General features: G+C 44.4%; 3 protein-coding genes and 1 pseudogene across 3 annotated transcripts; 2 read left to right on the top strand and 2 right to left on the bottom strand.

The window, feature by feature from the left end:
• Positions 1-60,989: 60,989 nt before the first annotated feature.
• On the bottom strand, positions 60,990-90,617 carry LOC138764776 (zinc finger protein 229-like). Its single transcript, XM_069941046.1, has 3 exons — positions 84,031-90,617; positions 76,513-79,851; positions 60,990-62,794 (listed from the first exon to the last, which is right to left on the bottom strand). Exon 3 carries the CDS (start codon positions 62,601-62,603, stop codon positions 60,990-60,992), a length of 1,614 nt encoding a protein of 537 aa, XP_069797147.1. The 5' UTR covers positions 62,604-62,794; positions 76,513-79,851; positions 84,031-90,617.
• On the top strand, positions 84,538-93,137 carry LOC138764788 (gastrula zinc finger protein XlCGF49.1-like). Its single transcript, XM_069941072.1, has 3 exons — positions 84,538-84,918; positions 90,771-91,612; positions 92,966-93,137. The coding sequence occupies exons 2-3, from the start codon at positions 91,384-91,386 to the stop codon at positions 92,989-92,991; spliced, it is 255 nt and encodes an 84-aa protein (XP_069797173.1). The 5' UTR covers positions 84,538-84,918; positions 90,771-91,383; the 3' UTR covers positions 92,992-93,137.
• Positions 93,138-104,983: 11,846 nt separating this feature from the next.
• LOC138764773 (zinc finger protein 850-like) lies at positions 104,984-117,955 on the bottom strand. The gene is made up of 2 exons (XM_069941043.1): positions 117,851-117,955; positions 104,984-111,600 (listed from the first exon to the last, which is right to left on the bottom strand). The coding sequence occupies exon 2, from the start codon at positions 111,407-111,409 to the stop codon at positions 109,124-109,126; it is 2,286 nt and encodes a 761-aa protein (XP_069797144.1). The 5' UTR covers positions 111,410-111,600; positions 117,851-117,955; the 3' UTR covers positions 104,984-109,123.
• Positions 117,956-128,720: 10,765 nt separating this feature from the next.
• On the top strand, positions 128,721-139,647 carry LOC138764786 (zinc finger protein 235-like; annotated as a pseudogene).
• Positions 139,648-144,179: the final 4,532 nt, after the last annotated feature.

Below are 144,179 nucleotides of genomic sequence, written 5' to 3'. Positions count from 1 at the left end.
CATGACATATGAAATAGGCAACTTCGAACTATCACACTTGGCATTGCCTTTCAGTAAGATGGCTGTGGAAAGAACTTTCTCTCAGAGGAACCTTATCAAAACAAAACTGAGAAACAGAATGCAACGAGAACTCTGGAGACAGTATTAAACATTCATCCATACATGCCCAGAAACAATTTCTCCTGTAAGTTTCGAACCAACACCATTTGTGCTGAGTCGCTTTACATCAGATATGTACAAATGTTATGACAATAATGAACATGACAACTTCGATTTCTCGATATTTCTAGCCTTAAGTTTTTTTTTATACCATATTTATTAAATGCAGGATTTTTTTTGTTAATTTGTCTGCATGCAAAGCAGGAGAATCTTCCATAATAAAGCAAATTGTGAAATTGGAATTTTGGGCTAGTTACACTATGGTGGTTTACCAGAGTGAGGGAAGAAAGACACATGGACAGGAACCAGCCTGTCCACTGGCTGAGATCAAGGGCAGAGAACTGGATATAAGCAGAAGTGACTGGCCTTTGGGCAGACTCACTCACTGCAGGACCAGCTGCACGATGGCAGCGCATCCTGTATTAACTGAGTTCTCAAGTTTTTCAGAAGAAATAAAGTGCCACTTTTAACAAGGTTGTGGTCCTAAAATTTGTTCTAAGGTTTGAAAGGCACGGAAACATTGACAGTTACAGAGACGAAGTAAATACTGTTACTACAGTAGGTTCAAGCCCTATTATGTTCTAGGGGAGGTTGAAGGACTCCTTTGTTTTTACATTTTGGGGATAGAGGCTCCATGCTCTTGGTAAAGAGGGGGGAGTTGAAGTCTCACTGAATTGTGATTAAAACTATTTAGATGGGAGTTTCATAGAGTTATTGGAATAAAGGAAATTGGTTAAAGTCCGAGTCATTCATTCCTCAGGAGAGTAAACTGCTGATTGGTTCTTCACCCCAGACCGTGGAAGGAGGCTGTTGGACTGCGGGGTTCCTCTAGTAGATAACTGGCCAATTCAGGATAAGGTGAGCACACACCTTTTCCATAAGGCTGTGAAGGAGACTCCACACAGTCTGGCAGCTCCGGATGTGGTCTCGTGCAAATGACAGTGAGTGTAGAAATGAGAATTTAAACATCAGGAGTGAGTTGAATGAACGGCTGAGAGACATGCATTAAAATTTAAGGGATTTTTAGCATGAAAAGTGGGGTAATATATCATGTGAAATGTGAAGAATAAGAGAATAAATGACGAATGAGAAAACAAGAGAAGGGATTATATTAAAAGAGGTCGACAGGAAATAGAGAAAAGGACAAAAAGAGTAAATGGGAAATAGTAATTTTTGAGTTTAAGGGCCACACGGAATGCTCTCCAATTGCAGCCATGTCGGAATCAATGATAAAGGACTGCTGAGCACACAAGGCACGTGTTCCAGGCCAGACAGTGAAATATGGAGTATTTAGTCCAGCTTCTACATTCAAGATGGAAGTCATGAAGAGCACCACAGCTAGCATTAGTGCTTCACTGTTCCAGCGCCAGTGCAATCCCCCCCGGTGCAGCCTGGAAAGAGTTTCTACGTTTCCCCCCATGTCTCTATAGGTTTCCTCTGGGTGATCCAGTTTTCTGCCACCCTTCAAAACATATGGGGGCTGCAGGTTAATTGGCTGTAATTGGGTGGCACGGGCTCATGGGGCGGAAGAGACTGTAGGTCTAAAAAAAAAACTGAGAACCTTTCCAACAGTCATAATTCCATATTCATTGAGAACTCTGAACAATTATTAAATTTTCATTAATATTTTTTAAGTTCTTTGCAATGAGGCATCGAATGTTAACCAAGTACTGGTAGATTACAGAGATCTGTCTTTAAGGAATGCAGGACAGCTACGTCGTGCAGTTTCGACATCGTCACTTTTGACAATGTGGAAGAGGCGCTGCAGGCCATGAACTGTAAAACACTGACGGCTGCCAGATCTGGGTATGCCATGCTGTAGACAGGAGATGGCAGAGGTGGTCACGGCAACCAAAGGAGAGGTGGCGCCTTTTGGAAGAGCGAGAGGAGCGCCTACAGCAATGACTGGTACAGCCAAGGAGAGCACGACGAATGCTCGGATCGGGATTGAAGCCAAAGCAGTGGTGGCGGCAGCTACTCAGGGTAACCACAGTATCAACTACGACCAGTATGTGTCCCAACAGGTCGGGGAGGTGGGCCCTCGTGATGATCCTCTACTTTCTGTTTCTGAGGGGACATTTTTTGTAAGGGCAAATGATGTTTCACCCAAAAATTAATGTGTCTTGCAGTAACAGGAGGGGTGGGGGAAACCCATTCTGAAATCTCCACTTTAACTCATCCTGAGTGGTCAAACTCTCCCAGGTTAACTTTCTCAGGACAGGGGTGAGAAAAGTCAGATTTGCAATTGAACAAACAGACACCTGGAAAAACTGGATTGTTGCAAAAATAATTCCTCTCTGGCAAGTGTACAAGCTGAACTCTTAGCGTTGGTAGAGGCATGCAGACTGGTGAAGGGAAAGTTGCCAATATCTGCACTGATACACACCTGGGGGGTGGGGGGTGTTCATAAATGGGCTCGGAGAAGGTCCCCCAGGAAGAAACCCTGTTAGAAATTGCTTGTGGCCATGAAACTACCATCCAAATTGGCAGTGATAAAATGTGCAGCACACTGAGGTGGCCCTGATCCAGTGTCCACTGGTAATAACCATCCTGGCAAGATTGCATAAACCACAGCTGAAAGATTTCATAACTGGTAGAAGTTCTGGCCTTGGGCAAATCAAATAGCATTGTTAGAAGTAAAACAGGTACCTCTGCAGGGTAAAACACAACAGGTCACAACAACAGCCCCTTTCAAATTGCAACACCTGGGTAGGCCTCCTGGGACCCGGGTGCAATTACTGGGGCAAAGGTGCAGGAACTTTTAAATTGCAAGGGAATCCCACCCCTGCTATGACGCGATGAATGACACATCATGCACTCAAAGGAAGTACTGCCGGAAGTTAAGAAGTCCAAATGCTGAACGGGAAGGATGTTCAGATGCTGGCTGCTGTGGTGACACACACACATCAATGGAATAAGACCTAGCCAAGTTTTACTGGGTTCCCTGATTAACTACAAGGTAGGTCAGGGACCCGGTTGGATCCAGTTGGACCCTTTCAAACTGCCACGTAACTGGGACGCTAACCATGCAAATTGCCTGGTTAACTCCATTTTACACAGCAGTTTGAAAAGGCCTATTGTTAATGCCATCAGGTTGGAGGGTCCCCAGTCAGAATATGAGGTGTTGTTCCCCCAATTTGCGGGTGGTCTCAGTCTGCCAATGCAGAAGAGGTGTCAGTAAGAGATGGAGCAGTGAATTGAAATGGGTGGCCTCTAAGAGATCCCCTCTACAGCAGCTAGTAGAGCCGAGGTACTCAACGTAGCGATCTCCCATTCTGCATTCCGTCTCTCTGATGTAGTGACCACAATGGGAGCACAGGATACAGTAAATAACCCCTCAGTTTCACAAGTGAAGTGTTGCTTCACTTGGAAGGACAGATTTGAGCTGTGAATGGTGTTGAGGGAGGAGGGAACTGGGGTGCTAATCGTGCAAATTGCCGGGTTAACTCCATTTTACACAGCAGTTTGAAAGGGCCTAATGAGTGAGAAGCAAGATTGGGAAAGCAAAGGGTGCACCCTGGATAAATCAGTAGGCCTGTGGAGATAAATTATAACAGGGAAAATTGTGGCACCGAGCTCGTTAATGCAGGAAATTTGCAGAGCAACTCATGGAGTGAAATACTCTGCAATGGGAGGGAGAAGATGATGAATGAAATTAGAAACCATTGGTTTATACTGAAGTTGAACAACACAATATCAAGATGCCAAATTTGACAGGATCATGTAGCAGAAAAATGCTATTGTTTAGTATAACTGACAGGTTCTCAAAATGGGTTGAAGACTGCATACGCCAAAACAAATCTAGACAAAATCTCCAGTTTAAAAGAAGTGAGAGATTACAGCTGATGGAGATTTAATCTGGCTAAAATAAAGAACCATAAGGAATGAAGCAACATTTATGATTTAAAGGTAAATGTTACATTATTGTCATTTTAGCACTACATTTAGAATGTTACATACATGAAATTCTTTAACTTTGTCTACCGTAAGGAAGTCAGAGAGTCACCACTTTGTTCGGCACCCCTCATAGAAATGAGGCCACAGCAAGAAATGAACAAAACCAGTGGCTCTAACCACTGAGATATTGGAACCAGATTCTGAAATGTAAGGGATACACAAATCCCACAGGTAGATGAAAATTTCTTGCTAAAATTACCAAGGGAATTGTGGGATTCTATTTCAGAGAATCATTTCATTGGAGAATTTCACTTGACCCAAAAAGGGATCAGGTGTATTGAGGATTGTTATGAGCAGAGGCAATTAATGTCATTTGATCAATTAAAAACCAAATATGGTGAACTAATAATACTGTCAAATCACAAAGATTTGATTTGTAGATACTGGAATTGTTTATACTGGGAAATGTAAGACATAAAATGAGGCTGTCAAAACACCAATTAGATTTTGTAAAGATCGCATTGGCAGTGGCCAGGAAGCATATAGCAGTTACCTGGAAATTTGATTCCCATCGAGAAATGACTCATTGGAAACCAGAAATATATGCTTGAATTCTCCTGGAGAAAATTACTTATAACCTTAGGATAAAATATCCTATGTCTAAACATATGGAGTCCATATCTTCAACACAAAGGTGTAGATTCTTAACGATGCCCTCCCCCAACCCCCAGTCCCTTGCATCCAGGAACCGCCTGGCATTCCAGGGTAATTGTCCCTTAGCAAGAGTTTGATGTATCCAATTAAACCTTTTTTCTCTTTTTCTTTTCTTGCTTTAATTCTATTGACTATTTTTCTTTTTTTTAACCCCTGGGTGGATGGTTCTTTTTCTTCTTGTTTTCTTTCCTTCCTCAAAATCACATCAAATGATAAGATTATATTTCTTTTATGTAAATGATGAATTTCATGCTTTCATGTTGATTCAAAAAGGTAAATAATTAAAAAAAGAAAACTTCACTTGGAGAAAAATGGGGAGATCGGATAGTTCCCTTCATCTGGAGTAATTTTCTTAGCAGATCACAGAGGGCGGTACAGTTAGCATAACAGCAGCACAGTGAGTGTAGAGGTTTGCATGCTTTTAAAGTGCCAGCAACTGGAGTTCGAATCCGGTGCTGATATAAGGAGCTTGTATGTTCTCACCGCATCTGGCAGTTTCCTTCGGGTGCTCCAGTTTCTTTCCACCGTTCAAAAGGTACCACATATATAGGTCAATTGGGTGTAATTGTGCGGCACTGGCTCGTGGGCCTGTTACACTGCTGTATATCTACATTTTAATTTATAAATTTAAGATCACATTACTTACAATATGTCAGCATTTGAAAGAGGATTCCAGAATTTAATTGTTACTTTAAAAGGTCACAAACTGACCCTTTAGTCGGAAGAGGCAACGATGTTTAGGCAAAGTAGGGTGAATATTGTGTTCTACTAAATTTGACAGGTGATATATGAGGCCGATTCCAGATTGAGAAGATAACATTTCAAATCAGTGCTTTTGAGCTCACTGATTATTTAGGACCCTGGGGAGCCCTGCTAGTGCTCCTCCTGATCCCCAGAGCTGGAGCCTTGGGCATGGCTGTGTGTGGGTGCAAAGACGGCGGCGGCGGGAATCCTGTGACGTCCGGGAGCCGAGTGAGGACGGAGTGAGGTGGTGGGGAAGGACGGGGGAAGAACACACAAACCTGGAAGTTGGCGGATGCAAAGTGAAACCTGATGGAGAAGGAAGCACCAAGAGCATTGACCCCGCTTCAAAATGGCGACGGGTGGGCAGACAGGAAATGACATCACATACCACCCGCCCTCCGGCCAATCAGTGTCATCTGTGGCCGTTAGGCCCGCCCTATGAGCAGATTGACAGATGAAGCCGTGCAAACACAGTGAAATGCTGGAGGAATTAGCCGGTCTTTTCAGCCTCTGTAGGAGACAAAGATCCATTTGGGGCCTGAGCCCCTCTTCAAGGGACAAGCAGGATGAGGCAGGAACAGGAACTGTCAGAACGTGTCAACATTCAGACAGTGGTGGCCGGGGGAGGAATTCAGACCAACAAAAGGGGTTAATTGGAAATGGTGAGGGGAGAGGTAAGGATCTGTCAGGTTTGTGTGGGAGTGGAGGGAAAGGAAGGGGTTGAAGGGATGGAGAAGGAAGGGAGGGGAGGGGTTGGAGAGGGAGGGGGATGGAGAGGAGAGGGAAAGGAGGAGAGGGAAGGGAGGAGAGGGAAGGGAGGAGAGGGAAGGGAGGAGAGGGGAGGGAGGAGAGGGGAGGGAGGAGAGGGGAGGGAGGGGAGGGAGGGGAGGGAGGAGAGGGAGGAGAGGGGAGGGAGGAGAGGGGAGGGAGGGGAGGAGAGGGAGGGGAGGAGAGGGAGGGGAGGAGAGGGAGGGGAGGGGAGGGAGGAGAGGGGAGGGAGGAGAGGGGAGGGAGGAGAGGGGAGGGAGGAGAGGGGAGGGAGGAGAGGGGAGGGAGGAGAGGGGAGGGAGGAGAGGGGAGGGAGGAGAGGGGAGGGAGCACCATAACGTGGTTCAGGTTTTACTTCCTGTAGATGCTGTGTGACCTGTCGAGTTTCTCCAGCACTTTGGTGAACTGCCCTTGACCCCAGCATCTGCAGGTTATCTTCTTTAACTCCAGGGGGACGTTGCTTTGCATTTTACTGAGTTTTTTGTGAAAGTTTTCCTCTGATTATTAAATTAATTGCAATCACTTTGTTTCATTTGACCTCCTCCTGTATCTAAACCAACTTAGGAATCATCACATTCCTGTGAACTAGGCAAGATCCCGGTGGAATGTTTGAACAGAATGTGAAAGCAGTGACGTGGACAGTTTTGAACCATGAGAACTGTATCAGCAGAAGTGGGTTCCATCTAAGTGCATGAGGAGCTCGGAAGGTTTCTCGGTGTCCATCGGTGTAAAGGTATGGAACAACATTTTCTGGCCTGAGCCCTTCTTCCAGACCTGAGCAGGAAGGTGCCTGAATTAAAAGGCTGGGGAGAAGGGAAGAAATGGCAGCGGGAGAACAGAGTCAGAGCAAAAGGCAAATGGTGATCATTGGATACGGAGAAGAGGACAGGAGAAAGGAAAGGTGAGCGTTGATTGTGGGGGGGGGGGGGGTGGAGGTGGCTGTGTGAAAGGAGGGCTAATTGAGACATGGAAAAGGGAAAAGAGAGAGAACAACAGGGAAAGATGGAGGGAGCTGAGGAGAAATGGAGAAATTGCTGTTAATGCCATTGGTTTGGATAATCCTGTTGTGTTTGGGAAGGATCAGGTTCGGTGGGTTCACAGAGAGATGAGTCTGGACACCAAGTGTTACAATTAAAGGCACCTTTACTGAACACACAGGAGACAAAAAGAGGTAGACGTCAAACAATACTTAATTACTCCTAAACAACTATATAGGCATTCACATCAGACCCTGGTTGGAATCTGATACCCGTGACCATCTAACTTCTAAAAGGTGCAAGTCAAAACTATAAAGGTACAGCAGGCGCATCGGGTAGGAGAGACTCTGATACCAATGGCTGCTTACCCTACCCCACACTCCAGCACATGTACACATTTCACAGACAAGGACTTTCAAACACATTCCCTGCACCAACACTGATCTATGCAGTACTACAGCTCAACTTAAGTGCGCTTCACATCCTATTCATGACTCTTCTAGTGATATCCACGGTAAGAACCTGGCGTGGAGCAATGCCTGGGGCTTGGAGCATGAGGCAGAGAGGAAGAAATGTGTGAATCGATGTTTTATACCATTCTGAGCTGGGCATCTGGCGAATGATGACCATTAGAGTCATTTAAATGAGACAGTGGACAGTGTGCACTAATGGGTGACCGGACTCCCACTTTGATTGGCAGGTGATGGGGCCTTTGAATAAGTTTCAAACAGGGAGGGCACATGATCACCTGCAATCCACGAAGTTCCAGACAGAGAGACCATGAATTCCTCCACAATCCACATATAACAGATTCCAAGAAGTAATGTGAGGTGTCATTCCTCCATTTTGCAGCTCGTTCCCCACATGTGATCATCGCCTGTTTTCTGTTGGTCTGTGTTCCACCCCCTACCATTTCTGTTATTCAGGCGCCTGCCTGCTCTTTATGGTGACGTATGGATGCAGTTTACGACAGAGCGGTTTCTGCACCGTTGAGGATTCTGGGTAATAATGCGGTAATCGACCTCCAAAACAAAAGCTGCCATGAGCCTTTGGCATAACCATATAACCATATAACTGTTTACAGCATGGAAACAAGCCATGTCGGCCCTTCAAGTCCGACCCGGTTCACTTGAACAACTCCACTAGCTCCTCCGCAAACTCCTGAGGAAGTAGAAAATCAGAAATAATTCCTGCGCGATCCCTCAGATCATCACGTGTTTATTAAAATGTGGTTCACAGAACTAGAGCCCGTACAACAGTAAATCCAGTGTTCATAATCAGTTCCTTACTCTCTAGTGTTCGTTGTCTCTCTGAGCTGAATTTCACCCTCCATGTGTTTACCTATCCGTGGTGATCCCCCTCGCAGTTCGGGACACTTCCATGGTTTGTCGTGTTGCTGGCCATGCCTCCAGGGTGTATCGTCCTGGAACATTGGCTGCAGAGAATGTCTTTCTCCCTCTCACTTCACCATCTTCTCTTCACAGGGTGAAGAACAGAGAATTTCCAGGCAGAAACTTCAGACAACACCACGTTGTGGTCTGACACTCCAACTGGATTCCTCGGGACTGGTATAAACCAGCCTTATTGGTAGATGAGGAGCACGTGGAGCACCCGTTGAGTGCATGAACTGGACTTCAGGCATTTGGTCATCATGGAGGGTCAGGTGACCAGTGATACAGCAGATAAAACACTCCAAAGTGAAGTGTGCGGTGAGGCGGGGCTTTCTGTGGAGTTGCTGGAAACACATCCCTGTGGTCACAGTGGGGAGAGAACATTCCCCTGTTCCAAGTGTGAGGAGGAATTCGCCAGCTCTGACCCACTGCTGCATCACCAGTGTGTCCCCATTAGGGGGAGCCCATTCCCCTGTTCTGACTGTGGGAAGAGCTTTCAAACCTCCAAGGACCTGGAGGAGCACTGGTGTGTTCCCCTTGGGGCGAGTCTGTTCACCTGCCGTGTGTGTGGGAAGGGGTTTGCCCAGTCCTCCAGCCTCCTGCAACACCAGAACAATCACTCCGGGGAGAGAGTCTTTAAATGCTGTGCGTGTGGGAAGGGATTCACTCGAACCTCTCTCCTACTTAGGCACCAGAGAGTTCACACCGGGGAGAGACCGTTCACCTGCTCCCTGTGCAGGAAGAGGTTCTCTCAGCCCTCCCACCTGCAGATACACCAGCGGGTTCACACTGGGGAGAAACCGTTCACCTGCTCCCTGTGCGGGATGGCTTTCTCCCGGAGTTCTGGTCTGCAGGACCACCATCGGGTTCACACCGGAGAGAAACCATTCGACTGCTCCCTGTGTGGAAAGGGGTTCACCCGGCAATTCGGCCTGCGATCACATCAGCGGGTTCATACTGGGGAAAAACCATTCACCTGCTCTCTATGCGGGAAGGGATTCTCTCATCCCTCCAGCCTTCGGGCACACCAGTGGGTTCACACCGGGGAGAGACCATTCACCTGCTCCTTGTGCGGGAAGGGGTTCTCTCGGCCCTCCGGCCTGCAGGCACACCAGCGAGTTCACACTGGGGAGAAACCGTTCACCTGCTCTCTGTGTGGGAAGAATTTCTCTCATCCCTCCGGCTTGCGTTCACACCAGAGAGTTCACACTGGGAGTGACCATTCTCTTGCAGAAAGTGCGGAAATGGATTTGCCCATTTGACTTCTCTGCATAGCCACCACAGAATTCACACTGGGGAGAAACCATTTACCTGCTCCCTGTGCTGGAACGGCTTCTCTCTGTAATCTGGCCTCGGGTACACCACAGAAAGGGATTCGCTCATTGAACCTCTGCAGGGCCAGCAGTGTAATTGCACTAGGAGAGCATTCACCTGCTCCCAAGTTGGGAAGAAGCTCACTCAACCCTCCAGTCTGTGGGGACACCAGCAAGTTCACACAGGGAGAGGGAGGCTCAAGATGGACAGTCACCATATTTTTTCTCCAGTAAAAGTTTCACAAGGTGAGAGGAGGGAGGAAGGTTAAAGGAAATGTTTGGGGCAAATATTTTACTCAGAGGGTTTGTGAGCACCTGGAACGGCTCCCAGGTGCAGTTGGTTCTTGACAAACCCATGAATATGGAGGGAAGTGGATCATGTGCAGGCAGCAGTTGTAGTTTAATTTGGGCATCCTGTTCAGTACAGACACGTGGGCTGAAGGGTCGATGTTTCAGAGACCACAGGTTTAAGGATTGTTGTGTTGATGGGCATTTTCCTTGCAGCCTGAGCCCCTCCCTGTCTCATTCTCCCCACTATTATTTGGGCTTCTGCCCTTTTTCCCTGCTTTTCTGAGTGTGGGGTTCCTGCTGTCTGTTGCCTTCCATAGATGCTGCCTGACCTGCTGAGTTGCTCCAGCATTTTGTGCATTGCTCCTGAGGTAACTGGTGACCTCTGACCTGGTGCCTGCGTGGCTGGCTTTTGTGACGGTTCATAAACCAGCCAGGAGACGTCAGTATCGTTTGGTGTTTGCAATTGATTAAGTTTGAAACTCGATGCTGCAACCTCTGGATTTTCAGATGATGACAATGTACAGATTCTGGGATCTAATGCAGGACACAAGTGCTGGAGAAATCCAGAAGGTTACGTAGCTTCCATCGACAGTAAAAGGCAGTTGACATTTCGGGCCTGAGCCCTTCCCCAGGAGCGGTGAAAATGAGACAGACGCCCACCTTAAAAGGTTTGGGAAAGGAGGGGAGCATGGGCTTACTGGTGGGAGGGTAGAAGAGAGAGAGAGAGGGTGAGAAGTGATGGGGGAGTAGCTCTCTGATGGGAGAAGGAAGTGAAGGGGGTGGGGAGCTGGAGGAGAGGGAACAAGGATAACAGAAACTGGAGGTTGATATTGGTGCCACCTGGTTGGAGAGGGTCGGGACGGAATATAAGATGAAATGCACAATAGTGCTGGAGAAACACAGCAGGACACACAGCGGCCATAGGAGGGGAAAGGCAGTCGACAATTTGGACCTGGGCCCTTTGTCAGGAATGTGGAAAAAAGACAGTTGCCTGAATAAAAAGGAGGGAGGGGTAGGGCAGGGGGAGCAGCACAGGTGAACTGGTAAGAGGTCGTAGGTGGATAGAGGTGGGAGGGGAGGGGGATAAAGAAGCTGAGAAGTGACAGGGAGAGGGGCAGAGGGTTTTTCTTTGTCAGAAGAAGAGAGGGAAGGGGGTGGGAGCTGCAGGAAAGGAGAGACTCAAAAAGGGAGTTAATGAAAATTTGAAGTCGACATTCATGTTGTCTGGTTGGAGATGGAAAAAAGGTGATGTCCCTCCAGTTTGCAGGTGGTGTCAATAATTGAGGTCCAGATTGTTGTACCGTTGGGGTTTTCCTTGCAGCTCCAGTCAGCTGTGTGTTTGTATAATCCCCAGTCGACCTGCTGCACCTGTTCATCGTATTTCTCATCTAAACTGCTTCAGATCTCCTGGGTCACTACCCCTTTGTACTTGCTGGGCTGGCTGGTACGGATGGACCCTGTCTGACCTGTACCTTGATGGACATTAAATAAAAATGGCTGCAACTGGATTTTTACCTTATTCTTGACCTCCCAAGTACATTATGGGAATTGTTACCTCCAGACCTAACAGCATGTTGCTGCCTTAATGTCCAATAAAACGTAACAGGGGGCTTACAGCTACCAATCTTCAAGAATTATTATAGAGCAGCACAATTAAGATATCTATCAGATTTTTATAAAACAAGGGAAAAACCAGATTGGACCAGGTTCGAGCGAGATCAAATAGGGGAGAAGGTACCAGAACATGTACTTTATAAGTGGGATGATAAACTGGTGCAACATAGAAGTTCACCAGAACTGCACCATCTGCTCAACATTTGGAAGAAGATTCACGTAGAAAGGAAAGAAACAAACTACCAACTACCAAAATTATTATTGACTCAAAATCAACTAATCCCTTTCACAATAGACAATCTTTCCTTTAGAGAATGAGAGAGAAAAGGGATGAAAAGAATTGAAAAATTGTTTTTTGGGAAATAATTTATTAACATTTGAACAGTTGAAGTACAAATATGGTATAACTCACGGTACAATGTTTGCATACCACCAACTGAAAACCTACTTAAAAGACAAATTGGGAAGAGGCTGAGGCTACCAGAAGGAAGCAGCTTTGAATATGTGATTACAGACACAATGATAATTAAAAGATTTATAACAAACATGTACCTCAAGCTGCAAGAGAAAGAGAATGATGAAATAAGGTGTAAACCCAGACAAAAGTGGGAACAAGATCTAAACATAAAGATAAAAAATGGGAAAAGCTATGAGAAATACAATAAACACGAGGTTACGCATGATACAATATAATTGATTTCACAGGCTATATATCATGCCCCAAAAGTTAAATAAATGGGACTCAATAGTATCAGATAGATGTTTTCGCTGTAAGAAGGAAACAGGAACAACAGTACATGCAATTTGCGCATGTGAGAAAGTGGAAAAGTTTTGGAAAGATCTAAATCAGGTATTAAAATCACAAAAAGCAACATACCAAAAAATCCAGAGATTTTTCTTCTAAGTAATATAAGAAGTAAAGAACTAGGCCTCAAACTGGATGAAGTGCAAAAAAAGATTTATTATGATAGCCTTAGCTGTAGCAAAAAAATGTATAATGTCAACCTGGAAATCAGAAGAGAGTCTGAGAGTACAGCAATGGTACATGGAAATGAATAAATGTATTCCATTGGAAAAAATAACATATAATTAAAAAAATAAAGTCACAGTATTCGAACAAATTTGGGAACCGTACATGGAACACAACAGAGAGGGCTTGCCTCGGACCTCCACCTCCTAAAATGACAGAATGAGAAGAAGACGAAGTGAACTGACCCAGTGTGTAAAAGTAGATGACACAATTTTCTTGTTTATTTTTATTGTGTGATGACATTGTTTAATGGGCTTATTGTATGTATATGTTGAACGCTTAGTGGGTAGGGAGGGGGTGGGAAGGAGGGAGGGAAGGGAGGGGGAAAAAGGGGAGAAAATGACACTGTGTATATTCAAGAGGGAAATGTTTGTGTGTATTCTGGTTAATATGGTTCATAGTGTGAAAAATAATTTTTTTTAAAAATGTCCAATAAAACGCTCGACCAATGCCTGCTCCACTCTAATGCTATTATTTGGTGACCTGTGGATGACCCCCATAAGTGATTTTTTTTCCCCTTTATTATTCCTAATCTCTCTCCAGATCAATTCCACATTCTGCTCCACTGACACTATATCGTCTCTCACTCTCACCCTGATCTCATCCTGAATCAAGAGTGTTACCCCCACCTCCTGTATCTTCCTGTCTATCCTTCCAAAATACCTGATGCCCCTGGATATTTAATTCCTGATGACCTCTAACATGTAACAATGTGTATGTTATGGCTACAATATCACCCCCCTTTAGACTGATTTGTGCCAACAGTTTCTTCGCCTCCATTTCCAGTTCTCTGGGCGTTCAGATAAATTGTCCTCACACTCAGTGACTTTTTCAATCAAGTTGCATTGGAAAGAAAGGACATGGGATCATGAGGTAGAGTCTTTGTGGGTTGAGTTAAGGAACGGTAATGGCAGATATATACAGGCCCCCAAACAGCGGCCGGATGTGGATTGCAAAATACAATTGGAAGTGGACCGTGTTGATAATTATGGGGGATTTTAACATGAAATTAGATTGAGAAAGTCAGGTCGGTTGGAACCTGAGGAAATTTTGTGGGATGCCTTTAATTTTTTTAGATATGCAGCACGGTAACAGGCGATTTCGGCTCACAAGTCCGTGACGCCCAACTTACACCCAATTAACCTACAATGTTTTGAACAGTGGGAGGAAATTGGAGCGTCCCCTCCTGGGAAAACCCATGCAAACAAGGGAACAACGTATAAACCCCTTTCGGACTGTGGGATTTAAAAAAAAACTTTATTTATTCATTCAAAATACAGATAATAAGTAACATACATAACAATAAACTTAAACATGAACAATATATTTTATATATATAAAAGAAAAAAGATAGAAAAAAAAGAAAAAGAGAAGAAAAAAAAAGAGAACCCCCCTCTTTCAGCCAACTCTCCTAAGGAGAGCCATAAAAAATAAAGAAAAATTAAGTATACATATTAAGATCTAATGAATGTAAATCAAAATGTAAATATTCTGAATATAACAACCACTTATTAATAGAAAAACTATAATTATCACGCAAAACATATGTGATTTTTTTCATTATTAAAAAATATTTCATCTCATTATGCCATCTATTAATATCAATCATATTCGTATCTTTCCACGTACTAGCAATACATTTTTTCGCTACAGATAATGCTAAATATACAAAAGCAAGTTGAAATTTATATCCTGTAATATTTAATACATAACTGAAATATAACCCTTCAGGTCAAATCATATCTCTACCAAACACATGCTTTACCAAAGATTGAATTTGATAATAAAGAAACAAAGAATTCTTATCAATACCATAACTGTCCCTCATCTGATCAAAAGATAAAAAATTTACCTTCTTTAAAACAATCTCCCAAATTTTCCACACCTTTAAATCTCCAATGTGATAAAACTTCTATTATGTATTGAGAAAGAAATAAGTTGATTATTATACAACAGAGTCAAGGCCAACAATTCACCACTAATATCTATCATTTTCTTTTTCTTTGTCCATAACTTCATTAAATGTTTTAATATAGGCACATTATATTGCTGTAACAAATTTACATTCCATCTAAACAAAAATTGATATATTTAAACCTCGAACATTAAAAGTAGCAAACCTCAACTTCGACATATCTACTAATATTACTAAGAATTAATAATATCTATATATAAAAACTCAAAACAATGTAAATAGGCCCTCCAATAGGAGAAAAAGAAACCACAAATTAAAGGCTAAGTAAAATAAAAATGAAAAAAATATAAAAAAAGGTGAAGTAAAAAAAAACCCCAAAAAACTACCAAAAGGTAGTAATCCCTAAACCAATCTTGGGTGTGGATCACCCACCAGTGGCTGATGACTAATAGAACATAAAGCAAATCTCTCCCTCCCCAGCCAAACAAAGAATAACAACAAACTATCATTCTTCTTTGGCTTGGCTTCGCAGACGAAGATTTATGGAGGGGGTAAATGTCCACGTCAGCAGCAGGCTCGTTTGTGGCTGACAAGTCCGATGCGGGACAGGCAGACACGGTTGCAGCGGTTGCAAGGGAAAATTGGTTGGTTGGGGTTGGGTGTTGGGTTTTTCCTCCTTTGCCTTTTGTCAGTGAGGTGGGCTCTGCGGTCTTCTTCAAAGGAGGTTGCTGCCCGCTGAACTGTGAGGCGCCAAGATGCACGGTTTGAGGCGATATCAGCCCACTGGCAGTGGTCAATGTGGCAGGCACCAAGAGATTTCTTTAGGTACAAACTATCATAATGACATAAAAATAAAGTAAGAATAAGAAAGTTCTTCTATTCATCCAAGAGATTCCAGACTCGGGGACCCATTTCAGGAGAAGTTGGACTCTTTCCATTCCCATTTCTTCCATTTCTTCCATTTCCAGAACAACTAGATTTTTCTTTAGGAGACAATGGTGGACGACGTCTTTGTCCTCGTACATCTGGCAACGAATCATCAAAAATCATTGCTTCATGCTCATTCTCAAAAAAAACCGAGATTGAAAGTCTCCCCAAAACACCTTCAACATTGCCGGATAGCGAAAAGTAGACTTATAGCCTTTACGCCACAAAACTTCTTTAACTGAATTAAATCAACGCCGACGTTGAATAACCTCTTGACTCAAATCGGGATTAAAAAAAAACTCTACTATTCTGAATCATTAACGGAGCTTGTCGTCTCACATTTTGCACTGCTAGACGAAGTATTGTTTTTCTATCCAAATAATTCAATATAACGGGTCTCAGTGATTGACCAGGCAGAGGCCTTCTTCTGAAGGCTCTATGAGCTCTTTCCAATACCAAGCCTCCAGAGAAAAATTCTTGCCCCAATATTTGTGGGATCCATTCTGTAAAAAAACAAAGAGGATCTTGTTCTTCCATACCTTCTGGCAAACCAACAATCTTCACATTGTTCCTTCTACCTTGATTCTCCAAATAATCTATCTTCCTCTCTAACTCCTTTTCGCGTTCTCGCAATTCTTTAACAGATTTTTCCACCTCCATCACTTTTTCTGTATTAGAGGCCACTTGCTGTTTACATTCCAAAAAAGCAGACTGAAATTTTTTTAAATCTTCAGAAACTACTTCCACACGTGCATTCACTGTAGTGAATTCTGACCTCATACTATCTTTCATTTGAGCCAATTCTTGCAATATTGGCTGAGTAACAGTACTTAACAGGTTAAATTGTAATTCAGAAAGACTCAACCCTGTTTTCTTTAACATAGTGTCAGAACCAGATAACTGCAGCTCCTGCTGCAGCTCAACAGCAGGCATTCCAACAGATTTTTTAACAGGTTTACTGCGAGTTTGAACTCCCAGCGACGGCACCCCGGCCTCCTCAGAAGGTTGATGCCGAGCTCCCCCCACAAATCGCAGTTGTTTCAAGAACTCACGGACAAGTTTAAGGTCTTCAGGTTGGAGTACTGCCTGAGTGGTTTCAAACAATGGAGTCATTTTCCTACGAGTTCTCTCTGTTAAAGTTGGCAGGCTGCCAGAATCAGAATTCACTTCTTGGGAACACGCACCTTCCTCCTGAGAATGAGTAATTCCAGCGATATCCTTCTCTTGGTGAGTAGTAGACATTTTTTTTCCAGCTCCCACAGGCAATAAATCTGAAGCTGTAGCAGGTTTTTGAGGCTTTAAATCTTCAACACTCCAAAAATGTAATTTCTTCTGCACTTGAAGTTTAATCTTTTTACCATTAATGGCCATAACAGTTCCTTGATACTCTAAACTAGGTTTTTAAAAAGTTTAAACTTAAAAACAAAAAATTAAAAATGGGTTCTTAAAAGTCTGGCCAGAGAGGTCAAGATTACACGTCGAGACTCTACGCCATCTTGCCAAGCCCCCCGACTGTGGGATTTGAATCCTGATCCAGAGCGCTGGCGCAGTAAAGGCGTTGCATTAACCGCTCTGCCAACCATGTCGTTTTTTGGAGAAAACTGCTGATAAGCCCACCCAGGCTGTTCTGGATAGGGTGCTGTGGACTGAGCCAGAGGTGATTAGAGAGCTGAAGGCAAAGGAACCCACAGGAGGCAGTGATTGCAATATGGCTGAGTTTGCTGTGAAATTTGAAAGGGGGGGGCATGTCAGTATTTCAGTGGAGTAACGGAAATTACAGTCACACAAGGGACGAGCTGGCCAAAGTCCATTGGAAAAGCACACTAGTGGGAAGACAGCAGATCAGCCACGAATGGAGTTTATGCGCAAAATGCGGAAAGTGCTGGACAGACACATACCGAAAAGAAAGAAAATTGTGAATGGAAAAAATGAGACAAATGTGGCCGACAAGGGAAGTTACAGCCAAAGGAAAAGCAAAAGAAAGGGCGTATAAGGAAGCAAAAATTAGTGGGAAACTTCTAAAAACTTGGAGAAGACAACTAAGAAGGTGATTTGGATGGAAAAGATAAATTATGAGAGGAGGTTAGCGAATAATATCAAAGAGGATATTAAAAGTTTTAAGAGTGAAAGAGAGACAAAGGCAAACATCAGACCAATAGAAAACAATGCTGGAGAAATTGTAATGGGAGACAAGAAACTGAAGAAATATTTTGGATCAGTCTTCACTGTGGAAGCTATTAGCTACATACCAAACTCTCGTGGCTCTCTGGGAAGTGAGTAGATAAGTCTCCTGGACCAGATGGAATGTACCCTTGTGTTCTTAGACATTCTTCTTGGATACTTGGTATCTCAGTGAGTTGACCCTAACCATTTGCAATCAGTGGGAGGAGGCCAGTCTTGTAGCTATTCCTTGGAGAAAGACATTGTATATCCTTGGTTGTGGACACCGATCGCTGCTTTATCAAAGTTCCGTGCAATCTCAGTATGACCACTTTTGGATCCCAGAATGCTACAGACTGTGCCAGTGCCCTCATTGCAGATCATGCACACACCATGCCTGCCTGGTGAGCAAACCTTGCAATGTTATCTGCTGTGCTCAGGAGATGTGCAAAGGTTCCAATTTCCTCCATCACTGCTTATGAAATCCACAGAGCTTGGTTGTAAAGTGGGCTTTGTTTGAACAAGACAACAGAGTCATGCAACAAGTCTGCTAACACAGCGGAGAGGTCAGCTTTCTGTGCACTGAGGAAATACGAGCCTCCAGCACATCCAGATAACGTGAAAAACATAACCAAGTGGAAACAGACAGGTAACAAAGAGAGGTAAAAAAATTATTTCAAAGTTTGTTCTGCCAGTTGCTTTTGCTGGAGATCCCTTTTTTGTGTTTTGCCAAGTGACCCAAATACATTTAAAATTTACAGTTACAAAACAAAAAAAACTATCAAATCTCTTGTGTAGGTCACAGATACTGCATGCTTTCATTAGAATAAATTATATCCAGCATTGTCCAACCTCTCCCTGGAAGTTTTACACGAAAGGATTGCTGCCAGGTTAAACTTCAAGAACATTAACAGACTCAATTTGAGCATTCAGTTAACTTTTATTTTTAATCAGAATTCTTTTTCCAAGAGGTAAACAGTTTTTGTTTGGTTAAACTAATATACGTGGGAGTTAAAAAACCAATCGACAAGATTTGGCTGTACAAAAGTGAAGGAAGCTCCCATGAGAAATGGTATCCGACAACCTCTCCTTCCTTTCGCCTGTCTACCTGCAAGGGTCTCAATACAGAGTGACTCCAACTGTGAAACTCTGCAGTTTGCAAGTGTTGCCAGAATGTGGTCTTTCAGCCCCAAGTTTATTCTTCTCGCTGCTGTGTGTTTGGTGGCAGTGTTGGTTGTGTTAGCACAAAGAGCCTTCCTTTGTTGCATATAACGATCGGAGAGTCTGAACAACTTTGTTAGTCAGCATATTTGTCCTTGTCAGGGCTATTTTCTTGTGAATGATGTCTGTCTCTTGGATCCTGTCAATCCAAGGCACCAGATTGTGGCCCTCTCTCCACTTTGCCTCTGTCCAAAAGCTGCTGTGTGATCCAGCCATCATCAACCTGAATCGTCGACTGCCTTTTACTGCCCGTGGATGCTGCATGACCGGCTGAGATTTTCCAGCACTTTGGTGGACTGCCCTCGACCCCAGTATCTGCAGATTGTCCTGTTTTACCCAAGCGACTTGATTTTTGTGAGTTCCACTCAGTGGGGTTTGGAGAAGTCAGTGTCCAGCTGTGTGTGTGTGTGTGTGGTGCTCCGTTCTTCCCCACCCCTTCCCCCGGCTCCGGGATGTGACTGAACTCCCACCACCAGCACCATCTTTGCAAAGGAAGAGCCATCCCCATCCCTTCTGCCACCCCCACTGTCCAGCCAGCATTCAATTCGAGTCCTCAATGGGCTGAAGGGCCAGAGGCTCGTTACTTTGCTTTTTGTTAAATGTTTTCCTGTGATTAATAAATTAGTCGCAATCACTTTGTGGTGTTTTCTGTCTCATTTAATCTCCTTCCAGATCTAAACCAACCTCAGAATGTGAACGGTCCAGACAAATTGGGAGAAAGAAGAGAACTCCAGTATTCTGGGATGGTCCTGTGACTTGGACAACTTGTGACCCCATGAAATGTGTCAGCAGAAGTGGGGTTTTCCACTTCTGTGGCACCCCATTCAAAGAAAAGTAAAAGATTTGGCAGTTTCCCTTTCCCAGCCCTTCTGTTTGCTGTCTTTCCTCTTTCCCCCATCCCTCAGTCTCAGGAAGGGGTCCGACCTGAAACATTGCCTGTCTGTTCATCCAAGGGAGATCTTGGAAGTGACAGGTTGTTCAGTGAGGAGATGAATAGACATCTCGTTCATAGTACAACAAGATACACTGTACGAGTGCAAAATGCAGTTACAGAAGGATCAGTTGATTTGGGGCAAAGGCAACGTAATTTGAGGGTTTGTCCATGAATCTGAAGATGGTGAGAAATAAACTGTCCTTGAACCTGGTGGTGAGTGATGTCAAACTTCTGAAGAGAGCAGGGTGGGAAATAATTTTTTTAAATAATTTTTTATTTTTCACACTGAACCATATCAAATAGAATATATACAAACCTTTCTCATTAAATATACAGAGTGGCATTTTCTCCCTTTTCTCCTCCCTACCTTCCCTCCCCCCTGTCTTGGGTAAACTTATACCTCTCATTTTGTTCGTTTTAGATTGGTCACAGTGTTTGAGCTACCGAAAGAAAATAGACACACACACACCGAGAGCAGTTCAGTTTATACAAGGCTTTATTACTAAATCTAAAGCTGAATTCACACTACAATATGCAAGCCCTTCCCAATTATACTTATCAACGCCTGGACTGGTCCCAATTGCCGAAGCGAGGCAACGACTGCACACTTGTATAGGTTATCGGGGCGCTGGTAGCAGCTTCCTCGACCTGGACGTTAGCTGGACTCTTGAAGTTCTTCTTCTTGCTGAGAGATGTTGCCACCCCTTGGAGAGTCTCAAACTTCAGCAGTGGGACCGTGGCTTATATTACCCAAAAGTTGTTTACTTCAGATCTTATCTCTTTGAACAAATGATTTAATTATCTTCAAGGTCTCCTGACAGTCTGCGACCAACAAAAGACAACTGCATCTCTTGACCTCATGGTGGAAGTTGGATAATGTCTACTGATTCATATGCATCCCTGGGCCCCATAGTGTAAATTTAGATAATGTCCTATTCAACTGCATCCTGGGCCTCATAGTGGAATTGAGATTGTGTCTTCTGATGCAACTGCATCCCTTCTTGCATCAGCTGGTCTAAATCCTCCATTACACCCCCTTCCCACCCCCTCCAAAACCAATAAATATTCAGCATATACAATGCAATAAAACCATTAAACAATGTCACCACACAATGAAAAATAAACAAGAAAAATGTGTCATCTACTTTTACACACTGGATCAAATCATTTTGTCTTCTTATCATTTTAGGGGGTGGAGGTCCGAGGCAAGCCCTCTCTGTTATGTTCCATGTACAGTTCCCAAATTTGTTCAAATAATGTGACTTTATTTTTTAAATTATATGTTATTTTTTCAATAGAATACATTTATTCATTTCCATGCACCATTGCTGTACTCTGTACACTGATTTCCCAGTGACGGTTATTCTCTCCCCCCCCAACCCCCCCGAAAACACTTTTTTTTACACATATAACAAAGTTCTCCCTTTTTTTCCCAATACTTCTTCCTTCCCTTCTCTTTCCCTCTCTTTAGTTTGTGAGAAACAGAAGTACCTTCACAGATTTCGCTTGAGACAAAAATTGAGAACAAAGAACATTTAGTGTACAACAATGCAAAGTTGGGTGCTTCCCCTTACCCTGGGAATACACACACATACTGGGGCTCACCCAACTTTTATACAGTTCATTTCAGTGTAGAGGTACCCTCCCCGCTAACATTCTTCTACCTCCTGGATTGGTTTGGCATTTGGTAATTCTGTCTGCCTACGTGCAGTTTCTGTAAACTTGAAAGACCATGGGGTATCCTGTCTGGGTCCCATCATGTCATTGTCCTTATTCATGAATCTGCCTTTGTCCTTATTCACACATCTCAACCCCCAGGACTTACTAATATATGCAGAACTTGCTAATTCTGTCTATCACTATAAGACCCTTATTCTATTATACTTGTGTAACCCTTCCTCACACTCTTATCGGAATTCATCCCTACTCAGCACTTACTTAACTCCCTCTAGTCTAGTCTAGTATTCCTTATTTCATTCATACTAGCTTTACTTCCTATATTCTATTATCTCTCACAAGTTCTTTACATATACATTGTTTTTAGATCTTTATATATACTTTATCGCCATTCATCATTCTTATTTCATCTCTTCATCTCTCCTTCAGTCCTGCAAGCGTTCTGCAAATTCTTGTGCCTCCTCCAGATCCGAGAACAGTCTGTTTTGCTCCCTGGGGATAAATATTTTAAGCACAGCTGGATGTCTTAACATGAATTTATAACCTTTATTCCATAGGATCAATTTTGCTGTATTAAACTCCTTCCTTTTCTTTAAGAGTTCAAAACTTATGTCTGGGTAAAAAAAATATTTTTTGACCCTTGTATTCCAATGGTTTATTGTCTTCTCTAATTTTATTCCTTGCCCGCTCCAGTATATTTTCTCTTGTCGTAAATCTCAAAAATTTTACTAAAATGGATCTTGGTTTTTGATGTATCTGTGGTTTCAGAGCTAGTGTTCTGTGTGCCCCTTCTATTTCCATTCCTTCCTGCATTTCTGTCATTCCCAGGACCATTGGGATCCATTCTTTTATAAATTCCTTCATGTCTGTGCCTTCTTCATCCTGCTTCAGGCCCACTATTTTTATGTTGTTTCGCCTACTATAATTTTCCAACATATCAATTTTCTGAGCTAACAACTCTTGTGTCTCTTTAATTTTTTTATCACTTTCTTCCAATTTTCCTCTTAAGTTGTTTTCTTCCATTTCTTCAGCCGTTTCTCATTCTTCCACAGTTTCTACTCTTTTCCCTATTTCTGTCATGACTAGTTCTAATCTTTTCATTTTGTCTTCTGTTCTTTTCATTTTTCTTTTAATTGCACTAAATTCTAATGACAACCATTCTTTTAATGCTCTCATTTGTTCTTCAAAAAAAGCTTTATCTATATTCTGCCCAACTGTTTTACCTTCTATCTCTCTGTGAAGATCTTGGTCTTCTTCTTCCTCTTCATCTGTGCCTGTACCTGTGTTTGTGTCTTCTTCTTTTCTTCTTTGTATCTGTGTCTCTTCTGATTTTTCTGATGAGTTGCTTGTCTCACTTTGTCGGGTCTCTTCTTGCTTGGCCTCTTGCTGTTGGTCCTCTTCTTCTGAGCTGCTCATCTGTTGAGCCTCCTGCTACTGCTCCTCTTTCCTTTCACCCCATCAACTTTCTTTCTCAGCTGGTTCTTCACTTCCTCTCCTGCCACTTTCCTCATCTTCCAGCTGAGAGCCCTGGTGTCGGGCATCCATCAGCTGGTCGCGTGGTGGTTGCCCGCTCCTCGACTGAACCCCCAACTCATCAGTGTTTTCTTTCACCTTAGATTGCGCACTGCACACTTTTGTTTGGCTCAGAGAGCCATGTTTGTAGTCCACCGGTCGGGGGGCCGCGACTCCGCAGGGCCGTCACTCTTCTCCACTACGGATCCCTGTTCTTTCATGCAGGTAAGGTCTTCTCCTTTCTTTTCCAGTGTCTTTTCTTCTTTTTCCCCATTGTTTTGGGTGGGAAATATTTAATTCTAAATATTTCTACAGACCCAGGCACCAGAGAACCTCTCCAGGTCTTTGTCTGTTGTCAACCACATTATCTATCGCCATCTGGTGAGATGATGCACCCCAGGTAGCTGAACTGGTGGACTGCCTTCAGCTTAGTCTCGCCAATGGTAATGCGGGGAGGGTGGCACTCTGCCTGAGATGTGGGCTGATGGAGAACATCTGTCTCCTTTAAGCTGACTTCCAGTCCAAAGAGCTTGGGAGCCTTCTTAAAGCAGGTTGTTATATGCTGCAAGGTTCTCTGTACGGGCAACAAGGGCAGCGTCGTCGGCAAAGAGTAGCTCTCAAATGAGTGGCTTCAATGTCTTGGTGTGGGACTGTAGTCACCTCAGGTTGAACAGGCTGCCATCGGTGCGGTGTCGGATGTAGACACTGTCCAAGTCATCAAGGTCTTTTGTGGCCCTTCGGAGCTTCACGCTGGTGAAGAGAGTTGGTGCGAGGACACACCCTTGCTTTACACCAGTACCTATTGGGAAGGGATCTGAGAGTTCATCATTGTGTCTGGCTTGGCCATGCTGATCTTCATGTAGCTGAATGACTATGCTGAGTGTGGAGTGCGTTGAAAGAACCAAAGACTTGTTGATCCAAACAAAGGCTTTTATGAACTAAAAGACTGGAGCATATAACAAGTAGGTCGACCTGTCTAGAATGACCTGGTCTGGCTAGGAGCAATCTTTAAAATCTGCCAGTAGGCGTGGCTAAACTCTCAGCCAATCACAGTCATTCTACACTACAATCTGTACAGATACAGATTGGTGATAGAATCTGTACTATCACATTCACCCCTTCTTTGAGAACCGACCCCAGGATGGATGGAGCTTAGGGGCTGTACCGGTCAGGGGGCATGACCATCTGGCGTGACAGGCGTGGTGCCAGGATTGGGGTCGCTAGAGTTGTGGCGCTGGCAGGCCCGTAGGGTGCGGCCATTGCTTCACTCAATTCCCCAACGGCGTTGTCGACAGTCTGGCCTGAACTGGTGGGGTGGTGCTGGTCCCTCTGTTCAAGCACATGATCAGGGGAGAAGGACTAGGGGGAGGTTGGGTTAAAGGTACTGCTGCGCCTGATCCGGCTTGGGCAAGATCCCTTACTGAGACTGTGTCCTCCCGTCCGTCTGGATACTTAACGTAGGCATAATGCAGGTTTGCATGAAGCAGAGTCACTCAGTCAACCAAGGGGTCGTTCTTTGAGTACCGGACGTGGCATCGTAAGAGGACTGGACTCGGATTTCCTCGGAAAGAGAACATCCTCTCATGGGGGTTGGCAATGGTCATGGTGCATAGGAGGGAGCTGATGGAGTGTAGGGCACTAGTGAGCACATCCTGCCAGTGAGAGATGGGGAGACCTTTGGACTGGAGGGCAAGCGTAACCGCTTTCCAGACGGTGGCATTCTCTCTTTCGACTTGCCCATTACCGCGTGGGTTATAGCTGGTGGTCCTGCTTGAAACAATACCACTCTCCAGAAGGTACTGCCGCAGCTCTGCACTCATAAACGAGGACCCCCTGTCACTGTAGATGTAATTGGGGTACCCGAAGATGGCGAAGATGCTGTGCAGGGCCTCTATGACTGAGGAGGCAGTCATGTCCGAGCAGGGCACACCGAACAGGAAGCGGGAGTACTTGTCAATGGCCATAAGGATGTAGGTGTTACAGTTGGTTGACGGTAGGGGCTCCTTGAAGTCTACGCTGAGACACTCAAAGGGGCGGGTGGCTTTGATGATGTGGATGTTCTCCAGACAGAAGAAGTGGGGCTTGCACTCAGTGCATACCGGGCAGGCTTGGGTCATGGAGCGAATCTCCGCGACCCTGTAGGGCAGGTTGCGAGCTTTGACAAAGTGCATGAACCTAGTGACCCCTGGATGACAGAGCTCCTCATGGAGTTTCTGCAGCCTGTCCAGTTGTATGTTGGCGCAAGTCCCCCTGGAGAGTGCATCTGGCGGGTCGTTGAGTTTACCTGGCCGATACAGTATGTCATAATTAAAGGTGGAGAGCTCGATTCTCCACCTGGCGATTTTGTCATTCTTGATCTTACTTCGCTGGGTGTTGCTAAACATGAAGGAGACCACGCGTTGGTCCGTCAGCAGTGTAAAGCGCCTGCCAGTGAGGTAGTGTCTCCAACAACGTACTGCTTTGAATATGCCCTGGGCATTCTTCTTGACACAGGAGTATTGTTGCACCCCACAGTGTCTGGGCTTGCTTGTCTGCTGTACCCCAAAATGAACTCTTTCGACACAATACAACCTTTCAGTTCTACAGCTGCAAATCAGTAATAACTTCTTTCTGTGGACATCTTGTTTGAGAAGATGTATGAGACTCAGGTTAAGGTTAATGTGCTTATTTGTATGACTAATAAGGATGTTCCAGGTTTTTTTATATTGCATTTATTATAAGATTTTATTTTGTATCTCTCTTTGAGTTAAGGTTTGGTATTCTTATGAGTTTGATTTTTATTTTATTCTTCTGGATTATGTTAAGATATTTTAAATTTATTTGGCCTGTTACACTGAAATTTTATGCTGTTAACTAAATATATAGCTCAGCATGTGATTTTTTTTCTCTCTCCCTAATGGCCATTTTCTGGGGAGCTGTCCAAATCTGACATTAGTCACAACAAGTTCAGTTCAGTTGGATGATTCAATGAAGTCTACATTTAGGTAGGGAGTGTTGCCTTCAAGCAAGAATTGGGGGTGGGGGAAATGGAGGATTTGCTTTTGGATTCTTTTTTGAAGTTGTTCTGGTGATTTATGTCCCCTGACATTTCTTCTTCTGTTGAACTTTTCCAGTCTCACAGGCAAATAATTGGTTTATGAATTTTCTTTTCAAATATCTTTATTTTAGTTAATATGAGAAGCTATTACTGTTGTAAGTTGAAATACCTGTGGTCTAAATCATCCTCTTAAGTGCAATAAAATATTTATGCACATTGTAAAGTTTAAAGCAGACATTATATTTTTACAAGAAATGCATATCAGTTCGAATAACACCGCGTTTTTTCGAGGTTGGAAGGTGTGAGAAACAGAAGTACCTTCACAGATTTCACTCGAGACAAAAATTGAGAAGAACATTTATTGTACAACAGCGCAAAGTTGGGTGCTTCCCCTTACCCTGGGAATACACACACATACTGGGGCTCATCCAACTTTTATACAGTTCATTTCAGTGTAGAGGTACCACACCAGGGTCATGCCTAGCGCGGAATGCCACACTGACCACCGGCTGGTTCACTGCAAGCTCAACCTTCACTTTAAGCCAAAGCCCAGGAACAGTAAAGCCCCCAGAAAGAGATTCAATGTTGGAAACCTGCAGTCAGACGAAGCGAGAGGAAACTTCCAGGCAAACCTCAAAGCAAAGCTCGACGATGCAACCCGCCTCACGGACCCGTCCCCTGAAACCCTCTGGGATCAGTTGAAGACTACCATACTGCAATCCACTGAAGAGGTACTGGGCTTCTCCTCCAGGAAAAACAAGGACTGGTTTGACGAAAATAGCCAGGAAATCCAGGAGCTGCTGGCAAAGAAGCGAGCTGCCCACCAGGCTCACCTTACAAAGCCGTCCTGTCCAGAGAAGAAACAAGCCTTCCGTCGCGCATGCAGCCATCTTCAGCGCAAACTCCGGGAGATCCAAAATGAGTGGTGGACTAGCCTCGCCAAACGAACCCAGCTCAGCGCGGACATTGTCGACTTCAGGGGTTTCTACGAGGCTCTAAAGGCTGTGTACGGCCCCTCACCCCAAGTCCAAAGCCCGCTGCGCAGCTCAGATGGCAAAGTCCTCCTCAGCGACAAGATCTCCATCCTCAACCGATGGTCAGAACACTTCCAATCTCTTTTCAGTGCCAACTCCTCAGTCCAAGATTCCGCCCTGCTCCAGCTCCCTCAATAGCCCCTAAGGCTAGAGCTGGATGAGGTCCTCACCCTGGATGAGACATATAAGGCAATCGAACAACTGAAAAGTGGCAAAGCAGCAGGTATGGATGGAATCCCCCCAGAGGTCTGGAAGGCTGGCGGCAAAACTCTGCATGCCAAACTGCATGAGTTTTTCAAGCTTTGTTGGGACCAAGGAAAACTGCCTCAGGATCTTCGTGATGCCACCATTATCACCCTGTACAAAAACAAAGGCGAGAAATCAGACTGCTCAAACTACAGGGGAATCACGTTGCTCTCCATTGCAGGCAAAATCTTCGCTAGGATTCTACTAAATAGAATAATACCTAGTGTCGCCGAGAATAATCTCCCAGAATCACAGTGCGGCTTTCGCGCAAACAGAGGAACTACTGACATGGTCTTTGCCCTCAGACAGCTCCAAGAAAAGTGCAGAGAACAAAACAAAGGACTCTACATCACCTTTGTTGACCTCACCAAAGCCTTCGACACCGTGAGCAGGAAAGGGCTTTGGCAAATACTAGAGCGCATCGGATGTCCCCCAAAGTTCCTCAACATGATTATCCAACTGCACGAAAATCAACAAGGTCGGGTCAGATACAGCAATGAGCTCTCTGAACCCTTCTCCATTAACAATGGTGTGAAGCAAGGCTGTGTTCTCGCACCAACCCTCTTTTCAATCTTCTTCAGCATGATGCTGAACCAAGCCATGAAAGACCCCAACAATGAAGACGCTGTTTACATCCGGTACCGCACGGATGGCAGTCTCTTCAATCTGAGGCGCCTGCAAGCTCACACCAAGACACAAGAGAAACTTGTCCGTGAACTACTCTTTGCAGACGATGCCGCTTTAGTTGCCCATTCAGAGCCAGCTCTTCAGCGCTTGACGTCCTGCTTTGCGGAAACTGCCAAAATGTTTGGCCTGGAAGTCAGCCTGAAGAAAACTGAGGTCCTCCATCAGCCAGCTCCCCACCATGACTACCAGCCCCCCCACACAAAACTCAAAATGGTCAACCAGTTTACCTATCTCGGCTGCACCATTTCATCAGATGCAAGGATCGACAATGAGATAGACAACAGACTCGCCAAGGCAAATAGCGCCTTTGGAAGACTACACAAAAGAGTCTGGAAAAACAACCAACTGAAAAACCTCACAAAGATAAGCGTATACAGAGCCATTGTCATACCCACACTCCTGTTCGGCTCCGAATAATGGGTCCTCTACCGGCATCACCTACGGCTCCTAGAACGCTTCCACCAGCGTTGTCTCCGCTCCATCCTCAACATCCATTGGAGCGCTTTCATCCCTAACGTCGAAGTACTCGAGATGGCAGAGGTCGACAGCATCGAGTCCACGCTGCTGAAGATCCAGCTGCGCTGGATGGGTCACGTCTCCAGAATGGAGGACCATCGCCTTCCCAAGATCGTGTTATATGACGAGCTCTCCACTGGCCACCGTGACAGAGGTGCACCAAAGAAAAGGTACAAGGACTGCCTAAAGAAATCTCTTGGTGCCTGCCACATTGACCACCGCCAGTGGGCTGATATCGCCTCAAACCGTGCATCTTGGCGCCTCACAGTTTGGCGGGCAGCAACCTCCTTTGAAGAAGACCGCAGAGCCCACCTCACTGACAAAAGGCAAAGGAGGAAAAACCCAACACCCAACCCCAACCAACCAATTTTCCCCTGCAGCCGCTGCAACCGTGTCTGCCTGTCCCGCATCGGACTTGTCAGCCACAAACGAGCCTGCAGCTGATGTGGACTTTTACCCCCTCCATAAATCTTCGTCCGCGAAGCCAAGCCAAAGAAGAAAGAGGTACCCTCCCCCCTAACATTCTTCTGCTGCCTCCTGGATTTGTTTGGCATTTGGTAATTCTGTCTGCCTATCTGTAAACTTGAAAGACCATGGGGTATCCTGTCTGGGTCCCATCATGTCATTGTCCTTATTCATGAATTTGCCTTTGTCCTTATTCACACATCTTACCCCCTGAGGACTTACTAATTCTATATGCAGAACTTGCTAATTCTGTCTATCACTATAAGACCCTTATTCTATTATACTTGCGTAACCCTTCCTCACATTCTTATCGGAATTCGTCCCTACTCAGCACTTACTTAACTTCCTCTAGTCTAGTCTCGTATTCCTTATTTCATTCATACTAGCTTTACTTCCTATATTCTATTATCTCTCACAATCCCCACTTTTTCTTTAGCTACGCTTAGTAAATTCTCAACTGGAAGCTTGGTCTTTTTCCCAGCGAGTCAGCAAATGAACTGCAATCTCAGCATCATCAGACGGAGTTTGGGAAACATACATCCTTTGGGTTGTAGGGATCTGACAAAAGGTCTGTTGAATTAAACACTGCACACAAGTCATTAGGCAGGGAAGTCTATAAGGGCTGTGTGTATCCACCTCCAGTCACCAGTAAAAAGTTCAACCTCCTGACCATTGTGACCATTGTCATCAATCGATCTTCCACAAACGCCGCCCTCAGCAGCCAACAAGTAATCGAGAGCCAGGCGGTTTTGATAAGCTGTAGCTCGTATCTGTTGTTGTTCTTCAGGCAATAAATCCAAGGCCGTCGCTGTCTGTTTGGTGATAATCTCCAAAACTGCCTGGAGTCTGATTAAATGGTTTAAATGACAAACAGCTGTGGTATCCTGGAACACCTTGAGCCGTTTACAACTGGAATCCCCCTTATAGTGATAGCCTTTAGCCTTCCGAATGTATTCGTGACCCAAAGGATGATTTACAAGATGCCAAGTTGGGGGCGGGGGGGCATTTATTGTTACCTAACCTGTGAGTAGCAGCTTGTCTGCGAGCATTAGCATATACACCTCCTTTATCCCTACTCCAGGTATAGCCCTGACTAATGTTCTACCTATCATTTTCCCATCATCTTCTTTGTACCATATTTTTAGCACTCATCTCTTTAATATCTGTAGAGGCCGGGATGCAAATCCAATCCACTCCCCTCGGGCAGTTCTGTTTCCCTGGTCCATGTTGGGATCCTAAATTAAACCATACTAAATAATGTACTCCACTATGAATACACTCTATACCTGTGCCCTGTCTGCATTCTAAAGGTAAACTTGTCGATTACTCAAAGTAATTATCACCTCTGCTGCCCCTATTCCAGGAGGACTTAATACATTGTGTATAATTGGGTGGTTTCCCAAACATTGGGAACCAGCAGAAAAACAATACAGCAAATAATAAAAATAACATTACAGCACTTTTTCCCAGCGTAGCATAACTTTCAGAGCAGAAAGATGCGAGACTGCATGCCAGGTGGAGGGTATATTATCAACGTCTTTAGTCCATGGATTAGTTTGTTTAATGCGTTGTATGTGAATCCACCCCTTTTCTTTTGTTCGCATTGCAGTGTCTGTAATCAGAAGTACACAATAAGGGCCGTCCCATATCGGTTTTAGTTTATGGTCTTGCCACGCTTTTACATATACCCAATCACCAGGTTTCACAGAATGAATAGGGTAGTCCAGGGGTGGGTTTTGAGCTAATAAACTCTTCTGTCTTAAGTAATATAGAGAAGTAGAAAGTCCCTGTAAATATTTAGATATGTACTGGTCATTAGCCTCAGGGGTAGGGGTATCAGTGTGGAATCCCATGTAAGGAAGACCAAACATCATTTCATATGGTGAGACAGCAAGGTCCTTACGAGGAGCTGTGCGAGTCCTGATTAAAGCTAAGGGTAAGCATTTAATCCAGGAGAGGCCAGTTTCTTCATGAAGTCGAGTGAGTTGATTTTTCAGGGTCTGATTCATCCGTTCAACACGGCCTGAACTCTGGAGGTACCAAGGGGTATGTAACTGCCAATCTGTTCCCAGGATTTTACACACACCCTGGAGTACTTGCGAGGTAAAATGTGTACCTCGATCTGAGTCAATGGTTTGAATAATGCCATAATGTGGAATAACAGACTCTAGTAATATCCGGATAACGGTGCTAGCACGATCATTAGGGGTCGGGAAAGCCTCAATCCATCGAGTAAAATGATTAACCGTCACCAGGAGCTATTTATAAACCCCTATCTTAGGTAATTCCGTGAAGTCAATTTGTATTCATTGAAATGGGCGTACGGCTATATCAGGACCACCAGGCATTACCTGGTGCATGACTTTCTTATTCACTCACTGACAGATTGGGCACCCCCGAGTACTTTGCTTGGCTATGGTGTATATTCCTGAGCAATTAAAGGACTGTACCAAAGCATCAACAAGTGCCTGTGTTCCCCAATGTGTCTGCTGGTAGAGCTGATCAATAATCTGACGAGCCAAGGCTTTGTTCAGTACTTGGCATCCCTCTGCCGTCCACCACAACCCATCGGCAGTTTGACGCATTCCCTGGTCTTTCATATAAACCTCCTCTTCCCGTGAAAAGATGGGAGTTTTTTGAACCTCATGTGGGGTGGGGAGTAACAGCTGCATGTCTATTTTTTCTGTGTGTGCAGCCTGTTTGGCAGCTTCATCTGCCCGTCTGTTCCCCTGTGCTTCAGGACTGTCAATACATTGATGGCCCTGTACATGAACTACAGCTATCTCCTCAGGTAACATAAGAGAATCTAAGGATTGAACAATTAAGTTTTCATGGATCAACTTTTGTCCTTTCCCAGTTATCATTCCCCACTCTTTCCAAATCTTTCCAAAGGTGTGCACTACACCAAAAGCATACTGTGAGTCAGTATAGATTGTGCCCACCTTTCCCTCTAAACCCTGGAGAGCTCTACAGAGGGCATATAATTCACAGGATTGTGCCGACCAATGACCGGGAAGCCGACTGGCTTCAATCACACCTCCTTCATTCCCATTCACTACACTATACCCACTATAATGAATGCCGTCAATGCAGCAGGAAGATCCATCAATAAACCATCTTTCACCCTCCCGTAAAGGTTCATCACTTAAATCATCTCTAATTTTTGTCTGTAAATCGATCACTTCTAAACATACATGCTCTAAATCATTGGGGACAGTATCAGAATCTGGAGAAACCAAGAAGGTGGCTGGATTCTGTTCTTTGTTTATAATCAGTGTCAAATTATCCCTATCCATGAGATTCGGTTCATACTTTAAAATTCTAGAATCAGTAAGCACCTTCCGGCACATTGTAAGAGAATGGTGCGGACTGTGTGAGGGGTATGAACTGACATCGGGGCACCATTCGTAATCTTTCATCCTTCTTCAACTAAAATAGCAGTGGCTGCAATTGCTTGCACACATTCTGGCCAACCACGACAAACAGGATCTAAAATTTTTGACAGAAAGGCAACTGGTAGTTTAAAGCCTGCCCTCTCTTGCGTTAATACTCCCATGGCCACACCATCTTTCGCATTGGTATATAGGTCAAATGGCTTACTTAGGTCGGGTAAAGCCAAAACTGGGGCACTAATAAGACGCTGTTTCACCAAGGTAACATCTTTAATCTCCTCCTCCATCCAGACAACAGTTTCGCCCCCTAGAGTCACAAGTTTATCGTAAAGAAATTTGACCAGGCTAGAATAATTCTCAATCCAAATTCTACAGTATCCCACTAAACCAAGGAATTTCCTAAGTTCTTGAGCACCCTTTGGAGGCGAGATCTGCAGAATACCACATGTTCTCTCTGGACTTATCTTCCTAATTCCTTGACTAACCAGATGGCCTAAATATTTAACTTCAGATTTAACAAATTGTAACTTTGATTCGCTCACTCTAAGACCCTTATTCCCTAGGAAATTCAGAAATTCAACAGTGTATTGTTTAACCACATCATACATTTTTCCTGTGATTAATAAATCATCAATATATTGTATTAATTTACAATTCTCTCTCCGAGGGGCCTCATCTAGTACCTGTTCTAAAACTTGGCCAAACAAATTTGGTGATTCTGTAAAACCCTGGGGAAGGATCGTCCACTGGTATTGATTTTTCCGTCTTGTAAAAGGATTCTCCCACTCAAATACAAACATGTCCCTACTGTCTATTGCCAACGGACAGGTCCAGAAGGCATCTTTGAGGTCAATTACACTAAACCACTTACTATGGGGATCAATTTTACCCATTAACATATAGGGGTTAGGTACAACCGGGTGATGGGTGAGAATAATTTTGTTCAGCTCCCTCAAGTCCTGCACTATTCGATAGGTACCGTCTGGTTTTTGGACAGGTAAAATTGGGTTATTAAAAGGTGATATACAAGGTTCGAGTATACCATCTTTCACCAATTGGTCAATTACTGGCTGCAGCCCCTTTTGGCCAGCCATTGGAATTGGATACTGTTTTCGTCTAATTACTTGGTCAGGGTCTTTTAAAGTATCTTGCAGGGGAGGAACATCTAACCCTCCTCTATTGCCTCTTTTTGCCCACACTCTAGGATTTATTAGTTCCCGATCCTCCTCTTTTAGTACATAAAATTGAACCCCGATACCTGATCCCTGTGGTCTGATACCGATAGCCAATTGGTCCTGTAAATCCCGTCCCAACAAGGAAACTCCAGCTTGGGGAACTAGTAAAATATCCTCTGTTATTATCTTTTCTCCCATTTGTATCCTTACATTCTTTAGTATAGGGACCGTAAAATCTCTTCCTCCCATTCCCGAAATCATCACTGTCCCTTCTGTTTTAACACCCTCAGGCCATTGTAAAATACTAGACCGGGCTGCCCCAGAATCTACTAAAAAGGTCATCTTGTCACTGTGGGGTCCTATGCTTAAATTTACCAATGGTTCTCCGTGCAGCCCCACGGTGTGTATTGACTGAGAACCGTGACCCCCCCCTATTCATAATCTGCCTCCATCAATGCGTAAGATTGCGTCTCCCTGGCTGCATTGGGCATTCCCTCTTAAAGTGTCCCTCCTTTTTACAATAATAGCAAACTAATGCTCCTGTTTCCCAATTTCTACCAGGGTCTCTACGAGGTCCCGGGAATGGTCATCGTCCCTGGAATTCTCCTCTACCCCTGCCTCTGCTCTGGTCTCTACTTCCCCACTCCTGGCGCTCCTCCCAACGTCCAGAAGCTGGCACACAGCTCCTAACATTTCCCTGCTGTCCCTCCACAACTTCCTTGACAGCCTGCATCAAAATCTTAGCCTTTCCTTTCTGTTTATCTTCAGACCTCTGGACGTATGCCCTTTATGCGATCTGTAAAAGCTGTGTTATTCCCTGTTCATGCCAATTATCTGTCTTTTGTAATTTCTTCCTGATATCTGGGGCTGAATTAGTAACAAAGCCCGTCAATACCAACTGTTCACCTGCTGGGGATTCTATATCCAACCCCCCATATTGCTGAATGGCCGCACGCAATCTATTCAGAAATGCAGAGGGGGTCTCCTCAGGATCTTGGGGAACCTCAAATGCCTTCTTAAAGTTCTGTCCTTTTGGAACAGACTCCTTCATTCATTTTATTAGATTCATCCTATACTCCTCCATTCGTGTGCGACCATCATTAGTAATCTTATCCCAATTCGGGTTTACCAGGGGGAATTTAAGTTCCCCAGGTATCGCCTCTGGTCCCCCTTGGTGTTCCCTATCCTAGACTCTAATCCCTACCTGGCGAATCATTCCATGCTCATCCAAAGTGAATAGAGCCTTAAAGATCGATATTAATTCATCCCAGGTATATATATTCCGTCCCAAAAATTGATCTAATTGTTCTGCACATCCCTGAGGGTCTTCTATCAGGGAGGTAATTTCCTTCTTAAAATTGCACACTTCTGTATTAGTCAGAGGCACATTTACGAACCCGAGACCCTCCACATCCCCCTCCCAAGGGAACCTCTCATAAAGGTCTCATCCAGTTAATTTCTGGCTTATCCCCTCCTCTTTGATGTTTAGGTTCCTGCCCTCCGGGAGACAAATCAAAGGGTTCTGCCCTTCCCTCCGAAGGGTCTCACACTGTTCTGAATGACCCTCATAATCAAAGTCTCCTCCCTCTCGTGTCAATTGAGGCGGTAATCTTGTACTCTGTGAGCAGGTCATCATACCACCCCTACTTTCTTCTTCTTTCTCTAACTGTGGAGGAGGAGGGGAAGGTAAAGAGGGTAAAGCGTAGGTGAGAGGGGGGAGATAGGAGCCAGCACAGGGGGAACATAAGGTGGAGGAAAGGAATGTAACACATCCCATCCTTGTATTTCAGGGGCAGTAGGTTCCTCATCCTTCTTGTTCTCACATTCCTTTTTGCTCAAAATCATTTGATCAAACGATCCACTGAGCCAACAGGCTGCATATTCTCTGCTCTCCGTATTACCTCCTTGATTTTGGTAGAGCCAGATGTTCAATGCCTGACACATCCACTCCTCGTCGGATCCGAACTTTGGCCAATATACTGAACTCACTTTTATCGGATTTTTAACCCATTCCTGACAGCAATAACTAACCATGGTCTGTTTATCTTTCCCACGGGTTTTCCCCGCACCCCAATCAGATAACATCAATCCTAACGGAATGTATTTAGGTATCTGATCTTCCCATCCTTCTTTAGGACTGTTTCCCTTGCTACTTACTCCTCCCATACTAGCAGGTAAATAAAATTCCTCTTACCTGGATCCAGTAGCTATTCCTAGTGCGCTTCCTTAACGTTCTCCCATCGTTTGTTCTCAATGCCTCTTCTCGAATATCACTCGCTTCATCCACTGACCAGTCACCCGTCATCCAGGAGTCCAGCTGAATCAGCCGGGGTGCACCTACCCCCGTCGTCGGGCACTCTGTCAGTGGAGGGAGTGGGATCCCGGACGAGCCCCCATTTGTGAGAAACAGAAGTACCTTCACAGATTTCGCTCGAGACAAAAATTGAGAACAAAGAACATTTATTGTACAACAGTGCAAAGTTGGGTGCCTCAACTTTTATACAGTTCATTTCAGTGTAGAGGTACCCTCCCCCCCTAACATTCTTCTGCCTCCTGGTTTGGTTTGGCATTTGGTAAAATTCTGTCTGCCTACATGCAGTTTCGTAAACTTGAAAGACCATGGGGTATCCTGTCTTGGTCCTATCATGTCATTGTCCTTATTCATGAATCTGCCTTTGTCCTTATTCACACATCTCAACCCCCAGACTTTCTAAATTATATGCAGAACTTGCTAATTCTGTCTATCACTATAAGACCCTTATTCTATTATACTTGCGTAACCCTTCCTCACATTCTTATCGGAATTCGTCCCTACTCAGCACTTACTTAACTTCCTCTAGTCTAGTGTCGTATTCCTTATTTCATTCATACTAGCTTTACTTCCTATATTCTATTATCTCTCACAAAGGGACAGCACTTTCAGGCATCTTCTATGACAGAGGGTTTTCAATTTTATTTGACCAATTTATTCCCTTTGTTCATCACAATGTTGTCTCTGACACCAATAGTCATTTTCTTGTTTATGGAAAATTATATAATAGGATTGTTTTTGCTAATTTTTATGGTCCTAATGTTGATGACCCGAGTTTTTTTGAACATTTCTTCTTTACTGTACTTTTATTCTCTGGTAATGGGCAGAAACTTCAACTGTTGGTTAGACCAGTGGCTCTCAATCTTTTTCTTTCCACTCACATCCATTTTAAGTAATCCCTATGCCATCTGTGCTCTGTGATTAGTAAGGGAATGCTTAAGATGGGATGTGAGTGGAAAGGGAAAGTTGAGAACCACTGCTTTTGACCCAATTATTACTGAAATATTTTGCTTGAGAAAAATTGTCATTGGCCCATTTCCTTTGGAGTTATGAAACTGTGCACATATGAGACAATTAGGGATGATTAAAATAGTGGTTTTCAAGCATTTTCTTTCCACCCACATCCCACTGTAAGCAATCCCTTACTAATCACATCCTATGGCATAGGGAATACTTAAAGTGGGATGTGAGTGGAAAGAAAAAGGTTGAGAACCACTGGGTTAGACTGTTTGTCTTCTGAAACAGCGACATTAATTAAGTCTGCCTTATTCATTCATTTTTTCTTGCTAAAGTGTGGTGTTTTAGATGTATGGTGTTTTCTCCATCCTAATGATAAGGAATACTTTTTTTTCTAGTGCCCATCATTCGTATTCACGGATTGATTATTTTCTTACTGATTTTGTTAATTCATGCATATAAATATGAATCTATTGTAATTTCAGATGATCCTGTGGTTTTATCACTGAGCTTTCCTGATTTACCTCAATCTGTTAGACACGGCGCTTTTACTCTCTTCAGATTTTTTAAAATTTATGAAGGAACAAATTGTATTTTTCCTTTGATAACCATTCTTCCGCAGAGGTTTCTAACTTAATTGTCTGGGATTCTTTTAAGGCTTGTATTAGAGGACAAATTATTTTGTATATGGCAAAAATAGGGGGAAAAAAGGCTAATGTTGAAAGGACTGCAATTACCAATCAAACTCCTATGACATATTTTATAGACTGTTTGACAATACCTCCTCTTTAGAAGCACAATCACAGTGAGAAAAACCTATTTCGCAGGGAGAGTTAATAATGATTAACTCATTACAATTTGGCAAAGCATCAGGCCCTGACAGCTTTTCTGTCGAGTTTTATAAAACATTTTTCCAACCTGTTGGTACCCGATTTATGTCCTGTATTTTCTGACTCTAAAGTCCAGGAACTTGCCAACCACTTTTTGTGATTTCCGTCATTCCAAAAAAGAATAAAGATTTATCAATTTATTTTCTAAATATCTATGTTAACATTTTTTCTAAAATTTTGGCCCATAGATTGAAAGATATTTTTCCTCCTATTATTTCAGAGGACCAAATAGGCTTTATTAAAAACTGTTATTCACATTTTAATATTTGCCATTTATTGAAAATTATATATTCCCCTTCTGTCTCTTCCTCGGAATGTGTTATCTTTTTAGATGCTGAAAAGGCCTTTGATAGAGTTGAATGGGAATATTTATTTGCAATATTAGAAAGGTTTCATTTTGGTCCCACGTTTATTTCATGGATTGTTACTGCACTCATCTCCTGACTAACACTTTGCAATCTAAACCTTTTGAACTCTATTGAGGGACCAGACGGGCTTGTCCTCTTAGCCCTTTGTTGTTCAATTTAGTTTTAGAAAAGTGCAGGGCTTCCCAAACCTTTTGGCTCACAGAACCCTTTCGAGGAGCACTTGGAAATCGTGGAACCCCATTCGTCAATTAGTGTAAAAGACCTAGTATATACACAGGGTCAGCATCATGGAGGTGGGGGGGAGAGAGCATTGATCGGCCATACCCCCCCTCCAAAATGAGTTATTGTGGCCCCCCAACCCACCTGCAGCACTAGCATCAAGAGCTGTGGGATGTGTTTTTGCTTGAAAAGATATGAGCCAAGATCAAGGGATCCCCCCACCCAAACTCCAGTTGCCCCTTGCCGTTCTGCTTCGAGTTCAACAACTGACCATTTCTCCCCACGGGTGCTGTCTGACCTGCGGACTTCCTCCACCAATTCTTTGCCTAAGATTCCAGCGTTGTCAGGCTTGTGTGGTTCTCAATAACTTCTTTGTTCTTTCGGGTCCAGGGCAGGTCAAGGCAGCATCCACTCAACTCCTCGTCAAGCCCAAAACCACAGTCACTGGGCTCTTGTGGCCGTCTTTTCCTCATCTGTCATTCGCTTTTTAATTTTCCAAATCAAGTGTCCAGCTCCTAGGGGAAGCCTCTCCCCCTACCCATGTGGAGCTGGACCCCGGAGCAGGAGCAGGACAGCCCATCTGTACTGGTGGTGGCTCCAGCACATACAGCCCATCACTGTGCAAGGAGGCAAACCATCGCAGTGCAGCATCACTTGCTTTAACGAGAAGCGAAGCGCTGGATCCAAGTTGTTGCAATTAGGTGAGTCAGGCCAATGAATGGGTTTCCCCTCTACCTACCCTTTCAGCTGCTCCCTCATCTTGTCGAACCAGGTTAGCTCCAGTGGCACGGTTTGCACAGTCAGTCAATGAGAAATGGAGCACATCACACAAGTGGGGGTGGGGATGGGGGGTGGGGGGAACTGAGCTCAAGAACTCCTGCCGTGCTCATCACACATGGGGAGTGAGCGCTGTGGATTAGATGGGGAGGAGCTTCTGGACTTTAACCCCTACTGAGCCAGTCTGCCCGCCAATGTCACAATGGCGTGGCATCCCGGTGATTGGCTGCACGGGTGAGGGGAAGAGACTTTACAATCCATGCCCCCTCCCCATCATTCTGCCTGCTAATTGGTGCAGGACCCCGCCGCCGGACCCTTTGACAGACAGGATGAGCCTGGGCGCCAATTGGAGCAGTGGAGCGGGTATTGCGCAAATGAGTGGCCAAGGTGAGCATCAGTGGAGGGACACACGTCTCTCCCCCGAATCCCCGTGGCAGCCATCTTGTGTCTCACCCCTCCACCCATGAAGCAAATGGAATTAAAGGTAAAAAGAAACAGATAGATCCCTGTCATTTTTTCCCCAGAACCCCTGGGCCTTTCCGTGGAACCCAGTTTGGGAAACACTGCTTTAGAGAATCTTAGGATATTTCTGGAATAAATAGGGGAGGATCAGTTCACAATGTCTCTCTTTACGTTGATGACCTTTTGCTATTTGTATCTGATTCTAATTTCTGCTATTTTAACTTTACTCCATCAATTTGGTCAGTTTTCTGGAAACAAATTAAACTTACAAAAGAGTGAATTTTTTTTGAAAACTTTAAGCTATTTCTGGCCTTGCCCACACTCCCAACTCCACCGAACCCGATCTAAGGACCTGGAAACAGAGATGGCTCCCACGCACGTGCAACCGAGTACGGACCAGATGGAGAGCTGCGGCACCAAAATCGCGGGGGAGAGAGGGATTCATCTGGCGACCATGGACTATGAGGGGGGACAGAAGTATCATGGAGCAGGTAAAGAGCGGCCAAGAGCCCCACCTGTTAGTTAATTCATTGGAACTGGGACCGGCCATGCAACCCCCCCGGGTTCCTGATTTATAACCAAGGATTCGACAAGCACGGGCAGAAAGTGTACGGCAAGTCGCCCTCCTGATCATGATCTACTGCCAGGACCATGTGGATGGGTTGCTGCCCCTGAGACACCACCAGCTAATCCCAATTCCCCAGAGGGTGCACATGCCTCCCCAGGACCGAGTGGCCACATGGGGAAGGGATCAGGCTTGGTATGCATCCCCACAGCCACTGAATCAGATGCTTAGGTTCAGCCAGGTGATAAGGCCAGACAGGCTGGAATTGGACCCCAGAACCCCTGGAGCAAGCACACACTTCGGCCGGTGGCAGAAGTGTTTTTTAAATTTTGTGGGGGTTGATGGGGCATCCAAGGAAGAGATGTTAATGCTACTGCTAGCTCAGCTGGGGGATTGCCCGTACTCCATTATACAGGGTGCTTAGTCCTACCAAGAGGCTATGAGAACCTTACAGAGACATTATAATGAAGGGCACAACAAGCTCCACTCCAGATACAGGCTCATGACCAGGTCACAGCAAGCAGGAGAGTCTGTTAGAGATTTCATCCTCTCCCTGAAAGACCTAGCAAGGGTGTGTACTTTTAAAGCAGTATCAGCCCAAGAGCATGCAGATGACCTCATAAAGGACAGGATTGTAGCGAGCGTCAGATCTACCGAGATCAGACAAAGCCTACTGGAAAAAGGGATAGTCAGGCTGGAAGAGGCAGAGTCTATTGCGGAGGGTCTGGAGGACTCTAGGAGAGAACTGGAAGAGCATACACTGCTGAACTCATTAGACCCTCACAAGAAGAGGAATACGAGTGCTCAGGGGCAGCACGTAGCAGTAGTATCCCCACTGGAGCGCTCCGTGCCTTTTTTGTAGTGAATGCAAGCACCCCAGAGCTCTCTGCCCAGCTAGAGAAAAATGTGGAAAGAGAGGACATTGTGCGAAAGTCTGCAGAAACCCCAAGGCTCCAGCCAAAGCCCTTTCTCATGCAAATAAGGGGTGGGAAAGCTCTTCTTCTTCTTCAGGTAGTCAGAAACAGAGGGCTGTACTAACAATAACCACAACAGCAGTGCGAGTATAAGACAGCTTTAATAAACTAATATGTACACTATGAGGTCTTGTCTCTCTGCAAGATAAACCTGGAAGGCTAGACTGTAGCTCTGGACTACTTTATATACAAGGTCACCAGGATGACCCCTGGTGACCTAGTGGTGTAATTACATATCACCACATTCACCCCCCCTTTAAAAATTGTTAATTCCCCCCCATCCTCCTTCCTTTGTTTGTAAGTCCAAAATTTTTCATGGCTTCCATTGCCTTCTGGACCTCTTCGGTAGTGGTATAGGGGTGTGGAGTGTGGTCTGCTTTTGGCCATTCTTGGTGGAGGTGTGGGAGTGGGAAGTACTAGATGGCCATGTGGCCGTGTGGGCTGGGGATCCTCTTGTATGGGATTAGGTCCTGCCATTGTCTAGGGTGGTGATATTTTGTGGGGCGGGTGTACCCAGGGTCCTGATTTCTGGGGTGGGTGGTATAGTTCTTGGGGTGACTCGATGGACAACTGTTCTAGTGACTGCTCCTTGTTGATCCATAGATATCTGTGTTTCCTCCACGTAGTTCACACATCTGGCAGGCGCAAGATTCCTGGTGGCCTCCGAGTCTTCTCTTCCATCTGGGAATGTGACGAAGGTGTACTGAGGGTTCACGTGCCTCAACTCCACTTGATCCACCAGCAGGTCCACTTTGTGGGGTCTGCAGTGCTTCCGGAGGAGAACAGGCCCCGGTGTCATCATCCATTTCGGAAGCACTGTGCCCGTCGTGGCTTTTCTTGTGAAAGAAAAGATACGGTCATGTGGGGTCATGTTAGTGGCAGTACACAACAAATAAAGTATAGAGTGTAGAGCTTCTGGCAACACTTCTTGCCATCTAGTAACAGGCAGGTCTTTTGCTTTTAAAGTCAAGATAGTGGCATTTTCCATTTTGACTTGTTCATTCCCCCTGGGATTGTAATGAAGTTTGGCTGGTAGCAATCCCTCTCTCGTGCAAGTACTGCTGTACTTCCGTGCTCATGAATACAGCTCCCCTGTCTGTGTGTAAGTAGTTCAGGTACCCAAATATGCTGAAGATGGGTTGGAGGCATTTTATAACAGTGGCTGCTGATACATCAGAACACGGGATTGCGAAGGGGAAACGGGAATATTCATCTATTATGTTTAGGAAATAGACATTTCTATTATTGGATGGGAGCGGGGCTTTAAAATCGAGGCTGAGGCGCTCAAAAGATTTGGTAGCTTTTCTCAGGGTGGCTTTGTCTGGCCGGTAAAATTGTGGTTTGCATTCCACACAGATGGGGCAGCTCTTGTTCACTGACCTCATTTCCTCTACCGAAAATGGGAGGTTTTGGGTTTTAATGAAGTGAAACAGTCTAGCGACTCCCGGGTGGCCCAGGTCATTGTGTAAGTTCTGCAACTGGGTTGTGTGGTTAAGGATGGCACAAGTGCCTCTGGACAGCGTGTCCGGGGGCTTGTTGAGTCTCCCGGGCCGGTATAGAATGTTGTAGTTAAATGTAGAAAATTCTATCCGCCAGCGTTGGATTTTGTCATTCTTAATTCTCCCCCTGTTCTGGTTATCGAACATAAAAGCCACAGACTGTTGGTCCGTGACAAGGGTGAAGTGTTTGCACCCCAGATAATGTTGCCAGTGCCTTACTGCTTCTACAATGGTTAGGGCCTCCTTCTCTACTGCTAAGTATCTTACTTCTGACCCTGTAGGGTTCATGAGAAAAAAGCCACCAGTCGTCCATCTTGGTTTAGGGTGGCTACCAGAGCCACATTGGATGCATCCGTTACTACTTGAAATGGGATCGACTCATCTATGGACCGATTGGTAGCTTTAGCGATATGGTCCCTAATGTCCCTGAATGCTCTGGTGGCTGCTGGGCACAATGGGAAAACTGAGGTTTTTATAAGTGGGCGGGCCCTGTCGGCATAGTTGGAGACCCATTGGGCGTAGTAAGTGAACAGCCCCAAACACCTTTAGAGTGCTTTTAGCATGTGTGGCACTGAGAGGTCTAGGAGAGGGTGCATACAGGCTGGGTCTGGGCTGATTTCCCCATTCTGCACTATGTAGCCCAGGATTGGCATCTTCCTGGCGCTAAAGACGCATTTGTCCCAGTTGTACGTTAGGTTCCTTTCCTCGGCTGCCTGGAAGAAGCGTTTTAAATTCGTTTCATGATCCTCCTGAGCGTGGCCACAGATTGTCACATTGTCTAAGTAGGGGAACACCCCTTTCAGTTGGAACTCATCTACTATTCGGTCCATTTCTCTCTGAAATTGGGACACTCCATTAGTGACACCGAAGGGAAGTCGCAGAAAATTGATACAGCCTGCCATCTGCCTCAAATGCCGTGTAAATGCGATCACTGTTTCTAATGGGTAGTTGGTGGTATGCTGCCTTCAGGTCTATGGTGGAGAACACTTTATACTGCGCAATGTTGTTGACCATGTCTGCTATGCGTGGCAGGGGGTAGGCATCTAGTTTTGTAAATTTGTTGATTGTCTGGCTGTAATCCACTACCATGTGCAGTTTTTCTCCTGACTTTACTACAACCACCTGGGCTCTCCAGGGGCTGGTGGTCTGCTCTATGATGCCCTCCTGTAGTAGCCTGAGGACCTCTGTCCTAATGAAGGCTCTGTCCCTCAGACTGTACCTCCTGCTCTTTGTGGCTATTGGTGTGCATTCTGGGGTCAGGTGTGTGAACAGCGGAGGGGGTTCTATGTTCAGGACAGACAGGCTGCCGTGTTGTTTCTTTGTAAGGCGTAGTGGGGGGTGAGGCCCGTTGTGCACTATTGTAATGCTTTCTAACTGGCACTGAAAATCTAACCCCAATAGTACCAGGACACAGAGGTGAGGGAGTACTAGTAATTTTAACCTTTCGTATTTTGTGCCCTGGATTTCTAGAGTAACCCTGCAAAACTGTTTTACCTCAGCCACAAGGCTGCTGGCTGCTAACAGGATCTGGTGCTCACTCGGGCATGTGGGGAGGGCAAGATGGTTGACTAATCCCTGGTCAATAAAACTTTCAGTGCTTCCACTATCTATTAAGCAATTTACCCTCGCATCATTAATTTTGATGCACACCGTGGCGACAAATAGATGAATCGCCTGATTCACGTGTAGAGAAGTAAGTCTGGAGTGTCCTTCCATCCGATAGTACTTGGCATCATATTCATCTCCTGAAGACTGTGTCCTCTGCTTTGTAGCATTTGTCCAAGATGGCCGGCTGCACATGGCATTCTTCTTCTTCTTCTTCTTCTGTTGGTCTTTGGAGAAAGAAGAGCTTTCCTGCCTCTCATTAGCATGAGAATGGGCCTTGGTTGTGACCTTGGGACTTCTGCAGACTTTTGCATAATGCCCACATTTTCCACAGTTGGAACAGACATTTTCTCTGGCAGGGCAGAGGGCTCTGGGGTGCTTTCTTTGTCCACAGAAAAAGCACTTTGGACCCTCAAGGTGCTGCTGCTGCTGTGACTTCCTGTGAGGCAGCATACTTTTCTTTTCATGGGGCTAGAGAGTCCAGCAGTGTGATGTTTGTCCAAGCCCCAGGGTCCTGTGAGTACTGCTCCAATTCTTTCCTGGTGCTTTCTAAAGCTTCTGCAATAGTCTCTGCCTTATCTAGCCCCACCATTCCTTTCTCCAGCAATCAATGTCTCATCTCAGTGGACTGTACGCCCACAACAATTCTTTCCCTAATAAAGTCCTCCACATAGAGCTGATACTGCTTTAAAGTTGCAGCCTCTCGCCAGGTCTTTCAGAGAGAGTATAAAGTCTCGGGCAGACTCCCCTACTTGTTGTGACCTGGTCATGAGTCTGTACCGGGCGTGGAGTTCACTATGCCCCTTACTGTAATGCCTCTATAAAATGCTCATTGCCTCTTGGTAGGTCCTGGCATCCTATATAAGGGAGTAAGAGTGGTCTCCCAGCTGGGCTAACAGCGGCATTAATAGCTCTTTATCTGATGTCTCAGCACCCTCCACGTAATTCAGAAAGCATCTCTGCCAGCAGCCGAAGTGAGTGCCGGCTCCAGGATTTCTGGGGTTGAGCTCCAGCCAGTCTGGTCGCAGCACATGGCTAAGCCACAGTCTCTGGTCCATTAGGTGTAGCAAGGGTGGACCCTGGGGTACTGGGAGCTGCTGGTAGAGCCTCTGTGGGGCTTGTGTCTGCTGGAGGAGTAACCTGGGTGCTTGAGGCTGTTTGCTGAGTCTCTGGCTTTGGGAAATTTGCAGCGGGCTTAGGGGGGATCCCAGCGGTAGTGTCAGGTCTCCATGGTACTGGGGAAACTGCTGCTGGGGGAGTGACGGTAGCGGTGTCTGCTTTCCCTGGCTATTGAGTGGTTGGGAATTCTGCACATACGTGGCGACTGGGAGCATGACTTGTGGAAATCCTTCCACTCGCACTTGTAGTGGCCCCTTTCTGATCGGTCCAGAGTTTAGGGTCGGTGGCACCTGTACTGGCGAACCCACAGGCAGGCAGGGCTCTTGGCCGTTTCTTACCTGCCCTATCGTACTTCTGTGGTCTTCCCTGAATTCCACCACAATTCAGGTACAGTGGTTCCTCACCGTCTGTGTCTTCGGAAGCACGTGCGTGCTAGTCGTCCCTGGATTCCATTCCTCAGGAAGACTCTCCAGGTGGTCGGGAATGTGCGTTGGAGCAGAAGCAGCTTCCATCCTAGTACCTATCATATTCGTTTATTAAATTGTACTGACAATAATCACAACAGCAGTGCGAGTATAAGACAGCTTTAATAAACTAATATGTACACTATGAGGTCTTGTCTCTCTGTAAGACAAACCTGGAAGGCTAGACTGTAGCTCTGGACTGCTTTAGCTCTGGACGCCTCTGTGCTCCCGTCCCGCTGGGGCTGGACTTTCAGTGCCAATTGAAAAGCATCATCACGATAGTACACAATGAGCCCCTCCCCCACTGCTCCTTAACAACAGGCAACACTGTAGCCTGACGGGCCTGAATATAGAACCTCCCCCACTATTCACGCACCTCACTCCCAACTGCACCCCAGTAGCCAGCAAGAGCAGGAGGTACAGCCAAGAGACAGAGATTTCATTGGAGCAGAAGTCCGCTGACTCCTGCAGGAGGGCATTAAAGAGAAGAGCTCTGGCCCCTGGAGAGCACGTTTTTGTAGTGAGGTCAGGGGAGAAGCAGCGAATGGTGGTTGATTACAGTCAGACTATCAACAAGTTTACACAGCTGGATGCCTACCCATTACCACGTTTTGCGGGCATGGTAAACTGCATTGCTCAGTATAAAGTGTTCTCCACTATAGACCTCAAGTCAGCGTATCATCAGTTGCCAATTAGAGAGAGTGACCACATATCCACAGCGTTTGAGGCAGATGGCAAGCTGTGTCAGTTTCTCCGTCTCCCCTTCAGCATTACCAACCCGTTCCAGTGGGAAATGGACCGCATATTAGATGAGTACCAACTCCAGGCTGTGTTCCCATACCTTGACAATGTTACGATTTGCAGCCACTTGCAAGCTGCCTATGACATTAACCTTAAACGTTTTTTCAGGTAGCAAAGGAACGCAATCTAACATATAATAGGGATGAATGTGTCTTTAGCAGTAGGAAACTGGCTGTCCTGAGATATGTGGAACAGAATGGGGAAATCAGCTCAGACCCTGCCCGCATGCACCTGCTCTTTGACTTCCCAGTCCCACACGAACAGAAAACCTTAGAGATGTTTGGGACATTTTGCATATTATGCACAGTGGGTCCCCAAGTATAGCGACAGGGCTCGCCCACTCATAAAAACCTTAGCTTTTCCCCTCTGCCCATCAGCTATCAAAGCCTTCACGGATATTAGGGACCTGATTGCAAAAGCAACCCTGCGGTCCATAGATGAGACAATCCCATTCGAAATGGAGACTGATGCCTCAGATGTAGCGCTAGCTGCCACACTGAACCAGGAGGGGCGACCAGTGGCTTTCTTCTCATGGACCCTACAGGGGTCCAAGGTAAGACACTCGGTAGTGGAGAAGGAGGCTCAAGCCATTGTGGAAGTGGTAAGGTATTGGAGACATTATCTGGCATGTAAACGCTTCACCCTCGTCACGGACCAATGATCCGTGGCTTTTATGGTCGACAACCAGAACAGGGGGAAAATAAAATAAGGTAAAATCTTGCACTGGAGGATAAAATTGTCTACATATAATTACGACATTTTATACCATCCCGGGAGGCTCAATGAGCTCCCAGTATCACTGTCCAGGGGCACCTGTGCAGCCCTCAATCACGTGTCCCAACTGCAGAGCTTGCACAATGAGCTGGGCCACCCGGGAGTCACTAGACTGTTCCACTTCTTCATAAAATCTCCCATTCTCGGTAGAGGAAGTAAGTAATCATTCCCATCTGTGCAGAATGCAAACTGCAGTTTTACCGGCTGAATAAAGCCGCAGCGATAATAGCTACAACACCTTTCGAGCGCATCAGCCTCGACTTTAAAGGGCCGCTCCCTTCCTATGACAGGAATGTCTTTTTCCTTAATGCCATAGATGAATACTAACACTTCCCTTTTGCAATCCCATGCCCTGATGTATCGGCAGCCACGGTAATATAATGCAATCCATTTTCAGCATGTGTGGGTACCCCAGCTATATATACACACAGACAGGGGTGCTGCCTTTGAGTGCCGAAGTCCAGCAGTACCTACTGGATAGAGGCATTGCCACCAGCTGTACCACAAGCTACAATCCCAGGGGTAATGGGCAAGTAGAAAGGTGTGAGAAACAGAAGTACCTTCACAGATTTTGCTCGAGACAAAAATTGAGAACAAAGAACATTTATTGTACAACAATGCAAAGTTGGGTGCTTCCCCTTACCCTGGGAATACACACACATACTGGGGCTCACCCAACTTTTATACAGTTCATTTCAGTGTAGAGGTACCCTCCCCCCTAACATTCTTCTACCTCCTGGATTGGTTTGGCATTTGGTAATTCTGTCTGCCTAAGTGCAGTTTCTGTAAGAAAGGCCATGGGGTATCATGTCTGGGTCCCATCATGTCATTGTCCTTATTCATGAATCTGCCTTTGTCCTTATTCACACATCTCAACCCCCAGCTTCTTCTTCTTTGGCTTGGCTTCGCGGACAAAGATATATGGAGGGGGTAAAAGTCCACGTCAGCTGCAGGCTCGTTTGTGGCTGACAAGTCCGATGTGGGACAGGCAGACACGGTTGCAGCGGCTGCAGGGGAAAATTGGTTGGTTGGGGTTGGATGTTGGGTTTTTCCTCCTTTGCCTTTTGTCAGTGAGGTGGGCTCTGTGGTCTTCTTCAAAGGAGGTTGCTGCCCGCCAAACTGTGAGGCGCCAAGATGCACGGTTTGAGGCGATATCAGCCCACTGGCGGTGGTCAATGTGGCAGGCACCAAGAGATTTCTTTAGGCACTCCTTGTACCTTTTCTTTGGTGCACCTCTGTCATGGTGGCCAGTGGAGAGCTCGCCATATAACACGATCTTGGGAAGGCGATGGTCCTCCATTCTGGAGACGAGACCCACCCAGCGCAGCTGGATCTTCAGCAGCGTGGACTCGATGCTGTCGACCTCTGCCATCTCGAGTACTTCGACGTTAGGGATGAAAGCGCTCCAATGGATGTTGAGGATGGAGCGGAGACAACGCTGGTGGAAGCGTTCTAGGAGCCGTAGGTGATGCCGGTAGAGGACCCATGACCCCCAGCTTACTATATGCAGAACTTGCTAATTCTGTCTATCACTATAAGACCCTTATTCTATTATACTTGCGTAACCCTTCCTCACACTCTTATCGGAATTCGTCCCTACTCAGCACTTACTTAACTTCCTCTAGTCTAGTCTAGTATTCCTTATTTCATTCATACTAGCTTTACTTCCTATATTCTATTATCTCTCACAAAGGGAAAATGCCACTATCTGGAAAACCGTCCTGTTGACCTTAAAGGCAAAAGACCTACCCGTGGCAAGATGTGTTACCGGAGACTTTACATTCTATACACTCGCTGTTGTGTACAGCCACTAACACGACACCACATGACCGTAAGTTTTCTTTTTCGAGGAAAGCCGCGACGGGCACGGTGCTGCCTAGATGGTTGATGACACCGGGACTGGTGCTCCTCTGGAAGCACTGCAGGCCCCACAAAACAGACCCACTGGAGCCAGTGGAATTGAGGCATGTGAACCCCCACTACAAATTTGTCACATTCAGGGATGGACGGGCGGGAAGATGTTAGTCACACCTTTTGCACACTGCTTTTCCTTTCAAGATTACTAAAAGCCAATTTACATACCTTTGTATAACAATTACTAAGAATCACAACACATTTGTTTAAGAAAAAATTTCTTACTCTTAAATCAGGTGAAGAAATCTTTATGTCACCCCTGGCTTAGAATAATTTAATGCCCTTGACTCTGGGTAATAAGATCCTGGACACCTGGTGCCAGAGGAGACTCTCTATTCTCAACTAACATGATTTGATGTCATATTTAACCAGAGAAAATGAGATGTTCAACAAGTGTTTAAAATGTTCAAATCTTTGAAGCTCCTTTTTGAATTATTTTCATAACCTTTTTGAATTATCATCATTGCTGGTAATGACGACTAAGTAATCTGTGATTCCCGTGGATTTGAAGTTTTTTTTATTTTTAATAGTGAACTCTCACTTTAATTAGCCATGCAACTTTGAAATGGTTTGGATGATAAAATTATTTTTTTATTATTTTTGTTTTTTTTCTTTTAATAGTGTTGCATAATGTAATTTCTGTTATAATGAGTTTGCTTACTGTGTTACAATTGTATCTTTGTTATGCATCTATTTCTTTTTCTGTATGTATTTAGATCAAAACATTGAAAGAGTGTGCTTCAACCAGACAGCATTAATAGTTTCCATGAACCCTCTTCCCTGGTTGCTCTCTTTCCCTACCCCACACCCCAATCTCCATTGATCCAGCTTCCCACCCTCTTCCCTTCCTCCTCTTATCAGACAGTGCCCCTTCTTAGTCACTGCCCTCTCCCCTATCACTTCTCAGCTTCTTCTCCCCTCCCACCTTCTAACTCTTACTTGTCAGCCTGTGCTCTTCCTCCTCCCCATCACAATTTTTTTTATTCAGATGTCTGACTGATTTTTTTTTTGGCACTCCTGACAAAGGACTCAGTTCCGGATCGTCAACTTCCTTTTACTTTCCGTGGATGCTGTATGACCCGAGTTTCTCCAGCGCTCTTGCTATCCTACATCGACCACAACCTCTGCAGATTGTCCTGTTTTACCCAAGCAACTTGATCTTTGTGCATCCCGCTCAGCAAATTTCGACTTTGCAATCGGACAGGTCAGTGTCCAGGTCTGTGTGTGGTGCTCCGTCCTTCCCACTATCTAGTGCCTGGACCTCCCTCTACTCCAGGAAGCAACCCAACTCCTGCCACAAGCACCATCATTGCAAAGGAAGCGTTGTTGCCATCTCTTTCCCCACCTCCACTGTTCAGCAGGCATTCAAGCTGAGTCCGATGGGCTGAAGGGCCAGAGGGTCATTGCTTTGCTTGTTGTTCAACATTTTCCTGGAGTTAATAAATTAGTCGCGATCACTTTACGGAGTCTTTTTTGTCTCGTTTAATCTCCTTCCAGATCTAAATCAACCTCTTCCGGTATGGTCCAGTGACTCAGATAACTGGTGACCCCAGGAAATGTCTCAACAGAAGTGGGGTTTCCCACTTCCAGGACACCCCGTTCAAAGAAAAGTTTCCCCTCCCCACCCCTATCTTTCAGTCTCAGAAAAGGGTCCCGACCCGAAATATTGCCTGTCTGTTTACCCAAGGGATAAATCCAGGATCTAATTATTTGAAATTTAGTGGTATATGAATCCAAAAAGGAAGTGACAGGTTGTTCAGTGAGCAGACAAATAGATATTTCGTTCATAGTACAAGACACAGTGCGTGAGTGCAAAATGCAGAGTTGCAGAAGGATCAGTTGATTCAGGACAAAGGCCACAAAATTTTGGGGTTTGTTCCTGAGTCTGATGACGGTGGGAAATAAACTGTCCTTGAACCTGGTGATGTGTGATGTCAAACTTCATCTGAAGAGAGTGTGGCTAGAGTGGGAAATATTTAATTATAAATATTTCTACAGGCCCAGGAACCACAGAACCTCTCCAGGTCTTCGTGCTTCCAGCCACAATCCGACACTGTACCCCAACCCAGAGAAACACAGCCTCCCCTTCAAAAAGGCTCCAGCAGCCCCTCCCACACACATACAATACTCAGGACACATCAGCAATCTCCCAATACTGAACCTTCCCAGGACCGAAACCTGTTCCCACAACCAGGTTCCGTCCCAATCACCGCCCATTCCACACACACCTTGAATGAAGACAATGAGAGTTTGTCAAACACAAAATTGTAAGGTAGAGGTGCCAGATTTCCAACTTGCTGCAGCCACACAGGTGTGTCAGATACAGAAGAGATAATGTAAACAAAGTGCCGACCAATTAAAGCCAAATAAACCTACAATCCTGTACATTTTGGAGGGTGGGAGGAATACGGAGAATCCGGGAACATCCCACGCAGACATGGGAGTAACATAATAACACTCCTTACAAACAGCGCCGACAGGCACAGTACTAGTGTCGCGCTAACACCAAGGCCAACCGTGACGCCTATGTTTAGGAATTGCATTTTCAAAAGTGTGGCCCCCAGTGTAAAACCAAGGCTTTCTGAACATTTATCATTACTCCCTTACTGCTGTAATCTGGGCCTCTTCACAAACCTCAATCTTTTCTTTAACTCCCTCTCAGGTCTCTACTTTTCTCTGCACCATGTTATGAATTCTGCTCTCCAGCTGAAATTTGCCTCTCCACTTTTAAGAGGACAAAAATTACTGGTGTTTCACCAAATTATAGCATTACACTGGCACTGGTACTGCTAAAGAACATTCAGGCAGCTACATATTGTAAGGTCTGGAGATAATGTCGCCCAGATGTTTTTCCAGAGGTCAAGAACAAGGAGGACAAAATCTTATGGCTGCAAATTTTTTTATTTAATTTCCATTAAGGTTCAGGTCAGACAGGGTCTGTCCGTACCAGCGAGTACAAAGGGGAAATGACCCAGGAGATTTTTTATTTAACTTTATTTATTTGAAAAATTATTAGTAATCATACAAAACACAGACCATAACAAGATATAATATATATACACATAAACATAAAATAAAAATTATAATTCAAACAAAAAAATTTTAAAGAATTTTTAAAAATTAAATCCCCACCCCCTCCCCTTCAGCCAGCTCTCTTATGGAGAGCCAAAGAAAAATATAAAGAAAAACTAAAGAATAAAAAATCAAAGTACATCTAAATGCATATAGTCCAAATATAGTGACCACTTTTTAACAAGTATAATTATCATGCAAAACATATGTAATTTTTTTCCATATCAATAGAAGCTTTCATTTCATTATACCATTGCATTTTATTAATCATTTCATGGACTTGTTACACATTTTCGAGCTATGGACAATGCTAAATATACAAATGCAATTTGAAATTTATCCAGCCCCAATCCCTTTAAAGGAATCACATAACCCAATAAAAAAAATGGATGGACCTAATGGTTAAAATATAACTGATGCAAAAAATTATAATTAACCATTCCATATCATACATTCACCAATCTAGTAACACTATCATGACACATATCCGTCCAATATTCTTCAGGAAAAACAAAAGTTAAATCATTTTCCCATTTAAGCTTAGATTTCTCCCATTCCGGCTTATCCATATTATCTTGTAATACTTGACACATAACAGAAATATAGCCCTTTTTAGGTATAGAAGAAATCAAAGACTCGAATTCTGACAATACAGGTAAAATCATCTCTCTACCATATATATTTTTTTACCAACGATCGAAGTTGATAAACAAATAAAGAATTTTCAGCAATATTAAAACGCTCTTTCAATTGTGTAAAAGAAACTGTCCTTCTACAAAACAATCCTGCAATGTTTTTAAACGCTTAAAATCCCAATTCTTTAAATGATTATTAAATAATGACAAAGGAATACGCTGATTATTATATAATGGCATTAAAATAATTTACCTTTTGATCCTATAATCTTATTCTTTTTTGTCCATAAAATCAATAGATGTTTTAATATCGGCATATTATACTCCCGTAATAAATTTATATTCCACCAAAATATAAATTGATACATTGCAATTTCAGAAATACATGCCATCTCAACTTTAGCCCAACTTGGAGGCCGATCCAAATCCATCAAACCACTAATAAATTTGAACTGAGCTGCTTCATAAAAGTTCTGAAAATGAGGTAATTGCAACCCACCTAATGCATACTTCCAAGTAAGTTTATTTAATGCTACCCTTGGTAATTTAATTTTCCATTAAAATTCCCTCGTAACTTTAAGTCCTGAAAAAAGTTCTTTGTAAGAAAACATGGTATTGATTGAAACAGATATTGAATACGTGGAAAAATATTAATTTTAATACAATTAACCCAACCAATTAAAATTAATGGAAAGTCCTTCCACTTAATTAAATCTGCTTTAATCTTTTTCAATAATGGAACATAATTTAATTTATATAAAGATTGATACTCAGTATTCACAATTATTCCTATTTAATTTTATCCAACAATTTCAAATTAATAACATTTATAAATTGAATAATCTCCTTCACCAAATGGTAAAATTTCACTTTTATCCCAATTAACTTTATATCCAGATAATTATCCATACTGAAATAAACATTCCTAAGTGTGGCAAAGATTGTTCTGGATTTGTTAAGTATTATCAAAACATCGTCTGCAAGTAAATTAATTTTATACTCTTCGTCCAGAACTCTCATCCCTTGTATCTGTTCTTTTGCCATATTAATTGAGTTAATGGTTCAATGATCAACGCAAACAGGGCTGGTGACAATGAACAACCTTGTCGAGTTGAACCCGTCAATTTAAACAATGATGAAACTTGACCATTTGTCACCACCCAAGCAGTCGGGTTCATATATAAAGCTTTAACCCAACCAATAAAAAAAAGGGCCAAATTTAAACTTTTCCAAAACCTTAAATAAAAAATCCCATTCGAGCCTATCAAAAGCTTTTTCTGCATTGAGTGCAACCACCATTGGATGGTTAGGTTGCTGCCAGTATGCATTGATTAAACTAATTAATTGAGAATGTTATCTGAAGCATGTCTATTTTTAATAAAACCTGTTTGATCTACATGTATCAATTTAGGTAAATATTTAGCAAGCCGATTTGCTAACATTTTAGCTATTATTCAATAAAGAAATAGGTCTATATCAGGGGTCTCAAGCTTGCAGCCCTCGGGACAATAGTTTGTGGCCCCGCCTTAATATGAAAGTTTAATGTTAGTGCGGCCTGCGAGTTTGATATGATTGGCACTTTTCAGTGTTGTGTGCGGAGCTGAACGAACCTACCAATCACGGTGGGGTATATTGCCCTCGGGGGCGGGACATCGGCTGGGCTTATTGCGAATATAAGCATATTTGTGTGCATTTTCTATTTGTCATTATATGCACATGGCACATGCGCAATTTCTGCGGCACCTTCACACGCTTCTGCGTCCAGTCTGAACCCGGAAGTTGTTGCTCAGCGGGACAGAAAAAGAAGCGGAAAAGACGCATCGGCTAAACACTGAAACTTCAACGCAACTATATGGGGTTTCTTCAATATCTGCTGTATTATTATTATTTTCATTTTATTTATTTATACTGATTGATTTTATTTTTTTTCTTATGAATTGTTAATTTATTTTTTCATCTTATTTTGTGTTAAAAATAAAAATAAAGACATTTGATAACATTGGAATGTTTTTGTAAGAGCTTTTCTTGTGGAAAACCTGATGCGGCCCAGCCTCACCCAGACTCTACCTCCAGCGGCCCCCGGGTAAATTTAGTTTGAGATCCCTGGTCTATATGAAGACACCTTTAATGGATCTCTATCTTTCTTTGGAATTACAGTAATTGAAGCAGTAGAACAAGATTCTGGTAACTCAATGTTCAGTCACTTGTTGTAATACCTCCCCAAACACCGAAGATAAGTCTTCAGAAAAATTTTTATAAAATTCCACCGAAAAACAGGTCATCACCATTAGGCATTTCCAGCATAGCAGTCTTAATTTCTAAATCTGTAAACAGAGCTTCCAAATCTATAATATCCTCTTCTTCCAATGCGGATAACGTTAATGTAGATAAAAAAGAATCAATAGATCCATTGTCCCATCTCACCTCATAAGTATATAATGTTTTATAAAAAGAAAAAAACTGGTCATTGATTTCCTGAGGTTTATAGGTAACGATTGAATTCTTTTTAACAGCATTAATAAACCTTAAGGTCTGTTCCTTCTTTAACTGCCATGCAAGTACTTTGTGCGCCTTCTCACCCCATTCATATCGTTGCTTAGATCAATTATGTAAACATTCAAATTGATAAGTCTGTGACATATTATATCGCAGTTTCAATTTAGTCAAAGCTATTTTCTGATCTTCTGTCACTCTTTTCTGAAATTCCTTCTCCAGTTCATCAATCTGCTTTTCTAATTTAAGACTTTCAACCATATACCCTTTCTTATTAGTATATTAGTATTAGTTTATTATATTAGTATAGCTAATTACTTGTCCTCTTAAATAAGCTTTTAACGGATCCCATAATATAAAACTACTTTTAACTGAATTAGTATTTTCAATTAAGATAAATTCAATCTGTTCCTTAACAAAACCAACAAACTCAGGATTTTTCAACAACATTGTATTAAACCTCCATCTATAAGATGAATGTACTACCTCCGAACTTTCATAAGAAAAAAATAATAAAGAATGATCTGATATACTCTTATATTCTGCCTGCAATACCTTTCCTTGTAAATGTGCCAATATATTATTTAAAATCTATTCTATAAAAGGAATCATGTCGCGAAGAATAAAAAGAGAAATCTTTCTCTGTAGGATTAATTCTTCTCATTTAAATCTTTCATTAAAGCCCCAATTTGTATCGCCATCTTTGATTTTCTAATACATTTTGGGGATTTATCCATCAAAGGATCCAAAACACAATTGAAACCCCCCCCCCCAACTAGAATATTTTCATTAGCTTGACTTAATAACAACAAAGCATCTGAAATAAAACAATCATTTACATTAGGTGCATAGATATTAAGTAAAGTCCAAAGTTCATTAAAGATTTTAGTCCACTTTTAAAAATCTCCCAGCATTCCCCTCTACAGCCTGTAATTCAAAAGATAAATTCTTATGAACTACAATTGCTACACCTTTTGCCTTGGAATTAAATGAAGAGAAAAAAAAACATGACCAACCCAATCTCTTTTCAATTTCAAATGTTCTTTTTCAGTTAAATGTGTTTCTTGTAAAAAAAAGCAATATCAATTTTCCTTTTCTTAATATAAGATCAAACTCACTTTCGCTTAATTGGATTATTTAATCCCTGAACATTAAAAGTTGCAAATTTCAAACTAGACATTTTAATATTTAACTAACAATATAATCACTTAATACAAAAAAATCACTCACCTACTAGTGAACAAAACCCACTCTCCCTCCCCTAATATGATAAAAAAAAGTTTATATAAAAAGGAATGTAATTAATTCCCCCAAAAAAAGAACCACCCAAAGGTAGTAATTCCCTAAAAAAAAACTGGGTGTGGTAAACCCCACCGATGGCAGATGAATATCTAAGATATCAGTGCCATCCACCTCCCCCCCAGCCAGAAATACAATATATATAGTAATGTAATACAATATCATAGAAATATTCAGCCCAGTGACTCCAGTCCCAGAGATTGGTTCAAATCTTCAACATCAATAAGACTGTGTGTCAAAGCCTCCTTCTTCCCATCTTTCCCATTCTGTCCATTTCCATTGGCCCTTCTTTTAGGTGACGACGGTGAGATTCTTCCCTGACCACGTAAATCCGGTAACGAATTAGCAAAAACCAATCAATCTTGATCATTCTCAAAAAGTGGAGATTGATAATTGCCATAAAAAAACCTTCAACACAGCAGTGTATCGAAAAGCAAATTTATATCCTTTCCGCCACAACACGTTTAGCCGAATTAAATTCCCGTCGACGTCTAATAATTTCTTGACTCAAATCAGCATAGAAAATTTATTATTCTGACTCATCATTGGAGATTGACTTTGTCTTCCCTTCTGTACCGCCAATCGCAGAATCATTTCTCTATCCTGATAATTCAGGCACCGAATTAAAACTGCTCGTGATGGTTGTCCCAGTAACGGTTTCCTCCTTAACGCTCTATGTGCCCTTTCCAATACTAAACCACCTGGAAAGAACTCTTGACCCAACATCTCAGGGATTTAATTCCTAATTTTTTTTATTGGATCTGCACCTTCAATATCTACTGGAAGGTCCACAATTTTTACATTATTTCTCCGACTTTGATTTTCCAATGAATCAATTTTTAAAAATAAATCTCTCTTCTGAATTCCCCAATCCACGAACGAATCTTCCACTTTCTCTATTTTATCTTTATTACATACAACTTGCTCTTTACATTGAGAGAAAACTGACTCAAGCTTTTTAAAATTTTCTTGTACATCTGCTGAAGTAAGGCATTTATTAACATCTCTCTTAACTGTAGATATATCTTCAGAGACATTAAACATTGTAGACTGCATTTGATAAGATATGGTATCCAAATGGTAAGCAATCCCTTCCAGCACAGTAAACATAGAGTTCAGTTCGGATTCCAGTGCCACATCTTGAGACCCATCTTCTACAAGCTCCTCCTCCAATTGTTCTTGTGAACTGGCCATGAAAGGCTTCTTCTTGTCCCAGCATTGTCAGGGCTTTTCCCATGCGGCTGCATGGACACCCAACGACGGCACCCCAACCACATCGGGGTACTGCCGCTCGGGCCCCCCGCAGACCACACACGCTCCAATAAATTGCAGACCCTGGAAGTGCCGCACATGCCCAGCAGGGACAGTCTCCAACGCCTTCCTATGCGTCCCCAACTCCCCTGACAGCAGCACGGGCCCAATGGCTATTTGTTCAGTCAGGTCATCCGTGTGCACGACATTGCGAATGCGCGGGTCAACGTCGGTCGATTTCGTCAAGAAGCCGGTGCCATCTTGTGGGGACAAGACCGGCACTGGCATAATACTTAGCCTAGCTGGAGTTCTCTGTGGCTTGGAAGTTCCCGATGGCAACTCTGTGGTTCCAACTGGACAGATCGGTCTCAGTTCTTCAGCACTTTTAAAAAGTAGTTTTTTCTGTAGTTGAGTCTTAGGTTTTTTAATATTAGCCGCCATTATAGACAACTAATGTACTTAGAAGCAGAAATAAAACGTTTATATACTTAGATTAAAGTTTAAAAACAGGTGTTTAAAAAAACTGGCTGGGGACGATTAGGACCACATGTCTGCCCTCTACGCCATCTTGCCACGCCCCCTGACCCAGGAGACCTGAGGCAGTTTAGATAAAAAATCCGATGAACAGGTGCAGCAGGACGTCTGGGGATTTTACAAACAAATGGAGAACTGGAGCTGCAAGGAAAACCCCCCATCTGGACACCACCAAAAACTAGAGGGACAACACCTTATATCCCATCTCCAACCAGACATTGACTTACAATTTCTGTTAGCCCCCTTTCAGAGTCTCTCTTTCCCTCATCTCTCTGACTGTTTTCCTCCAGGTCCCCACCACCTTCCCTGCCTTCTCCTGTCAGAGTGAAACACCCTCCCCTCTCCCCTGTCACTTCTCAGCTTTTTTCTCTTCTCCCCTCCCATCTGCATCCACCTATGACCTCTTTCTTTTAACAATTTTTTTTTGAGTTAAATACAATAATCCCATACACATGTTGCATTAATTTAACAAAGAAAATATCATAATATACATATAACTGGTAAAAATGCACTAATTAACAATTTCTGTTATTAATTGATCAATATTGTTAAAATTTAAAAAAAATCAAATGAATTGCATTATAGGCATTCTGCTCATAACTTGGTATAATATCAAATAATGTCTTGGTCTAGGATCATCATATAAAAACCCTAATTAATCAGCTTATTTAAAAAAAACTGAACTGATACTAATCAAGGTTACTTTGAAAAGCAAACAAAGAGAAGAGAAAGAACAACGAAATTGGATCTGATCACTACCTCCAGAAGCCAGACAAAGCCGAAGTGCCAATAAGGATAATATTCTATGAATGAACCCCAATTCTTTTCACACTGGAAATTTTTGTCTTTGATGTTGTATCTAATTTTTTTTACCCAAACTTAAATATGCCATTACATCAAGACCCCTTGTCTTGCTATCAACGTGCTAAATTTAACTGACAATTGTTCAAAAGAAGCAACATTCTTTCGAATAAATACATTTTTGCAACTTTTAATACCTGATCTATACCATTCCTTAAAGCCTGCATCTATAAGAGAAGGTGGAAAGAAGCGGTTACCTACAATGTGACTCACCAGGGAAAACCTAGGACCTCTTACCAGTTACCCTGTGCTGCTCCCCCCGCCCCTATTATTTTTTTTTCAGGCCACTGTTTTTTTTTCCCCACATTCTTGACCAAGTCCAAAACGCAGACGCCCTTTCACCTTCTCTCACCGCTGGGAGTCCTGCTGAGTTTCACCAACACTAATGGGCATTGCACCTCATCCTTAGACACTCCCACCAGTATCCACCTGTAAGCCTGTGCTCCTCCCCCTTCCCCATACCTTTTAATGTGGGCATCTGCCTCATTTTTGGCACTCTTGGGGAAGGACTCAGGCCCAAAATGTTGACTGCCTTTTACTTTCTATGAATACTGGGTGACCTTGTGTTTCTCCAGCACTTGTGTCCTGCATTAGATCCCAGCATCTGCACATCGTCATCATCTGAAAATCCCAAGATTGCAGCGTCGAGCTTCAACGTTGCTCAATTGCAAACATCAAATAGAACTTGCATAGCTAAGTCTTGTCCAGCAGTTAACAACGCTGACGTCTCCTGGCTGGTTTATGATCTCATCACAAACGCCCAGCCATGCAGGCACAGGGTCAGAGGTCACCACCACGTTCACCTCAGCAGCGTGGCACAAAATGCTGGAGCAACTCAGCAGGTCAGGCAGCATCCATGGAAGGCAACAGACAGCAGGAACCCCACACTCAGAACAGCAGGGAAAGTGGGAAGAAGCCCAAATAATAGTGGGGAGAATGAGATGGGGAGGAGCTGACGCTACAAGGAAAATCCACAACAACAGAACAATCCTTAAACCTGTGGCCTCTGAAACAGCGACCCTTCGGCCCACGTGTCTGTACTGAACAGGATGCCCAAGTTAAACTGAACTGCTGCCCGCACATGATCTACCTCCCTCCATCTTCATGGGTCTGTCAAGAACCAACTACAACTGGTAGCCCGTTCCAGGCGCCCACTACTCTCTGAGTAAACCATTTATCCCAAACATCTCTATTAATCTTCCTCCTCAAAGAGAAAAGATGCTGACTGCCCATGATGAACGCTCTCATGCTCTCTCTCTGGGAAATCACTGGTGTCCCTACAAATAGGAGAGCTGAGTGAACTCCTTCCTGAACACTGAGCAGGTGAATGGTTTCTCCCCAGTGTGAATTTACGGGTGGCCCTGCAGAGAGGAGGACTGTGCAGATCCCTTGCCGCTCTTGCTGCAAGAGAACGGTTTCTCCCCAGTGTGAATTCTCTGGTGCCTCAGCAGGGCAGAGGAGAGAGAGAACCCCTTCCCACACAGGGAGCAGGTGAATGGTTTCTCCCCAGTGTGAACCCGCTGGTGTGCCTGCAGGCCGGATTGCCGAGAGAACTCCTTCCCGCACAAAGAGCAAGTGAATGGTTTCTCCCCGGTGTGAACCCTCTGGTGCATCAGAAGGTAGGAGGACTGGATGAAACCCACCCCACACACGGAGCATGTGAATGGTTTCTCCCCAGTGTGAATTCTCCGGTGGCGGCACAGAGAGGAGGAATGGGCAAATTCCTTTCCACACTCATTGCAAGAGAACGGTTTCTCCCCGGTGTGAATTCTCTTGTGGCCCAGCAGGGCAGAGGACTGGGAGAACCCCTTCCCACACAGAGAGCAGATGAACGGTCTCTCCCCGTTGTGAACTCGCTCATGTGCTTGCAGGCCAGAGCGCTGAGAGAAACCCTTTCCACACAGGGAGCAGGTGAATGGTCTATCTCCATTGTGAGCTCGCTGGTGTGCCCTCAGGTCAGAGCGCCGAGAATAACCCTTCCCACACAGGGAGCATGTGAATGGTTTCTCCCCAGTGTGAACTCGCTGATGTGCCCGCAGGTCAAATGACTGAGAGTACTCCTTCCCACAAAGGGAGCAGTTGAATGGTTTCTCCCCAGTGTGAACTCTCTGGTGCCTCAGCAGGGTGGAGGGCTGAGTGAACCCCTTCCCGCACAGGGAGCAGTTGAATGGTCTCTCCCCGGTGTGAATTCTCCGGTGGCTCTTCAGAGAAGAGAAGTGGGCGAATCCCTTTCCACACTTGCTGCAGGAGAATGGTTTCTCCCCAGTGTGGACCCGCAGGTGTACCCGCAGGCCGGATTGCCGAGAGAACCCCTTCTTGCACAGGGAGCAGGTGAACGGTTTCTCCCCAGTGTGAGCCCGCTGGTGTGCCCTCAGGCCAAAGGGCTGAGAGAACCTTTTCCCGCACTGGGAACAGGTGAACGGTTTCTCCCCAGTGTGAACTCTCTGGTGCCCCACCAGAGCGGAGGACTGAGAGAACCCCTTCCCACACAGAGAGCAGGTGAACGGTCTCTCCCCAGTGTGAATTGTCTGGTGTTGTAGCAGGTGTGAGGATCGAGAAAACCCCTTCCCGCACACACTGCATTTAAAGGCTCTCTCCCCGGAGTGCATGTTCTGGTGTTGCAGGAGGCTGGAGGACTGGGCGAACCCCTTCCCACACACGTGGCAGGTGAATGAAATCTCCCCAGGGGGAACACACCTGTGCTCCTCCAGGCCCTTGGAGGTTTGGAAGCTCTTCTCACAGTCAGAGCAGGGGAATGGGCTCCCTCTAGTGGGGACACACTGGTGTTGCAGCAGTGCCTCAGAGCTGGTGAATCCCTCCTCACATTCGGAACAGGGGAACAGTCTCTCCCCAGTGGGAGCCCAGGGATGTGTTTTCAGCAAGTCCACAGAAAGCCCTGCCTCATCACACGCTTCACTTTCGAGTGTTTTATCTGTGTATTCATTGGTCACCCGACCCTCCATTTCAGCCTATTGGCTGAAGTCCAGTTCACGCACTCAGCGGTTGTAGGATTTCTCCGTGTGGTGATCTCCGCTCTCCTAATCCACCGATAAAACTTGCTGATACTACAGTCCCAAGGTATCCAGTCAGAGTGTCAGACCACAACGTGACTTGTCTGTAGCTTCCTGCCTGGAAACTCATCGTTTTCTTAACCCTGTGAAGAGAAGATGGTGGAGTGAGAGGGATCAAGACATTCTCTGCAGCCAATGTTCCAGGACACACCCTGGAGGCATGGCCAGCAACTGGTCAAACCGTGGAAGTGTCCTGAACTGTGAGGAGGATCACCACAGACAGGTAGACACAAGGAGGGTGAAATTTAGCACAGAGAAGCAAGTGTGATATGTTTTAATGGAAAAGAGTAACTTGTTATGAACCCAGGATTTACTTTTATATGGAGTCTAGTTTTGCAAACCACATTTTAGTAAACATGTGACAATTTGAGAGAGGGAGCAGGAATTATTTCAGATTTTTATACAAAAGGCTCATGGCAGCTATTGTTTCTCAGGTCAATGACCACATTATTACCCAGAATCCTCAATGGTCCAGAAACTGATCTGACCAATGAGCCTCAATAATGCGCATGTAAAGTGCATCCTCCGTCAACCTTCAACTGTGACGTCTAAAGGATCGCCAACTTCTAACCAATCTCAATCACCTGACATACCAACAGTCAATCTGCTCACAGGGCAGGGCTAATGGCACGGATTGGCTGGTGGGCAGAGTAATGTTACATAATTTCCTGAGCCACCCCTCACGGTATGATAAAAAGCAGGCAGGCACCTGAATTAAACAGATGGAGAGAAGGAAAGAAAAGGCAGGGAAGAAGTATAGACCTAAAGACAAAAGATGTTAATTAGATCTAAAAGTGCAGGAAAAAGCAGTTTGGTGGGAAAGAAGGAATTCCTTGGTTTCAGGTCAAATTTGGCATCTCAAAATTGTATTTTGAAATTTTGGTAATAGCCAATGCTTACAAATTTTATTCATCACTTCTCTCTGTCCCTGCAGAGTATTTCACTCCACAAACTACTCTGCAAATCTCCTGTATTAACGAGCTCGACACCACAATTTGTCCTGTCGTAAATTATTTTCACAGGCCTACTGGTTTGTCCAAGGTGCCCCCTTTGCTTTCCCAATCTTGTTTCTAACTAATTGTTGTGACCAGTTGTCCTTCAATCAAATCCTACAGATATCTCTTTTACTTCTGACAATACTGCTTGATTTACCTGAGGCCAGGGCTCCTGCCAGCAGTGAACATTCTCAGCTGCAGTTTTCACAGACTTGTCAGCGTGGTTACTACCAGCGGACACTGGATCAGTCCCTCGTGTGCACTGCACGTTTTATCACTGCCAATTTAGGTGATAATTTCATGGCCACAAGCATTATTTTAAAATTTCATGCTCATTTCGAACAGGGTTACCTCCTTCAGTGAGGTAACCTCCCCGATCCGAACCTTACCCCAGTTATGAACCACTTCCCAACCGTACACGGAATTGGTGTAGATATTGGCTACTTGCCCTTCACACAGTTTGCGTGTGTCTCCAATGCTGAGAGTTCAGCTGGTTGTTCACTATTACCAGAGTTAAATGATTTTTTCTTCCACAATCCAGTAACCCCAGACGTCAGTTTGCTCATTTGCATATCTGGCCTTTCTCGACCCTGTCCTGAGAAAGTTATCTTGGGAGAGTAAGGCCACTCCGCGACCTCTTAAGGTGGAGATTTCAGAACGGTTCCTGCAGCATGAGTAGTGCAACCATGTTACAGCGCAATTGATCAGGACCAGGGTTTGAATCCAGTGCCGTCTGTAAGGAGCTTATACTTTCTCCATGTCTGCGTGGGTTTTCTTCAGGTGCTCCAGTTTCCTCCTACCGTTCAAAATATACTAGGGGCTGGAGATCAACTGGGTGTAAATTGGGTGGCATGGGCTCATGGGCCAAAAAGCCCTGTTACTGTGCTGCATGTCTAAATTTAAAATTTAAATTTAAGAGACGTTGACTGCAAAGGATGAGAAGGTGGGCAGAGGGAGTTAGCCAGCATCTCAAACAAGATCAATTGAATTGAAGATTATCCCTGCCACTCAGATTCCCTATACGCACACCAGTCGTAGTGGTTACCTCCAAGGAGTCACCACTGTTACCGCTCTGGCACCACCCAAGTGGCTCTCCATCGCCATACTGATCATTCTCCTCTCACTTTCCCAGTAACATCAACGGCTGGCAGATTCGGGTAGAACTCCTTCGACTGCCCTGATCACTGCTGCTGCTTCCCGTCTTCCCAGAGTTCACCAACCCGGATCTACAAGCTGTCGACGTTCTTGCCATTCGTAGCCTGCAGCACATCTTTAGAGATATTGCAAAGTGATGTCAAAGTTGTGCAACGTACCTGTCCGGTGTTCCTTAAAGGCATAGTCCCCGTAATCTGCCCGTACTTGGTTAACGTTAACTTCTTTATTGTAAGGAAGTTTAAAAAAATGTGAAAGAATATTTTAATAATTGTTCTGAGTTCTTATCAAATGTGGGGTTATAACTGTTGGAAAAGTTCTTAATTATTGCTTCCACACTGGGTATACATGCTGAACTAAATGCTCTCTCTCTGGCCAATGACTAAGCCCAGCAGCAATGAGGTAAGCTTAGAAGTGATGGAAGAAATACTTGAAAGGATTAATTGGCTCTCAGATTTGTTTATTTCCAAGTACAGGAAGCATAAGGATCCCTAGTGAACCTCAGAAACTGGGTGTACGTGAAGATATTTAAGAGGATGGAGTCACGTGATGGAGTAGTGGCCGGTAGGGGAACTCCAGCCCTCTCCAGAAAAGTTAAAAAAAAGATAGAGAAAAAGCAAAGGCACAAACTTAAAAACCAAAACAAAGTGAAAGTAAAAGTGTGAAGAAAATGGCAGCGAAGAAAGAAAAACCAAAAACAACAGGAAGAAAAGAAGAAGGAAAGACGTCGGAAGAAGAAGGTGAAGAGGCCCGCCGCGGAGAGAGAGGCCCGCTCCCACAGGTCAGTGGAGGTCCCGGGCTCGGGACTACAAAAATGGCTCGCAGAGCCGAGTAAAAGTGCGCAACCGCGCATGAAAAAAAAACACACTGACGGGAGGGGGGAACAGCTGCGGAGTCGATCTCCACAGCTGAGAGAGACACCTGCAGCACAGCAGCAGGTGCAGAACACAGACAATAACAACAACAAGAAAGAAGAGGGTAAAAAGAAAACAAGGAAACAACAGATGGTCAACCCAGAGGAAGAAGAAGAAGAACAGAAAGAAGTGGAAGAAGAAGAGAAAAGCAAGACAATGGATGTAGCTTTTTTTTAAAGAATATATGGAATCAGTGAAAGAATGGCAATTACAAGAATTTGATGAGATAAAAAGAAGAATTAAGAATGCAGAAGAAAGAATGAATAAAATGGAAGTGGCCATATCAGAATTGGCAAAAAGAGTGGAAAATATGGAAAAATGAGAAACATTTGTAGATATGGAAGTAAAAGACTTAAAAGAGAAATTAGAAGAATCTAATAAAAAAGCTAAAGAAGCACAGGAGCTGTTAGCTCAGAAGATAGATATAATAGAAAACTATAATAGAAGAAATAATATAAAGATAGTGGGCCTTAAGGAAGATGAAGAAGGCAAGAATATGAGAGAATTTATAAAAGATTGGATCCCCAGGGTCCTGGGAAGACCAGAATTACAGGAAGAAATGGAAATAGAGAGGGCACATAGAACTTTAGCCCCGAAACCACAACCGCAGCAAAAACCAAGATCCATTTTAGTAAAATTCTTAAGATATACAACAAGAGAAAATATATTGGAGAAAGCAATGAAGAAAGTAAGAGAGGACAAAAAGCCACTGGAATATAAAGGTCAAAAAATTTTTTTCTATCCAGACATAAGTTTTGAACTCCTGAAGAAGAGGAAGAGCAGAGAGATGAAGACATGTAATAAGAGTAAAAATGACCACGATCTATATGTATGTGTGTAAAGGGGTATATGTGTGTATATATATAGTGTGTATACATGAATGTATCCGTATTTAGAGGAAAATATAGAGAGTATAGACAAGAATTAATAAGCGAGAGAAATGGAATAGAGGGAATAAGGAGGGAATTAAAAGAGTGACCTTTGTTACATATGAAAATTGAAATCTTTTCTGGGGGGGCTGGGTGGGGAGGAGTTACGGTCACTGCAAAATCAGCTGACGTTTGCGAGTGAATTCGCAAATCCAAATGGAGAGGGGAGATGTGGTTGTCCGACAAGGGATAAAGGACAACTCAGGAGGGGGAGGGGAGATTGGGGTTAAAGAAGTTTTAAGAATAGGGAAAATGTTTGATGTTTTAGAAATGTTGTCTTATAAAGTGTTCAAAACAAGAAAGCAGAAATGGATAAAAAGGAAAGGTAATGATGGAGAAACGGAAAGGGAAGATAAACAAAGTATAAAATGGCTACGCTGAACTATATGACTTTAAATATTAACGGAATACATAACCAAATTAAAAGGAAGAAACTGCTAAATTTACTGAAAAAAGAAAAAATTGATATAGCATTTGTGCAAGAAACACATTTAACTGAATTGGAGCATAAGAAATGAAAGAGAGATTGGGTAGGACACGTAACAGCAGCATCGTATAATTCAAAAGCAAGAGGAGTAGCTATATTAATTAGTAAAAATGTGCCATTTAAAATAGAAGAGGAAATAATAGATCCAGCAGGGAGATATGTAATGATAAAATGTCAGATATATTCGGAGTTTTGGAATCTACTCAATGTATATTCACCTAACGAAGAAGATCAAAAGTTTATGCAAGGTATCTTTTTGAAGATAGCAGATACGCAAGGGAACATATTAATATGAGGGGATTTCAACCTGAATTTGGATTCAAATATGGAAAAAACTGGGAAAAAAATTAACAGAAAGAACAAAGTAACCAAATTTATAATTAAATCGATGGAAGAAATGCAACTTTTGGATATATGGAGGAAACAACACCCAAAGGAAAAGGAATATTCATATCACTCGGCTGGACATAAAACATACTCAAGAATAGACCTATTTTTGTTATCAGCTCGTATGCAAGATAGAGTAAGAAAAACAGAATATAAAGCTAGAATATTATTGGACCATTCACCCTTAATATTGACAGTAAAGTTAGAGGACATCCCTCCAAGAATGTATAGATGGAGATTAAACTCCATGTTACTCAAAAGCCAGGATTTTAGAGAATTCATTGAAAGACAAATTAAAATGTATTTTGAAATAAATACGGAATCAGTGAAAGATAAGTTTATACTATGGGATGCAATGAAAGCATTCATTAGAGGGCAAATAATAAGTTATGTAACCAAGATGAAGAAGGACTATAATCAGGAAACAGAGCGGTTGGAAAGGAAAATAGTAAATTTCGAAAAAGAATTAGCAATGAAGGAAGATACAACTAAAAGAAGAGAATTGGCAGATAAAAAAATAAAATATGAAACACTACAAACATATAAGGTGGAGAAGAATATAATGAAGAATATAATGAATATAATGAACTAGGGGAAAAAACGCACAAAATTCTAGCATGGCAGCTTAAGACAGAACAAGGTAAGAAAATGGTATTGGCATCAAGGAAAAAAGACAAACAAATCACATATAATCCAAAGGAGATCAAGGAAAACTTTAGAGAATTCTATGAACAATTATACCAAACTGAAAATGAAGGGAAAGAAGGCAAAATAGATGAATTTCTAACTAAAATTGAACTACCAAAACTACAAATAAAGGAACAAAATAAATTAACAGAACCATTTGGAATAGTAGAAATACAAGAGATAATAAAAAAATTACCAAATAATAAAACACCAGGAGAGGATGGATTCCCAATAGAATTCTATAAAACATTTCAAGATTTATTAATTCCTCCCCTCCTGGAAGTAATCAACCAGATTGACTAAACACAAAGCTTACCAGATTCATGTAAAACAGCAATAATTACAGTAATACTAAAGCAAGGGAAAGATCCACTCTCACCAGCGTCATATAGACCAATATCTTTACTTAACACAGATTATAAGATAATAGCTAAACTATTAGCAAACAGATTAGCAGAGTATGTACCGAAAATGGTAAATCTAGACCAAACTGGATTTATTAAAAAAAGACATACAACAGACAATATTTGTAAATTTATTAACTTAATCCATGCAGTAGAAGGGAGTAAAGCGCTAACAGTAGCAGTTGCTTTAGACGCAGAGAAGGCTTTTGACAGAGTAGAATGGAATTATTTATTCAAAGTATTGCAAAAATTCAGTTTACCAGAGAAGTATATTAATTGGATTAAAGCATTATATAAGGGACCATTGGCGAAAGTGACAGTAAATGGATATGTATCAAAGCAATTTAACTTAAGCAGGTCTACACGGCAGGGATGCCCACTATCAACTTTATTGTTCGCGTTAGCTATAGAACCACTAGCAGAATTGATAAGAACAGAAAATAATATAAAAGGGATAAAAATAAAAGACAAGGAATATAAAATCAGTTTATTTGCGGATGATGTTATAGTATACTTAACAGAACCAGAACTATCAATAAAAGAATTATATAAGAAATTGAAGGAATATGGAGAAGTGTCGGGTTACAAGATTAACGTAAATAAAAGTGAAGCAATGCCTATGAATAATGCTGATTTCTCAAAATTTAAGAAGGAATCACCATTCAGATGGCAAATGCAAGCAATAAGATACCTAGGTATACAAATCAATAAAAATCTCGGCCAACTATATAAACTCAATTATTATCCACTAATGAAAAAATTACAGGACGATTTAGAGCATTGGAAAGATTTACCACTAACACTAATAGGAAGGATAAACTGTATTAAAATGAACATTTTTCCAAGGATATTATACCTATTTCAGGCATTGCCAATACACCTGACAGAGAAATTCTTCAAGGAGTTAAAGAAAATAATAAGGAAATTTTTATGGAAAGGGGGGAAACCGAGGATAGCACTAGATAAATTAACAGAATGGTATAAACAAGGAGGCTTACAACTGCCAAACTTTAAAAATTATTATAGAGCCGCACAATTAAGATACCTATCAGATTTTTATCAAACAAGGGAAAAGCCAGATTGGACTAGATTAGAATTAGATAAAATAGGGGAAAAGATACCTGAACACATATTATATAAATGGGATGAAAAATTGGTACAACATAGAAGTTCTCCAGTATTACATCATCTACTCAATATTTGGAAGAAGATTCATGTAGAAAGAAATAAAACAAATTATCAATTACCAAAACTAATATTGACGCAAAATAAGTTACTCCCTTTTACAATAGATAACCTTTCCTTTAGAGAATGGGAGAAAAAAGGGATCAAAAGAATAGAAAATTGTTTTTCAGGAAATAGATTATTATCCTTTGAACAAATGAAAGATAAATACAATATAACTCAAGATACAGCGCTGGTATATTACCAATTGAGATCCTACTTGAAGGACAAATTAGGAAGCAGTCTGAGGTTACCAGAGGGAAGTAACTTTGAATATGTGATTACAGATACAATGATAATCAAAAGATTTATAACAAATATGTATATTAAACTGCAAGAAAAGGAGAATGAGGAAACAAATGGTAAAAACTAAACGAAAATGAGAACAAGATTTAAATATAAAGATAAAAAAGGAAACATGGGAGAAGTTATGTTCTGGAACAATGAGAAATACAATAAATACGAGGTTATGTATGATACAATATAACTGGATACACAGGCTATACATTACACCTCAAAAGTTAAATAAATTGGACCCAACAGTATCTGATAGATGTTTTCGATGTAAAAAAAGAAATGGGAACAACAATTCATGCAATCTGGACATATTCTCGAAGCACTGTGTCACATAAGGCTTGGGTGCCCCAGTGGCTCTGATGATGCAGGTGTTTTAAAATATTGCGAGTTATTTCTTTATTTAGAACCATTCTTCCATCTGGTGTCTTCCATGTTCCATCAGGCAGCTGGCTTGCGCCCAGCTGAGCCATGTCCTTTTCTTCCTTAGCAGTGAAAATGGGAGCCTTCTTTATGCCTTGCCTTATTGGGATTAAGGTCAGCAAACGGACTTCTTGTTGCATGGCTGCTCTTTTGGCTTCTTCATCAGCCAGTCTGTTTCCAATTGCTGTCGGGTTATCTCCCCTTTAATGGCTTGGTATGTAGACCACTGCTATTTCTTGGGGTAATGTTAAGGCTTCTAGAGTCAGAGTAATCATCTGTTCGTGTGCCAATTCCTTTCCTCTTGATGTAATTAGACCACGCTCCTTCCAGATCTTACCAAAGGTATGCACTACCCCATATGCGTATTTGGAATCTGTGTAAATTGTTCCAATTTTCTTTGCCAGTATTCTGAGGGCTCTCTGCAAGGCATATAGTTCACAGGATTGTGCTGACCAGCTTCCGGGTAGTCTCGTGGATTCTACTACTTTCCAAGTATTTCCTTCTATTATAGCATACCCATTTCTTCTCATTCCGTCAACACATCTGGCGGAGCCATCAATGTAGAATTTATATCCTTCTCCCAGCGGAGTATCGCAAAGGTCTTCTCGGGTCTTGGTCTGAAGATCTGTCAACTTGACACAGTCATGCTCCACCTCTTTCTCTGTTTCACTGCCGTATAAAAATTGAGCTGGGTTGCAGCTATTAATTTTTGCAAACTGTAAATCTTCTCCAACCATTAAAATGGTTGCATACTTTAATATGCGAGAATCAGTCAGCCATCGATGGGTAGTTTGTGTTAATAAAACACTCACAGAATGGGAGGTGTACACAGTCATCTTTCCTCCAAAAGTAAGTTTACGTGCTTCCTCTACCAACAGAGCAGCAGCTGCTACTCCCTGGATACACGTCGGCCATCCGCGAGACACTGGGTCCATCATTTTGGAAAGGAAAGCTACTGGGTGTCGCTGACCGCCTTTTTCTTGTGTTAAAACTCCCACAGCTGTTCCTTGGTTATGAGTGACAAATAGCTGGAAGGGCTGTTTTAAAGAGGGCAGAGTGAGCACTGGGGCTCGTGTTAGACGATGTTTCAAGTCCTCGAACCATCCCTCCTCCTCCTGGGTCCATTTCAATGGATAGTCATTTTCATTTGTCAGTTTATCATACATAAACTTCACCAAAACTGAGTAGTCCTCTATCCATAACCTACAGTATCCTAAGAGTCCCAGGAATTGTCCTATTTCCTTCTTATTACGGGGTAAAGGCATTCTAGTGATTCCCGCAATTCGTTCAGGGGTAATCCGTTTCTGTCCTTTACTTATCTGGTGTCCCAGATATATCACAGTTTTCTCAACAAACTGTAACTTGTTTCTGGACACTCGTAGACCCTTTTTCCCCAGATAATTCAAGAGTCTAATGGTCTCTCTCCTCATTTCTTGTTCCTTGGGTCCTGATAATAGTAAATCATCCACATACTGCATTAGTTGGGAATCATCAGATTGTGGATAGTCCATCAGGATTTGTTCTAGCATTTGTCCAAACAGGTTTGGAGATTCAGTGAACCCTTGGAGCAATACAGTCCACCGAAACTGTCTCCGTCTACCTGTCCATGGATTTTCCCATTCAAACGCAAACATATCTCTACTTTCCTCTTCTAACGGACAAGTCCAGAAGGCATCCTTCAAGTCGATAACACTAAACCACTCATGGTCTGGGGGAATCCGACTCATAATAGTATAGGGATTAGGTACCACTGGGTGGCGGGTCTGAACAATAGCATTCAAACTTCTTAGATCCTGAACTAGGCGATAGGATCCATCTGACTTTTTTACTGGGAGTATAGGGGTGTTATAAGGTGACATGCATTCTTCTAATAGTCCGTCTCGTATTAAAGTCTCAATTACCGGTTGTAGCCCTTTTCTCCCTTCCAAAGAAATAGGATACTGACGTTTCCTTACCGGCTGATGACCTGGTATTAATGTGACATGTAAAGGTGGGATGTCCAGACCTCCTCGATTTCCCTCCTTATACCAGACTCTCTCGTCAATCTGCCGTTCATCCTCTTCCTTTAAAGCGCAGAGGTGGACTCGCACTTCTCCGTCCACAGGGAGAGCACCCAAACCTAGGAGAGCCTGTAAGTCCCTTCCTAGGAGGTTAAATCCAGCCGAAGGTAATAACAAGAGGTCTTGTACCCCTTCTCTTTCTTCCAGTTTCACTGTTACTTGGGGAATTATTGATACCATTCTGGGAGCCCCTTCTATCCCAGAAATTGTCAAATTACTTTTTATAGGCTCAGTTCCGATTGGCACAGTTATTACACTACTTCGTTCCGCTCCTGTGTCCACCATAAACACCACCTCTTCTCCCTTGGGACCAATTTTTAGTTTTACTAGGGGTTCCCTCTTATATTTGGTCCCTAACATTTGGAACCCCTGACACCCCTAATCTTCTTCCATAAGTTCGAGGGCACGCAATTCCCTCTTGTATCGGGGGCATTCCCTCTTAAAGTGTCCTTCCTCATTGCAGTAATAGCACTTAACGAATCTCCGGGGTCTTCCCTCTCTTGGATATTTTGGATTGTTTAGAGGAAGGTTTTGTTTTCTTTCCCCTCTGGATTCAGCATTCATCTGTCGGATAGTCTGTACCATAACCTTTGTCGCCTTCTTTTGATCTTCTTCTTCTCTCTGCACATATACTTTTTGTGCCTTTTTTAACAGTTCACTTAGGGGTTTTTCACTCCAGTCCTCCTCCTTTTCTAGTTTCTTTCTAATGTCTTGCCATGATTTGGAAACAAATTCAATTCGAATAAGCTGTTCACCCATTGGTGTACTAGGGTCCACACCAGCATACTGTTGGACATTCTTTCTCACCCTCTCCAAAAAATCAGTAGGGGACTCGTCTTTCCCCTGGTGGTTCCCAAATGCCTTGGTAAAATTGTGACCCTTTGGCACAGCCTCCCGTATCCCTTTAATTGTCCATTCTCTATATTGTCTCATACTTGCCAATCCCTCGGGTGTTCGTTTGTCCCACCTGGGTTCATTTAGGGGATATTTTTGTTCATGGGGTCTAGGGTCCCCAGGTTGTTCATATTCCCACATGAGGAGGGCAGCCCGTCGAATCATCTGCCTCTCCTGGGGTGAAAATAATGTTCCCATTATTGCCTGCATCTCTTCCCACGTATATGTGTTTGGTCCCAAGAATTGGTCAAGCTGTTCAGCCAGTCCTATAGGATCTTCCAATAACTTTTTCATTTCTTTCTTAAATCCCCGCACCTCTGTACTAGTTAGGGGAACATTCACATATCCCGTTCCCCCTCCCGGTCCTCCCATAGGAACTTCTCTCAGGGGATTTAGGTTTATTGAAAACTTTGATGGTCCTGGACCAGTCTGGGATCTTGTCCAGGGTCGGTTTACCGGTGGAAGTTTAGGGTCCGACTCCCTTAATTCATCCTTTTTATCCCGGCCCCCTTGGGGGCAATCAGATTCATCACCTTTCCCCTCCGGTAATAAGCTTTCCTCGGGCGCAGTAGGCACCGGGGGAATATAAGGAGGGGGAAGGTTGTCCAGAGGTTCCCATTTCTTTTCTCCTGCCACTCTCAATTTAAAACATTCTGTTAAGGATCCTGGCCAGGGAACCCAACAAAATGCATATGCTGACTCTTCTTGATTCACCTTTGGTCTCGAATTTACATATATGTTTAATGCTTGTCTAACCCAATCCTCATCAGATCCAAATTTCGGCCACCAGACCGAGGAACCTTTAATAGGTTGTTTTGACCAAAGGAGACAATATTGGACCATCTTTTTCTTGTTTTTGTCCCGATATCTTTTACTATCCCAATTTTCAAACATTCTCCCCAAAGGGCTGTCAAGGGGTACTCCCAGGAATTGTCCTGAATTTTCAGACGAGCCCTTAGATTTTGATCCTCCCATTTTCCCACCTAGATCTGTTTATCGTTGCTGAGGACCCTCTCGCTCTGGACCCTACTCCCTTCCTCTCAGACGCCTCGTCGGAGGTGCTGTCCCTCCTTCGGTTACCGCTGAGGTTTTCCTGGGGTTGACCCCTCTCTTCTCGGCACTTCGTCGGAGGTGCTGTCCCTCCTTCGGTTACCGCCGAGGTTTCCCTGGGGTCTATCCTAGAGTCCCGCGACAGGGTCCTCACACAACGACAAAAGATCTATACTTAATCTATTCCGTTAGGTTTTTATCCAAACAGGTGTATCCCGTTACACCTGTTACCCAATCCCCACACCACAATCGTAAGTCGTCACTTACCGGTGTCTTCCCGGGGATTGAACCGTCACCCTTCTCCTCTCCGTCTTGTCGTGTCACCCTGTCCGGATACCACTCGCTCAAGCCGCCCGAAGCGACGAGCAAGGGACTAGGAGCCGCTGAACTCAGCGGGGTGCACCGCCTCCGATGTCCCTCTTCTCGCCTCCCCTCACGGCCGGAGTGTAGATCCCGGACGAGCCCCCATTTGTCAGAAATAAAACTTCTCACACATGAGTCTCTTTAAAACTGATGACACGACAAGCTTTATTTACAAGTCTGCAGAGTTGGACTCAACTGGTTTCTCACCAGTTAAGCCCCGATACATACAGTGCATTGATTTTTATACCTTTATTATTTGCCCTTCCCCTTCTTATTAATACTGTTTTAATTGGTTAGTATTACAAAAACATTCTAAGTATAACTGCATTATTAATTATCACGTTCGTTACGTACGCTGTGAACTCTACATTCACTAAATTCTGTTTCTCACACTTCTTATCAATCCTTTGTCTCCTGCATGTCTCTCACTATGACCATGAAAAGATAGGTTTAAAAAAAAAACATATTCAGCAGCTCCTTCTGTCCTTGACTGCTAGTAAACTCTCTGTCCGTTCTGGCTTCCCTGTTTATGATTAATCATCACATTTTAACTTAAGTCTTTTTAACCTAAATTCTCTATATCACAACCACCACCCCCCCCCCCAAACACCCTTCTTCCCCCAAATCTGCCTCTCTCTCTTCCCTTTTCCCTATCAGTAATACGCCTTCCCAAGATCGTGTTATATGGCGAGCTCTCCACTGGCCACCGTGACAGAGGTGCACCAAAGAAGAGGTACAAGGACTGCCTAAAGAAATCTCTTGGTGCCTGCCATATTGACCACTGCCAGTGGGCTGATATCACCTCAAACCGTGCATCTTGGCGCCTCACAGTTCAGCGGGCAGCAACCTCCTTTGAAGAAGACCGCAGAGCCCACCTCACTGACAAAAGACAAAGGAGGAAAAACCCAACACCCAACCCCAACCAACCAATTTTCCCCTGCAACAGTGTCTGCCTGTCCCGCATCAGACTTGTCAGCTGCAAACGAGCCTGCAGCTGACGTGGACATACCCCTCCATAAATCTTCGTCCGTGAAGCCAAGCCAAAGAAAGAAAATACAGCTTTACCTCCTCTGGATGCTGAAAGACAGGCTGAGTTCCTATAAAATTTCTGTGTGCTTTTTCTACAATCATAGCGTCTGCAAACCCATAGGTCAAATAACCTACACCATGTCAGCATTCGCAAACCGGACCATTAAAGGATTCCAGATTCTAACAGTATTAAGAACAGTCACGGACTGACCACCTTTAAAGTGTGAGACAGCAACAGACTGTATTTTGGCAAAGTATGGAGGATTTTACGTTGCATTAAATTTGACAGGTGATGCATGTGTGACGTTATTCCAGATTCAGAACATGACAAACATCATATGGCTCCGATTATTTAGGACCCTGGGGAGCCCTGCTAATGCTCCTCCTGATCCCCAGAGCTGGAGCCTTGGCCATGGCTGTGTGTGGGTGCAAAGACGGCGGCGGGAATCCTGTGACGTCCGGGAGCCGAGTGAGGTGGTGGGGAAGGACTGGGGGAAGAACACACAAACCTGGAAGTTGGCGGGTGCAAAGTGAAACCTGATGGAGAAGGAAGCACCAAGAGCATTGACCCCGCTTCAAAATGGCGACGGGTGGGCAGACAGGAAATGGCGTCACACACCACCCGCCCTCCGGCCAATCAGTGTCATCTGTGGTCGTTAGCCCCGCCCTATGGTCAGATTGACAGGTGAAGAAATGCAAACACAGTGAAATGCAGGAGGAATTAGCCGGTCTTTTCAGCCTCTGTAGGAGACAAAGATCCATTTGGGGCCTGAGCCCCTCTTCAAGGGACAAGTAGGATGAGGCAGGAACAGGAACTGTCAGAACGTGTCAACATTCAGACAGTGGTGGCCGGGGGAGGAATCCAGACCAACAAAAGGGGTTAATTAGATATGGTGAGGGGAGAGGTAAGGATCTGTCAGGTTTGTGTGGGAGGGGAGGGAGAGGAAGGGGTTGAAGGGATGGAGAAGGAAGGGAGAGGAGGGGATGGAGAGGGAGGGGAGGGGAAGAAGAGGGAGGGGAGGGAAAGAAGAGGGAGGGGAGGGAAAGAAGAGGGAGGGGAGGGAGGGTTGGAGGAGAGGGATGGAGAGGAGAGGAAGGAGAGGGAACCATAACGTGGTTCAGGTTTTACTTCCTGTAGATGCTGTGTGACCTGCCGAGTTTCTCCAGCACTTTGGTGAACTGGCCTTGACCCCAGCATCTGCAGGTTTTCTTCTTTAACTCCAGGGGGACGTTGCTTTGCATTTTACTGAGTTTTTTGTGAAAGTTTTCCTCTGGTTATTAAATTAATTGCAATCATGTGAGAAGTGCCTTCACGTTCACAAAATGTGCTCGAGACAAAAGTTGAGAACAAAGAACATTTATTTATATTTACAACATTGCAAGGTTGGGTACTCTCCCCTTACCTCGGGAGAGTACTCCGAGGGCGGGAAGCTTCTTTGTTTTTATACATTTTTCAATTCACCTCCCCTTACATTTTTCTTACATTTATCCTTCTTGGATAAATGTTGGCGCTTTTCCCTATTCGCCTGACTCTTGACTGACTCCGACTTTTTGCTATCCCGTACTCACACCTCCTTTCCCCACCCCCTATTAAACAAGCCCTTTGTGTGTATGTGCATATTTCTATATCTGCTTAAATTCCTCTGTTATCTTGTCTCTACTTTTTCATGTGCCATTTTACACGAAAGAACATTTTAGCTATTTCCTTGCCTTTTCTACCTTCTATAATTGTTTCTAAGTTCCATTAAAATAGTAACTGTTTCTAAACTCCTACAATAATCAAAAAGTAACTGTTTCTAAACTCCTACAATCCACCCCTTAAAAAGAGCTACGCTTTCAAACCTGTCTAAATAATAGAGGTATCTATCTCCCATAGTTTCAGAAGTTTCTCTGCTGCTTCAGCATAATTCTGTTGTTGCAGAACCATAATGGGGCTGATTTGTTGGACGGCTCATTTAACTAAACACTGGAGGCAAGGAAGAATACAAGGGATTAGAATTAAGACAAGAAGTATAAAGGCAACGAAGACAAGTGCTGAATGTATCCATGACCAGGAACCACTAAACCATTTAGAAAACCATGAGTCAATGGCAGGGTGCCATGTCTGCACCGGAACATGACAGAGTTTCCTTATACCTGAAGAGGTGTCTTTAACAGCTTGTCCATTATCATCAATTTTAAGGCAACAATTAGAAAGATTCAGCTTGCCACATACACCACCTTCTGCAGCCAATAAATAGTCCAGGGCCAGGCAGTTTTGATAAACTTTTGCTCGTATCTGTTGTTGTTCCTCTGCCATCAAATCTAAAGCAGTAGCTGTCTGGTTAGTAATTATTTCTAGGACAGCCTGGAAATGGATTAAACAATTGAGCATGTAGATTGGAGTTCGGTACCCCCATGAACCATCCTGTGCCCACGTAGCTGGTCCATAGTATGAAATTATGCGTTCAGGGGGCCAGTCATCCCCCCATCTGCCAATCTCAACCGAACGGCATTGTATGGGGGAATGTAGTCGAGTGGAAATATATTTATCAGAATCTGGAGGAAGAAGATGGAAGTGTGGTTGTATCATTCCAATACAATAATTTCCACTCCAGTCGGGTTCAAGGTATGTATAAGCCATATTACCACAAATCCAATATAACCCATCGGGTGCATAGCCGGAAGGACTAGAATTTTCCCAGAAGGATCTCAGCGCAGGAATTGCCTGATAAGGGTTGAAACCAGTGCAATTCCAAAACCCAACGTCGGCAAGGTCAGATGTGTCATTAATGGGAACCAGGGGTACACAGGGAACATCTGATCGATTAGAAAGGGTCAGTATTTTTCCAGCGCCGGCAAGCCAAATCGCCTTTTGGGTACCTGCCGTGTTCTTTTACCAAGCACTCAAAGCCTTGTGGATGATTTTCCAACTTCCAAAACTCACGGGATCGACCAGAAGCGCTAGTAGAAATATTGTAGGCAAGGAGTGTACGATCATCTAATGGCTCACCTCTCCATGGCCAAGTTCCATCCCGGGTTGGTCTGCTACAAATCCAACAGTTGCAAACACCAAGCTCTTGGACTGTAAGTTGATGCAAATCGACCCTTAGGTTATCCCCGAGCCTATGTTTGTTGGCTTGATTTCTTGCCCTTTCGTATAAATCTTTTGGATCCCATTGTGGCAGAGCAGGCATATCTTGAGGCCTCTCTGTTGTATTCTGGCGCTCCACTTTAGAGAGATCCTGACCAAGGTACCATGATGACCTGACAAGGGGTTCCCCCTGTTTTCCCAATTGAGCTAAGCATATTGGCCCAATAGGTGGGCAAGATGGAGACCTACTCCGTTTAGAGCCCTCCCCTGTACTCCGGTGGACAGTATAGATTTTATTCTCGTTCCCGCACCAGGAACATTCAGGGAACAAACAGTTCAGACTTTCCTGTTGAATTAAGCATCCTGCCTGTGTACCTGACCACTCCTCAAAATACTTAACTTTCCAAACTTCCCCTTTATCTTTCCCAGTGCAGCCCCTTCTCCAATAGGACTTCACACAATCAAACTGAGAACAAGGAGGTATGGCAGATTTTTTACATTCCTTCTCCCTCTTTTTCTTAATACAGTGAGTAAGATTTGGTGACATAACATTAACCAAGAAACATCCCATTACAATAACACAAAATAAAAGATACATTTCATCATTTTCTTAGATTCTTCTTCCGCAAAGTCAATTTAAGGCCATCAGTATGTCGTTCAGATTTCCACTCTGAGCCTTTGGAGTCCTTGCAATTTTCAGGGGGAGGACAAAAACGTTTTACTCGTTGTACTTGTGTCCAACCTCTCTCTCGGGTCCGAACAGCAGTGTCTGTAACTAAAAGGACCATCCCAGGTTGGCGTCAGCTTAATGTCTTTCCAACACTTTATCAATACCCAGTCACCGGGTTGAATGGTATGTATGGGGAATTCTAAAGGTGGTGTCTGTGCTAGAATTCCCCTCCTTCTCAAATCAGCCAATGTGGTGGAAAGCTCCTGCAAGTACTTGGATATAAATTGATCATTTGCCTCCGGTATTGGGAGGTCTGCATGTGAGCCCAAATAAGGGAGGCCAAACAGCATTTCATACGGGGAGACGGCAATATCCTGGCGGGGAGCAGTACGAATACGGATCAAAGCCAAAGGTAAGCATTTAAGCCAGGGGAGACCTGTCTCAGCACACAGGCGGGTAAGCTGAAGTTTAAGCGTTTGGTTCATATGCTCAACTCATCCTGAACTCTGAGGGTGCCACGGGGTATGCAATTGCCAATCTACACCCAAATATCTACAGACCTCCTGCAACACACAGGACGTAAAATGGGGTCCTCTATCCGAATCAATAGTCTCGATAATGCCATATCGCGGGATTATCTGTTCTAGAATTAATCGAACCACTGTTCCGGCTCGGTCATTTGAAGTAGGAAAGGCTTCAACCCAACGGGTAAAATGATCAATCATTACTAACAGGTACTTCTAACAATTCGGTGAAATTAACCTGCATGCGCTGAAAAGGGCGCACAATCAGGTCCCGACCTCCACTCATGGACTTATGCATAGAGGCTTTATTAACTCGTTGACGTAGGGGGCACCCCTGAACACTTTGCTTAGCGAGGGTATAAAGACCAAAGCAATAGTACCGGCTACTAAAGGCATCAACCAATGCCTGCGTTCCCCAGTGCAATTGCTGATGGAGTCCGGTTATAACCTGTCTTGCTACGGCCTGATTTAATACTTGTAACCCATCTGTTGTCCACCACAATCCATCTCGGGTTTTATACATCCCCTGTGTCTCCATCTGTCTCTGCTCTGTCTCGGTAAAAATAGGATTTTTCTGTAACTCCTGGGGTACAGTTAACAACACATGCATTTGTATAGTCTCTCCCATAGAGGCTTCCTTTGCGACCTCATCTGCCTGTCTATTACCTTGGGCTTCACGGCTTTCCCCGATTTGGTGTCCCCGCACATGGACCACAGCAACCTCCGTAGGCAGCATTAAAGCATCCAAGCATTTAATTATTAAATTTTCATGAACCAATTTTTGGCCTTTTCCTGTAATCAGCCCCCGTTCCTTCCAAATTTTTCCAAAGGAATGTACAACCCCATAAGCATATTTAGAATCTGTGTAAATTGTTCCCACTTTTCCTTGTAGTCCCTGGAGGGCTCGATACAGCACATATAACTCGCATGTCTGAACCGACCAGGGACCGGGGAGATGACCAGCTTCGATCATGGAACCGTTTTTGCCATCCACTATGCCATATTCACTGTAACGGGTTCCTTCTATACAACGAGAAGAACCATCTATAAACCATCTTTCTCCCTCACATAGAGGCTCATCTCCTAGATCGCTCCGGATCTTAGTCTGCAAATCTATTATTTCCAAACATTTGTGTTCTAACTGGTCAGAAATTGTCTCACTTGACAGAGATACCAAGAATGCTGCTGGATTCTGGTCCCGATTAGTAACCAGCATCAAGTCATCTCGGTCCATCAAAATTGCCTCATATTTTAGAATTCTCGAATCAGTCAACCACCTCCCCGCACACTGTAACAGAATAGTTTGAACTGTGTGCGGGGTGTTGACAGTCATTGGTGCACCAAAAGTAATCTTGCGACCCTCTTCCACCAGGACAGCCATGGCGGCAATGGCCTGGATACAGTCCGGCCATCCGCGGCAAACTGGGTCCAATACCTTGGACAAAAACGCCACTGGTTGCCGGAGCCCCATTCGTTCCTGGGTCAATACCCCCATAGCTATCCCATCCTTTGCATTAGTAAATAAATCAAATGGTTTTATTCAAATCAGGTAATGCCAACACTGGAGCCTTGACAAGACAACTCTTTATCCTCTTAAATCCCTTCTTCACCCACACTTTGGGGTCAATCTACTCGTGATCTTCTTGTGCCAATGTATAGAACTGGACTCTGATCCCCTTCCCCTGGGGCCGAGTCCCAATGCCTAACGAATCCTGCAAATCTCGACCCAATAGGCAAACTCCCGCCTGAGGGACTAGTAGAATGTCTCCCCTTATTACCTTTCTCCCCATTTGTATCCTAAGGCCCCTTAATTCAGGAACCTCAAAGTTAGATCCCCCGACCCCTGAAATAATCACCCTCCCGTTAAAAACTGTTCCCTTGGGTTTGGTTAAAATACTAGAACGAGCAGCTCCCGAGTCTCCCATAAAAATCATATCTTCTTCGTGGGGTCCTATGCTTAAGTTTACCAATGGTTCTCCATGCTGCCCCACGGCACTCTTTACGAGAGAACCCTGACTCCCCTAATCTTCTTCCTCCATCAGGACATAGGATCGTGTGTCCCTGGCCCTCTGAGGGCATTCCTTCTTGAAGTGTCCCTCTCTTTTACAATAGTAACAAACCTTGGGCCCTGTCTGCCATCCTTTGTTGGGACCACCTCTTGGGGCCCCCGCTCGTGGTCGGGGACCCTGGGGTTCGTCCCATCCTTCAAATCTAGGCCCTCCTCTTTCTCTCATTCCCATCCATCCACCTGGACCGTTGGTCCGGCGTCTTTGACTTCCCTGCTGTCCATTTACGACTTCCTTTACCGCCTGCATTAATATCTTCGCCTTTCCTTTCTGCTTATCCTCACTCCTTTGGACATATGCCCTTTGGGCTATTTGTAGGAGCTAGGATAATCCCCGTTTATGCCAATTTTCAGTCTTTTGAAGTTTCTTTCATATATCTGGGGCTAAGTTTGTAACAAATCCTGTCAAAACTAATTGTTCCCCAACTGGTGACTCTATATCCAATCCTCCATATTGTTGTATTGCTGCCCACAGTCTAGTCAAAAAGGCCGAGGGGGTTTCCTCTGGGCCCTGGGAAACCTCGAACGCTTTCATAAAATTCTGTCCTTTTGGTACTGACTTCCTCACTCCCTTTATCAGGTTCACCCTGTATTCTTCCATCCGGGTGCAACCATCTACTGTCCCCTTATCCTAGTGTGGATTGACCAGAGGGAATTTGTCCTCTCCAGCAACTGCTCTTGGACCTCCCTGGTGTTCCCGATCCCACACCCTAATTCCAGCTTGTCTAATCATTCCTCTCTCATCTAAAGAAAATAAAGCTTTGAATATAGACATGAACTTGTGTAAATGTTAGGTCCCAGAAACTGATCTAATTGCTCCGCACAGGACTTCATTTCACGTTTAAAATTTCTCACTTCTTTGCTAGTCAAGGGGACATTTACAAAGCCTATTCCACCCCCTGGACCTCCCAAGGGTACTTCGCGAAGGGGAAACATTTGCGCCTGAGAAGGGTCCGGTCCCCAGGCTCCTGATGGAACTGGATCTTCCTTATGATGTCTGGGACCCAAAGCAAATTCCCCAGCCTTCTCTTCATGAAGTTTTTCACACTGCTCTTCTAATAATCCCGTACAGTCTGGGTTATATACCTGGGGGTGTAAGAGGCGGCGGAGGACCCTTAGCTTGTAACCTAGTCCTTATCGTGTTTTCTCATTCATTTTCATTGATGAGTCTCGGAGGGGTTGGAGTGGCAGACATAGGAAGGGGAGGATAAACCGGGCGGGGAGGAGAGGGCAAGGGAGGAGCTGGCTCAGGATATGGTGGAGGTAATGCCTGCAAGGGGTCCCAATATTCAGGAAGAGGAGCCAAAGGCTCCTGTTCCTTAGATTTCGCCAGATCCTTTGTATTCATCACCATCTGGTCAAATTCTACAAACAACCAGCAGGCAACATAATATCTACTTTCGGAGTCCTCGGGTCTATGCTCATAAAGCCAGGTATTCAATGCCTGGCATACTCAATCCTCATCCGAACCGTATTTTGGCCAAATTACCGAAGACCCCTTAATTGGATTTTTAGGCCATTCATGGCAACAATATTGAATAATTTTCTTTTTGTCTTTCCCGCGGGTTTTTCCCACACCCCAATTCATCAATTGCTTTCCCAATGAGCTTCCCGGGGGAATTCTATCAATTGGTCCTATTCTCAGACCTTTCTTTTTGCTCCCTCCCCCACCCATGGTAGATAAATCAGTCTTACCCGGTGTCGAGCCTTCCCAGCACGTCACTCGCACGGCTGTCCCGTCCTTTGTTCTCAACGTCTCTTCTCGGATATCACTCGCTACGTCCACTGGCCGGACACTCGATGACCAGGAATCCGGCTAAATCAGCTGGGGTGCACCAACCCCCTTTCAGACAAGCACCAGTCAGTGGAGGGAGTGTGATCCCGGACGAGTCCCCAAGTTGTGAGAAGTGCCTTCGCGTTCACAAAATGTGCTCGAGACAAAAGTTGAGAACAAAGAACATTTATTTATATTTACAACATTGCAAGGTTGGGTACTCTCCCCTTACCTCGGGAGAGTACACCGAGGGCAGGAAGCTTCTTTGTTTTTATACATTTTTCAATTCACCTCCCCTTACATTTTTCTTACATTTATCCTTCTTGGATTGGTTTGGCACTTTTCCCTATTCGCCTGACTCTTGACTGACTCCAACTTTCTCCTATCCCGTACTCACACCTCCTTTCCCCACCCCCTATTAAACAAGCCCTTTGTGTGTATGTGCATATTTCTATATCTGCTTAAATTCCTCTGTTATCTTGTCTCTACTTTTTCATGTGCCATTTTACACGAAAGAACATTTTAGCTATTTCCTTGCCTTTTCTACCTTCTATAATTGTTTCTAAGTTCCATTAAAATAGTAACTGTTTCTAAACTCCTACAATCACTTTGTTTCATTTGACCTCCTCCTGTATCTAAACCAACTTCGGAATCACCACATTCCTGTGAACTAGGCAAGATCTCAGTGGAATGTTTGAACAGAATGTGAAAGCAGTGACGTGAACAGTTTTGAACCATGAGAACTGTATCAGCAGAAGTGGGTTTCATCTAAGTGCATGAGGAGCTCGGAAGGTTTCTCGGAGGTAAAGGTATGGAACAACATTTTCTGGCCTGAGCCCTTCTTCCAGACCTGAGCAGGAAGGTGCCTGAATTAAAAGGCTGGGGAGAAGGGAAGAAACGGCAGGGGGAGGAAAACAGAGTCAGAGCAAAAGGCAAATGGTGATCATTGGATACAGAGTAGAGGACAGGAGAAAGGAAAGGTGAGCGTTGATTGTGGGGGGGGGGGGGAGATGGCTGTGTGAAAGGAGACATGGAAAAGGGAAAACAGAGAGAATGACAGGGAAAGATGGAGGGAGCTGAGGAGAAATGGAGAAGATGCTGTTAATGCCATTGGTTTGGATAATCCTGTTGTGTTTGGGAAGGATTTGGATAATCCTGTTGTGTTTGGGAAGGATCAGGTTCGGTGGGTTCACAGAGAGATGAGTCTGGACACCAAGTGTTACAATTAAAGGCACCTTTATTGAACACACAGGAGACAAAAAGAGGTAGACGTCAAACAATACTTAATTACTCCTAAACAACTATATAGGCATTCACATCAGACCCTGGTTGGACTCTGATACCAGTGACCATCTAACTTCTACAAGGTGCAAGACAAAACTATAACGGTACAGCAGGCATGTCGGGTAGGAGAGACTCTGATACCAGTGGCTGCTTACCCTACCCCACACTCCAGCACATATACACATTTCACAGACAGGAACTTTCAAACACATTCCCTGCACCAACACTGATCTATTGCAGTACTACAGCTCAACTTAAGTGCGCTGCACATCCAATTCATGACTCCTCCAGTGATGTCCACGGTAGCAACCTGGCGTGAAGCAATGCCTGGGGCTTGGAGCATGAGGCAGAGAGGAAGAAATATGTGAATCGATGTTTTATAACATTCTGAGCTGGGCATCTGGCGAATGATGACCATTAGAGTCATTTAAATGAGACAGTGGTAAGGTGTGCACTAATGGGTGGCCAGAGTCCCACTTTGATTGGCAGGTGATGGGACCTCTGAATAATTTTCAGACAGGGAGGGCACATGACCACCTGCAATCCACGATGTTCCAGACAGAGAGACCACGAATTCCTCCACAAACCACATATAACAGATTCCAAGATGGAATGTGAGGTGTCATTCCTCCATTTTGCAGCCCGTTCCCCACATGTGATCATCGCTTGTTTTCTGTTGGTCTGTGTTCCACCCTGTAGAGCTCGTCGAAGGAACCAAAGACTTGTTGATCCAAACCAAGGCTTTTATTAGCAAAAGACAGGAGCTCTTCACAGGTGGCCGACCAGTCCGGAATGATCCGACCTGGCTAGGGACACAACCCTTTAAGGCCCAGACAGTAGGCGTGGCTAAGCTCTCAGCCAATCGCTCTAAGCACAGTCATTACACTCTAGATTCTGTAACTATATACATTGGTGATAGGTCTGTACTATCACATTCACCCCTTCTTGAAGAACTGACCCTGGGGTGGAAGGGCTGAAGAGGAAGAAGGGAAGGAAAAAAAATGAGGGAGAGAATGAAAGGAAGGGGTAGGTTAAGGACTGTAGCGGTCAGGGGGTCTGACCATCTAGCGTGACCACCGTGGTGCCGGGATTGGGGTCGCTGGAGTGGTGTCACCAGTGGGCTTGTCGGGTGCAACCGCTCCTTCGCTCAATTCCCCAGCCATGTTGTCGGCAGGGTGGCCCGGGTCGTTGGGGTGCTGTTGATCCTTCTGTTCCGGCACGGGGCCTGGGGAATAAAGAGTTGGGGAAGGTTGGGTTGGGGGGGTTGCTGGGCCTACCGCGTCCTGAGGTAGGTCCCGCACCGAAACAGTGTCCTCCCGCCTGTCTGGGAACTCCACGTAGGCTAATGTGGGTGCGCGTGGAGTAGAGTCACTCGGTCGACCAAGGGGTTGTTCTGTTGTTCTTTGAGTGCCAGACGTGGCGTCGCAAAAGGACGGGGCCAGGGACGGTGAGCCATGCCGGTACAGTGATTCCTGATTTGGATTTCCTCGGGAAAAGGAACATCCTTTTGTGGGGGGTGGCATTTGTTGCGGTACATAGGAGGGAGCGGATGGAGTGTAAGACACTAGTGAGAACCTCCTGCCAGTGAGAGTTGGGGAGACCTTTCGACCGGAGAGCCAGTGTAACCGCTCTCCAGATGGTGGCATTCTCCCTCTTGACCTGGCCGTTACCGTGTGGGTTATAGCTGGTGGTCCTGCTTGAAGCGATACCACACTCCAGAAGGTACTGTTGCAGCTCTGCGCTCATGAATGAGGACCCCCTATCACTGTGGGTGGAATTGGGGTACCCGAAAATGGCAAAGATAATATGAAGGGCTTGTATCACTGAGGTGGCGGTGGTGTTGGGCAGGGCACAGCGAACGGGAAGCGGGAGTACTCGTCGATAGCCATAAGGATGTAGTTATTACGGTTGGTCGACGGTAGGGGCCCCTTAAAGTCTACGCTAAGTCGCTCGAAGGGGCGGGTGGCTTTGATAACGTGGGAGTTCCCCGGACGGAAGAAGTGGGGCTTGCATTCAGCGCACAGTGAACAGGCTCGGGTCATGGAGCGAATCTCCTCGACTGTGAAGGGTAGGTTGCGCGCCTTCACAAAGTGGGCAAACCTAGTGACCCCTGGATGACAGAGCGCCTCATGGAGTTTCTGTAGTCTGTCCATCTGTACGCTGGTGCATGTCCCCCTGGAGAGCGCGTCAGGCGGGTCGTTGAGCTTACCAGACCGGTACAGGATGTCATAGTTAAAGGTGGAGAGTTCGATTCTCCATCTGACGATTTTGTCGTTTTTTATCTTACCTCGCTGAACATGAAGGAGACCGCGCGTTGATCAGTCAACAGTGTAAAGCGCCTCCCAGCGTGGTAATGTCTCCAACGACGCACCGCTTCAACTATGGCCTGGGCCTCCTTCTCAACTGAGGAGTGTCTACTCTCTGGACCCTGGAGGGTTCTGGAGAAGAAGGCTACAGGCCAACCAGTCTGGTTCAAGGTGGCTGCCAGGGCGAAGTCGGATGCATCGCTCTCGACTTGAAACGGGACAGACTCATTGATCGCATGCAGCGTTGCAGCGGCGATGTTGGATTTGATTCGATCGAAAGCTGCTCTGGCTTCGGTCGAGAGGGGAAAGGAGGTGGTCTTGATAAGAGGACGCGCCTTGTCGGCGTAGTGTGGAACCCATTGGGCGTAATATGAGAAAAGGCCCAGGATGCGTTTGAGTGCTTTCTGGGTATGGGGGGGGGGGGTGGGGTAAGTCCATTAGGGGATGCATGCGGTCAGGATTTGGCATCATTACCCCGTTCTCCACCACGCAACCTAGAATCGCGAGTCGTGTGGTCCGGAAGACACACTTGTCAAAATTGTAGATCAGGTTCAGCTGACCGGCAGTTTGAAGAAATTTGTCTAGGTTGGCGTTGTGGTCCTGCGTGTTGTGCCCGCAGATGGTGACATTGTCCAGATACGGGAAGGTAGTGGTTAGCCTGTTCTGGTCCACCACCCGGTCCATTTCCCGTTGGAAGACCGGGACACCATTCGTGACCCCGAATGGTACCCTGAGAAATTGATACAGCTGCCCATTCGCTTCGAAGGCCATGAATGGTCGGTCCTCACAACGGATTGGGAGCTGGTGGTAGGCCGAACGTAGGTCAATGGTGGAGAATATGCGGTATTGGGCGATCTGGTTCACCACATCCGTAATGCGTGGCGAGGGGTACGCATCCAGGAGCGTGATGCAGTCAGCGCTGGAGGAGCAGGTTGGAGGTACTCCCGGAGTTGCTGTTGTGGCGGCGTCGGCGGATGAACGGTAAGTAGTGGGGGTTGTTGCTTGCGGTTGACGGTGGGTAGGTCGTCAGTTGCAGCGGTTGGGCCCCAGCGGTCGTAAGCGATGGACGCTAGGGCGAGTACCTGGTTGGCCACGGCGGGTCCCCAGTCGGTCGTGGTGGACGCACCGGCGGCGGCGTGGGCAGCGGCAGCAGGGGAATGGGCGGCGGTAGCGTCGTCTCCGGGGGTGGCTGTGGTGGTGGCAGCGGCAGCAGCAGCGGTAGCGTCGACCCTGGGGGTGGTCGTGGCCATGGCAATAGCGGGCGCTACAGTCAGGACCGAGGCCGGGTCGAGTGTTCCGCAAGGTGGCGAGAGGCGGGCCAACATCATGGTTGCGAGGGTGGGCTGCCCCTTCCGGGTTCAGCGTCTCCGTGACGTCAGGCGTTGCCGTGCAGGGGAGCCCTCGCTCTCATTGGACAAGAGCTCTGGGGAAAAAGAGTTTGAATGGGATAGTGACGGTTGGGCTTCACACGAGGCACTGTGTTTGCCAGTGGCCATTTTAGACCTACAGACTGCAGCAAAGTGGCCGTTTTTAAGGCAATTCTGGCACCTGGCTTTTCTTGCTGGGCACTGGGACCTGCTATGCTTGTCCCTCACGCAGAAATAACATTTTGGGTTCGCGGGGGCAGTGTAGCAGCAGCCAACAGGCCGTCAATATATCTGGGGGTGGTAGGGTAGAAGGGCACTCTACTCACATCAGAACATGGGGTCCAGTCCCTAGAGAACTCGTTTGACTTTAAAGCTGCATCCTCCATTGTGAATGCAATCCGGGCCACGTCCTCTAGTTTTCTACCCCTTGTTCGAGCAACCGCAGCCTCACTTCATTCGATCGGAGCCCGGCCACATAGACATCCCGGACGAGATCGTTTGTGATCTTGGCAGCAGTTTTGTCCACACATTTACAGTCCTTGCCCAACGTCTTTACTACTTGTAAATATGCCCTGCTGGACTCGGCGGGCTGTTGCTTCCTCTACGCAAGCACGAGCCGGGCATGAACTCTGTTCATTGGTTGATCATACAGTTCTTTCAGTACCTTTATGGCTGCGGTGTAAGTGGTCTCATTCTGGATGTTCTCGTAGACTCTCAAGGACACCATAGACAGCAATGCCGTTAGATGCTGGTTATCCTCCTCCACCTCAATGAGCCTTAGGAAGTTTTCAAAGTTCAACAGCCAGAACTTAAAGGCTTTGAAGGCTGTAGCTGACTGTGGGTCGATGTCAAGTTTTTCTGGCCAAGTCATTCGCTCCATCCTTTTTTAAAAAAATTCTTTTTGCTAATAAAATTGTAGAGCACGTCGAAGGAACCAAAGACTGTTGATCCAAACCAAGGCTTTTATTAGCAAAAGACAGGAGCTCTTCACAGGTGGCCGACCAGTCCGGAATGATCCGACCTGGCTAGGGACACAACCCTTTAAGGCCCAGACAGTAGGCGTGGCTAAGCTCAGTCGAAAGCCGCTCTGGCTTTGGTCGAGAGGGGAAAGGAGGTGGTCTTGATAAGAGGACGCGCCTTGTCGGCATAGTGTGGAATCCATTGGGCGTAACATGAGAAAAAGCCCAAGCAGTGTTTGAGTGCTTTCTGGGTATGGGGGGGATCTGTACTATCACGCACCCCCTATCATTTCTGTTATTCAGGCGCCTGTCTGCTCTTTATGGTGACGTATGGATGCAGTTTACGACAGAGCGGGTTCTGCACCGTTGAGGATTCTGGGTAATAATGCGGTAATCGACCTCCAAAACAAAAGCTGCCATGAGCCTTTGGCATAAAAATCAGAAATAATTCCTGCGCGATCCCTCAGATCATCACATGTTTACTAAAATGTGGTTCACAGATCTAGAGCCTGTACAACAGTAAATCCAGTGTTCATAATCAGTTCCTTACTCTCTAGTGTTCGTTGACTCCCTGAGCTGAATTTCACCCTCCATGTATTTACCTGTCCGTGGTGATCCCCCTCGCAGTTCGGGACACTTCCATGGTTTGTCGTGTTGCTGGCCATGCCTCCAGGGTGTATCGTCCTGGAACATTGGCTGCAGAGAATGTCTTTCTCCCTCTCACTTCACCATCTTCTCTTCGCAGGGTGAAGAACAGAGAATTTCCAGGCAGAAACTTCAGACAACACCACGTTGTGGTCTGACACTCCAGCTGGATTCCTCGGGACTGGTATAAACCAGCCTTATTGGTAGATGAGGAGCACGTGGAGCACCCGTTGAGTGCATGAACTGGACTTCAGGCATTTGGTCATCATGGAGGGTCAGGTGACCAGTGATTCAGCAGATAAAACACTCCAAAGTGAAGTGTGCAGTGAGGCGGGGCTTTATGTGGACTTGCTGGAAACACATCCCTGTGATCACAGTGGGGAGAGAACATTCCCCTGTTCCAAGTGTGAGGAGGAATTCGCCAGCTCTGACCCACTGCTGCATCATCAGTGTGTCCCCATTAGGGGGAGCCCATTCCCCTGTTCTGACTGTGGGAAGAGCTTTCAAACCTCCAAGGACCTGGAGGAGCACGGGTGTGTTACCCCGGGGCGAGTCTGTTCACTTGCTGTGTGTGTGGGAAGGGGTTCGCCCAGTCCTCCAGCCTCCTGCAACACCAGAACAATCACTCCGGGGAGAGAGTCTTTAAATGCTGTGCGTGTGGGAAGGGATTCACTCGATCCTCCCTCCTACTTAGGCACCAGAGAGTTCACACCATGGGGAGACCGTTCACCTGCTCCCTGTGCAGGAAGAGGTTCTCTCAGCCCTCCCACCTGCAGATACACCAGCGGGTTCACACTGGGGAGAAACCGTTCACCTGCTCCCTAGTTGGGAAGAAGCTCACTCAACCCTCCAGTCTGTCGGGACACCAGCAAGTTCACACAGGGAGAGGGAGGCTCAAGATGGACAGTCACCATCTTTTCTCTCTGGTAAAAGTTTCACAAGGTGAGAGGAGGGAGGAAGGTTAAGGGAAATGTTTGGGGCAAATATTTTACTCAGAGGGTTTGTGAGCACCTGGAACGGCTCCCAGGTGCAGTTGGTTCTTGACAAACCCATGAATATGGAGGGAGGTGGATCATGTGCAGGCAGCAGTTTTAGTTTAATTTGGGCATCCTGTTCAGTACAGACACGTTGGCTGAAGGGTCGATGTTTCAGAGGCCACAGGTTTAAGGATTGTTGTGTTGATGGGGATGTTCCTTGCAGCCTGAGCCCCTCCCTGTGTCATTCTCCACACTATTATTTGGGCTTCTGCCCTTTTTCCCTGCTGTTTTGAGTGTGGGGTTCCTGCTGTCTGTTGCCTTCCATAGATGCTGCCTGACCTGCTGAGTTGCTCCAGCATTTTGTGCATTGCTGCTGAGGTAACTGTGGTGACCTCTGACCTGGTGCCTGCGTGGCTGGCTTTTGTGACGGTTCATAAACCAGCCAGGAGACGTCAGTGTTGTTTGGTGTTTGCAATTCATTAAGTTTGAAACTCGACGCTGCAACCTCTGGATTTTCAGATGATGACAATGTACAGATTCTGGGATCTAATGCAGGACACAAGTGCTGGAGAAATCCAGAAGGTTACGCAGCTTCCATCGACAGTAAAAGGCAGTTGACATTTCGGGCCTGAGCCCTTCCCCAGGAGCGGTGAAAATGAGACAGACGTCCACCTTAAAAGATTTGGGAAAGGAGGGGAGCATTGGGAGGGTAGAAGAGAGAGAAAGAGGGTGAGAAGTGATGGGGGAGTAGCTCTCTGATGGGAGAAGGAAATGAAGGGGGTGGGGAGCTGGAGGAGAGGGAACAAGGATAACAGAAACTGGAGGTTGATATTGATGCCACCTGGTTGGAGAGGGTCGGGACGGAATATAAGATGCAATGCACAATAGTGCTGGAGAAACACAGCAGGACACAAAGCGGCCATATGAGGGGAAAGAAGTTGACAATTTGGACCTGGGCCCTTTGTCAGGAATGTGGAAAAAAGACAGTTGCCTGAATAAAAAGGAGGGAGGGGTAGGGCAGGGGGAGCAGCAATGGTGAACTGGTAAGAGGTCATAGGTGGATAGAGGTGGTAGGGGAGGGGAGAAAGAAGCTGAGAAGTGACAGGGAGAGGGGCAGAGGGGATTTCTTTGTCAGAAGAAGAGAGGGAAGGGGGTGGGAGCTGTAGGAAAGGAGAGACTCAAAAAGGGAGTTAATGGAAATTTGAAGTCCACATTCATGCTCTGGTTGGAGATGGAAAAAAGGTGATGTCCCTCCAGTTTGCAGGTGGTGTCAATAATTGAGGTCCAGATTGTTGTACCGTTGGGGTTTTCCTTGCAGCTCCAGTCAGCTGTGTGTTTGTATAATCCCCAGTCGACCTGCTGCACCTGTTCATCGTATTTCTCATCTAAACTGCTTCAGATCTCCTGGGTCACTACCCCTTTGTACTTGCTGGGCTGGCTGGTACGGACGGACCCTGTCTGGACATTAAATAAAAATGGCTGCAACTGGATTTTTGCCTTATTCTTGACCTCCCAAGTACATTATGGGAAATGTTACCTCCAGACCTAACAGCATGTTGCTGCCTTAATGTCCAATAAAACGTAACAGGGGGCTTACAGCTACCAATCTTCAAGAATTATTATAGAGCAGCATAATTAAGATATCTATCAGATTTTTATAAAACAAGGGAAAACCCAGATTGGACCAGGTTCGAGCGAGATCAAATAGGGGAGAAGGTACCAGAACATGTACTTTATAAGTGGGATGAAAAACTGGTGCAACATAGAAGTTCACCAGAACTGCACCATCTGCTCAACATTTGGAAGAAGATTCACGTAGAAAGGAAAGAAACAAACTACCAACTACCAAAATTATTATTGACTCAAAATCAACTAATCCCTTTCACAATAGACAATCTTTCCTTTAGAGAATGAGAGAGAAAAGGGATGAAAAGAATTGAAAAATTGTTTTTTGGGAAATAATTTATTAACATTTGAACAGTTGAAGTACAAATATGGTATAACTCACGGTACAATGTTTGCATACCACCAACTGAAAACCTACTTAAAAGACAAATTGGGAAGCAGGCTGAGGTTACCAGAAGGAAGCAGCTTTGAATATGTGATTACAGACACAATGATAATTAAAAGATTTATAACAAACATGTACCTCAAGCTGCAAGAGAAAGAGAATGATGAAATAAGGTGTAAACCCAGACAAAAGTGGGAAATAGATCTAAACATAAAGATAAAAAATGGGAAAAGCTATGAGAAATACAATAAACACGAGGTTACGCATGATACAATATAATTGATTTCGCAGGCTATATATCATGCCCCAAAAGTTAAATAAATGGGACTCAATAGTATCAGATAGATGTTTTCGCTGTAAGAAGAAAACGGGAACAACAGTACATGCAATTTGCGCATGTGAGAAAGTGGAAAAGTTTTGGAAAGATCTAAATCAGGTATTAAATAAAATCACAAAAAGCAACATACCAAAAAATCCAGAGATTTTTCTTCTAAGTAATATAAGAAGTAAAGAACTAGGCCTCAAACTGGATGAAGTGCAAAAAAAGATTTATTATGATAGCCTTAGCTGTAGCAAAAAAATGTATAATGTCAACCTGGAAATCAGAAGAGAGCCTGACAGTAAAGCAGTGGTACATAGAAATGAATAAATGTATTCCATTGGAAAAAATAACATATAATTAAAAAAATAAAGTCACAGTATTCGAACAAATTTGGGAACCGTACATGGAACACAACAGAGGGGGCTTGCCTCGGACCTCCACCCCCTAAAATGACAGAATGAGAAGACGAAGTGAACTGACCCAGTGTGTAAAAATAGATGACACAATTTTCTTGTTTATTTTTATTGTGTGATGACATTGTTTAATGGGCTTATTGTATGTATATGTTGAATGCTTAGTGGGTAGGGAGGGGGTGGGAAGGAGGGAGGGGGAAAAAGGGGAGAAAATGACACTGTATATTCAAGAGGGAAATGTTTGTGTGTATTCTGGTTAATATGGTTCATAGTGTGAAAAATAATTTAATTTTTTAAAAAATGTCCAATAAAACGCTCGACCAATGCCTGCTCCACTCTAATGCTATTATTTGGTGACCTGTGTATGACCCCCCCATAAGTGATTTTTGCCCCTTTATTATTTCTAATCTCTCCCCAGATCAATTCCACATTCTGCTCCACTGACACTATATCGTCTCGCACTCTCACCCTGATCTCATCCTAAATCAAGAGTGTTACCTCCACCTCCTGTATCTTCCTGTCTATCCTTCCAAAATACCTGATGCCCCTGGATATTTAATTCCTGATAACCTCTAACATGTAACAATGTGTGTGTTATGGCTACAATATCACCCCCCTTTAGACTGATTTGTGCCAACAGTTTCTTCGTCTCCGTTTCCAGTTCTCTGGGCATTCAGATAAATTGTCCTCACACTCAGTGACTTTTTCAATCAAGTTGCATTGGAAAGAAAGGACATGGGATCATGAGGTAGAGTCTTTGTGGGTTGAGTTAAGGAACGGTAATGGCAGATATATACAGGCCCACAAACAGCGGCCGGATGTGGATTGCAAAATACAACTGGAAGTGGACCGTGTTGATAATTATGGGGGATTTTAACATGAAACTAGATTGGGAAAGTCAGGTCGGTTTGGAAGCTGAGGAAATTTTGTGGATGCCTTTAATTTTTTTAGACATGCAGCATGATAACAGGCGATTTCGGCTCACAAGTCCATGCCGCCCAACTTACACCTAATTAGCCTACAATGTTTCGAACAGTGGGAGGAAATTGGAGTGTCCCCTCAAAAAAAGAGGCGTTGCGTTAACTGCTCTGCCAACCATGTTGCTTTTTGGAGAAAACTGCTGATGAGCCCACCCAGGCTGTTCTGGATAGGGTTCTGTGGACTGAGCCAGAGGTGATTAGAGAGCTGAAGGCAAAGGAACCCTCAGGAGGCAGTGATTGCAATATGGCTGAGTTTGCCATGAAATTTGAAAGGGGGGGGGCATGTCAGTATTTCAGTGGAGTAACGGAAATTACAGTCACATGAGGGACGAGCTGGCCAAAGTCCATTGGAAAAGCACACTAGTAGGAAGACAGCAGATCAGCCACGAATGGAGTTTATGCTCAAAATGCGGAAAGTGTTGGACAGACACATACCGAAAAGAAAGAAAATTGTGAATGGAAAAAATGAGACAAATGTGGCCAACAAGGGAAGTTACAGCCAAAGTAAAAGCAAAAGAAAGGGCGTATAAGGAAGCAAAAATTAGTGGGAAACTTCTAAAAACTTGGAGAAGACAACTAAGAAGGTGATTTGGATGGAAAAGATAAATTATGAGAGGAGGTTAGCGAATAATATCAAAGAGGATATTAAAAGTTTTAAGAGTGAAAGAGAGACAAAGGCAAACATCAGACCAATAGAAAACGATGCTGGAAAAATTGTAATGGGAGACAAGAAACTGAAGGAATATTTTGGATCAGTCTTCACTGTGGAAGCTATTAGCTACATACTGAACTCTCGTGGCTCTCTGGGAAGTGAGTAGATAAGTCTCCTGGACTAGATGGAATGTACCCTTGTGTTCTTAGACATTCTTCTTGGATACTTGGTATCTCAGTGAGTTGACCCTAACCATTTGCAATCAGTGGGAGGAGGCCAGTCTTGTAGCTATTCCTTGGAGAAAGACATTGTATATCCTTGGTTGTGGACACCGATCGCTGCTTTATCAAAGTTCCGTGCAATCTCAGTATGACCACCTTTGTATCCCAGAATGCTACAGACTGTGCCAGTGCCCTCATTGCAGATCATGCACACACCATGCCTGCCTGGTGAACAAACTTTGCAATGTTATCTGCTGTGCTCAGGAGATGTGCAAAGGTTCCAATTTCCTCCATCACTGCTTATGAAATCCACAGAGCTTGGTTGTAAAGTGGGCTTTGTTTGAACAAGACAACAGAGTCATGCAACAAGTCTGCTAACACAGCGGAGAGGTCAGCTTTCTGTGCACTGAGGAAATACGAGCCTCCAGCACATCCAGATAACGTGAAAAACATAACCAAGTGGAAACAGACAGGTAACAAAGAGAGGTAAAAAAATTATTTCAAAGTTTGTTCTGCCAGTTGCTTTTGCTGGAGATCCCTTTTTTGTGTTTTGCCAAGTGACCCAAATACATTTAAAATTTACAGTTACAAAACAAAAAAAACTATCAAATCTCTTGTGTAGGTCACAGATACTGCATGCTTTCATTAGAATAAATTATATCCAGCATTGTCCAACCTCTCCCTGGAAGTTTTACACGAAAGGATTGCTGCCAGGTTAAACTTCAAGAACATTAACAGACTCAATTTGAGCATTCAGTTAACTTTTATTTTTAATCAGAATTCTTTTTCCAAGAGGTAAACAGTTTTTGTTTGGTTAAACTAATATACGTGGGAGTTAAAAAACCAATCGACAAGATTTGGCTGTACAAAAGTGAAGGAAGCTCCCATGAGAAATGGTATCCGACAACCTCTCCTTCCTTTCGCCTGTCTACCTGCAAGGGTCTCAATACAGAGTGACTCCAACTGTGAAACTCTGCAGTTTGCAAGTGTTGCCAGAATGTGGTCTTTCAGCCCCAAGTTTATTCTTCTCGCTGCTGTGTGTTTGGTGGCAGTGTTGGTTGTGTTAGCACAAAGAGCCTTCCTTTGTTGCATATAACGATCGGAGAGTCTGAACAACTTTGTTAGTCAGCATATTTGTCCTTGTCAGGGCTATTTTCTTGTGAATGATGTCTGTCTCTTGGATCCTGTCAATCCAAGGCACTAGCTTGTGGCCCTCTCTCCACTTTGCCTCTGTCCAAAAGCTGCTGTGTGATCCAGCCATCATCAACCTGGATCGTCGACTGCCTTTTACTGCCCGTGGATGCTGCATGACCGGCTGAGATTTTCCAGCACTTTGGTGGACTGCCCTCGACCCCAGTATCTGCAGATTGTCCTGTTTTACCCAAGCGACTCGATTTTTGTGAGTTCCACTCAGTGGGGTTTGGAGAAGTCAGTGTCCATCTGTGTGTGTGTGTGTGTGTGTGGTGCTCCATTCTTCCCCACCCCTTCCCCCGGCTCCGGGATGTGACTGAACTCCCACCACCAGCACCATCTTTGCAAAGGAAGAGCCATCCCCATCCCTTCCGCCACCCCCACTGTCCAGCCAGCATTCAATTCGAGTCCTCAATGGGCTGAAGGGCCAGAGGCTCGTTACTTTGCTTTTTGTTAAATGTTTTCCTGTGATTAATAAATTAGTCGCGATCACTTTGTGGTGTTTTCTGTCTCATTTAATCTCCTTCCAGATCTAAACCAACCTCAGAATGTGAACGGTCCAGACAAATTGGGAGAAAGAAGAGAACTCCAGTATTCTGGGATGGTCCTGTGACTTGGACAACTTGTGACCCCATGAAATGTGTCAGCAGAAGTGGGGTTTTCCACTTCTGTGGCACCCCATTCAAAGAAAAGTAAAAGATTTGGCAGTTTCCCTTTCCCAGCTTTTCTGTTTGCTGTCTTTCCTCTTTCCCCCATCCCTCAGTCTCAGGAAAGGGTCCGACCTGAAACATTGCCTGTCTGTTCATCCAAGGGAGATCTTGGAAGTGACAGGTTGTTCAGTGAGGAGATGAATAGACATCTCGTTCATAGTACAACAAAATACACTGTACAAGTGCAAAATGCAGTTACAGAAGGATCAGTTGATTTGGGGCAAAGGCAACGTAATTTGAGGGTTTGTCCATGAATCTGATGATGGTGAGAAATAAACCGTCCTTGAACCTGGTGGAGAGTGATGTCAAACTTCTGAAGAGAGTGTGACCGGGGAGGGAAATAATTTTTTTAAATAATTTTTTATTTTTCATACTGTGAACCATATCAAACAAAATATACAAACCTTTCTCATTAAATATACACAGTGGCATTTTCTCCCCCCTACCTTCCCTCTCCCCTTCCCACCGCTCCTAAACTAATAAATATTGAGCATATACAATGCAATAAAACCATTAAACAATGTCACCACACAATGAAAAATAAACAAGAAAAATGTGTCATCTACTTTTACACACTGGATCAAATTTTTTTGTCCTTATCATTTTTGGGGGTGGAGGTCCGAGGCAAGCCCTCTCTGTTATGTTCCATGTACGGTTCCCAAATTTGTTCAAATAATGTGACTATTTTTTAAATTATATGTTATGTTTTCCAATGGAATACATTTATTCATTTCCATGCACCATTGCTGTACTGTCAGGCTCTCTTCTGATTTCCAGGTTGACATTATACATTTTTTTGCTACAGCTAAGGCGATCATAATAAATCTTTTTTGCACTTCATCCAGTTTGAGGCCTAGTTCTTTACTTCTTATATTACTTCGAAGAAAGATCTCTGGATTTTTGGTATGTTATTTTTTGTGATTTTATTTAATATCTGATTTAGATCTTCCCAAAACATTTTCACTTTCTCACATGCCCAAATTGCATGTACTGTTGTTCCCATTTCCTTCTTACAGCGAGAATATCTATCTGATAATGTTGGATCCCATTTTTTAAAAAAAAACTTTTGGGGTGTGATATATAACCTGTGTAACCAATTATACTGTATCATGCGTAACCTTGTTTATTATATTCTTCATAACTCTTCCCATGTTTCATTTTTTAATCTTTATATTTAAATCCTTTTCCCACTTTTTGGGCTTATAGCTTATTTCATAATTTTCTTTATCTTGCAGCTTGATGTACATGTTTGTTATGAATCTTTTAATTATCATTGTGTCTGTAATCACATATTCAAAGCTGCTTCCTTCTGGCAATTTCAGTCTGTTTCCCAATTTATCCTTTAAATAAGCTTTCAATTGATGATATGCAAACATTGTACCATGAGTTATTCCATATTTGTACTTCAACTGTTCAAATGTTAATAAATTATATTTCCCAAAAAACAATTTTCTATTCTTTTGGTTCCTTTTCTCTCCCATTCTCTAAAGGAAAGGTTATCTATTGTAAAAGGGATTAACGGATTTTGTGTCAATAGTAATTTTGGTATTTGGTACTTTGTTTTTTTTTTCCTTTCTAAGTGGATCTTCTTCCACGTATTAAGTAAATGATGCAATACTGGTGAGCTTTTATATTGCACCAGCTTTTCAACCCACTTATAAAGTATATGTTCCGGTACCTTCTCCCCTATTTTACCTAGTTCTATCTTAATCCAGTCTGGCTTTCCCTTGTCTGGTTAAAAATCTGATAAATACCTTAATTGTGCTGCTCTATAATAATTTTTAAAGTTTAGTAACTGCAAACCACCTTGGTTGTTACTGTCTGTTAATTTATCTAAAGGTATCCTCAGTTTCCCCCCTTTCCACAAGAATTTCCTTATTATTCTCTTTAGTTCATTAAAGAATTTCTCTGTTAAGGGAATTGGTAATGATTGAAATAAGTATTGTATCCTTGGGAAGTCATTCATTTTAATGCAATTTACCATCCCTATCAATGTTAGCGGTAATTCCTTCCAATGTTCTAAGTCTTCCTGCAATTTATTTATTAGTGGCTGATAGTTTAGTTTGTACTGGTGGGTTGTTATTATCTAACCTAATACCTAGGTATCGGATTGCTTGTGTTTGCCATTTAAATGGTGATTCTTTTTTTAAATTCTGTATAATCCGCGTTACTCATTGGCATCACTTCACTTTTATTTGTGTTGATCTTGTACCCCGATATTTCTCCATACTCCTTCAATTTCTTATGTAATTCATTTATTGATATTTCTTGTTCTGTTAAGTATACTATGATGACATCTGCAAATCAATTGATTTTATGCTCCTTCTTCATTTTTATCCCTTTTATTTTATTTTCTGTTCTTATCAGTTCTGCCAATGGTTCTATTGCTAAAGCGAACAGTGAGGGGAATGATGGACATCCCTGTCTAGTTGACCTACTTAATTTAAATTGGTTCGATACATATCCATTTACTGTTATCTTCGCCTATGGTCCATTATATAATGCTTTGATCCAATTAATATATTTTTCTGGCAGATTGAACTTCTGTAATACTTTAAATAAATAATTCCATTCTACTTTGTCAAAGGCTTTTTCTGCGTCTAAAGCAACAGCCACTGTTGGCTTCTTATTTCCTTGAACTGCATGAATTAGATTAATAAGTTTACAGACATTATCTGCCATTCGTCTTTTCTTAATAAATCCTGTTTGATCTTCTTTTACTATTTTTGATACACAATTGGCCAATCTGTATGCTAATAATTTCACTATTATCTTATAATCTGAATTAAGTAAGAGACATTGGTCTATACCATGCTGGTGTTAGTGGATCCTTCCCCGTCTTTGGTATTACTGTAATTATTGCTGTCTTACATGAATCTAGCAAGTTTTATGTTTCTTCTATCTGGTTCATTACTTCCACGAGAGGAGGAATTAATAACTCTTTAAATGTTTTATAGAATTCTATTGGGAATCCATCCTCTCCAGGCATTTTATAGTTTGGCAGCTTTTTAAATATATCCTGTACTTCCTCTATTTCAAATGGTTTTATTAATTTGTTTTGTTCCTCTTCTTGCAATTTCGGCATTTCAATTTTAGCTAAAAACTCTTCTATTTTATCATCTTTCCCCTTGTTCTCAATTTGATATAATTGTTCATAAAATTCATAAAATTCCTTAAAGTTCTCATTAATTTGTTTGTCCTTTTTCCTTGCTGCCAATACAGTTCTTCTTGCTTGTTCTGTTTTAAGTTGCCAGGCAAATATTTTATGTGATTTTTCTCCTAGTTTGTAATACTTTTGCTTTATTTTCACTATGTTCTTCTCCACCTTTTATGTTTGTAATGTTTTGTATTTTATTTTTTTGTCCGCCAATTCTCTCCTTTTCATTATATCATCCCTTTTTACTAGTTCATTTTCTGTACTTACTATCTCCCTTTCCAACTGCTCTATTTCCCGATTGTAGTCCTTTTTCATCTTAGTTACATAACTTATTATCTGCCCTCTAATGAAGGCTTTCATTGCGTCCCAAAATATAAATTTGTCTTTAACTGATTTCGTATTTATTTCAAAATATGTTTTAATTTGGCGTTCAATAAACTCTAAATTCCAGCCTTTTAAGTAGCATGGAGTTTAACCTCCATAGAAATTCTTTAATGAACTAAAGAGAATAATAAGGAAATTCTTGTGGAAAGGGGGGAAACTGAGGATACCATTAGATAAATTAACAGAGAATAACAACCAAGGTGGTTGTTATAGAGCAGCACAATTAAGGTATTTATCAGATTTTTAACCAGACAAGGGAAAACCAGACTGGATTAAGATAGAACTAGATAAAATAGGGGAGAAGGTACCAGAACATATACTTTATAAGTGAGTTGAAAAGTTGGTCCAATATAAAAGCTCACCAGTATTGCATCATTTACTTAATACGTGGAAGATCCACTTAGAAAGGAAAAAAACAAAGTACCAAATACCAAAATTACTATTGACGCAAAATCCGTTAATCCCTTTTACAATAGATAACCTTTCCTTTAGAGAATGGGAGAGAAAAGGAACCAAAAGAATAGAAAATTGTTTTTTGGGAAATAATTTATTAACATTTGAACAGTTGAAGTACAAATATACCATTTCATCGGATGCAAGGATCGACAACGAGATAGACAACAGACACGCCAAGGCAAATAGCGCCTTTGGAAGACTACACAAAAGAGTCTGGAAAAACAACCAACTGAAAAACCTCACAAAGATTAGCGTATCCAGAGCCGTTGTCATACCCACACACCTGTTCGGCTCCAAATCATGGGTCCTCTACCGGCATCACCTACGGCTCCAAGAACGCTTCCACTAGCATTGTCTCCGCTCCATCCTCAACATTCATTGGAGCGACTTCATCTCCAACATCGAAGTACTCGAGATGGCAGATGCCGACAGCATCGAATCCACGCTGCTGAAGATCAAACTGCGCTGGGTAGGTCACGTCTCCAGAATGGAGGACCATCGCCTTCCCAAGATCGTGTTATATGGCGAGCTCTCCACTGGCCACCGAGACAGAGGGGCACCAAAGAAGAGGTACAAGGACTGCCTAAAGAAATCTCTTGGTGCCTGCACATTGACCACTGCCAGTGGGCTGATATCGCCTCAAACCGTGCATTTTGGTGCCTCACAGTTTGGCGGGCAGCAACCGCAGAGCCCACATCACTGACAAAAGACAAAGGAGGAAAAACCCAACCCCAACCAACCAATTTTTCCTTGCAACCACTGCAACCGTGTCTGCCTGTCCCGCATTGGACTTGTCAGCCACAAACGAGCCTGCAGCTGACGTGGACATTACCCCTCCATAAATCTTCGTCCGCGAAGCCAAGCCAAAGAATCAAAACATTGTCTGCAAGTAAATTAATTTTATACTCTTCGTCCAGAACTCTCATCCCTTGTATCTGTTCACTTTGCCATATTAATTGAGCTGATGGTTCAATGATCAACGCAAACAGGGCTGGTGACAATGAATAACCTTGTCGAGTTGAACCCGTCAATTTAAACGATGATGAAACTTGACCATTTGTCACCACCCTAGCAGTTGGGTTTATATACAAAGCTTTAACCCAACCATTAAAAAAAAGGCCAAATTTAAACTTTTCCAAAACCTTAAATAAAAAATCCCATTTGAGCCTATCAAAAGCTTTTTCTGCATTGAGTGCAACCACCATTGGATGGTTAGGTTGCTGCCAGTATGCATTGATTAAACTAATTAATTGAGAATGTTATCTGAAGCATGTCTATTTTTAATAAAACCTGTTTGATCTACATGTATCAATTTAGGTAAATATTTAACAAGCCGATTTGCTAACATTTTAGCTATTATTTTATAGTCCACATTCAATAAAGAAATAGGTCTATATGAAGACACCTTTAATGGATCTCTATCCTTCTTTGCAATTACAGTAATTGAAGCAGTAGAACAAGATTCTGGTAACTCAATGTTCAGTCACTTGTTGTAATACCTCCCCAAACACCGAAGATAAGTCTTCAGAAAAAACTTTATAAAATTCCACCGAAAAACAGGTCATCACCTGGTGACTTACCATTAGGCATTTCCAGCATAGCAGTCTTAATTTCTAAATCTGTAAACAGAGCTTCCAAATCTATAATATCCTCTTCTTCTAATGCGGATAACGTTAATGTAGATAAAAAAGAATCAATAGATCCATTGTCCCATCTCACCTCAGAAGTATATAATTTTTTATAAAAAGAATAAAACTGGTCATTGATTTCCTGAGGTTTATAGGTAACTATTGAATTCATTTTAACAGCATTAATAAACCTTAAGGTGTTTTTCTTCTTTAACTGCCATGCAAGTACTTTGTGCGCCTTCTCACCCCATTCATAATATCGTTGCTTAGATCGATTAAGTAAACATTCAAATTGATAAGTCTGTAACATATTATATCGCAGTTTCAATTTAGTCAAAGCTATTTTCTGATCTTCTGTCAGTCTTTTCTGAAATTCCTTCTCCAGTTCATCAATCTGCTTTTCTAATTTAAGACTTTCAACCATATCCCCTTTAACTTCAGTAGTATAACTAATTATTTGTCCTCTTAGATAAGCTTTTAACGCATCCCATAATATAAAACTACTTTTAACTGAATTAGCATTTTCAATTAAGAAAAATTAAATCTGTTCCTTAACAAAAGCAACAAACTCAGGTTTTTTCAACAACATTGCATTAAACCTCCATCTATAAGATGAACGTACTACCTCCGAACTTTCATAAGAAAAAAATAATAAAGAATGATCTGATATAACTCTACTCTGCCTGCAATACCTTTCCTTGTAAATTTGCCGATATAAAAAAAATATATTCTATAAAAGGAATCATGTCAGGAAGAATAAAAAGAGAAATCTTTCTCTGTAGGATTAATCCTTCTCATTTAAATCTTTCATTAAAGCCCCAGTTTGTATCGCCATCTTTGATTTTCTAATACATTTTGGGGATTTATCCATCAAAGGATCCAAAACACAACTGAAACCCCCCCCCCCCCAAACTAGAATATTTTCATTAGCTTGACTTAATAACAAAAAAGCTTCTGAAATAAAACAATCATCTACGTTAGGTGCATAGATATTAAGTAAAGTCCAAAGTTCATTAAAGATTTTACAGTCCACTTTTAAAACCCTCTCAGCATTCCCCTCTACAGTCTGTAACTCAAAAGATAAATGAAGAAAAAAAAACATGACCAACCCAATCTCTTTTCAATTTCAAATGTTCTTTTTCAGTCAAATGTGTTTCTTGTAAAAAAAAGCAATATCAATTTTCATTTTCTTAATATAAGCTAAAACTCGCTTTCACTTAATTGGATTATTTAATCCCTGAACATTAAAAGTTGCAAATTTCAAATTAAACATTTTAATAAACTAATATAATCACTTAATACAAAAAAAATCACTCACCTACTAGTGAACAAAATCCACTCTCCCTCCCCTAATATGATATAAAAAGTTTAAATAAAAAGGAATACAATTAATTCCCCCAAAAAAAGAACCACCCAAGGGTAGTAATTCCCTAAAAAAAACTGGGTGTGGTAAACCCCACCGATGGCAGATGAATGTCTAAGATATCAGTGCCATCCACCTCCCCCCCAGCCAGAAATACAATATATATAGTAATGTAATACAATATCATAGAAATATTCAGCCCAGTGACTCCAGTCCCAGAGATTGGTTCAAATCTTCAACATCAATAAGACTGTGTGTCAAAGCCTCCTTCTTCCCATCTTTCCCATTCTGTCCATTTCCATTGGCCCTTCTTTTAGGTGACGACGGTGAGACTCTTCCCTGACCACGTAAATCCGGTAACGAATTAGCAAAAACCAATCAATCTTGATCATTCTCAAAAAGTGGAGATTGATAATTGCCATAAAAAAACCTTCAACACAGCAGTGTATCGAAAAGCAAATTTATATCCTTTCCGCCACAACACGTTTAGCCGAATTAAATTCCCGTCGACGTCTAATAATTTCTTGACTCAAATCAGCATAGAAAATTTATTATTCTGACTCATCATTGGAGATTGACTTTGTCTTCCCTTCTGTACCGCCAATCGCAGAATCATTTCTCTATCCTGATAATTCAGGCACCGAATTAAAACTGCTCGTGATGGTTGTCCCAGTAACGGTTTCCTCCTTAACGCTCTATGTGCCCTTTCCAATACTAAACCACCTGGAAAGAACTCTTGACCCAACATCTCAGGGATTTAATTCCTAATTTTTTTTATTGGATCTGCACCTTCAATATCTACTGGAAGGTCCACAATTTTTACATTATTTCTCCGACTTTGATTTTCCAATGAATCAATTTTTAAAAATAAATCTCTCTTCTGAATTCCCCAATCCACGAACGAATCTTCCACTTTCTCTATTTTATCTTTATTACATACAACTTGCTCTTTACATTGAGAGAAAACTGACTCAAGCTTTTTAAAATTTTCTTGTACATCTGCTGAAGTAAGGCATTTATTAACATCTCTCTTAACTGTAGATATATCTTCAGAGACATTAAACATTGTAGACTGCATTTGATGAGATATAGTATCCATATGGTGAGCAATCCCTTCCAGCACAGTAAAAATAGAGTTCAGTCCGGATTCCAGTGCCACATCTTGAGACCCACCTTCTACAAGCTCCTCCTCCAATTGTTCTTGTGAATTGGCCATGAAAAGCAAGTCTTCTTGTTTCAGCATTGTCAGGGCTTTTCCCATTCGGCTGCGGGTCTGGACACCCGACGACGGCACCCCAACCACATCAGGGCACTGCCGCTCGGGCTCCCCCGCAAACCACACACGCTCCAATAAATCGCAGACCCTGGAAGCGCCGCACATGCCCGGCAGGGACAGTCCCCAACTCCCCCGATGGCAGCACAGGCCCAATGGCTATTTGTTCAGTCGGGTCATCCACATGCTCGACATCGCGAATGCACAGGTCAACGTTGGTCGATTTTGTCAAGAAGCCGGTGCCATCTTGTGGGGACAAGACCGGTGCCAGTATAATACTTAGCCTAGCTGGAGTTCTCTGTGGCTTGGAAGTTCCCGATGGCAACTCCGTGGTTCCAACTGGACAGATCGGCCTCAGTTCTTCAGCACTTATAAAAAGTAGTTTTTTCTGTAGTTGAGTCTTAGGTTTTTTAATATTAGCCGCCATTATAGACAACTAATGTACTTTGAAGCAGAAATAAAACGTTTATATACTTAGATTAAAGTTTAAAAACAGGTGTTTAAAAAAACTGGCTGGGGAGGATTAGGACCACACGTCTGCCCTCTACGCCATCTTGCCACACCCCCTGACCCAGGAGATCTGAGGCAATTTAGATAAAAAATCCGATGAACAGGTGCAGCAGGACGTCTGGGGATTGTACAAACACATGGAGAACTGGAGCTGCAAGGAAAACCCCCATCTGGACACCACCAAAAACTTATATTCCATCTCCAACCAGATGGCATGAACATTGACTTACAATTTCTGTTAGCCCCCTTTCAGAGTCTCTCTTTCCCTCATCTCTCTGACTGTTTTCCTCCAAGTCCCCACCACCTTCCCTGCCTTCTCCTGTCATAGTGAAACCCCCTCCCCTGTCACTTCTCAGCTTTTTTTCTCTTCTCCCCTCCCACCTGCATCCACCTATGACCTTTCTTTTTAAAATATTTTTCTTGAGTTCAATATAATAATCCCATACACATGTTGCATTAATTTAACAAAGAAAATATCATAATATACATATAACTGGTAAAAATGCACTAATTAACAATTTCTGTTATTAATTGATCAATATTGTTAAAATTAAAAAAGAAAATCACATGAATTGCATTATAGGCATTCTGCTCATAACTTGGTATAATATCAAATAATGTCATGGTCTAGGATCATCATATAAAAACCCTAATTAATCAGCTTATTTAAAAAAAACTGAACTGATACTAATCAAGGTTACTTTGAAAAGCAAACAAAGAGAAGAGAAAGAACAACGAAATTGGATCTGATCACTACCTCCAGAAGCCAGACAAAGCCGAAGTGCCAATAAGGATAATATTCTATGAATGAACCCCAATTCTTTTCACACTGGAACTTTTTGTCTTTGATGTTGTATCTAATTTTTTTTACCCAAACTTAAATATGCCATTACATCAAGACCCCTTGTCTTGCTATCAACGTGCTAAATTTAACTGACAATTGTTCAAAAGAAGCAACATTCTTTCGAATAAATACATTTTTGCAACTTTTAATACCTGATCTATACCATTCCTTAAAGCCTGCATCTATAAGAGAAGGTGGAAAGAAGCGGTTACCTACAATGTGACTCACCAGGGAAAACCTAGGACCTCTTACCAGTTACCCTGTGCTGCTCCCCCCTGCCCCTATTATTTTTTTTTCAGGCCACTGTTTTTTTTTCCCCCACATTCTTGACCAAGTCCAAAACGCAGACGCCCTTTCACCTTCTCTCACTGCTGGGAGTCCTGCTGAGTTTCACCAACACTAATGGGCATTGCACCTCATCCTTAGACCCTCCCACCAGTATCCACGTGTAAGCCTGTGCTCCTCCCCCTTCCCCATACCTTTTAATGTGGGCATCTGCCTCATTTTTGGCACTCCTGGGGAAGGGCTCAGGCCCAAAATGTTGACTGCCTTTTACTTTCTATGAATACTGGGTGACCTTGTGTTTCTCCAGCACTTGTGTCCTGCATTAGATCCCAGCATCTGCACATCGTCATCATCTGAAAATCCCAAGATTGCAGCGTCGAGCTTCAACGTTGCTCAATTGCAAACATCAAATAGAACTTGCATAGCTAAGTCTTGTCCAGCAGTTAACGACATTGACTCTCCTGACTGGTTTATGATCTCATCACAAAAACCCAGCCACATAGGCACAGGGTCAGAGGTCACCACCACGTTCACCTCAGCAGCGTGGCACAAAATGCTGGAGCAACTCAGCAGGTCAGGCAGCATCCATGGAAGGCAACAGACAGCAGGAACCCCACACTCAGAACAGCAGGGAAAGTGGGAAGAAGCCCAAATAATAGTGGGGAGAATGAGATGGGGAGGAGCTGACGCTACAAGGAAAATCCACAACAACAGAACAATCCTTAAACCTGTGGCCTCTGAAACAGCGACCCTTCGGCCCACGTGTCTGTACTGAACAGGTTACCCAAGTTAAACTTAACTGCTCCACATGATCTACCTCCCTCCATATTCATGGGTCTGTCAAGAACCAACTACAACTGGTAGTCCGTTCCAGGTGCCCACTACTCTCTGAGTAAACCATTTATCCCAAACATCTCTATTAATCTTCCTCCTCAAAGAGAAAAGATGCTGACTGCCCATGATGAACGCTCTCATGCTCTCTCTCTGGGAAATCACTGGTGTCCCTACAGATCGGAGAGCTGAGTGAACTCCTTCCTGAACACTGAGCAGGTGAATGGTTTCTCCCCAGTGTGAATTCATGGGTGGCCCTGCAGAGAGGAGGACTGGGCAGATCCCTTGCTGCCCTTGCTGCAAGAGAATGGTTTCTCCCCAGTGTGAACTCTCTGGTGCCTCAGCAGCGCAGAGGAGAGAGAGAACCCCTTCCCACAGAGAGAGCAGGTGAATGGTTTCTCCCTAGTGTGAACCCGCTGGTGTACCTGCAGGTTGGATTGCCGAGAGAATCTCTTGTTGCACAGGGAGCAGGTAAACGGTTTCTCACCAGTGTGAACTCTCTGGTGCCTCAGCAGGGCAGAGGAGAGAGAGAACCCCTTCCCACACAGAGAGCAGGTGAATGGTTTCTCCCCATTGTGAACCGACTGGTGTATATACAGGCTGGAGGGCCGTGAGAACCCCTTGTTGCACAGGGAGCAGGTAAACGGTTTCTCACCGGTGTGAACTCCCTGGTGAATCAGAAGATAAGAGGACTGGGTGAAACCCACCCCACACACGGGGCAAGTGAATGGTTTCTCCCCAGTGTGAATTCTCCGGTGGCGGCACAGAGAGGAGGAAAGGGCAAATTCCTTTCCACACTCGTTGCAAGAGAACGGTTTCTCCCCGGTGTGAATTCTCTTGTGGCCCAGCAGTCCAGAGCGCCGAGAATAACCCTTTCCACACAGGGAACAGGTGAATGGTCTATCCCCATTGTGTGCTCGCTCATGTGCTTGCAGGCCAGAGCGCCGAGAATAACCCTTTCCACACAGGGAGCAGGTGAATGGTCTATCCCCATTGTGAGCTCGCTGGTGTGCCCTTAGGTTGGAGCGCTGAGAATAACCCTTCCCACACAGGGAGCATGTGAATGGTTTCTCCCCAGTGTGAACTCGCTGATGTGCCCGCAGATCGGGTTGCCGAGAGAACCCCTTCCCGCACAAAGAGCAGATGAATGGTTTCTCCCCAGTGTGAACCCTCTGGTGCATCAGAAGGTAGGAGGACTGGGTGAAACCCACCCCACACACGGAGCAAGTGAATGGTTTCTCCCCAGTGTGAATTCTCCGGTGGCGGCACAGAGAGGAGGAATGGGTAAATTCCTTTCCACACTCATTGCAAGTGAACGGTTTCTCCCCGGTGTGAATTCTCTTGTGGTCCAGCAGGGCAGAAGACTGGGAGAACCCCTTCCCACACAGAGAGCAGGTGAATGGTCTCACCCCACTGTGAACTCGCTCGTGTGCTTGCAGGCCAGAGCGCTGAGAGAAACCCTGTCCACACAGGGAGCAGGTGAATGGTCTATCCCCATTGTGAGCTCGCTGATGTGCCCTCAGGCTGGAGCGCTGAGAATAACCCTTCCCACACAGGGAGCATGTGAACGGTTTCTCCCCAGTATGAACTCGCTGATGTGCCCGCAGGTCAACGGACTGAGAGTACTCCTTCCCACAAAGGGAGCAGTTGAATGGTTTCTCCCCGGTGTGAACTATCTGGTGCCTCAGCAGGGTGGAGGGCCGAGTGAACCCCTTCCCGCACAGGGAGCAATTGAACGGTCTCTCCCCGGTGTGAATTCTCCGGTGGCTCTTCAGAGAAGAGAAATGGGCGAATCCCTTTCCACACTTGCTGCAGGAGAATGGTTTCTCCCCAGTGTGGACCCGCAGATGTACCCGTAGGCCGGATTGCCGAGAGAACCCCTTCTTGCACAGGGAGCAGGTGAACGGTTTCTCCCCAGTGTGAGCCCGCTGGTGTGCCCTCAGGGTAGAGGACTGAGAGAACCGTTTCCCGCACTGGGAACAGGTGAACGGTTTCTCCCCGGTGTGAACTCTCTGGTGCCCCAGCAGAGTGGAGGACTGAGAGAACCCCTTCCCACACTGAGAGCAGGTGAACGGTCTCTCCCCAGTGTGAATTGTCTGGTGTTGTAGCAGGTGTGAGGATCGAGAAAACCCCTTCCCGCACACACTGCATTTAAAGGCTCTCTCCCTGGAGTGCATATTCTGGTGTTGCAGGAGGCTGGAGGACTGGGCGAAGCCCTTCCCAAACACACGGCAGGTGAACGGACTCTCCCCAGGGGGAACACACCCGTGCTCCTCCAGGTCCTTGGAGGTTTGGAAGCTCTTCTCAGAGTCAGAGCAGGGGAATGGGCTCCCTCTAGTGGGGACACATTGGTGTTGCAGCAGTGCCTCAGAGCTGGTGAATCCCTCCTCACATACGGAACAGGGGAACAGTCTCTCCCCAGTGGGAGCCCAGGGATGTGTTTTCAGCAAGTCCAAAGAAAGCCCTGCCTCACCACACGCTTCACTTTCGAGTGTTTTATCTGTGTATTCATTGGTCACCTGACCCTCCATTTCAGCCTATTGGCTGAAGTCCGGTTCACGCACTCAGCGGTTGTAGGGTTTCTCCGTGTGGTGATCTCCGCTCTCCTAATCCACCGATAAAACTGGCTGATACTAAAGTCCCAAGGTATCCAGTCAGAGTGTCAGACCACAACATGGCTTGTCTGTAGCTTCCTGCCTGGAAACTCATCGCTTTCTTAACCCTGTGAAGAGAAGATGATGGAGTGAGAGGGAGCAAGACATTCTCTGCAGCCAATGTTCCAGGACGACACACCTTGGAGGCATGGCCAGTAACACGACAAACCAAGGAAGTGTCCTGAACTGTGCGGGAGGATCACTACGAAGAGGTAGACACATGGAGGGTGAAATTTAGCACAGAGAAGCAAGTGTGATATGTTTTAATGGAGAAGAGGAACTTGTTATGAACCCAGGATTTACCTTCATATGGAGTCTAGTTTTGCAAACCACATTTTAGTAAACATATGACAATTTGAGAGAGGGAGCAGGAATTATTTCAGATTTTTATACAAAAGGCTCATGGCAGCTTTTGTTTCTCAGGTCAATGACCACATTATTACCCAGAATCCTCAACGGTCCAGAAACTGATCTGAGCCTCAATAATGCGCATGTAAACTTCATTCTCCGTCAACCTTCATCTGTGACGTCTAAAGGATCGCCAGCTTCTAACCAATCTCAATCACCTAAACACCAACAGTCAATCTGCTCACAGGGCAGGGTTAATGACACAGATTGGCTGGTGGGCAGAGTAGTGTTACATAATTTCCTCATGGTATGATAAAAAGCAGGCAGGCACCTGAATTAAACAGCTGGGGAGAAGGAAAGAAAAGGCAGGGAAGAAGTATAGACCTACAGACAAAAGATGTTAATTAAATCTAAAAGTGCAGGAAAAAGCAGTTTGGTGGGAAAGAAAGAATTCCTTGGTTTTGGGTCAAATTTGGCATCTCAAAATTGTATTTTGTAATTTTGGTAAAACCCAATGCTTACAAATTTTATTCATCACTTCTCTCCGTCCCTGCAGAGTATTTCACTCCACAAACTACTCTGCAAATTTCCTGTATTAACGAGCTCGACAGGAGGAGTCACGTGATGGAGTAGTGGCCGGACGGTGAACTCCAGCCCTCTCCAGAAAAGTAGGGAAAAACAAGAGAAAACACAAAGGCACAGAAATAAAAGTTACAGAAAAGTGAGTATAAAGGTGGAAAGAAGATGGCGACAAAAAAAGAAAAGTCGAAAGCAACGGTAAGAAGAGAGGAAGAGAAGACAAAGGAGGAAAAAGGTGAAGGCCTTACCTGTCCGAAGAGGCCCGCTGCGGAGAGAGAAACCCGCTCCCTCAGGTCGGTAAATAATGGACTACAAAAATGGCTCGCTGAGCCGAACAAAAGTGCGCAACCGCGCATGCGCGAAACTTCGCGCATGCGCGATGCGAATGAAAAAAAACACACCGACGGGAGGGGGGACCAGCTGGGGAGTCGATCTCCACAGCCGGCAACGACAGCTGCAGAACACCTGCAGCAAGAAGAGACCACAGAAGACAATAGAAACAAGATAGAAGAGGAGGAAAGGGCACCAAAGAAACAACAGATGGTCAACCCAGAGGAAGAAGAAGAGGAAGAGTATGGTGAAATAGAAGAAGAAAAGAGAGGCAAGGTAAAGGATATACTTGCTCTTATTAGAGGATACATGGAATCATTTAAAGAATGGCAAACACAGGAATTTAAGGATTTAAGAAAAAGAATAAACAACACAGAGGAGAAAATAATTAAAATGGAGATGACCTTAACAGAAATGGGAAAAAAAATGGACAAGATGGAAGAGCGGGCAGTAGCAGCAGAAATGGAGGTAGAAGACTTAAAAAAGAAATTGGAGAAATCTAATAAAAAAACTAAAGAGACACAAGAACTACTAGCTCAAAAAATAGATACAATGGAAAACCATAACAGAAGAAATAACATAAAGATAGTGGGCCTTAAGGAAGATGAAGAAGGCAAGAATATGAGGGAGTTTATAAAAGAGTGGATCCCTAAGACCCTAGGATGTCCAGAACTACAGCATGAAATGGAAATAGAAAGGGCACATAGAGTATTGGCCTCTAAACCACAACCACAACAAAAACCAAGATCTATTGTAGTAAAATTCCTAAGATATACTACAAGAGAAAAGGTACTGGAGAAGACAATGGAAAAAGTAAGAGAGGGCAACAAACCACTGGAGTATAAAGGGCAAAAAATCTTCATTTATCCAGATATAAGTTTTGAACTCCTAAAGAAGAGAAAAGAGTTCAATACAGCAAAGGCGATTTTATGGAAGAAAGGGTATAAATTTATACTAAAGCATCCAGCGGTATTGAAAATATTTATTCCAGGACAGCAAAACAGACTATTCTCGGATCCAGAAGAAGCACGAAAATTTGCAGAACAATTACAAAAATAGACTGAGGGAGGAAGACGGGTAATGAGAGTTAAAATGATCACGACTGATATGTATGTGGGTAAAGACAAAAATAGACTGAGGGATGAAGACGGGTAATGAGAGTAAAAATGATCACGATTGATATGTATGCAGGTAAAGAGGTATAAGAGTGAATAGAGACAATGAGCATACATGAATGTATCTGTACTTAGAGGAAAATATAGATAGTATAGACAAGAATTAATAAGGGAAGGTAATGGAATAGAGAGAATAAGGAGGGAATTAAAAGAGGGACCTTTGTGACATATGAAAAGTGAAATCTTTTCTGGGGGAGGCGGGGTGGGGGGAAATAGCGGTCACTGCACAATCAGTTGACGCTTGCGAGTGGATTCGCAAATCCAAATGGAGAGGGGAGATGTGGTTGTCCGACAAGGGATAAAGGACAACTCAGGAGGTGAAGGGGAGATTGGGGATAAATAAGATAGAAATAGGAGAATAAGGAAAATGTTGGATGTTGTAGGAATGTTGTCTTATGAAGAGTTGAAAATAAGAAAACAGAAATGGAAAAGGAGGAAAGGTAATGATGGAAAAACGGAAAGAGAAGATAAACAAAATATAAAAGGGCTACGCTGAACTATATGTCTTTAAATATTAATGGAATACATAACCAAATTAAAAGGAAGAAACTACCAAATTTAAATGAATAAATGTATTCCATTAGAAAAAAATAACATATTGGTTAAGAAATAATATTGAAATATTCGAACAAGTATAGGAGCCTTACATTAAATACAATAGCGAAAACCTACCGGGGACAAACATTACCTAAGTTGATGGAAGGAGAAGGAAAGAAAAGAATGGACTCAGTAGAATTTCTGGTGTAATTTTGTTGAATGACAACATTGTCTGACTGGATTAATGCAACCTAGATTGTATACCTAAAATGGATGAGAGGGGGGGGTGGGGGGGTGGTTTGGGAGGAAAGGGGGGGGGGGAGAAAAAGTCACTGTATATGTGTGAAAAGAAATAGTGTATATCATGGCTAATGTGATTTATGGTGTGAAAAATAAAAAAATTTAAAAAAAAAAAAAAAAAAACGAGCTCGACACCACAATTTGTCCTGTCGTAATTTATTTTCACAGGCCTACTGGTTTGTCCAAGGTGCCCCCTTTGCTTTCCCAATCTTGTTTCTCACTAATTGTTGTGACCAGTTGTCCTTCAATCAAATCCTACAGATATCTCTTTTACTTCTAACAATGCTGCTTGATTTACCTGAGGCCAGAGCTCCTGCCAGCAGTGAACATTCTCAGCTGCTGTTTTTGCAGCCTTGTCAGCGTGGTTACTAATAGTGGACACTGGATCAGACCCTCGTGTGCGCTGCACGTTTTATCACTGCCAACTTAGGTGATAATTTCATGGCCACAAGCATTATTTTAAAATTTCATGCTCATTTCAAACAGGGTTACCTCCTTCAGTGAGGTAACCTCCCCGATCCGAACCTTACCCCAGTTATGAACCACCTCCCAACCGTACACAGAATTGGTGTAGATATTGGCTACTTGCCCTTCACACAGTTTGCGTGTGTCTCCAATGCTGAGAGTTCAGCTGGTTGTTCACTATTACCAGAGTTAAATGATTTTTTCTTCCACAATCCAGTAACCCCAGACGTCTTGTTTGCTCATTTGCATATCTGGCCTTTCTTGCACCTGTCCTGAGAAAGTTATCTTGGGAGAGTAAGGCCACTCCGCGACCTCTTAAGGTGGAGATTTCAGAACGGTTCCTGCAGCATGGGTAGTGCAACCATGTTACAGCGCAATTGATCAGGACCAGGGTTTGAATCCAGTGCCGTCTGTAAGGAGCTTATACTTTCTCCATGTCTGCGTGGGTTTTCTTCAGGTGCTCCAGTTTCCTCCTACTGTTCAAAATATACTAGGGGCTGGAGATCAACTGGGTGTAAATTGGGTGGCATGGGCTCGTGGGCCAAAAAGCCCTGTTACTGTGCTGCATGTCTAAATTTAAAATTTAAATTTAAGAGACGTTGACTGCAAAGGATGAGAAGGTGGGCAGAGGGAGTTAGCCAGCATCTCAAACAAGATCGATTGAATTGAAGATTATCCCTGCCACTCAGATTCCTTATACGCACACCAGTCGTTATGGTTACCTCCAAGGAGTCACCACTGCTACGCTCTGGCAGCATCCAAGTGGCTCTCCATCGCCATACTGATCATTCTCCTCTCACTTTCCCAGTAACATCAACAGCTGGCAGATTCGGGTAGAACTCCTTCGACTGCCCTGATCACTGCTGCTGCTTCCCGTCTTCCCAGAATTCTCCAACCCGGATCTACAAGCTGTCGACATTCTTGCCATTCGTAGCCTGCAGCACATCTTTAGAGATATTGAAAAGTGATGTTAAAGTTGTGCAACGTACCTGTCCGGTGTTCCTTAAAGGCATAGTCCCCGTAATCTGCCCGTACTTGGTTAACGTCAACTTCTTTATTGTAAGGAAGTTAAAAAAAATGTGAAAGAATATTTTAATAATTGTTCTGAGTTCTTATCAAATGTGGGGTTATAACTGTTGGAAAGGTTCTTAATTATTGCTTCCACACTGGGTATACATGCTGAACTAAATGCTCTCCCTCTGGCCAATGACTAAGCCCAGCAGCAACGAGGTAAGCTTAGAATGGAAGAAAAACTAGGAAGATACTTGAAAGGATTAATTGGCTCTCAGATTTGTTTATTTCCAAGTGCAGGAACCACAAGGATCCCTAATGAACCTCAGATATTGGGTGTACGTGAAGACGTTTAAGAGGCAGTGAGAACAACTCAGGCAAACCTGACAATTTCAGGTGATCTTGTCAACACCCACTGAGATCAAGATTCATCTCAACCACTGCTGAAGAGTCCCATCAACCAGGGAGCAAGAGGAGGAGAAGGAAGGAGAGGACGACACGAACAGCACCTTGCAGAGGACACAGAAATGAGAGACTAAGATTAAAATTTTGTTTTATGTTCTTTAATTTATGTTTATTGTTCTTATTGGGTAAAGGAAGGGATTGTGGATCCCCAGTAGAAACAGGGAAAATAGGGACAAAATGGCCTCTGTGTCAGTTTAAGAGATGAAGTGAGGAAGAATATCTGATGGAGATTTAATCAGTACGTAAAAAAGGAATCATTAGGAACCATAAAGAATGAAGTAGAATTTATGATATACCAGAATCTAAAACATGAGGGTGACACCAATCCCACAGGCAGAGGAAAATTTGATGTCAGAATTTAGATTGAAAAAGAGGGAAATGGTTCATCTCCATAACATTTCATTAGAAAATTTCACTTGGAGAAAAATGGGAAATCGCGTTGTTCCCTTGGTATGGAGTAACTTTCTGAGCTGATCGCACAAGTAACCAGATGGCATTAACACCAACTTCTCTGATTTTTGTTAAACACCACCACCCCCTCCCCCCAAACACCCTTCTCCCCCCAAATCTGCCTCTCTCTCTTTCTCTCTCTCTTCCCTTTTCCCTAACAGTAATACAGCTTTACCTCCTCTGGATGCTGAAAGACAGGCTGAGTTCCTATAAAATTTCTGTGTGCTTTTTCTACAATCATAGCGTCTGCAAACCCATAGGTCAAATAACCTACACCATGTCAGCATTCGCAAACCGGACCATTAAAGGATTCCAGATTCTAACAGTATTAAGAACAGTCACGGACTGACCACCTTTAAAGTGTGAGACAGCAACAGGCTGTATTTTGGCAAAGTATGGAGGATTTTACGTTGCATTAAATTTGACAGGTGATGCATGTGTGACGTTATTCCAGATTCAGAACATGACAAACATCATATGGCTCCGATTATTTAGGACCCTGGGGAGCCCTGCTAGTGCTCCTCCTGATCCTCAGACCTGGAGTCTTGGGCATGGCTGTGTGTGGGTGCAAAGACGGCGGCGGGAATCCAGTGACGTCCGGGAGCCGAATGAGGACGGAGTGAAGTGGTGGGGAAGGACGGGGGAAAAACACACAAACCTGGAAGTTGGCGGCTGCAAAGTGGGACCTGATGGAGAAGGAAGCACCAAGAGCATTGACCCCGCTTTAAAATGGCGACGGATAGGCAAGGAGGAAATGACGTCGCCAACAATCGCTCCTACTAGCCAATCAGTGCCATCCGTGGTCGTTAGTCCTGCCCTATGGTCAGATTGACAGCTGCAGCAGGGCCACAGCGTGCGGGCGGGTGTCAATCAGAGAAACACAAGCAGCTGCAGCCGCTGGAACCTGAAGCGCCGGAGAAACTCACACAGCATCCAGAGGGAGTGAAGGGAACCGACGTCCCGGAACGTTCTCTCTCCTTCCCTCCTCCTTCTCCATCTCCTTCCCTCCAACTCCCCAGCCCCTTTCCTCCCGTCTCCTGTCAGATCTCTACCTTCTTTGGTCCCTCTGTCCTCGCCCCATCACTTCTCAGCTTCTTTCTCTTCTCCCCTTCCACGTGGATTCACCTATTACACCTGACGTATTATCCTGTGCTCCTCCCCCCGACTTTTTATTCAAGACTTTACTACAGGAGATCTGATGCAGTTTAGATGAAAAATCCGATGAACAGGGGCAGCAGACCGACTAGGGATTATACAAACACACAGAGAGCTCTAGTTGCAAGGAAAAACCCGTCGGAACAACAATCTGGACCCCAATCACCGACACCACCCACAAATTGGAGGGACACCACCTTATATCCAGTCTCCAACCAGAAGATGTGAACATTGACACAATTTCTGCCAACCCCCTTTTAGAACCATAAAACATTACTGTACAGAAACTGGCCCTTTAGCCCTTCTCATCTGTGCCAAACTATTTTTCTGTCTCGTCACCTTTTGTGATAGCACCTGGTCAGAAAACACACCACCTACCAAGCAAGGTTTGGCCTCACACCACCTATTAGTTCACACCTTGCCATTGGCTAATTTAAATACCTTTGTAATCAACGACCTTGCTGACACCAAGCCATTGATCCCTGTAAATTACCTTGACTGGACCTCTCCAGCACTATAAAGGGTACGTGTACTCAGCTCTCCCTCTTTGTCATCTTTAAGAGACTACCCTGCTTCACTCCAGGCTGAGTACTGTAGAATGGTGCTGGAGAAATTGCTGGTGAGATGTGCACTGTTAAAGAGCTGGGAGTGTTTTAGTTAGTGTCCCTCGTAGAATAGAGCTGTGCCTGCACTGAGTCAAGGGGTGGCAGAGATCATATTTGTTTTTCCTTGCTTGTATGTACCCAGTTCAGTGGGTGCATTTTTCATCCCCAGTGTAATTTTCCCACATTCGCCTATAAATTGTGCATGTGTGTTTTATTCCCATTACCACTTTTCCACGCTTGTCTTTTGTAAATAAAATCATTTACTACCAGACGGAGTTCAGAGTCCTTGCTTTTGAGACCAATGGAATCCGTTTTCTCACAACACCTGCACCCAGTACATTGCCTTCCACACCTCTGCCATCAATGTATATGTCCAAACTCTTAAAATTGATAAAAACATAGAGCCTGTATTCACCACTTCAGCTGGCAACTCATTCCCACTCCCACCACTATGTGAAATTCCCCATAATGTTCCTTCTAAGCTGTTCCCCTTTCACCCTTAACCCATGACCTCTGGTTTGTATCTCACCTATCCTCAGTGGAAAAAGTCTATGTTTACTCTCCCTGAACCTCTCAGAATGTTAAATACCTCTATCAAATCTCCCACCATCCTTCTACACTCCAGGGAAATAAAAAGTCTTAATCTGTTTAACCTTTCCCTGTAACTCAGTTCCTGAAGTCCGGGCAGCATCCTTGTAAATCTTCTCTGGGCTCTTTCAATCTTATTGATATCTTGCTTTTAATTAGGTGACCAAAACTGCACACAATATTTCAAATTTGGCCTCATGAATCTCTTCTACAACTTTACCACAACATCCCAACTCCTATGCTCAATCCAGATAACGGGGAGTTTACGGACTTAGATTTATGAAGGCCAATGTGCCAAAGCTCTCTTTACAGCTCTATCCACCTGTGACACTGCTGTCAGGGAACTATGTATCTGCGTTCCCAGATCCCTCTGTTCTACCACAATCCTCGATACCCTACCATTTATTGTGTATGTCCTTTCTTGGTTTGTCCTTCCAAAATGCAACACCTCACGCTTGTCTGCATTAAATTCCGTCTGCCATTTTCCAGCCCATTTTTCCAGCTGGTCCAGATCCCTCTGCAAGTTCTGAAAACCTTGCTCGCTTCCAATCTTTGTGTCATCTACAAACTTCCTGATGCAATTCACCATATTCTCATCCAGATCACTGATATAGATGAGAAACAACAATGGTTCCAGCACCGATCCCAAGGGACACCACAAGTCACAGGCATCCAGACTGAGAAGTATTCATCCCTCACCACTCTCGGGCCTCTTCTGTATCGCCAATATCAAATCAGTTTGCTACCTCACCATGAATACCAAGCATCGGAAACTTCCTGACTAACCTTAGCCTGTGCTGGTTTTTCCTGCCCCCACCACCCCCCCACCCCCCCCACACACACCTTTTCATTCAGGAAACTGCCTGTTTTTCCACATTCCTGATGATGGGCCCAAATCTGAAACGCCGACTGCCTTTCCCTTCCTGTGGCCGCTGTGTGTCCTGCTGAGTTTCTCCAGCACTAATGTGCATTGCATCTTATATTCCGTCCCAACCCTCTCCAACCAGGTGGCATCAATATCATCCTCCACTTTCTGTTATCCCTCTGTTTCCTGTCCTCCAGCTCCCCACCCCCTTCACTACCTTCTCCCATCAGAGATACCCTTCTTAGCCCTCTCCCCCATTACTTCTCACGTTCTCTCTCTTCTTCCCTCCCACCAGTAAGACTGTGCTCTCCTTTCCAAAACCTTTTTATTCAGGCGTCTGTCTCATTTTCAACAGTTATGGAAGGGCTCAGACCCGAAATTTCGACTGCCTTTTACTTCCTATGGATGCTGCGTGACCTTCTGAGTTTCTCCAGCATTTGTGTCCTGAATTAGATCCCAGCATCTGCACCCCCTCATTATCTGAAAATCCAGAGGTTGCAGCGTCGAGTTTCAAACTTAATCAATTACAAACACCAAAAGGAAAGAGGACAGAAGCCCAAATAATAGAGTGGAAGAACGGGACAGGGAGGAGTCAGGCTACAAGGAAAATCGCCATCAACACAGAGGCTTCTCAGCTGCTCCCCTTCCACCATATCCTCCCCAAGTTCGTAGCTTCAAGCTTAATCAATTGCAAACACCAAAGTAAACTTGCCCAGATAAGTCTTGTCCAGCAGTTAACGACATCGATGTCTCCTGGCTGGTTTATGATCTCGACACAAAAACCCAGGCATCAGGTCAGAGGTCACCACCACTTTCACCTCAGCAGTGACGCATAAAATGCTGGAGCAACTCAGCAGGTCGGGCAGCAAGCACGTAAGGCAACGGACAGCAGGAACCCCACACTCAGAATAGCATGGAAAAAGGGCAGAAGGCCAAATAATAGTGGGGAGAGCGAGACGGGAAGGAGCTCAGGCTACAAGGAAAATCCCCAACAACACAACAAACCCATGGCCTCTGAACCTTTCAGCCTACGTGTCTGTACTGAACAGGATGCCCAAGTAAAACTAAAACTGCTGCCCTCACATGATCTATCTCCCTCCATATTCATGGGTTTGTCAAGAAACAACTACACCTGGCTACCCATTCCAGGAGCCCACTGCTCTGTGGGTAAAATATTTGCCCCAAACATTTCCGTTAACCTTCCTCCCTCCCTCCTCAACTTAAACACACACCCTTGTGTGACACTTTTACTGGTGAGGAAAGAAGCTGACAATCCATCTTGAACCTCTCTCCCCGTGTGTACTCGCTGGTGTCCACACAGACCAGAGGGCTGATTGAATTTCTTCCTGAACAGGGAGCAGGTGAACATTCTCTCCCCAGTGCAAATACACTGGTGGCTCTATAGAGAGGTGCAGTGGTCCAATTCCTTTCTGAGAGAGAAGTTTCTCTCCTGTGTGAACCTGCTGGTGTACCCAAGGGCGGATTACAGAGAGAATTGCACATTGGACAGGAAATCTGTGGTACTCCTGCAAGGCTTGGATTGAATCCTTTCCCACACAGGGAGCAGGTGAATGCTTTCTAACCAGTGTGAACCTGTTGGTGTATCCAGAGGCTAGTGGGCTGAGAGAACCCCTTCCCATACAGGGAGCAGGTAAACGATTTCTACCCACTGTGAACCTGCTGGTGTATCCAAAGGCTGGTGGGCTGAGAGAACCCTTTCCCATACAGGGAGCCGATGAATGGTTTCTCCCTGGTGTGAATTCTCCAATGGTCCTGCAAAGAAGTCAATGGGCAAATCCCATTCTGCAGAATGGTTTCTCCCCAGTGTGGATGCACTGGTGTAATCACAGGCTGGAGGGATGAGAGAACCCCTTCCCGCACAGGGAGCAGTCGAATAGTTTCTCCCCAGTGTGAAGTCGCTGCTGTAACCACAGGCTGGAGGGCTGAGAGAACTCCTTCGCACACAAGGGGCAGATGAACAGTTTCTCCCCAGTGTTAATTTTCCAGTGGCTTTGCCAAGAAGTCAAATGGGCAAATCCCTTTCCACACATGCCACAAGGAGTATGGTTTCTACCCAGTGTGATCCCGCTGGTGTACCCACAGGGCAGATTGCCAGGTGAACCCCTTTCCACACAGGGAGCAGGTGAATGGTTTCTCCCCGGTGGAACTCTCTGGTGCCTCAGCAGGTGCAAGGATCGAGTGAACTCCTTCCCGCACACACAGTATTTAAAACCTCTCTCCCCGGAGTGAATGTTCTGGTGTTGCAGGAGGCTGGAGGACTGGGCGAACCCCTTCCCACACACATGGCAGGTGAACGGACTCTCCCCAGGGGGAACACACCCATGCTCCTCCAGGTCCTTGGAGGTTTGGAAGATCTTCCCACAGAGCAGGGGAATGGGCTCCCCCTAGTGGGGACATACTGGTGTTGCAGCAGTACCTCAGAGCTGGCAAATCCCTCCCCACAAATGGAACAGGGGAATGGCCTCTCCCCAGTGTGAGCGCAGGGATGTGTTTCCAGCAAGTCCACTGAAAGCGCCTCAAATGCTGCTTTCTATTCCCATGTCTAAGTTGTTGATATATATTGTAAATAACTGTGGCCTCAGCACGGAGCCCTGCGGTACCCCACAAGTCACTGTCTGCCATTCTGAAAATAACCCACTTATTCCTACTCTTTGCTTCCTGTCCATCAACCAATTCTCTAACCACCTTAATATCATACCTTCTAGACCATGCTCTTTAAGCTTGTACGCTAGTCTCCTGTGCATAACCTTGTCTAATGCTTTTTTAAAGTCCAGATATACCACATCCACTGGTTCTGCCTTATGCACTCTACTGGTTACATCCTCAAAAAAACTCTATTAGATATATCAGACATGATTTTCTCTTCACAAAACCATGCTGACTTCATCCGATGATACCACTACTCTCCAAATGTGCTGCAATCCCATCTTTAATAACTGATTCTAGCACCTTCCCTACTACCGATGTCAGGCTAACTGGTCTGTAGTTTCCCAGTTTCTCTCTCCTTCCCTTCTTAAAGAGTGGGGTTACATTGTCCACCCTCCAATCCTCAGGAACCAATCCAGTATCTAGAGTTTTGAAAAATTATCACTAATGCATCCACTATTTCCTGGGCTACTTTCTTGATCACTCTTTCCAGCCCTGGGGATTTATCCGCATTTAATCCCTTAAATTTAACTAACACAACCTCTCGACTTACAATTATTTCCTTCAGTCCCTTCCTCACATTAGATCCACGATCCCTTACAATTTCCTGAAGATTAGTTATGTCTTCCTTAGTGAAGACAGAACTAAAATAGTAATTCAGATAGTCTGCCATGTCCTTGTTCCCCATGATTAACTCACCCATTTCTGTCCGCAACGGACCCACATTTGTCTTAACCAACCTCTTTCTCTTTACATATCTATAAAAGCTTTTTTATGTTCCCTGCCAACTTTCTCTTATAATCCCCTTTACCTTTCTTAATTAATCCTTTTGTCCTCCTCTTCAGAACTCTGCATTTCTCCCAATCAGGAATATATTTTTTGGTTAATTTATATGCTGCTTCTTTGGATTTGATACTCTCCCTGATTTCCCTCATTAGCCACGGATGCACTACCCTCCTTGATTTATTCTTTTTACAAATTGGGATGTACATTTGTTGTAATTTCTCCAAGCTATCTTTAAATGATTGCCATTGTATTTCCACCGTTCTTAACCTTCTGAAGAGAGAAGATGGTGGAATGAGAGGGAGAAAGACATTTTCTGCAGCTAAAGTTCCAGGACGACACACCCTGGAGGCAGGGCCAGTAACATGACAAACTGAGGAAGTGTCCTGAACTGCGATGGGGATCGTCATGGACAGGTAGACACAAGGCAGGTGAAATTCAGCTCAGGAAGGCAACAAACACAAGAGAGTAAGGAAGTGATTATGAACACAGGATTTACTGTTGTACGGGCTCTAGTTCTGTGAACCACATTTTAGTAAACACGTGAAGATCTGAGGGATCGTGCAGGAATTATTTCACATATTTATGCCTAAAGCTCATGGGAGCTTTGGTTTCGGAGGTTGATGACCACATTATTACCCAGAATCCTCAACGGTCCAGAAACTGCTCTGTCGAGAACTGCATCTACACGTCACCATAAAGAGCAGGCAGGCGCCTGAATTACAGAAATGGTAGGGGGTGGAACACAGACCAACAGAAAACAGGTGATGAAGGGCTTAAGCCTAAAACGTCGGTTATGTATTTTTACCTTTGGTAGGTAAAGGACACTGTTTGACCTGCTGAGTTTCTCAGCATTGTGTTTTTACAGAAAAATGGTAATAATTGCATATGGAGAACAGGCTCCAAAATGGAGGAACAACACCTCAAATTCAGTCTCAGCATCTGTTATATGTAAATTGTGGAGGAATTCGTGGTCTCCCAGTCTGGAACATTGTGGATTGCAGGTGGTCATCTGTCCTCCATGACTGAAACTTATTTGGAGGTCCCATCACCTGCCAATCAAGGTGGGACTCCGGCCACCCATTAGTGCACACCTTACCATTAGCTAATTTAAATGACTCTGATGGTCATCATTGGCCAGATGCCTAGCTCAGAATGGTATAAAACATCGATGCACACCACATTTCTTCCTCTCTGCCTCGTGCTCCAAGCCCCGGGGATTGCTCCACACCAGGTTGCTACTGTGGAGATAGCTGGAGTAGTTGTGGGTAGGGTGTGTATGAGACTTACGTTGAGCTGTAGTACTGCAATAGATCAATGCTTGCAGAGAACCACTCCCTATCCCCTCTACCCTGTTGGTGCAGGGAATGTGTTTTAAAGTCCCTGTCTGTGAAGTGTGTACACATGCGGAAGAGTGTGGTAGGGTAAGCAGCCACCAGTATCGGAGTCCATCCTCCCCGATGTGCCTGCTTGCACCGTTATAGTTTTGTCTCAGACCTTGTAGAAGTTAGATGGCCACTGATATCGGAGTCCAACCTGGGTTTGATGTGAATGTCTATATAGTTGTTTAGTAGTAGAGTAATTAAGTTTCTTTTGACATTCTCCCCTACTTATCTCCAATGTGTTTGATAAAGTTTCCTTTGATTGTAACACTTGTGCAAAGTCTCATCTCTCTCTGAACCAACTGAACCTGACACTTTCCAAATACAACTATTGGTGCTGCGAGCAGTGTTCAAAGTATTTTAGCTGGACACAGGTGGAGTATTAAGAAGTAAATCATGAAAATCTGTAGTCACCATGGTTGAAGTAAAAACACAAAATGCTGGAGAATCTCAGCTGGTCAAACAGTGTCCTCTATGTTGCAAAGGTTCAGGCTTGAACAAAAGGATAGGGGTGGGGGGGGGGAGCATGTAGGAAATTGTGCTAACAAGTATATGTGTGGGTGCGTCCTGTCGGATATATGCATTATTGTGCACCTGCTCACCAATGGGGGCAGCAGGAGGTGACCCACAGCTAGTAAAGGAACCCCAGTGTAGCAACTATTTTCCATTATAATCACTTGGAGGATATTAGGATGTTGTTGTTGTCATATATGACTCGTTCAAACAAATCCATTCCAAAGCTGAGTTGAGTCTTCCAGAATTTATTAAAAATTGTTAATGCTATTATCAGTTGCTATACATTGCTACAAGCCATTTAAATGTTGTTAGACTGAGCTACAACTTTGTTAGACGGTCAATAAAAATTGTGGACATTCTAATTCCTTACCCATTTCGTAGAACAAAGAAAACTAAACTAAGGTGTAATCTCTCTAACAAACCATCAGACCTTAGCTTGAAGATATTACTAGGAGACACTCAAAGAACATGTAAATAATTGCTAATCACAAACTGCTTGCAACTTGCAATTCATTTCAACCCTTACACCCAGGTTCAGAATATAAGATTCCCTGATGGACTATCGACCGCCAGGGGTTCAGCCTTTAGGTGACGTGGCTGGTAAGCCATGCCAGTCAACTGTATCGATGGGCTGGATCCCTGCGGAGAAAAGATAGGGCACCGCATGATATCTTTCCTTGAGAAATCGGGATTTCCAGAGACCAGGGGTAGTCATGGAGGGGCCCTTTGGCTTATGTGTCTGCCCTGAGACACCAACATGAAATTGCAGGAGAATTAGGCCAACAGGGTGCACAGAAAGATAGGGAAGTAGAATCCCTGCAGCTTCTCTGTTGTGCACTGCCTAAATGTGAATGACCAACCTAGGAATGAAAGTCCTGGAGGCAGGTTCCAAGTTGATTGAAAGACAGTAGCAGCAGCTCACTGGTTTGGCTGGCTGCTTGATCCAGGTAAAGTCCACACCATTGTCCAGCAAGAGGAGGGAAAGACATGTGGTTGGGAGAAGGACATGTGTGGAGAGATGGAGATTACTATAAACAAACTGAATCCTATGACACACATCCTTCCCAGTGTGCCTGAGCCTTTGCAATCTTGACCAGTGACCATGCGGTCCCAGGTCTGCCATGAGAGCACCCTGCCAACCCTCCAAAATGGGAAACTTTGGTTGGGCACGTATGTGGTCAATATGAGATAATGGAGACCTGGGACTACCTGGCCAAGGAGCTAACTGGGCTAGAGGACCAATACCACCAGTGGCTGGGCAAACACATAGCCATGCCACTGCCACTGCTGTGGGACGAGGAGGCCTCCAATATCCACTTCTCTAATTGGGAAGCAAGAGCTCTGGGCAGTGTGTTGAACAACAGACAATTGGCAGTGCCTTGCGGGCACTGCCAGAAGGGGTTGATTATACCACCACCCACTGGGAGCAGTCAGTGACTGCGGTCCAGGCCAGGTTCCCTGCCCTCCTAAAATGTGACCAAGATGGCCGGCCGTAGTGCAACACCATTGACGAGGGGACACAGGTTGTTAGGGAGTGGGCACTGATTATGGGTATCTGTGGGGATCACAAAGGTAACTGGTTCCTTGGCGGGCTATTTAGACACCACTGCACACCTGACCTTGGAGGGGTGGTTATTGGAAAAACTGCCCAGGAATCTATTACCCTCCTGGAGGGATCAGAGTACATTGAGCACCCACTCAAGTTTGCATGGCTGAGGCGAAGTTTGGCAACATCACCCTGCCAGTGACTCCCAGAGCCACGTATATTCTCTGGAGAGAACAATGCAGAGGGAAGCCCTGTGGGGGTGAAGTTTCCCACGCGCCACCCACTCCAACCTTTCCCATATCTCTCTCCATCCCGCACCCCTTTGTTAACTCCCTTCCCACCCCCTCTCTCCATCCTATCCCCATCACCTTTCCATCCCCTTTGGTTAACAACCCTTCCCCCATCACCTTTCCCATATCTCTCTCCACCCCGCACCCTTTTGTTAACCTCCTTCCCCATTACTTTTCCCATCTCTCTCCATCCTGTCACCTTTTGTAAACCCCATCCCTGTCACCTTTTCCATCTCTCTCTCCATCCCATCCCCTTTCGATAACCCGCCTCCACTCATCATCTTTCCCATCTTTCTCTCTCTCTCTCTCCATCCTGTCCCCTTTCATTAAACCCCTTCCCCTTCTCCATCTCCATCCCCTTTCATTAACCCCATTCCTTTTTCACACCTCTCCATACTGTCCCCTTTTGTTAACCCCCCTCCCACTTTCCCACCTCCCTCCCCATCCCCCTTCCTCTCCCCATCTACCTATCACCATCTCCATCCCATTCCCTTTCATTAACCCCCTTCCCCATCTCCCCCTCCATCCTCCTTCCCCATCTCCCATCCCCTCCCCTATCCATCCCCTTCCCCCTCCCTCCTCTCTCCCTACCTCCCTCTCCATCCCCTCCCTCCCTCCCTCTCCATCCCCTCCCTCCCTCCCTCTCCATCCCCCTCCTCCTTCCCTCCTCTCCTCTCCTCCCCTCCTCCTCTCCTCTCCTCCTCTCCCCCTCCTCCTCCTCTCCTCCCCTCCCCCTCCTCCTCCTCTCCTCCCCTCCCTTCCTTCTCCGCCTCTCGCTTCCCTCTCCTCCTCTCCCTCCCCTCCCACACAAACCTGACAGATCCTTACCTCTCCCCTCACCATATCCAATTAACCCCTTTTGTTGGTCTGGATTTCTCCCCCGGCCACCACTGTCTGAATGTTGACACGTTCTGACAGTTCCTGCTCCTGCCTCATCCTGCTTGTCCCTTGAAGAGGGGCTCAGGCCCCAAATGGATCTTTGTCTCCTACAGAGGCTGAAAAGACCGGCTAATTCCTCCTGCATTTCACTGTGTTTGCATTTCTTCACCTGTCAATCTGACCATAGGGCGGGACTAACTGCTACGGCGGCACTGATTGGCCGGAGGGCGGGATTGTATGTGACGTCATTTCCCGCCTGCCTTCCCGTCGCCATTTTGAAATGGGGTCTTGGTGCTTCCTTCTCCATCAGGTTCCACTTTGCAGCCGCCAACTTCCAGGTTTGTGTGTTCTTCCCCCGTCCTTCCCCACCACCTCACTCTGTCCTCACTCGGCTCCCGGACGTCACAGGATTCCCGCCGCCGCCGTCTTTGCACCCAATCACAGCCATGCCCAAGGCTCCAGCTCTGGGGATCAGGAGGAGCACTAGCAGGGCCCCCCAGGGTCCTAAATAATCAGTGAGCTCACCAGGGAATGATTTTCCTGCACTTTTAGATGGGCCAAATGCATCTTTCAATGTTTTCAAAGCACTGATGACGTTTGAAATGTTATCTTCTCAATCTGGAATCTGCCTAACACATATATCACTTGTGAAATTTAGTAGCACACAATATTCACCCTGCTTTGCTCAAACATTGTTGCCTCTTCCGACTCTAAAGGGTCAGTTTGTGACTTTTTACATTGACAATTAAAGTCTGGAATCCTTTAATCATCTGGTGTGCAAATGTTGACATGGTGTAGATCTTAAATTTTTAAATTAAAATGTAGATATACAGCATTGTAATGACCCCCATGAGCCAGTGCCACCCAACTGACCAAAGACAAAAAAGCCTCCATTATCAGACAACCATTGAGTATGAATGGGAGGTTCAGCATCTTTCCATCGCATCACTAGGCAAGGGCAACTACAGGGGATTGTGAAGCCGTCAGAATTAAACCAGATGGCCCTCTTATTCCAAAGAGAATGAAAAAAGGATTTGGAATCAAAGTAATGTTAAGAACTAAAGACAAAGTACAAAATGCCTCTCCCAAAAAATAGGTAACAGAAGGACATAACCAGAACCAGTGTACCTTCTTCAGTTATACATTTATCACATTTAGAAGAGAGATTAGAGCAGCATTTAGCCAATTGGACTTTGGAATACTACCTTAAACTGTAAAAATGAGTGTCTAGCACAGTAGGTCTCAACCTTTTTCTTTCCACTCACATACCACTTTAAGTATTGCCTATGCCATAGGTGCTCTGTGATTAATAGATTCCATAAGGTGGTATGTGAGTGTAAAGAAAAAGTTTGAAAACCCTCTCTTTTAATTGTACCCAATTGACACGTTATGTGCACAGTTACATAACTCCAAAGGAAATGGACCAATGGCAATATTTTTCAAGCAAAATATTTCAGTATCAATTGGGTCTAGAACAGTGATTTTCAACCTTCCTTTCCCACTCACATACCGCCTTAAGAAAACCCTTACTAATCACTTAAGTATGCGCATAGGGATTATTTAAAGTGGTATGTGAGCCAGCTCTTCAGCGCTTGACGTCCTGCTTTGCGGAAACTGCCAAAATGTTTGGCCTGGAAGTCAGCCTGAAGAAAACTGAGGTCCTCCATCAGCCAGCTCCCCACCGTGACTACCAGCCCCCCCACATCTCCATCGGGCACACAAAACTCAAAACGGTCAACCAGTTTACCTATCTCGGCTGCACCATTTCATCAGATGCAAGGATCGACAATGAGATAGACAACAGACTCGCCAAGGCAAATAGCGCCTTTGGAAGACTACACAAAAGAGTCTGGAAAAACAACCAACTGAAAAACCTCACAAAGATAAGCGTATACAGAGCCGTTGTCATACCCACACTCCTGTTCGGCTCCGAGTCATGGGTCCTCTACCGGCACCACCTACGGCTCCTAGAACGCTTCCACCAGCGTTGTCTCCGCTCCATCCTCAACATCCATTGGAGCGCTTACATCCCTAACGTTGAAGTACTCGAGATGGCAGAGGTCGACAGCATCGAGTCCACGCTGCTGAAGATCCAGCTGTGCTGGATGGGTCACATCTCCAGAATGGAGGACCATCGCCTTCCCAAGATCGTGTTATATGGCGAGCTCTCCACTGGCCACCGTGACAGAGGTGCACCAAAGAAAAGGTACAAGGACTGCCTAAAGAAATCTCTTGGTGCCTGCCACATTGACCACCGCCAGTGGGCTGATAACGCCTCAAACCGTGCATCTTGGCGCCTCACAGTTTGGCGGGCAGCAACCTCCTTTGAAGAAGACCGCAGAGCCCACCTCACTGACAAAAGGCAAAGGAGGAAAAACCCAACACCCAACCCCAACCAACCAATTTTCCCCTGCAACCGCTGCAATCGTGTCTGCCTGTCCCGCATCGGACTTGTCAGCCACAAACGAGCCTGCAGCTGACGTGGACTTTTTACCCCCTCCATAAATCTTCGTCCGCGAAGCCAAGCCAAAGAAAAAAAAAAAAAAATTGGAGTGGAATGAAAAAGGTTGAGAACCAATGGAAAGAGAGGATTAATGCACTCATTTCAGAATAGAATCCTATGTAGTTTTAGAAATTAACTGTTGAAAATCTTGTTCCCATAGTTTTTTTAAAAATTCTGTCAGGGAACTGTCCCTAGAATTTAGAAGTAATACATGAAGGTCAGATACCACCCCTTATAACATACAAAATGTTTCCTAAATTGAAACTAGATGTAAGTTATTTGATGTACATTGAGAATATGCTTTCAGTTTAGGAGAGATTTTGGATACCATAGATTTTTATTAATTTTATTTTGGTTAATTCCTTAATTCTTTTTTTAAAAAACCTTTGATTCAAGATAGCGAATCAGTGTAACCATTTAGGTATCCAATCTTTTTCAGATACTTTTACTGACCAATATCTTGCTTCTTTTGAACAGTTATCCAACAAATTTAAAATACCTAGACATCTTTTTTTCTACTATTTAGAAGTTAGGAGCTTTTTAAATTCCTTAATTTTGAAGCTCCCCAAAGCCCTAGAACCTAATATGATAGGGATGATTTATAATTTTCAACCTAACTGTGAACTCTTACTAATCTAACATAAGGAACCAACATTTGGAACCTGGTCCATTGGTCACACATGTGTCATGCTTTTTCATTTGTACCCAAGAGATAAGTTGTATAAGATAAAAAGGCAGAACATTCTGTTTTATTACATCAAAGAAAAACATTTCTCTAAACGTTTAGCCTTACATGTCATCTTCCTGAGCTTTATTCTTGCGAGTCACATGATCTGGGGAACTCGAGGTTGATGGAAATTTAGTAGCAGGCTGAGGTTTGCCTTGTACCACACATCATGGGACCCCTCCTTTGAAGTATTTACGACCCTCCCTGCATTCTTTCTCAAAGCAATGAGGCACATGTAGACATAAATTAAAATTGATCAATCTACATCATTCTGCCTGAAGCAGACCCTTGGTTCCACAAGAGTGTCAGGAATGATAGAGTCAGACTTTTCTTTAACCAATTCCCTTTATTCCAATTACTCTATTAAAAACTCCCGACTGAATTGTTTTAATCGCAACTCGGTCAGACTCAAATACACCTGCCTTTAATAGGGTCATAGGGCCTCAACCTCAAAAAGTAAAAACGACGGGGGCCTCCAACATTTTGTGAGTTGGCGGGCTTGCTTGCTGCCGGTCCAGCTGCTTGATAGCACCGCACCCTGGGTTAACTCTTTTGACTGCGTGACCCTGTTTTCAGGGACTACCAACAAACGCATGTAATCTGAACCCTGGTTTTCAGGGACTAGTTTTATACCCAACTGTAGTTTACCCATGGACCCAGTCTGAGGTATTATATTATGAAAAGTTAAAAATGGCCAGAGACCAAAGGGTTAACGGAGTTCTCAGGCTTTGCAAAATGATTAAAGAGGTACTTTTAACAAGGTCGTGGTCCTGAAATTTGTTCAAGATTTGGAAGCCATGCAAACATCATCTGGTGCTGTGAGCGGGATCTCAAGGTGTGAGTCGTGGAGCAGGAGCGGGTTGAATAAGTGGCCAACCCTGGACTGAGGAGGCAGAGACCGACAGCCCACTAGGTAAGATTACCTTGGTCTTTCTGATATCCTCAGCATGGTATAGCCCCTTGCCCCTGTTTGACTTGGACTACCTTGATGAGACCCATAAAACTTGATTGCATAGTGGAAGGGGATGTTTGAGTCATGTTGTGTCATAAGGGTCTCACCGAGTTTCAGTTAAAATGATTTATTTAGGAGTTTAATCAAGTAATTGAAATAAAAGAAAAGTGGGGAAAATTCTGGATAAATCAGGGATACGGTGTGTAATGAATTTCCAGAATTTCAGAAAGAATTAAGACAATTATGAGTGCAGCTGACCAAGTGATTAGGGGAAGATATTTGGCCGGGGTGAGGTGGGGGTTGTTGGAATATGGGATATGGATGCCTGTGATCAAGCAACCTGGACAGAATGGAGAAAAGGAAATGGCCCAAAGTGGAAACATCTCATTACACAAGAGAAGAAGATCAGTCAATGTCAGCCAGTTGGAGGGATGATGGATGTCGGAAAGGGTTCGCAGTTTGTGCAGTAGATGGAAAGGCCAAGAATTGGAAACGTTGAAGGTGGAGTGTGAATGGGTGGACAAACAGAGAAGAAAACAAAGGGATAAAGAGCAAAAGTTAGATTAAGGATAAACAAAGGAGGAAACGAGACCAAGGGAAGATGAGACCATTGAAACAATTTGATAAGAATCTGAATTCCATGTGTCTGGCTTGGGGGAGGGGAATTTTTGGTTCTGTCATGGTCTCATGCACTGTCAGACTGACACCACCTGCAAATTGGAGGTAGAACAGCTCATATTTTGACTGGTCACCCTCCAACTGGATGGCATTGTCATCGACCTCTGATTTCTGTTAGACCCCCTCCCCCTATATCTATCCCTATGTTTCCTTTCCTCCAGCTCTCTTTTTCTTCTCTTTGCCCTTTCCCCCAGCTCTTTCTCAGAACACAATCCCTGCCCTCCCCCACCAATTCTCCCCTTCCCTCTTTCCAGTCCTCCCACCCATATCCAATTAACATCTTTTGTCTGTTGCTCTGTACTCTTCCCCCTGCTGTTTTTTCTCTTCTCCCCAACCTTTTAATTCAGCTGCCTGTCTACTTTTCAAGGGCTCAGGCCCGAAAAATTGGTTTTAACCTTTACCTCCCTTGGTCGCTGAGAGTTCGGCTGAGTTCCTGTAGCATTTTTGTATTTTATTACAATCACAGCATTTGCAGACTTTCATGTTTCACTCCATCTAAGTGTGGGCTATTCCGTGAGGCTCCATTTTGTAGCTGGAGGTGCCAACATCCAGGTCTCTGTACACTCCGCATACCTTGGCCATTCCCTTCCCAATTACTGGCCTCCGACCTGCTCAGCTTTTGGATGTGGCTGATTTCCTGTCACCAGCACCGTATTAGCAAAGAAACCCCCTTTCCCACCCCCCATCATTGCTGCTCAGGGAGCCCTGTGCACAGTTGGGAGTGATTGACACTTTCACTCTCTTGTTTTGACAGTTTTCTGATGCCACTTAGTGGGTCTGATGGGTGGGATTAGTTGGAAGTTGGCAATCCTTTAGGCATCACATTGGAATGCACACATGGGGATGCATTGTGTGTGCTATTAAGGCTCATTGAACAGAGTGGTTTCTGGACCGTTGAGGATTCTAGGAAATCGGTTATCGACCTCTGAAACAAAAATTGCCATGAGCCTTTTGCAGAAAGATCTGAAATAATTCCTGCACTCTCCCTCAGATTGTCATGTGTTAACTAAAATGTGGTTCACAGAACTAGACTCCATATAACAGTAAATGCTAGGTTCATAATATGTTCCTTGCTCTCTAGAGTGTGTAACCTCTCCTGCTTTTCATCAAAACATAACACTGTAAATTTCACCCATGATGTGTTTGTACTGATCCTCCTCACAGTTCAGGACACTTCCACGGTTTGTCATGTTACTGGCTATGCCTCTAGGGTGTGTCGCCCTGGAACATTGGCTGCAGAGAATGTCTTTCTCCCTCTCACTCCACCATCTTCTCTTCACAGGGTTAAGAAAGCAGCAGCGTTTCCAGGCAGGAAGCTTCAGACAAGCCACATTGTGGTCTGACACTCTGACTGGATTCCTCAGGACTGCAGTATCAGCCATCTTTATCAGTGGATTAGTAGTGGAGAGATTACTGCACAGAGAAACCCTACACCCATTTAGTGTGTGAAGTGGACCAAGTGATTGACATGGGGGGTCAGGTGACCAGTGATACAGCAGATAAAACACTCCAAAGTGAAGTGTGCGGTGAGGCAGGGCTTTCTGTAGACTTGCTGGAAACACATCCTTGGGCTCACACTGGGGAGAGACCGTTCCCCTGTTCCGAGTGTGGGGAGGGATTCACCAGCTCTGAGGCACTGCTGCAACACCAGTGTGTCCCCAATAGGGGGAGCCCATTCCCCTGCTCTGACTGTGGGAAGAGCTTCCAAACCTCCAAGGACCTGGAGGAGCAAGGGTGTTCCTGCTGGGGAGAGTCCGTTCACCTACCACGTGTGTGGGAAGGGGTTCACCCAGTCCTCCAGCCTCCTGCAACACCAGAACAATCACTCCGGGGAGAGAGCCTTTAAATGCTGTGCATGTGGGAAGGGATTCTCTTGATCATCACACCTGCTACAACACCAGAGAATTCACACTGCTCCCTGTGCAGGAAGGGGTTCTCTCAGCTCTCCAACCTACAGATACACCAGCGGGTTCACACAGAAGAGAAACCGTTCACCTGCTCCCTCTGTGGGAAGGGGTTCTCTCGGAGTTCCAGTCAACAGGACCACCAGCGGATTCACACCAGGGAGAAACCGTTCACCTGCTCCCTCTGTGGGAAGGGGTTCTCTCGGAGTTCCGGTCTGCAGGAGCACCAGTGGTTTCATAATGGGGAGAAACAGTTCATCTGCTCCCTGTGTGGGAAGAGGTTCTATTGGCACTCTGGCCTGTGGGCCACCAGCGAATTCACACTGGGGAGAAACCGTTCACCTGCTCCCTGTGGGAAGGGGTTTGCTGAGCCCACCTGCTTGCGGGTACACCAGAGACTTCACAATGGGGAGAAACCGTTCACTTGCTCCCTGTGTGAGAAGAGATTCTCTTGAGCCTCCGACCTGCGGGTACACCAGCGGGTTCACTCTGGGGAGGAACCATTCACCTGTTGTCTGTGGGAAGAATTTTACTCAGCTTTCCAGCCTGGAGAAACGCGAGCAGGTTCACACCAGGACTGAACAATTCACCTGCTCAGTGTGTGGAAAGGAGTTCACTCAGCCCTCTGGCCTGCAGGCACACCAGCAGGTGCACAGTGGACAGAGGCCATTCACCTTCCTGTGTGGGAAACCATTCCCTCATCCCTCTGGCCTGCGAGCACACCAGTGGGTTCACACCGGGGAGAGACCGTTCACATGCTCCCTGTGCGGCAAAGCATTCCCTCATCTCTCTGGCCTGCGGGCGCACAGGTGGGTTCACACCGGTGAGAGACCATTCACCTGCTCCCTGTGTGGAAAGGGGTTCTCTCAGTCCTTCACCCTGCTGAGGCACCAGCGAGTTCACACCAGGTAGGAACCATGCTCTGTCAGCAAGTGAGGAAATGGATTCCCCCATTCCTCTAGGCAAGGCCACTGGAGTATTCACATCAGAAAGAACGGGTCACCTGCTCCTTGCGTGGGATGGTGATCTCTCAGCCCTCTGTTCTGTGGAGATGCTAGCCAGTTCACACGGGGACAGAGAGCATTCACCATGGACAATCAGCATCTTTTCTCCAGTAAAAGCATCAATGGCTAAAGGGCGTGTGTTTAAGTTGGGGGAGTGGGGTGGGGCAGGGCAGGAAGGTTAACCAAGATGTTCAGGGGAAATATTTTACGCATAGATTGGTGAGTGCCTGGAATGGACTTCCAGGTTGTCATATAGACTGTAACCATTTTCTGTTATGTTTGAAGACACATAAAGCTGTCAATCAACATTAAGGCACTGCCCAGCCTTTCTAGCCTGCCAATCATTTATGAGCCCATGAGCCAGAGCATACATCCCATTGGCCAGCCTGTACCTCACAGCCCCTGCTGAGCAGGGCAGGTTATAAAATTGCAGCACCTCAGTTTCACTTTGATGTGGGGGCAGCAGTTTAGTTTAACTTGGGCATCCTGTTCTGTACAGACACGTAGGCCAAAGGGTCGATGTTTCAGAGGCCACAGATTTAAGGATTGTTTTGGAGGTTTGTTGATGGGGATTTTCCATGTGTCCTGAACTCCTGTCTCACTCTCTCTACTATTCTTTGTGATTCTGCCCTCTCTCCCTGCTAATCTGAGTGCCATCTATTGCATTCCTTGGATGCTGCCTAACCTGCTCCAGCATTTTGTGTCACTGCTGAGATGAGTGTGGTGTGACCTCTGACCTGGTGCCTGCATGGCAGGGTTTTTGTGACAAGATCATTAACCAGCCAGGAGACATAAGTATCGTTAACTGCTGGACAAGACTTATCTGTGCAAGTTCCCTTTGGTGTTTGCAATTGATGAAGTTTAGACTTGACACTGCAACCTCTGGATTTTCAGATGAGGAGGATGTGCAGATGCTGGAATCTAATACAGGTCACAAGTGCTGGAGAAACTCGAGGTCACGCAGCGTCCATTGACAGTAAAAGGCAGTCGACATTTTGGTCCTGAGCCTGGAGTGGCGAACGTGAGGCAGACTTGCGAATAAAGAGCAGGGAGGGTAAACTGGTAAGAGATCATAGGTGGATAGAGGTGGGAGGGCAGAAGAGGAAGAAACTAAAAAGTGAGAGGGGAGAGGGTTTCTGTTTGACAGAAGCCAAGGAAGGGGGTGGGGAGCTGGAGGAGAAGGGACAGATGAGGAACAGAGAGACTCGGAAAAGATGGTTAACGGAAATTATTGTTCATGTTCTCTGATTGGAGACTGCGGAGACGGGATATAAGGTGTTGTCCCTCCAGTTTGTGGGTGGTGTCGACGATTGGGGTCCAGATTGTTGTTCTGATGGGATTGTTCCTTAGAGCTCCAGCTCTGTGTGTTTGTACAATTCCCAGTTGACCTGCTGCACCTGTTCATTGGATTTCTCATCTAAACTGCATCAGCTCTCCTGGGTCACTTCCCCTTTGTACTTGCTGGGCTGGCTGGTACGAACGAGCCCTGTCTGACCTTGACACCTTGATGAACATTGAATAAAAATGGCTGTGACCAGATATTAGCCTTGTTTAGACTTCCTTCTGGGCGATGTTATCTCCACACCCAGCAGCATGTAGCAGCCTGAATGTCCTTTAAAATGCCTCGACGAGTGTCTGTGCCACTGTAATGCTGTCATTTGGTGACCTGTGGACTACTCCCACCAGTGATTTTTGTCCCTTATTGTTTATAATCTCTACCCAGTTTGATTCAACATCCTGCTCCTCAAATTATACCTCTCACTATCACCCTGATCTCATCCTGAGTCAACAGTCCTGCTCTACCTCCCGTATCTTCCTGCCTATCCTTCCGAATTCCCTGATACCTCTGGGTATTCAATTCCTCAAACTGCAACCACACTTGTGTCTTGGCCACTAAATCACACCCCTCTTGACTGATTTGTGCCAACGGTTTATTAACCTGGTTTCCAATACTCTGGGCATTCAGATAAATTGCCCTCACAGTCAGTGACTTACAATCAAGTTGCAATATGGCCTTTTTTCTCTTTTACGTTGATTTTTTTTCTGTCTCCACTATGACTTTCCCCTTTTCTACCTTTTGCTTCTGTCTCTATTTTACTTCCTTCTGTCATCCTGCAGTTAATGCCATTCCCATACCATCTCACCCTCCCAACAGCACTGGCAAGCAATCCCCCTGGACACTGATCCCAGTCCTGCCCAAGTGTAGACCATCCAGATGGGCTGGTAAATAGATAGACATATGGGGGATGATACATGGAGGCAAATGCAGAGAGATGCAGTCTGAGGAGCCCTGACGGGGGAGTGGGTGGGGGTGGGGGGTGGTTGATGGGATCTGTCTGTGGCTTCTTTCTTTAATCAGCACATTGCAGAAGCCACAAGGGAACTATTTTGCGGGAAGAAAGTGGAGAGGAAATTTCAACCAGAGACCAGAATTTATAACATGGGGCAGAGAAAAGGAGAGACCCGAGAGGGAGTTGGAAGAAAACGAAGATTGTGAGGCACAGATTACATCAGCGAGGGAGTAATGAGAAACATTCAGAAAGCCTTTTTTCTCTACAGACCACACTTTCGGGAACATAGTTGCTAAACACAGGTAGCACAGTTGACGTAGCTGTAAGTGTGAGCTAGTACAGCACCAGCAAAACCAGGTTTAAATCTTGTGCTGTTCATAAGGAGTTTGTTTCTTCTCCCTGTGTCTGTGTGTATTTTCCCTGGATCTTTGGTTTCCTCCCACCCTCCAATCTGGCTGTAATTGGCTGGTATTTTGTCTACATTACCTCTTTTGTGTCTTGTGTACTAGTGTGAAGGCAGCAAGGAGGAATTTCAGTGCTTCTGCAGATGACACTTCTGTGAATGATAATAAACTCTCATTGTAGTCATTCAAGGGTGTGTGGAATGGGCGGGGGTTGGGGGCAGAGCCTGGTTGTGGGAACAGGTTTTGGACCTGGGAAGGTTCAGTATTGGGAAGTTGTTGATGTGTCCCGAGTATAGTTTGTATGTGTGGGGTGGGGGAGGGGGTTGTTGGGGGTGTCAGGAACTGCTGGGGCCTTTTTGAAGGTGAGGCTGTTTGTGTTTCTCTTGGCTGGGGAACAGTGTCTGATTCTAACTGGAAGCACGAAGACCTGGAGAGGTTCTGTGGTGTCTGAGTCTAGAAATATTTATAACTAAATATTTCCCACCCCGGCCAAACTCTCTTCAGAAGAAGTTTGACATCTTGCATCACCAGATTCAAGGACAGTTTTTTTCCTACTGTCATCAGATTCATGAACAAACCCCCAAATTATGATGCCTTTGTCCCAAATCAATTGATCCTTCTGTAACTCTGCATTTTGCTCTCACGCACTGTGTCTTGTACTATGAATGAGATGTTTATTTATCTGCTCACTGTGACAATAAACTTGAACAATTTGACCATGGACTTGTCCCTTGGGTAAACAGACAGGCAATGTTTTGGGTCAGGACCCTTTGAGGGATAGGGAAAGAGGAAAGAGCAAGCAGGGAAAGGGCTGGGGAGGGGAAACTGACAAATCTTTTACTTTTCTTTGAATGGGTATCCCAGAAGTGGGAAACTGCACTTCTGCTGGCATATTTCACAGGGACACAAGTTGTCCAAGTCACTGGACCATCCCAGAATATGGGAGTTTTTGCTTTCTCCCAAATATTCATCCCAGATCTTTCCCAGATTGTCTGGACCGTTCCCATTCAGAGGTTGGTTTAGGTCTAGAAGGAGATTGAACGAGACAGAAAATTCCGCCAAATAGTCATGACTAATTTATTAACCACTGGAAAGCGTTTAATAAAAAGCAAAGTAATGAGACTCTGGCCCTACGGAGACTCAACTTGAACACAGGCTGAACAGTGGGGTTGAGGGAAGGGACGGGGATGATATTTCCTTTGCAAAGATGGTGCGCGAGTGGTGGGAATTCAGTCGTATCCAGGTGCTGGGGGAGTTCTGGATGCCGGATGTTGGGAGAAGGGGTGGGGAAGAACAGAGCACTACACACAGACCTGGACACTGACCTCTCCACTGCAAAGCCCAACCTTGCTGAGTGGGATGCACAAAGATCGAGTTGCTTGGGTAAAATAGGACAATCTGCAGATGCTGTGGTCAAGTGCAGGGCCATGAGTGCTGGAAAAACTCAGCAGGTCTCACAGCATCCACAGGAAGTAAAGGAAAGTTGACTATCGCGGACTGACCCCTTCGTTAGTTGTGCCGAAAATCAGGCAGATGCCTGAATTTAAAAAATGTAGTGGGGGAGGGGAAGGAAGAGGAGCACGGGCTGACAAGTAAGAGGTGATGGGTGGATACAGGTGGGATGGGGAGAAGAGTAAGAAGCAGGGAAGTGATAGGGGGAGATGGCAGATGCTAAGAAGGGAAGCTGTCTGATAGCAGGAGGAAGGAAAGAGGGTGGGGAAAGAGAGACCAGAGGAGAGGGTTAACAGAAATTGGAGGTCCATGTTAATGCTGGTTGGAGAGGGCTGAGACAGAATAGAAGGTGTTATTCCTCCAGTTTGCAGGTGTCCTTGGTTTGGCCGAGCATGAGGCCAAGGACAGACCTGTCGTGGAATGGTGTGTGGTATTAAAACCACAGTTCTGGACTGGGGTTGAGATGGGGACCCACTTTCTCTGTCTATGTATTACAGATATGGACCACTCTTTGTATGAAAATGTTGCCCCTCCAGTCCCTCTTAAACCTCCCACTCTCACATTGAATCTGCACCCAGGATGAGTTCTGGAATCATCTATTCTGGGGGAGAATATTATGACCATCCCCCCCCCCCCCCCCATACAAGCTCTCCTTCTGCCCTGACCCCATCCCCATCCCAGTTTTCCCAACCCCTGTGTCATTCTCCCACCCTCTGTGCCTCGGATTATGGAGAGTCTGCAGAGAGATATTGATAAGTTAAGTGAGTGGGCAAGGGACTGGCAAATGGAGTAAAATGTTGGTAAATGTGAGGTTATGCACTTTGGAAGGAAAAATGGAAGATCAGATTATTATTTAAATGGCAAGCGATTGCAGTGCGTTGCCACACAGAAGGACCTGGGAGAGCTTGTGCATGAATCGCAAAAGGTTGGTTTACAGGTTCAGCAGGTCATCAAGAAGGCAAATGGGATGTTAGAGGGATTGAATTTAAGAGCAGGGAGCTTGTGCTGCAATTGCACAAGGTACTGAAGAACTGCATGCGAACCCGGTCTCCTGACTTGAAGAAGGATGTACTGGCTTTGGAGATGGTGCAGAGGAGGTTCAGCATGTTGATTCCAGGTATTAAGGGTCTATGAGGAGAGAATGAGTTGTCTGGGATTCAACTCACTGGAATTTAGAAGAATGAGAGGGGATCCTCTGGAACATAAAATTATGAAAGGCCTAGGTAAGAAAGAGATAGGTAACTTGTTTATATTGATAGGGAGACCAGAACTCGGGGACATCGCCTCAAGATTCAGAGTAGTAAATTTAGGACTGAGATGAGGAGGAACTTTTTCCCAGAGGGTTGTGAATCTGTGGAATTCACTGGCCATTGAAGCAGTGGAGGAGAGCTCAGTAAATATATTTAAGACAAGTTTGGATAGATTTCTTCAGAGTAAGGGAATTAAGGGATACAGGGAAAAGGCAGGTCGGTGGAGATGAGCCTATCATCAGATCAGCTATGATAACATTGAACGCCAGATGGCCCACTCCTGTATTTTTTACATTTTAGTGTTCTCCCACAGGTATAAAAATCCATCTGGTCCTACCTCTCTATCACTCAAACACCCCGCCCCCCAGTCCCAAGTTCAGAATCAAGAGTTTTATCCCCCTCCTGTATCTTTTGAATTACCTGTTATCCCTGGATATTTAATTCCCATTCATCTCCAACCTGTGACCATGTTGGTATAATAGCCACTTAATTATTCTCCTTTTGACTGCTTTACAACAGTTTGTCTCCTTGTTTCCTGTGCTCTGGGCATTCAGATAAAGTGCCCTCACATTCAGTGAACTTTTTCAATCAAGTGCAATGTGACCTTTTTTGTCTATTGCATTGAATTTTTTCTGTCCTCCACTTTGACTTTCTCTTTTCTACCTTTTGCTTTTGCCTCTTGTTTTACTTCCTTCTGTCATCCTGCAGTTAATGCCATTCCCCTGCTATAGTTGTCTCACCTTCTCCATCAGCACTGGCAATGCCACTCGGGACATTGATCCCAGTCCTGCCCAGGTGTAGATGGGCTGGTGGAAGGGGTGGACACATGCGGGATGAAACATGATGGTGAATGCAGTCTGAGGAGCCCTGATGAAGGGTTGATGGAATGTTCCCGTGCTCACTTCCGTACAGAAGTGACAAGGGAACTATTTTGCTGGAAAGAAAATGGAGAGGTAAATTTCAACTGGAGAGCAGAATTCATAACATGATGCATGGAAAAAAAGGACAAAAGAGAGAGTTGAAGAAAATGAAGATTGTGAACTTTATGAAGAGATGCAGATTACAGCAGCAAGGGAGTAATGATAAATGTTCAGAAGGCCTTGATTTTTCTTGGAACCACACTTTCAAAAACACATGGAGGTCCTTAGGAGAGTGAAGAAATCGTTTATCAGAATAATGGTTGATTTTTGTTTGTTATTGGGAAAATCATGTTTTGTCATTTCCAATGAGCTTGATGGCAACATTTTTACCCACAGTCCAGAAAATGCTCTACCTGAGTATGGCAGAAATCACCATGTGAGCAGTTTTTATGACATCATATTTAACCCCGCATTCACGCCAATCACACCCAACCCTGTCTCCATCATCCTCGAATTCAAAGGCTCTTCTGGACCTACCTGCTCCCCTCTTTTCTGTGAATTCCTTTAGTAACTCAATCACCATCTCTGGCATTCTCATACTGAACTCAAAGTTCGGACTTTAGAAAGTACAGGCGTGACATCACATACAATCCTGAGATTCTTGTTCCTGTGGGCCAGGCAGAATTTCTACGGTCCCCAAGATTGATTCCTATACAAAAGAGAGACATTTATACAACAAGGAAGTGCAAACAAACTGAGGAATATAGAAAATAAATATTAAATATCAAATAAAGTGCAAAGTAAGAGAACTTAAACCTCTGATTGAGTTTGTTGTTTTGGAGTCTGATGCTGGAGGGGTAGCAACTGTTCCTGAACCTGGTGTTATGAGTCTTGTGCCAGGTGTACTTCTTTCCTGATGGCAGCAGTGAGAACAAAGCATGTTCTGGGTGATGATTGCTGCCACTCTGACAGCACTGTTCCTTGCAGACTTTTCCAATGGTGGGGAGAGTTTAGCCTGTGATGTGCTGGGCTGCGTCCACTACCTTTTGCAAGGCATTCAGCTCAAAGGATTTGGTGACCCCGGACCGGATTGCAGTCAGTCAGCACACGTTCCACAGCACATGTGTAGAAGTTTGCCAAGGTTTACAATGATACAGTGAAACTCCACAAATTCCCGAGGAAGCAGAGACACTAAGGTGCTTTCTTCACAATGACATTGGTATGATGGGTCCAGGAAAGGTCCTCCAAGATAGTGACTCCCAGGAATTTAAATTTTCTCACCCTCTTCGCCTCTGATATCTCAATTATCACTTGACTGTACACCTCTGGTTTTTCTTTCCCAAAGTCAAAATCAGCTCCTTGGTTTTGTGACATTGAGAGATTGTTATTAGTACACCATTCAGCTAAGCTTTCAGTCTGTCTCCCGTAGGCCGACTCATCGCCTCTTTCTATACAGCCCACTACCGAGATATCGGATCAAATTTGGAAATGGCATTGTTGTCGTACCAAGCCACACAGTCATAGGTGTAATGCGAGTTGAGCAGGGGGCTAAGAATATAACAATATAACCTTGTGGTGCTCTGGTGTTGATGGAGATTGTGTTCTTACCAAAATGGCCTGAATGAGGGTTGGAGGTGAGGAAATCCAGGATCGAATTACACAGTAGGGTATTGAGACCAAGTTCTT

Source organism: Narcine bancroftii, chromosome 5 (genome assembly GCF_036971445.1).
Source record: "Narcine bancroftii isolate sNarBan1 chromosome 5, sNarBan1.hap1, whole genome shotgun sequence".
In the NCBI taxonomy this organism is placed as follows: domain Eukaryota; kingdom Metazoa; phylum Chordata; class Chondrichthyes; order Torpediniformes; family Narcinidae; genus Narcine; species Narcine bancroftii.
The sequence above is the reverse complement of the archived record's forward strand: the minus strand, read 5'-3'. Positions and strand labels throughout refer to the sequence as shown.

Coding starts and splice junctions, on each gene's coding strand:
- LOC138764773 (XM_069941043.1), bottom strand. CDS start 111,409: ATGGAGGGTCAGGTGACCAATGAATACACAGATAAAACACTCGAAAGT.
- LOC138764788 (XM_069941072.1), top strand. CDS start 91,384: ATGGGGAGACCGTTCACCTGCTCCCTGTGCAGGAAGAGGTTCTCTCAG. Junction 91,613..92,965: donor TCTGGTAAAAGTTTCACAAG/GTGAGAGGAGGG, acceptor TTTTCCTTGCAG/CTCCAGTCAGCTGTGTGTTT.
- LOC138764776 (XM_069941046.1), bottom strand. CDS start 62,603: ATGGAGGGTCGGGTGACCAATGAATACACAGATAAAACACTCGAAAGT.